Source organism: Saccopteryx bilineata, chromosome 7 (genome assembly GCF_036850765.1).
Source record: "Saccopteryx bilineata isolate mSacBil1 chromosome 7, mSacBil1_pri_phased_curated, whole genome shotgun sequence".
In the NCBI taxonomy this organism is placed as follows: domain Eukaryota; kingdom Metazoa; phylum Chordata; class Mammalia; order Chiroptera; family Emballonuridae; genus Saccopteryx; species Saccopteryx bilineata.
In genome coordinates this window covers 44,975,136-45,119,314 of record NC_089496.1, presented here as the reverse complement: position 1 = coordinate 45,119,314, position 144,179 = coordinate 44,975,136, and the positions used below count along the sequence as shown (strand labels likewise).

The 144,179-nt window shown below is 40.3% G+C and overlaps 1 protein-coding gene across 2 annotated transcripts; it reads left to right on the top strand.

Moving 5' to 3' along the window:
• Positions 1-36,326: 36,326 nt before the first annotated feature.
• Positions 36,327-136,530, top strand: HIBADH (3-hydroxyisobutyrate dehydrogenase). Of its 2 annotated transcripts, none has more exons than XM_066239745.1 (8): positions 36,327-36,519; positions 43,788-43,948; positions 52,013-52,122; positions 54,562-54,683; positions 122,658-122,791; positions 124,455-124,531; positions 131,594-131,750; positions 135,588-136,530. In XM_066239745.1, exons 1-8 carry the CDS (start codon positions 36,429-36,431, stop codon positions 135,744-135,746), a joined length of 1,011 nt encoding a protein of 336 aa, XP_066095842.1. In that variant the 5' UTR covers positions 36,327-36,428; the 3' UTR covers positions 135,747-136,530. The 2 variants fall into 2 exon arrangements, with proteins under 2 accessions (XP_066095842.1, XP_066095843.1); XM_066239746.1 differs by lacking the exon at positions 36,327-36,519 and adding an exon at positions 36,550-36,724.
• Positions 136,531-144,179: the final 7,649 nt, after the last annotated feature.

The window sequence follows — 144,179 nt, the reverse complement described above, 5'->3', positions numbered from 1 at the left end:
AGGACATTGTTTCCCTCAGCACCGCCAAGCAGGCTGGAATTTTCCAAAGAAACTTGACTGAGGACAAAGGGACATAAGCAAGGAAAACACGAAGTTCATACATACAGTCAGGCTAACAAAGTATAAGTTTCCCACACTAAACAGCTAAACGGTGCTGGAGTCCGGACTGCTGTGTCCACACCGTCTCTGAGTCCTGTCCAGAGAAACTATTTTAGATCACCTTAAGCCTTGTCTCCAGGCCTTTCCTGCCTTCACGCCTGCTTAGAGGAGGGTTTTTTTTTTTTTAATAAATTTTTATTAATGGTAATGGGATGACATTAATAAATCAGGGTACATATATTCAAAGAAAACATGTCCAGGTTATTTTGTCATTAAATTATGTTGCATACCCCTCGCCCAAAGTCAGATTGTCCTCCACCACCCTCTATCTAGTTCTCTGTGCCCTTCCCCCTCCCCCTAACTCTCTCCCTCCCTCCCTCCCATGTCCTCCCTCCCCCCACCCCTGGTAACCACCACACTCTTGTCCATGTCTCTTAGTCTCGTTTTTATGTTCCACCAATGTATGGAATCATGTAGTCTTAGAGGAGGGTTTGAAAGCTCTCCTGACTGAGCAATGGGTGATACATGGATGAAGAAATACGATACTTCCTTAGCTCTTCAGTCAGACGGACCTGAATGACTATAAGAGTTACTTCACCTCTCCAAGCCTTTTTCTCTCTCATCTATAGAGCACCCATTTGGTAGAGTTGTGAAATGCTCACATAAATGCGTGCATCTGGTAATTACTCAAAAAGTGTTTGCTGTTATTATCCTTATTCAGTGCAGGAAGACAACGCCCTGCGGTTTCAAAGACAGCTTCTTGGCATCGTCTTCCTTCTTTTCCCTGTGTTTATGTCTCTTTCTCCCCGTTCTTTCTCACGTTCCTCCTGCCCACACGGGCAGGTACAGTTTATTTCCTCATACCTGCATACAGGTTTCCCTATTACTTTGAAAAAAACTGTATCATAGATTTATTGAAGTAAATCATATCAAACTCATCAATCCGCTCATAGGCAAAACATGGATTCTTTTTTTTTTTTTTTTTTTTACAGAGACAGGGAGAGAGAGAAAGAGAGAGAGAGTCCGAGAGAGGGAGAGCGAGGGACAGACTGACAGGAAGGGCGAGATATGAGAAGCATCAATTCTTCGTTGTGGTACCTTAGTTGTTCAATGATTGTTTTCTCATATGTGCCCTGACCAGGGGGCTACAGCAGACCGAGTGAGTGATCTCTTTCTCAAGCCAGAGACCTTGGGCTCAAGCCAGCGACCTTTGGGCTCAAGCCAGTGACCATGAGGTCATGTCTAGGATCCCACGCACAAGCCAGCAACCCTGCACTCAAACCTGTGACCTTGGGGTTTTGAACTTGGGTCCTCCACGTCCCAGTCCAATGCTCTATCCACTGTACCACCACCTGGTCAGGCGAAGCTTGACTTCTTTATCTAAAGCTCTAGCCTAGCATCTGGATGCTGGGACCCTAGTAACATGATACTTTAGCACATCCCAGGACTGGCTGACCATTCCTGTCTCTTTCACCTCTGAAGGACACTTGTATTTCCAAAACCCAGGGGGTGGATGTGATCAAGGTCAGCCTCTCCTCACACTGTCCTCAACTCATTTAGCTTATATTGGAGTAGGTAAACTGCACCTTACTCCTCTCCGTGCAGGAGTCAGGCAGACCAGGCTCAAACCTTGGCTCAGAACTAAACTACTAGCAGTAGCCCCGGCAGGCTAGCTCAGTCGGTTAGAGCATCATCGCGATACACCAAGGCTGCAGGTTTGATCCCTGGTCAGCGCCTATGTCAGATCAACCAATGAGTGGAACAACAAATCAACGTTTCTCTCTCTCTCTCTTTATTTCTCTACCCCCTTCTCTCTCTGTAAAATCAATAAAAAATAAACAAAGAAATTACTAACAGCAAGTGCTTAACCTTTCTAGGCTCTGGTTCACTCTGTGGAATGATGACATATCTTCCAAACAGTCTGAAGATTATGTAAGAAAGTGAAAGTCAAACGTTTAAGGCAGAGATTGGCCCACAGTACCAGAGTCATAAGTAGTGGCTGACATCATCATCGCCTGTTCATCATATCACAATTACATGACATGAACAATTAAGTGGAGAATTTATAACAAAAGATAAAAAGGAGGTCTTTCTTTTCCACAGTCTCTCACCCACATAGAACCCAGTTAGAGAACCAGTGGTTTTCACCTGTTTACCTCTGAACTCTGATGAATATCCTTCTCACCTTCCAGAGAAGTCCAAGTAGCATATTTATGGACTTCACTACCACTGATTTCCTAATTATGGTTCGTCTTTATCGCCAGTTCCAATCACAGGATGAAACAAATTTCCCAGCATTGACTGGTTTGGGAAGTCCGTCAGCTAAGGGTAAGGAATTTGACTGACAGCTAAGTGTTTGCATTTCACACTCACATTTACTAGAGCCCCATGTCCCAGTCTGTTCTCTGTTTCTGTCGGAGGTCCCTCCTACAAAATGCAGCCATTTCTGCCCATAGTAGGAGCTGAACTGTTAAATTGGTGAACCCACAGGCAGAGGATGGCTGAATGCCCCTCACGTTGCCAGCTTGTCTGAGCAATGAGTAGTTCGGATAGCAGACACCACCTAATTTCTTTGAAATATACTGGTGGGGCGTGCATTGCGCTTCTGAGTCAAGGACACCTGGATTGGAGGTTTGGTTCTGTATGATCCTGGGAAGCTTAAATCTCTCTGAGCCTTTATAAAGATGGAGATAACGACAGCCCCGCCTCTGTGCTTTTTAGGAGGATTAAATGAGTTCATCAGTGAGAGACAGCCTCCTGGATGTTGACCTCACATCTGCCCTTGGGGTTGCCCAATCTTTCCTTTCTTATTTTTGTTCCCTATTTAGTTCTGATCAGGGGTCAGCTCTGGCTAATCATTTATGAAGAATCCATTTTATTTCTGGAATTTAAAGAAGGCTTTGACCTTCTTTAGATTATGAAGGTAAAAAAACTAGCATGTGTACTTTTTGACGTTAGGTTAAAAACTAAGGAAATATGAGTAAAGTGTGGACTTTAGTTCATATTGGTTCATTAATTATGACAGAGGTACCATCATAATGTTAACTGTAGGAAAAACGAGTTGTGCAGTAAATGGGAATTCTGTAATGTTCCTACAACTTTCCTATCAGTCTAGTGCTAGTCTAAAATAAAGATTATTACCTGTTAAAAATATCTGTCAACATTAAAATTATAGAAAGTAAAAAATTATATACATGTTTATAATTTATTCCTGTGTGTATATAATAAGAAACCATTAGAATAAAAATGGAAAGAAAAGTGTTAAATGAACTTTAGCCAAAAATAAAGAACACTTTGGTGAGATGATAAAATTGAGCACTTTCTTTAAAAATTTTCAGGTCTCTTTTGTGTGGAAGATAAGATTTATGCAGCATGGTGCCCAAGGCAGAAATAATGAACAGAAATTACAGATGATCCAGTTTCACCTGACCTGTGGTGGCGCGGTGGATAAAGTATCGACCTAGCACGCCGAGGTCTCTGGTTTGAAACCCTGGGCTTGCCTGGTTAAGGCATGTATGGGAGTTGATGCTTCCTGCTCCTATCCCCTTCTCTCTATCCACTCTAAAATAAATAAATAAAGTCTTTAAAAATATATCCAGTTTCACCCCAGGTGATGATTAAAACTGTCCACACACAACTAGACACTTTCTCAGGTAGTACGTATATGATCCTTTTCAAAGTTGTTCAGGGAGGGTAGATGACTAGCCATTAGAGGGATGTTGCAATGAATGGGTAGGAAGTCGCCCTTGATAACATTTTATGTATTTTATGATCACCTTCTTCTTCTATGTCTATCTGTTCTACCATACCCTTTTCTACCTTTATCCTTTGGGTACATTAAGTTTCAGATTTGGAAAGAACTTCAGAGACCATTTAGTTCTTATGTGGTGAGTGGATATTCGACAGTCTCCATGGCCTCCGGTATTATAAGCAACCATCACTAGAAAACTCAGCTTAAGTCTTATTCTTTGTTATTTCTTACACTGGCTCACCATGCTCATCTCAGGCTTTCCCTGCTTTGGCAACCTGTTTGGACACACTTCTCTGGCTCTGACATCAAAGCACTCACAGAGTTCTTCTTGCCCTCCTGTCACACGCTGAAGCCCTGGATGGTCCCACTGCCCATAAAGTCCCAGGGACCTGATAGGCAACGAGGAACAGAGAAACATCAATCACTGCCTGGGCTCTGGGGCTGATAGCCCATCTCAGTAATTATTGTTATGCAACAAAGAATCAGGCCATGGCCTTTCGTGCCCCTGGACATTTGCACAAATGGATCCCGAGACACGAAGCAGAAATGCAACTTGAAAAATGCATCCTTGTCTCACAAAACAGATCTACTGCACCAAAGCACAACGTGCCACACACACTATTTAAGATCAAGCTGTTTGGGCCGTAGCTCCTTCTGAGCCACATCTTCCAAGTAAGGCTTCAGATAAACTAACAATGAACCTCGTGTCCTACAGATAGGACAGCTGGCTCTCCCAGTAGTTCACCTTGTTTACAAATGCTGACCAGCTTCTGCCCAGACCACCTCACTAACCGCTACCTAAGACCATCTACTGCCTTTAAGTAACCTTCCCTACCTCCCTTTGAAGATGCCACAGGGCTGCGCTCTGCTTTGCTCAACACGTAAACACCCAGCTTTGGATGATCAACAGGTCCCCCTAGCAATCTTCGATGAAGGCGTTTAACAATTCTGCCCGGCTCTCTGCCCGTTTTCTTTTTGCATGTCTATCACTCACCTACTCTTCAAGAATCCACTTAAATGTCAAGTGAGTATCGCTGATTCCTTCTTCATCTGAGCCCTCAGGGCCATTTGTTACCTCATTCTCTGTGTTCCCCAGGGACTTGGCTCTGACTTCCATTAGCTTTTTTTCCCACTATAGTTTCTTTCTTTAATTTATGTCTGCTCGCTCTCTCCACCTTCCCTTAAAGGCAAGATCACTTGTAAGCACTCTTGCATGTCCAATGTTCACCCTGGTCCTGGGCATAGCATAGGCCCTGAATAAATGTTGCTGAAACCCAGGTTTGTTTGCATAACAAAACTACAAACAGAGACTTAAAGAATATGCGGCTCAACGATCTTTTCTTGGACATTATCGATATATGGGGAAGCCTCATGTAGAACAAACCTCTATAATGTCCATATCTGGTGAGAAGGGTCTATATAATCATATACTGGGTGGCCAGGACCACAAGTAATGATATACAATTATAAGGACCTAAGTGGTGGGCATGACTAATACTGTTAGCCGTACTCTTTTGCAAAGAGGAAATCAACCACATGAAACATCTTCATTTTACAATATTCTTTTACTTATTAAAGTAATAAGTATACTATATCCTATAGATAAAGCTACAGTCCTTTTAGAACACTAGGTCAGTCATGATCCCAGCTCTACTCCCCCAGAAGTACTGGTTGTTATCAATTAAGCATCCTTCCAGATTATTCCCATGCACTTACATACATTGGAAAATACAGTACTGTTTTGTGTTCTAAATAAAAACACAATGTGTTGTTAAATAAAAATCTAAACATTAGTAAATTTCTATAGACCATTATAAACATGAAGTTCTGCCTATGAGATACCAATGGTAAACAATGTGTAAAGGACATTCACTTAATTGGCTCTGTTACTTAACCTATGTCTTAGTAAGAATATTAAAAACTTAACATACTCAGAGTATGTGTGCATTTTACATGAATTAAATAAATACTTACATTAATAAGTATAAATATATATTATGTTAACCTCCTGTTTCCCAAAGATTACGACAGATTCCCAATATAGCTGAAGGCAATGTTATGAAGATTACTGAGATGATTCATAAAATTATTTCAGCTCTTTAGAATGCAAAAGGTAAAAATCAAGCAGTAAGCTTTAAGTGATCATAAACACCTTAAAGCAGAAAAGCTATATATTGTCTTTAATGGAAAATTAATTATTACTTTATAATCAAAAGGCCTATATATAGTCACAAAGTACTTATTCAACACTCGAGAAATAATATATGGAGATAACCCTTCTTTCTCCGTTACCTAGTCTGCCTGTGTAAATAGGTCATCATTACACATAGAATTTTGTATTTTATAATAGGAAAATCACACTCACGATCAATAATTTTATGTTAGCACCAGCTGAAGTTTTTCCAACCAAATACTAATAATGCACTCTGAAATGTATGATGAAAAACTATCAAGGAATGATGAATAGGGGTATTCACAGCTGGAAAGTGTTTGTGGTTGTGCTATATTTGCTAATAAATTGTGTTTTAAAATCTGGAAAAAAGCTTTTAGAAATGTTATTAATTTGCACATTAATAAACATTCCAGGAAATCACCAGCTCAGTATTGAAAAGTAATGTGAATAAAACATGTAGTCAACATAACACTTTATTTATGTAGCTCCTACCTTATGTATGATGGCATTGTCTAGCCTAAACATGGCTGGAGTAGGCAAGATAGGTATATTTATACCCAGCTAAGAGTTCTTTTTTCCCCCATTTACCCTTCCTAACAGAAACTCATTGTAACCAATATTCTTGTTGTTGAGTCATCATCTTGTGATATCAAATACATAACATTTTAATGATATGTTTTCAGAAGGACTATTTTTCCCAAAAGAGAAACTAGGCTAAAAGCTACACTGAAGTTAATTCCTGGGTTTTCTATTGGAGAATGTATTATTCAGTCTTCTCTAGAAAAGACAGAACCAATGGAAAACTCGCTCAAAATATGTATGAGAGAAAGAGAGAGAGAGAGAGAGATTTTAAGGAATCCGCTCAAGCAATTTTAAAGGCTGACAAGTCCAAAGATCATCAGGCTAAGAGCCAATGTTACAATTCAAGTACAAAGGCCTCCAGCTGCCAGAATTCCCTCTTGCTGAGGGGAAGTCAGTTTTTTGTTCTACTTAGTCTTCAACCCATTGGAGGAGGCCTATCCTTATGGAGGGCAAGGCCTTTACTCAAAATCCACTGATTTAAATGTTAATCTCATCCAAAAACACTCTCACAGAAGCAGCCAGAATACTGTTTTGTTGGCAGCAAAAATGGCACCAGAATGTTACCGGTGATTGGACCCTGGGTTCAACAACCTCAGTACTTGAGTTCTGGCTAAGAAAGAATTGAGAGCCAAGACTCAAACTATAAGAGAAAGTTTATTTAGAAAGTCACAGAGTTGGAAGAAGTGACTCGTAGAAGAAATGGGCTCAGGAAACAAGGTTTGGGCCCTTGGAGCTTAGGAAGGAGCGAGGGGAGGAAAACGCGCCTGGGGACAGCGGGTAGGGAAAAGCATGGGCATGCTCCCTAGAAAGAGTTGGCTTTCCAGGTGTGTCCTTTCTGGGTGTGGTCTCTGCTGATCGGTCGGTGCCAGGGCAAGGGCTCATTAGTCAATTAGTCCTGATGTCAGCCATGGCATTGTTTATCTGGTTTTGCTTTTCTGAGCCCGGAGCTGAAACAGAACTGAGAACTTAATGTATTCAAAGCGGGTCAGGACCTCTTTGTCCTGGGGGCTTGTTTGTTCCCCCTCCTCTGGGGTCTAGCCCACCTGACTAGCAATATGCCAGGGGAGGGAAATGCCAGGGGAGGATCCAAACTGCACGACCAGCGACCAGTGATAGGAAAGGTCAGGGAGTCTAAACCACATGACCAGCGATATGTTAGGGGAAGAAAGGTTAACCCGGGGCCAAGATCCTTGTTTTTTCAGTTTTGCCCATTGCTAGGCCCCACAAAGCTCTCTGCCCTGGTGACCTTCTGTACCTGGGCCATTATCCTAGTTCTGCTCATGTCTATCTAACGGTCCAGTACAGTTAGACCACATATCTGACCCCTAGGACCCGGCCAAGTTAACATAGAAAATTAACCATCACAGAGAACTTGACCACTATGGAAGAAAGGGCTCAGGGACCTCCCAGAAGAAAAGCAGCCCAGTGTAGATCATTCTGAGATCTGTGAGAACCAATTTGCTTTTGCTTTCAACAGGAAGCCTGTCCTGAGGGGCTCTTCCAAGTATAGCTCCAGCCCTGGATCTCTTAAAATCACTTTTCAGCAGATAAGTGATTGAAAAAGACCCACTCAGTATCTCATCTAATCTTTATGGTAACCTTGCCAAGCACATTTTCTCTCCCCATTTATTCAAGAGAAAACGAGGGCTCAGCAAGCAGCTTGCCTGCGGCCGTATAGCTAATAAGTAGCGGAAGGAGTACCCGATCCAGGTTTTCACCAGACTACAAATTTCATTCTCTTGCTCCCTAGGGGAATGACTGTCTTTGCTTCAACTCCATTTTCATTGTCATGGGTGGTCCGTGACAGACTGCTCATTGCCTACCCAATATCCATTCTTACTTCTTCCTTAGTAACAGAAGTATCTTACCTTGCCCCCCACTACCACACACCCAGGCAACAGTGTGCCCAGCTAAAAGAGCACAGTTCTCTAGCCATGGGAATAAATTCTGGTCCAACCACTCCCTTCCTGCTTCTGACCTGAAATGTGAGCCTGATGGTTTGAGCATGAGCAAGGGTAGCCTGATCTTTGACTGCAGTCATTAGCACATGGGACACATCGGATGAATATAGGACACAAGCCTAGTAAATGTTTTTAACAAAACTTTTTCACTTAAAAACAACTTTAGATTTACAGTGAAGGGGAGCAGAGTTTGCCAGCCCCAAAAATGCCCCTTTGGGATATTGATTATTTTAAGCTGGTTAATTTTAACAAACAGCAGACATGAGAGAAGCTCTGAAACACAAGAGCCCTGGCCAGTTGGCTCAGTGGTAGAATGTCTGCCTGGCGTGCGGGAGTCCAGAGTTCGATTCCCGGCCAGGGCACACAGGAGAAATGCCCATCTGCTTCTCCACCCCTCCCCCTCTCCTTCCTCTCTGTCTCTCTCTTCCCCTCCCGCAGCCAAGGCTCCACTGGAGCAAACTTGGCCTCCGTGCTGAGGATGGCTCCATGGCCTTCACCTCAGGTGCTAGAATGGCTTCGCAGCAACGGAGCAACGCCCCAGATGGGCAGAGCATCGCCCCCTGGTGGGCATGCCGGGTGGATCCCGGTTGGGCGCATGCGGGAGTCTGTCTGACTGCCTCCCCGATTCTAACTTTGGAAAATACAAAAAAAAAAAAAAATGTGCCCTTTGTAAAAGTCACTGCATTTATAAGGGAACTCTTCACTGCACAGCTCCCTTCCATGTACTAGGTCTGCCTTCACCATCACTGGAGAAGGCAGGGACTTAATCTGCATAACAATCTCACCTGTGTTTGCTGTGCTTTTCCTGGCAACCTCCCATAACTGACTCTCCGCCTCCAGCTTCTTATTTTGTCTTTAGCTGGAGGTGGTGTTTCCAGTGATGGCTTCTGCCATTTTGGTGAGTTACTCAGTGTTTCGGGATCTTTCTCATGTAGACAAGAGGCATGCCCGTTATTAAACTTGAATATGTTTTTCTGCTAATTTGTCTCATGTTAATTCGATGATCAGTCCTGCCAGAAGAACTTGAAGGTTAGAGGCTAAAGATACTTTTTCCTCCTCAGCAAGAAAGGGAGAGACTACCAGAGGAGGTGATTTAGTCGAGATTTGATATTTGAGTTCCAAATTAATTTAGTGATGGCCTCAGGATAAAAGGATCTGACTCTGAAGCCAATTCCCAAACACATTTGATATCCTTACCATACTTTATTATTCTGCCTAAACAAATAATTGTAATGTTTATAGAAAACAATAGGTTTTTGCCAATTTTTCTAGCTGACAACAGACGCAAGAGATTCCTTTTGCCAATGTTCCTGAGATGAACTCAAAAGAATGAGCTGCATGAACAAAAAACAGAAGTCAATTCTATTTTTCTTTTTGAGTTCTTATCGCTACTTTTGGCTTTTACATAGTGATGAGTCTTTTCATATTTTACATTCCACAAACCACTTTATCCACAACGATTAAAAAAAAAGCCTGTTTTTTTCTGAGAAACACATTTTTATGTCCACAGGTATTCTGTCTTATGTCTAGAAGCATCAAGGACAAAAATTGCGTTAGTGTTGGGGTGAATGAATTTTGTCACAAAGTATAAGTGATTATTTCACAGACCATTGTTCTATGTAGATTTTACTTAAATCTCAACTAATGACATGTATACCTGTTACCAGCGATGTCAGATCTTGGTTCTTGAGTTTGGCAAAGAAAGAAAGAATTCAGAGCCGAGAACTCTAGCGCAAGAGGAAGTTTATTTAGCATGCAAAGCAAAAGTACGCTTGAAGAGTAGCTTTGAGCAAGCTGCCTCCGCCTTTCAGAACGGCAGAAGGAGTGAACCAGCTAGGATGCATGCACTAAGGAACAAGTTACAGAGGCAAAAGAAGGGCCCTTGGAGATAGCTATGCTCAGGGGGTTAGCTTGGCACAAGCTGCCACTTCCTGTATGTCCCATGGGAACCCTTAGAGCTTAGGAGAAAGAAAGCAAAGATACCTGCCTGAAGAAAAAAGGTACAGATATGCTCTAGAGCAGGGGTCCCCAAACTACGGCCCGCGGGCCGCATGCGGCCCCCTGAGGCCATTTATCCAGCCCCCGCTGCACTTCCGGAAGGGGCACTTCTTTCATTGGTGGTCAATGAGAAGACCACCACTCCTGGAGTACTGTATGTGGTGGTGCCACAAAGCGTGGCATCGCTCACATACAGTACTACTTCTGGTGACGTGGGATGCACGCGTCACGGCTCTGGAAGCGCGTCATATCACTTGTTACGGCTAGCACTGACAAATATGGAACTGGACATTGACCATCTAATTAGCCAAAAGCAGGCTTATAGTTCCCATTGAAATACTGGTCAGTTTGTTGATTTAAATTTACTTGTTCTTTATTTTAAATATTGTGTTTGTTCCCGTTTTGTTTTTTTACTTTAAAATAAGATATGTGCACTGTGCATACGGATTTGTTCATAGTTTTTTTTATAGTCTGGCCCTCCAACAGTCTGAGGGACAGTGAACTGGCCCCCTGTGTAAAAAGTTTGGGGACCCCTGCTCTAGAGCAGTGGTAGTCAACCTGGCCCTACCGCCCACTAGGAGGCGTTCCAGCTTTCATGGTGGGCGGTAGCGGAGCAACCAAAGTATAAATAAAAAGATAGATTTAACTATAGTAAGTTGTTTTATAAAGATTTATTCTGCCAAACTTAGCGAAAATCCGACATAAAGTACTTGGTAAGTAATTATTACTATATGCTTTAACTTGCTGTAACTCTGCTTTATAAATTTTATAAAGTAACGTGACTTCCCTATTCTATAAATCACCATTACTGTGGAACCGGTGGGCCGTTAGAAAATGTTACTACTAGCAGAGATACAAAAGTGGGCGGTAGGTATAAAAAGGTTGACTACCCCTGCTCTAGAGAGAGAGGGTGCACTGGGTTCTCTGTCTTAAGTGTTCTTTTCTGTTTTCTAAAGGCAAAAATTTGAGGGGAGATCTCCAGGGAGGATCTCAATGGAATATTTATTAGCTTTCCAGGTGTGTCCTTTAATATGGTGATCCACCTAAAAGAGTTGATAGGGTCAGAGTCATGGTCCCTTGTGATTGGCTGGCACTAGGGTAGGGTTGTTTGTAATTGCATCTGGTCCTGATGTCAGCCATGGTGTCATTTTGTCTGGTTTGGCTGCTTTTTGGGGTCTGGAACTGAAACACAACCGATACCTAGCTGCCATTTCTAGTTTGACCAAAACTCTGTCTCTGTGGTCAACAGATCTGAGTCTTTGTTCCAAAGATTATTTGATGCTGATCAGAACCTCATTGATTGAGGCCTTAATGCTTAAGGGAGGTGGTTGTGTAACGGAGAAGGAGGCAGGTGAGTCAGGGTGTTGGATGAAGCCAGCATGAATCAGCCACCGGCCTCAGTTTCCCCATTCCACTTGCCAAAGGATTTTTCTAGTTTCTTACTATCCTGCCGCATACCTTTGATCGAGGATTGCCTTTCTACACCATCAAAAAAACTGGACTGAGAAATAACCAGGTAGGTACCATGAACTGTCTAAAAGCCAACTTGAATCATCACCAGTCAGTCTGTTCATGTTAGCACGTGTTGGCAAACTATATTGATCTTAAGAGTAAATATTAGTTAAGATGCTTTTGAGTGGAAGTAAAATATAGATAAAAATTAAGAGTGGATTAAAAATTAACTTACTTTTATCACAAAACAAAGGTCCAGAAAGCTCTAAGCTGGTGTTAGAACTACCTTCCACCTTTCAAATTTGGGCAGTAAGGGAATCATCCTTACAAAGAGAGAATTCCCTTATAAATGTGAATGCCCCTTTACAAAGGGTTGACTGACCAGGCAGTGGCGCAGTGGATAGAGCATCAGACTGGGATGCAGAAGACCCAGGTTCAAAACCCCGAGGTCACCAGCTTGAGCGCGGGTTCATCCTGTTTGAGCAAAAGCTCACCAGCTTGAGCCCAAGGTTGCTGGCTCGAGCAAGGGGTTACCCGGTCTGCTGAAGGCCCACGGTCAAGGCACATATGAGAAAGCAATCAATGAACAACTAAAGTCTTGCAACAAAAAGCTAATGATTGATGCTTCTCATCTCTCCGTTCCTGTCTGTCTGTCCCTGTCTATCCCTCTCTCTGACTCTCTCTCTCTGTGTCACTAAAAAAAAAAAAAAAAGTGAATGTCCTTTACCAAGGGGTACTTCACTTGGTTTTCAGAGCTATTCCTATGCCTACTCTTTGTTAAAATTAACCAGCTTAAAATAATCAATGTCCCCAAAAGGCTAACATTGGGTGGCAAACTCTGTTCCCCTTCACTGGTTTTTCTGCAATTTCTTTATATTACCCCTTATTGTCACAACAGCTTCCCGGTCTCTGAGCATCACATTTTCAAACAATCACATTAAAAACAGAAAGGCAGCAGGTGGGGAGTGAAGACAGACTTTTCTTTCTTCTCTACTTTCTCATAAACTCCCAGCAGACTTCCCCTTACATCAGTGGCCGGAACTGGGGTCACAAGGGAGACTGAGGGTTCCAGTAAGTACTTGGCATTTTTTGTCTGTACTGTGGGAGACAGCCACGCCAGCAAGGAAGAGGGAAGCGTTGGTGTGACCTTGGGAAGACAGCCAGCAGCGTCTGCCATGGACCCCTGTAGTGTCGGCCACTGCATGCGCCGTGCCTATTTCTCATGGTCAACGAGCTAACACGTGGAGTGTGCAATGTCACACAGAGTAGGAGGAGGAGGAGAGAGTGGAAAGCACGCGGCTGGTTTAGAAAGGCAGTCTGATGAACCGGTCACCTGTGAGAATCAGAAAAGTTGTGAACTCTCCCTAACTTACAAAGTAATCCAAGTCTGCAGGACAGAACTGCCAGGTTAACAGGTTGAATACCGAATACTGAACACTGGGTCTCCTCGGCAGTCCTCACTGGATCCTTTTCCCGCTCTCTGACACCTCACCCACTTGGAGAGTGAGCTTTCTGTTGGGGTTTCCCTTTTACCGTAAGGTTTCACTGGAAGCTTACTTGTGTTTGTTTATTCAGATTGTTTTTCATGAGTACTCTTGCACTGGCCCAGGATCAGGGGTCAGTAGGTAGTTAGGAATTCACAGAAATCTAGAAGCCAATGGGGAGATCATTGTCTACTCTGCTTACTAAAGATAATATAAACTCTCGTTGGCATTTATTAATAAGGACACCCTCCCTGACAGAATCCAAAGAATAGTGCCATGCCAGATTTTCATTTCATTCAGTAGAATTCCATTTTCCCAGCAGCCTAGTTCAGAACTGCTCTCCGTATTTCCACTAGAACAAAAGAGCACAGCAAAGCAAAGGGGTGTGGGTTGGCTGGCCATTGTATATTGTATAAAACGGAGACAAACATCTATTGTTTTGTTGTTGTTTTTAATAAAAACATGATAATCAACATCCTAACCAAATGTAAAAGGCAGGTATTTGAATATTTTTAATTAGAAGAACTTGTGCATAGTGCCACATTCAGTCAAATCTAGAGTTCCCATTTCAGGCTTAAATCATAAATGTGGGCATTATTGCCTTTTACAATACACCATTGATAGAACACCAACTTTAAAGCCAATTAAAGGTTGGCAATCTTCCTACCATTGGCAAAGTAACACTTGTTAACAGTTCCCCTTGTGACACGTTTCAGCGTAATCACTGATTTCTGGAAACCTTATTTAGCACTTACGGATATTTTGAAATCTCTAATGAATTTCTTTTTATAGACATTTTTACATTTTACTCTAATTTTTTAAAGGTGTTCAGGTAGTTTAATTTTATACACTCAGATGGTACGTGTACCCAGATATTTATATGTGAAGGACAGAATGTTAGAGTATGTAGAACTATACTCTATAAATAATAGTTTGCTCATAATACACAGATTTTAATGGTTCCATTACTTAAATCTAATTGTACCCAAATTCATTCAGAAAAACTTTGCACTAGAATCTGAATATGCTGACAACTGTTGTTTTGTTTTTTCTCCTGTTTGATAAGTTACAAGTTCTTGTCATTTAAGAATTGATTAAAAATAGTTAGAGTAAGTAAATTCTTTCATGGTTATTTACTTCAAATAAACGTGTTTTGGAAGCTAGTAAAATCTTTTTTACATTTCATATGGAAATAATTTGATAAGCTTGGCAAAGATGTGACAAATGAGCTAAGGAACATTGAAGTTATTTTAGTCTTGAGTTACTAACACTGAACAGAGAACTAGTTTTCACTAACTAAAAGAACAGCTTGATTATATGCTATGCAAATGTTAATGCAAAAGTAAACAATAGTTTTCATTTAGGTTTCATGTTCTGGCATGCTTCAAATAGATAATAGTAATTCAAGATGAAATAATGTATCTGTATACTCAATACTAGGAATTTGATAACATTAAAAAACAAGATTATAGCTGCAAAGTATAGAATGGTGACAACAATTCCAGCGCCATGAGGACTTTTCCTGGATGTGGACTTTTCCTGGACTCCTGCTCCCTGTGACAGCTCCTAACAGACTGAACTGTGGTTGGGTTGCATTTTTCAGGAATTTGTTATGGTGATGGAGCCAACTTGGACTTGGTGAACATGTTAAGGACACTACTCTTTTATGGATTCTTGCTATATTGGCCAAGAGTTTGCTTAAAGGCTTTTAATCACTAAAAAAATATAGAAGACTGGATAAAGAAGATGGGGCACATATACACCATGGTATACTATTCAGCTAGAAGAAATGATGACATCGGATCACTTACAGCAGAATGGTGGAATCTTGATAACATTATGTGGAGTGAAATAAGTGAATCAGAAAAAAAACAAGAAGTGCAGGATTCCATACATTGGTGGGACATAAAAATGAGACTAAGAGACATGGACAGGCGTGGGGTGGTTACGGGGGGTGGGGGGAGGAGAAGAGGGAGAGGGGGAGGGGGAGGGGGAGGGGTACAAAGAAAACTGGATAGAGGGTGACGGAGGACGATCTCTCTTTGGGTGATGGGTATGCAACAGAACTAAATGACAAGATAACCTGGAAATGTTTTCTTTGAATATATGTACCCTGATTTATTGATGTCACCCCATTAAAATAAAAATTTATTTATAAAACAAAAAAACAAAAAACAAACAACAAGATTATAGAGGACATCCTGATAGTCAATATTAGCAATAGGTAATATTAGTACAAGATGATGCAATGTATCCTAATATTGACAGTAGTTTGACTCAGGTACACAATTTGAAATGTGTTTACCTTTAGCCATCTACACAGTGTTTATGTCAAGACTAAATATCAAGATGATTAATCACCCCCCCTTTGTTTTGTTTTGTTTTTTTTGTTTTATAAAATATGTCTACCGTGGTTATCATTGTAACTGTAATTAAGTATATAGTTCAATCTGAGTTAATAAATGGAAATTTTTTTCTGAAGAAATGTGCGTTAGGAATAAGTTTTTAAAAACTTAAAAGTAAGGGCCCTGGTAGGATTGCCCAGTGAATAGTGTCATCCTGGTGCACTGAGGTAGCTGGTTCCGTCCTGGTCAGGGCTCACGGGAGAAACAATTAGTGAGTGCACAACTAAACAGAACTAGTTGGTGTTTCTTTCTCTCTCCCTTCCGCTCTTCTCCCTCTCTTTCTTTCCCAATGGAAAACATTTTTTTTTAAAAACCCCACAAAACTTAAAGTAAGCTGGGCTGTTTCCGGAGCAGGCACCGGCCGTCTACCCCTTCCAGACATGCACCTGCAGTTTTATCTCCCGAACTCGAAGAGTCTGCACGAGACTTGCCACCTGGGGAGCAGTGGGCAGTGGCAGCTCGTCCTGGGCTCACCCCTGCATCTGTCTAAAGGCCCTCTCTTCTCTCACTTCTTCCCTATGAGGTTCTTTTTTTCCTTTCTTTCTTTCTTTTTTAAAATTGATTGATTGATTTTACAGAGAGAGGAAGGGAGGGAGAGATCTGTTGCTGTCTGTGCCCTGCCTGATGATTGTACCCACAACCTTTGGGTATGAGGGCCATGCTCTGACCAATGGAGCCCTCTGGCCAGGGCTTTTCAGGGACGTTGCTAGGAATCCCACGCAGAGCTCTGCCCAGGCTCTCCTGTTGCTCCTTCTACCCTAAGCCCTTTCTTTGTTTCACTGTCCCCAGCTTTAAAAAATGCACTCTCCAAAAAAAAAAAAAAAAAAAAAAAAATTAAAGGAAGATATAATCTCAAGGTTTGTGAGTAATATTAATAATGGTAAAAAGTCATAAATGACCTGCATATACTGTATAAAAATTAAGGTTTCATTAAATAAATTGTATCCTTAAGTTGGCGTGGCAGAGACAATTAGTTGCCAATTCCTATCAACTAATCTTTATTTCTTGGTAACTTCCTGATTTCATTCAGGATGGCCTGGGCATGTTTATGCAAGAATGTCCAAACCTGTAGAGAACTTTTATAAGAGTTTATTTGAAGCCCTGGCCAGCTGGCTCAGTGGTAGAGCATCAGACTGGCATGTGGAAGTCCCGGGTTTGATTCCCGGCCAGGGCACACAGGAGAAACGCCCATCTGCTTCTCCACCCCTCCCCCTCTCCTTCCTCTCTATCTCTTTCTTCCCCTTCTGCAGCCAAGACTCTACTGGAGCAAAGTTGGCCTGGGCGCTGAGGACGGCTTCGTGGCCTCTGCCTCAGGCGCTAGAATGGCTCCAGTTGCCACAAAGCAAGGCCCCAGGGGGGTTGAGCATGCCCTCTGGTGGGCATGCCGGGTGGATCCTGGTAGAGCGCATGTGGAGTCTGTCTCTCTGCCTCCCCGCTTCTCATTTCAGAAAAAAAAAAAAAAAAAAAAAAAGAGTTTATTTGAGTCAAACTGAAGACTTGCCAGGAAGTAAGATCTCAAATGCTCTGGGGAATGACAGTTTGGGAGTCTCCTTTATATATTTGAAATTAAGGCAGGCATGTAAGGAAGGTTACATGAAGGTGGAAGACAGCAAAGCTGGCCAATCTCTGTGATTGGATTGCAGGGTAGTTAACAGGATTATGTGCTCCTTTGCGGGTGGTTATGCTTCTGTGGAATCTGAAAAAGAGGATTACTTTGGTATTTCAAAGATGTGTTAACCTAGACGCGCAAGAACAGTGGACAAGGATTGCTTAAGGCAAAGATAAACTTTTACTAAAGAAGTTATAGGCCTCGGTATGACTACCACCTGACCTGCCCAGATAGGAATTTATGATCAGATCACCCTGTGAGGTTACTTTTGGTCACTGGACTTGTAGATTTATTACAGAGCCCTTTTTCATTCACAAGCATGCAAACTATGCAGTGACACAGGACTCCTGCTCAGAAGGGCTCTGTGCTTAGCTAATGTTCTATTGTTGCTATTTGAAATTCTTAATTTTGTCTTTGCAGTTGTGTTTTGTAAGTAGGGTCTGACAGAACATCAGAGAGTGTGTGAGAAGAGGGGTACAGGCAATATGCTTCCTGATTGTTCCTTGTTGCCCAATTTGCATATCACCACGAGCTCAGAATTCCTCTGGTCTCACAATGAGCCGGAGTTCAAGCAAGACTCAAAGCAAAGACAAGGAAAGCCTGTTATATCTAAAAGTGTTTAAGCTCAGTTCCTGACACCCCTGAGAAGCCACAGTTTTTATCTGCACCAGAAACTTGCTAACCAGAAAGAAGGCAACAGCCTTCCTAGAAACATGTTGTATCACTTCTTACTCATGGTAGTTCCCTGTAGTAGTCAACAATGTATCCTGTAAATGACGACGTAGAAGGAAAAGATGGACAACCCACAGTTCCCTTTCCTTTCAGTCCTCACTCACCAGTGTTGGTAGAAGGTATGTGTACTAGGAAGTGAAATAAAAACAGTTTGATTTTCCTTCTGTGTGAAGTTGTTACTGTTTTGGTAAGAACAGGGGCATGCCCATGCTATGAGATACAAATTATGTAATTTCAGAGATTACAGATGCAAGTTAAATGTTCTTATATTTGCATTTAAAACTGGCATTAGTATAAAGGGTAAAATTCTTGCAATTAATTAAATTTTTTACTCTTTTGTTACTGAGAATGACATTACATAGAAAAGAAGAAACACCATGCCAAGTCAAGAGAGAGACCACAGAAGAAAAGAAGAACCTTTAAATTATAGTACTGTGCCTTTAATAGAACTTTACCCTAGTTTTGAAACAAAAGGTCCCACATTTTCATTTTGCACTGGGCCCCACACTTCTGTAGCCAGCTTTGACTTTCTGGAACCAATACTCGATCTCTGAACTGCCTACTTTTGTGTTTAAATCACTGTTACTCTGTTTTAGTCAGAACTAATCCTATGTGGTAATTATGGTATAAAGTATAGCTACTAATCACCGCTAAAGAAGGATATATGATTATTTGCAAAACTTACTTTTGTTAGGTTAAAAAAAGTAGATAATGCACAGGTATTTGACACTTTTGTTTTTTAAAACACACAAACACACAGAAAAAAAAATAGCCAGAAATAATTACCCCAAAACGTTCATAGTGTCTATCTCTAGAAACTGACCAATTTAGGGCTTTGTGTAGACAAGTCTCAAGGAATTGTCGGTGACCTCAGTGGCCTTATTAGCATGAGACTGGAATTATTGATGATATTTATTTTCTTTGCATGTGTGTAGTTTTCTGTACTTTTCAATCTTCATAAAATGAATATGGGCCTGACCAGGTGGTGGCGCAGTGAATAGAGCGTCGGACTGGGATGCGGAAGGACCCAGGTTCGAGACCCCGAGGTTGCTAGCTTGAGCGCGGGCTCATCTGGCTTGAGCCAAAAAAAGCTCACCAGCTTGGACCCAAGGTCACTGGCTCAAGCAAGGGGTTACTTCATCTGCTGAAGGCCCGCAGTCAAGGCACATATGAGAAAGCAATCGATGAACAACTAAGGAGTCCCAATGAAAAACTGATGATTGATGCTTCTCATCTCTCTCCGTTCCTGTCTGTCTGTCCCTATCTATCCCTCTCTCTGACTCTCTCTCTGTCCCTGTAAAAAAAATAATAATAAATAAAATGAATATGGATTCCTTTTTCAGTTAGATAAAATATAGAAAATTTACAAATGAATCCTGAACTGGTATAAAAAAAAAAGCCAATTTTCTCTATTCTATTCCTGTCATCTGTGTAAGGTAAACATGTTAAAAAGATTGACATGTATCTTTTCACAAATTATAGTACAACCAAACCTGTATAATTTGTTCACAAATTACAGGCACACATACACATAGATGGAAAAAAAGAGGAAGAGAGGGAGGAAGATTGAGTGATTGAACTTTGGATCTGTTTTCCATGAAATTGAATCCTGTTATACACATTATTTCACAGCTTACTATTTTCACTTACTATATTATGAACTTGTCTGCAAGTAAAAAGATATAAATGTAATTATTATTATTATTCTTATTGCTCTCCACCTACCTACATAGAGACATGTCATCTCATATTTGGTTTCACCCATCTCGTTTTGAAGCTTGGAGGTGACTTTGACATAGAATTTATTAAACATTCCATCTGTGATACTGTGGGGGTAGGAGGTGGTTTGTGTGAGTTGGACATTGTTTACAAGTAAACTCACTATTGATCTGAAGTTCATCAAAGGAAACACTTTAAATTTATGTTTTTGAACAAGATACATTCCGCACCCACATGTTTTCTCCTCGCATCTTCTCTCTGATTCCACATTTCACCTTACATTGTCAAGTCAGCCGCCAGGTTCGCAATTTGCCATTGGATGCATCCTCCTGTTACTCTTTCAAGGGGAAGCAGGTTTGGCGCCTTGGAGAAGTAAGCCAGTGTATTTTTTAAACTTCAGGAGTCTAGGGAAACCAGAAGCTTTCAGTAGAGCAGTGCCTGCTGAGGAATGGGGGGATTGAAATAGACCATGTTGATATTTTAATTTTTATTGATTTTTATTGATTTGAGAAAGAGAAACATTAATTTGCTGTTCCACTTATTTATGCATTCCTTGGTTAATTCTTGTATGTGCCCTGACCGGGGATCAAACCCGCAACTTTGGCATATGTGGATGGCGTTCTAACCAACCCAGTCAGGGCAACAAAGTTGATATTTTAAAATTAAAGATATTTGTATATAATACTGAAAATAGGTTTGTAGGGCAGTGTCTTAAAACTGACCAATTTAGGGCTTTGTGTAGACAAGTCTCAGGGAATTGTCGGTGACCTCAGTGGCCTTATTAGCATGAGACAGTTGAAAGAAGATTCTATCACCAGTGCATGTGCATGCCCTTAACTGCACTTAAATCTTCATTTAATCTGAGCTGATGAGCCTGGCCTGTGGTGGCGCAGTGGATAAAGCGTCGACCTGGAAATGCTGAGGTCGCCGGTTCGAAACCCTGGGCTTACCTGGTCAAGGCACATATGGGAGTTGATGCTTCCAGCTCCTCCCCACTTCTCTCTCTCTGTCTCTCTCTCCCTCTCTGTCTCTCTCTCCTCTCTAAAAATGAATAAATAAAGTAAAAAAAAAAATTAAAAAAAAAAGAATCAGATATTTAAAAAAATAATAATAATAATAATAATCTGAGCTGATGAAGAGTTACCCTGCCAACCGATGGTTCCCTTATCATTTAAAAATATATTGCATGAATAATTAAGTTGTTTCTTTTCAGTGACAAGTTCCTCATTGCATTATCTATTGAAAAAGAATCCACACTTTGTTAATTTTGCTTATGAATGGCTCTGTCATCTCAAACAATTATTCCTTGTGCACTGGCTGAGCTCTGTAGTCTCTCCTGATGAGACTAGAGCATGCTCCTATCACCCCAGGGGACACGCAGTGACCCTTTGGGGATTCTTTACTTGAAAAAAAAATTGATGGAGTTTTTATTTCTCAAAGGAGTGGGCAGAACAAATTTGTACGGTGTGCACATGCGAATTACAGATGAAACAGGCATTTCATTGACAATCTTGTGGAAATATGAGAAAATGAGCGGACCCCCTCAAACTTGATAGGTAGACTATCTTTCTGAAAGGTAGATTTTATTTTTTTAACCCAAAGGTATATAGTTAGGCCAATTTGTTGCTTTAAGTAAAAATGCAGAGAGGAACTAACTTTACGTTTACAATGCAGATGAAAGATAAAATGAAACACAGAAACGCGAAATTAAAACGAACCCTCTGCTACAAATGCATATCAAGAAATGGTTATTTCTCCTCAAGCCAAGGTTATGGCAGGCTAAGTGTGGTGGTTAAAGGAGGCCTTGTCCTCAAGGCCTGGCCTGGCCAGAGACAAGCTTGTGCAATAAGAAGTTTGTCCCTGGCACGCTCGCTCTCCAAACATCTCCTTTTCTCCTTTGTGGTCACCTCTCCTCCTCTCTCCCTCTTGCTCTCAGGGGTCTCTTATGTCCCTGGCTCAGTGTTGCTCTCAGTTGGCAGCTAATTAATGGGTAAGAAGTTGGGTTTGTGGAGAAAAAGGCGCTGCTAAGTGTTTACAATGTCTTTATACGTTTCAACATTTTCCAGTTATTAGAAACAGAGAGGAAAATTCTGGCAGTAGAGAACCAGTTTGGCTCTGGGTCAGTAAACCTGCTTGGCAATTTAATAGAAGCAAACTTCAGTCATTCATTTTGCACTGGATTGTGTTCAATGACCCTCAGGTATCTAAGCAGTAGAGGTGGAAAAGGGGAGGTCAAAGTGAAGGGTGCTTTGGTCATTTTCGTTCTCATAGGGTAGAAATAGTCGTGGGATTTGCCAGAGTCTGGAAACATCGCTATTTTTTTTTTCTTTTTTGATAATTAGCCGTGGGGGGCGGCGGAACCACCACCAGGAGAACTGTAATCAGAAAGTTTTGGTCTTGTGGAGGTTCAAATATAGGCTTAATAGGTTTAAAAATTGGGTAGAGTTTAAGCACCAGCCCCTCCCCACCTACAGCACAAACAGGCTGAAAGTTGGTGGGATGGAAAACTGTTTGTCCTCTGGCCAAACTCTATATTTAACAGGGAGAAACCCACATTCGATTAGACTTAAAACATTTTTTTTAATTCATTTTATTTTAGAGAGAGAGGAGGGGGCGGGGAGAGATAGAAGAACATCAGTATGTTCATGTATGAGCCCTGATCAGGGATCGAACCCGCAACCTTTATGTATGGAGACGATGTTCTAACCAAATGAGTGGTCCAGCCAGGGCTGATTAGACTTAAGGGTGCGAAAACTAAGTTAACATAAGAAATATGTTTACATAAGTATGAGTTTTTTACTAAGATGTATTCTTTCACATTCTTCTTTTAAATGGGATATTCTTCATAGTTAATTATAGTTGTAAGTTATATAATTATATTTTCCTAATAAAAAGTTAAAATTGTTTGAGGTAATTTCCCGATTCTTTAGACCAGGGACCTTCAAAATTATTTGCATAGGGAAGCCTAAAAAGTATGTGTGTGTGTGTGTGTGTGTGTGTGTGTGTGTGTATTTTATTACAGGGACAGAGAGAGAGAGAGTCAGAGAGAGGGATAGACAGGGACAGACAGACAGAAATGGAGAGAGATGAGAAGCATCAATCATCAGTTTTTTCGTTGCGAGACCTTAGTTGTTCATTGATTGCTTTCTCATATGTGCCTTGACCGCGGGCCTTCAGCAGACCGAGTGACCCTTTGCTCGAGCCAGCAACCTTGGGTCCAAGCTGGTGAGCTTTTGCTCAAACCAGATGAGCCCCCACTTAAGCTGGTGACCTCGGGGTCTTGAACCTGGGTCCTTTACATCCCAGTCTGATGCTCTATCCACTGTGCCACCGCCTGGTCAGGCCTGAAAAGTTTTTGAAAAACATAGGGTCCCTTGAATATTTTCCATCGTTATTTGAAAAAAAATTTTTTTTTTTTTTTTGTATTTTTCTGAAGCTGGAAATGGGGAGAGACAGTCAGACAGACTCCCGCATGCGCCCAACCGGGATCCACCCGGCATGTCCACCAGGGGCGAGGCTCTGGCCACCAGGGGGCGATGCTCTGCCCCTCCGGGGCCTCGCTCTGCCTCAACCAGAGCCACTCTAGCACCTGGGGCAGAGGCCAAGGAGCCATCCCCAGCGCCCGGGCCATCTTTGCTCCAATGGAGCCTTGGCTGTGGGAGGGGAAGAGAGAGACAGAGAAGAAGGAGGAGGTGGGGGTGGAGAAGCAAATGGGGGCTTCTCCTATGTGCCCTGGCCGGGAATCAAACCCGGGTCCCCCGCACGCCAGGCCGACGCTCTACCGCTGAGCCAACCAGCCAGGGCCTGAAAATGTTTTTATCTTAACTTTAAAGCATTGTGGAGAATGTACTTCCTGGTATATTGTTATTTGAGTATATACTTTAATTTTGTTTTTATCCAGTTCTTGGAACTGTAGTTTTAGTTCATTCTATCAAAAAAGTCCACCATAGAAGTATTGTCAAACCAATCTTCACTGACCAACCAATCAACTAAATCAGACTGAATGTCCACCATTTTAAAATTTAACTGAGTGGGATAATATTCTTCTGAGTCCTAATTCCACATGGGGGGGGGGGTATAGAGAGAAGGCATGGAGGCTTGCCAAAAATTGGCTGCCTAGATAAAAGAAGACTCGAATACTTTTTTGCTGAGGCTCTTTGCCTCATTTTTGGGTGGGGAATGGGAGAATGCTTCCTCAGAGGCAGTATGTGCTTAGTCATCCCTTTTGAATTGCCTCCGAGATTTTTATAGCCTGGAGCAACACACCAAGATGAGATTCGGGTTGGGAGAGAGTTCCGTCCCTCCTGTGAGATGGAAGAAGGGTGAACATGGAAAAGGGGCACTGGCCGGACTTTGGACACGTGCCGGCTGAGTACCTGAAAACAGACTGCTTTAAAACGATCCCATCACCATGTTTTTGGGAAGGAGGAGCGCCCAGTTTGAAGTCAGCTGTTCTAAACCCTTTTTAGAAGAGAACGCACGTGTTACAAAGATCCAGGATACAAGATAGCCTTCCAGTGGGGAGACACGCAGGCAGCAGCAGGCATTTCAGAAACTCAGTAGGACAAAGGCAACGACTTTATTAATGCTTCCCTGTATGGAATAGCTTACATTCCAACGCCTAACTCTCATATTTAGACACAAACTTTTAGAGATGAAGAAGCCGGGAAGACAAAGTTATAAAGCTAGCATAGCGGAGTGAGTCAATAGCACTGAGATTAATTTTGCATTTTTTTTTGCCTCTACCTACCCAGCATAAGGCATCTTCTGATTAAATGTTTCCACTGAAGGCCCTGAATTATGATTTCACATTAAATGGAAACTTAAAGTAACACCACATGCCAGAGGATGTGAAAGTATGCAAAAAAAAATGTGCCTCACTTTGAGAACACTAATTATACAACAATCTAACTTCATCATGGATAAGCGAATACTTCAAAGGGCATCCTTCAGCATTACTTTATCTTAAGCACGTTTTCATTTTATAATTTTTTCCCACAAAGCCTACCTTTCCCTGTTGTTCTCTAGGAATTATAAAAGCATCCAAAAAAAGAGAACTAACAATGAGGGAAGGTCAAATCTCTACCAAGAGTGGATTTTTGCTGCCTTTGCTCTTTCCTCATTTCTGTCTTTTTTCTTTGGGTAACATTTCCCCACTTTCTTTGGTGTATTTCACTTCCCTCACTCCCTGCAATTCTAAGCTGCCACTCATATTCCCACCACATAGAAGTTGGTGTGTGACATAGGTCATATTAGCCCATCCTCCTCACCATACACTGGCCTGGAGTTAGGCACATGACTCAAGTTGGGCCAATTAGGGCTCTTCCCTGAGATATTTATATGAAATCAAAGCATTTCAATGAGGTTGCTCAAACACAAAAACATTGACTTTAGTTATATTTCTTATGGAAGATGATAAAGAATGAAGTTTTCCCCTTGGGGTCTAATGTAAAACATAGCCTCACAGGCCATATGGTTACAGTGCACAGTGAAAAATAGAAAAACACAAATAAGGAAGGGCGCACATTATAAAAAGGCCATGAGTTTCTCTACACCCTGGACTGGTATTTAAAGATTTAGCTGCCTCACAGGTAAGTCCGATACAGGGAGGCCCCTGGAGACTTATAGATGACAAGGTCTAAAAACTAGAGATCAACAAGTAGAAGTTGCCTGGACAGATAAAACAGGTAGGTCCTGTTCTATAAATTTCAGGCAAGTAGAATGACCACGGACTTGTTGACAGTGATGGAATTTCCTGCACTGAAAGGACAGTGTGTGAAAAGGAGAAGGACACTAAGTGTTTAGAGGAGATGTCGTCTGACTCACTGTAAAGCTCTGCATGACTCAGGCAAGCTGGGGCAGGTAGGGTGGTGGTCGTGGAGGTGGGAGAGAGTGTGTGGAGGGGGTACTGAGGCAACTGCATTACTTGTGCTTCAATTGCGCCACCATGTGGCTGTGATGCCAGCAACAGCCAAGCCCTAGCCCAATATGCCACTTTGGTTGATGGGCTGAATTTCTACTTATCTCTCCTGGAGGTGACTAAGTAAAACTAACTGCCCAGTCCCTAAGGTATATGGATTTCTTATGGTGAGAGATGGGCAATGCTTAGAAATAGGGGATTACAGAAAAGAAAGACATTTTTATGATATCAGAGGGGTATTTGTTTGGATAACAAAAATAGATGTGTTCTCATTTTGAGCCCTAGGTCAGAGAACTGTTGTTTATAAGTAGTCGTGCATTGGAATTGGCTCATGCAAGTTTGCGAGAGATGATTGTTAAATTTTTAGGAATTTTGAAAGCTGGTTGTAAAGCAAAGCTGTCATGAAAAATTGACTACATATGTCAGATTTAATGACAATAGATTTATTCAGAAAAGAGCTAGCATTTTGGGATGCAATCCCTTTTGTCAACTCATAGTTCAACTGCAACCATATGTTGGCTGCAGATACAAAAGTTTGGCAAAAGTCAACAAAATCATTCTGTAAGAATCCATACTAAGCACTATATATTTTATTATTATTTGTGAATTGAACGCCACACATACTTTCTATTATAAAAATTTATACTAAATATATATGTCCACTTTCTTCCCCTATCGAGTTAGCTGTTAAGAGTTTACTAGCACACCACTGCTTATAGGTTATATGTTTATAATGAGTTGCTAATAATAACAAAATATGAATAATGCATCATTTCATTCCCCTCACACCCACTTAGTTTCAGACCTGGGTGACTCCATTCTGAGTCACACTCCATCAGCCTACAAAAAGTTCAGGCTGTTTCCAGTGCTTAATAGGAATACCCCTTTGTTGTTTCCTGAATTTCCTTAAATGCTTTTTAAAAAAAAATTTATATTTATTCCTTTTTAGAGAAGAGAGAGAGAAAAAGGGGGGAGGAGCAGGAAGCATCAACTCCCATATGTGCCTTGACCAGACAAGTGCAGGGTTTTGAACAGGCGACCTCAGCGTTCTAGGTTGACGCTTCATCCACTGCACCACCAAAGGTCAAGCTCCTTAAATGCTTTGATGGTAAATAGACAACCGAATTCCTTTAATGTCTATTCTGATACTTCAACACCATCCCAAAGTGCTAAGTGCCTAATATTTCTGGAAGGTGACGTTTTATTCCCACCAAAATAGCTCACTTTTATATAATTATATAAGAGGTTAGCTCTCACTATGAACTATAAAAGTTAGGCAGGTAAAATTTTTCTGCATGATGACAACCAACACCATTATTCTGAGACTCTCAAAGTTAAGTACTAAGGAGACACTTCCCACTTGAATGGCTGACTGTACACATGTGTTCAATCTGGATGCAATTTATATGAAAGTAAAGGAGAAAAAAAGAAAGTATAGGAACAAAATTTTAAAAAAGGAAATAAAATCCCAAGAATAAAAGGATAGGATGAGAATCACTAACAGATGAAGATTTATTTTTTCAGGGAAGTCAGAGGAGAGATGTAACCATGTGATGGATTGAACAGAGGGAAGGAAGTCACAACCCAGATACAATCAGGAGGCCATAGGAGTCCATCTGTCCAGTAAAACCTCAGAGATATTCTGGGTTGGAAACTTGGAATCGAACTGTCAAATAGGCAACAGAACAAGATAACGATATTCAAAGACTCAGAAACTTCCTTTTTTAGGAAGTTACTTGATGTACTTGAGAATAAAAAGACAGAAGAAAATCAGGGGAGAAAAAAAATGACCCGGAATATGGAAAACATGGAACTAACCCAGTGTTCAATGAACAGAAATCCCAAATGACTGGGAGCGCTGCAGGCCTAGAAATGTTTTTCTAAATCAGAACAAGTATCCAGCGGGGACCAAAAAAAAACGTCTGTAAAAAGAAAGGCCTAAATTCCACGCCATAGATAGAATAACTAAGGTGTTGGAAGATATTTGGGTATGGTGAAGAAGGCAATTAGAAATTCCAGGAAAACACACACACACACACACAAAGTCATGGTTCAAATATTAATCAATCTAAAATACAGCATAGTTATGAGCATAAGGAAAAACAATCTATTTGATTATGATATCAAATTTTAATAGCTATTGCCAAACATTCTTTCTAAAGAGGTTCTATCCATTTGGGTAGTAACCATTAAAATGTAACATTTATAGACTTTTTGATTCAACTATTCTATTATTAGAAATGTATTCTCAGATTTATACTTACATCCTTGTTTCAATATGTAAGTTTGAGCATGATAATTTCATCATTATTTACAGTGGCAAAAAATTAGAATAGGTTAACAAACTTTTGGTATATTTACACAATACTGTGCAGCCTTTAAAAAGAATGAGTTAAGTCTATATGTATGATTTGAAATTATTTTTGAGATATGCAAAGTACAAAAAGCAAGATGTAGAAAAATGGGTATACTGAGCTTCTCTATCTGAGTAGAAACAAGAATACACACACATACGTTGTGTAATGTACTCTGTGGTTGACTCTAGAGAAGTGGGTAAAGTTTGAAATGCGATGAACATTTACTTTGTCTTCTTTTTTTAGAGAGACTTTAAAAATGTTTATTTTATTGATTTTAGTGAGAGAGGAAGGGAGAGAAAGAGAGAGAGACAGGAACATTGATCTGCTCCTGTATGTGTCCTGATGATGCTCTAACCAACTGAGCTACCCGGCCAGGGCTACTTTGTCATTTTATATTGCTTAAATTTTATCATGTGCTTATACATTTTTTAAGCTGTAACTATTTCGAAAGTGAAATAAAGTTGTAACTAACTCACCTTTTCAGTTGGGATACTTCTGCCTGAAAGCAACGGAAAACCAGACTGCACTTAATTTTTATTGGCTCATGTAACTGGGAGGGTTTCAGGCTCAGCCTAATCCTGCCCGCCAGACTGCTAATCCTCTGTCTGCTGGATTCCTCCCCACACTGACTTTTCCCGTGGCAAAGTGCTGCCTTCACATCTGCTTCCCTCAATGTCCAGAGCAGAGAGAGGGCGTTGCTTCCTGTGATTCTCTTGCAAGAATAAGGAGAACTCTTTCTCAGAGGGTTCTGCACGTCCCTTCTGGTTTCTTACTGACCCAAACTTGTTTCTGTGTTGCTCCTAAACCACTCCTTATGGCCAGAGGAATGCCAAGTGCAGATCAGCTTAGAGTTCCAGCACTCTAAGTCTACTTTTTAAGCCCAGTAGTCTTAAAAAGCAAGGCCAATAGCATTATCTTAATTCAAAGTAACCTTTCTCTGGAGCTGAGTGTGACAGTTCCCCCTGATGTATATAGAATCATACTGGTACCTGAATCAGGATATTATAGAAAAGGGGAGAGAGGGAAGTTAACTGGTGCCTTGTAGGCAACCAATGACCATCATTCCCACCCTAGCCTTCCTCAATGCTATGATAAAGACCTTTACACTGTTGCCATCACAAAATTATCTTAGTTCACAAAATTATTGTCAAAGAAAACTAATTAATTTCTCTTTTGTAGCAACAACCAGAGTAAAGCCTCGTTCGCAATAATGATCATGATATATCCTTTGAAAAGATATAATTTATAGGATGCTCTCCCATTTGATACAGAACAGATCGTTTGTTAGCTCATCCTGTTCCTTGCATGAATAGAACTGCATCTTCAAGAATGTCAAGCTTGGAGGGAATATAGAATAATGATTGTCATGATGAATATGCAGTAATTATAAACTCCAAAGTGCAATTCATGAGGTTTAATTTTCCCTCACTAATTACTGACTACCAAGAACGAACAGTTTACAGAAAGAAGCACCCTGCCCTCCCAAATAAGCCCGGCAAATTAGCAACAGACTCTTTCCCCGCTAAAAACAGGATCAAGTAAAAATTACAATGGATTTTCTGCCACTCCCAGACAAAGTTAGAACAAATATTGGTACTCCAATGATTCCCCTTCTGGGTATATATATGAAGAAACCGAAAACACTATTTCACAATAACATATTCACCCCTATGTTCACTGCAGTATTATTTATAATAGCCAAGATCTGGAAGCAGCTCAAGTATCCATCAGGAGATGAGTGGATAAAATAGCTGTGGTACATTTACACAGTGGAATACTACCCGACTGTAAAAAACGAAAGAAATCTTACCTTTTGCAACAGCATGGACGGGCATTATGCTAAGTGAAATAAGTCAGTCAGAGAAAGAGAAATATCATACGATTTCACTCATATGTGGAATCTAAAGAACAATATAACTGAACAAATAAAACAGAAACAGACTCACAGATACAGAGATGATGGCGACCAGAGAGGAGGGTGGTGGGAGACTGGGTGAAATTGGTGAAGGGATCGAGAAGCACAGATTGGCAGTTACAAAATAGTCACGGGGATGTAAAATACTGCATAAGAAATACAGTCAATAATATTGTAATAACCATGTGTGGTGCCAGGTGGGGACTGGAAATATTGGGGGGGGGAGGGACGCTTTATAACGTAGATGATTGTCTAACCACTATGCTGTACACCTGAAGCTAATACAAAATAATATTGAATGTAAACTCTAACCTAAAAAAGGAAAGACAACTTATAAAAAGAGAAGTAACAGCAATTCTAAACATTCTGGCTTGTTTTTTTATAGTATGTCCAGCAAAAGATGATATTCTTGAAGGACTGCATAATGCAAGGAAGTTGAAAATTTCATGGGTGCCATCTGCAAAATACCTACTATTTGGCCATATTTCAGACTACAGAGTCCACATTTTTAGGTCTCAAAAGGCCTGAAGGGTCACCCGGACTGCATGGAATTCCTCCAGGTAGGTTGCTGGAGTGGTGATTGACGTGAATAATGGAGAATTACTGGGAGTGAGACCCATAATTGTATTTTAAATGCTATTTGAATGGAGTGATAGACAAATTCCATAGCGCGAAGGTTGCTCCGTTAAAGGCAACTGTCCTCTTAAGAAGATGGCCTAAATCTGAAATATTCTAGTATTCCATGTATTCCATTCATGAATTCTTGGCCATGGATTTAGTGGTGATGGGAAGTAGACCTGGATTTGAAATGCCTTAAAGGGGATTCCAAGCATAGGACCCCCGCCCAAGAGTTCTGCAGGAGAGGAACCTATTTGGTGGTCTGTGCTTTTTGCACATTTTGCAGGTGTATCTTGCAGGTGCATAGTAGAATTTCCAGCACCGCGTGTGAGCAGGTAGAGGTGATATATAAACTATCATCATCAATGGTTCCATCACCCCTGGGATGGACCCAGAGAAAAAGGCAGGTATATGATTAAGTTGTACAACATCGTCCCCTAGCAGGCTTAAGGGACAGGAAAAGGAATAATAGCGCCTCGGGAATCACTGCCTTATCTTTTGGCCAGGAGTATTCTTCGTATTTGTCTAACTAATGAAAGAAGTTATGTTGTACGTGGGATTATGAGAGTCCCTAATGAGTCAAATCAGCTCCCTTGAAAGGGCCCCAGTGGCCCTCTCAGTTTGCATCCTGGCAGAGCAGAAAGGCCTGGATCCAGGTCTTGTCTGCAGGGACATGTAACTGGCTGTAGTTTCACCAGAAGTCTCCCTTACTCCCACTTCACATCACGTACTAACAAGCAGGGTATTCCCAGAGTTCTGCCAACCCTGGGCAGATGTAGGCTTTTCTGTTGGTGTCACTGGATGAGCTCCGCCAAACTTTGCAAGGGGACGGGACCACGAGGTTTTTGAATGGATGATCTGGGATGGAGCAGCTTTCCGACGCCTTGGTCTTAAAGCCCATTAACTCCTACAGTTAACCATTGGAAGAATTAAACCTCTGGCCTTAATTTCTAGAGGCCCATAACTGCTTAGGGCTTTATTCTAAATTTACTGAGTGTGCTAGTGTCTCGACTTACACCATTAGCTAGCGTTTTTTGTTTTTGTTTTTTTGAGGCGAGGTCTTTAGGAATTGAAGGTGCGCTTCATGGTGAGCTGTTTTCATACACTTGTAATAAGCTCATCTGGCTTTAGTGTGTGTGAATCTACTGAGCGTGTATCACGGCCCCTGCCCAGGCATTTTTGTTGGGACGATGGTATTGGAAACATCAGTTTCTATTGCAAATGAATGCCCAGGGATAGCGTGCATTACAGGGTTGCCAACAACCTGATTGTTGTGGCAATGTCTGAATTTTGGGTGACCTCTTTGCCTTTCTTTAGAACTTCACTGTCTAATTTGGTAGCCACTGGACACTTGTGGCTACTGAGCACTTGAACTGTGGCTGGTCTGAATTAAGATGTGGTATAAATATAAAACAGATCCTAGGTTTCAAAGAGTTAGCATGAAAAACAACAACAACAACCCCAGAATGTAAAATCTCTTATTAATAACTTTTAATATTGATTACATGAGGAAAGGATAACATTTTATATATTGGGTTAAATAAAATATATTATTAAAATCAATTTCACTTGTTTCTTTTACTTTTTTATAATACGACTGCTAGGAAATTTAAAATGACACGTGGCTTGCATTGTATTTCTTTTGCACGGTGCTCCTAGGATAGTCAGGGAGATGGGTAGGCTAGTGAGCATGTGGTCAGAGCCCACAAAATCCTAAATTTCATGTCTGAGCAGGCTCCCACCGCATTCAAGGCTTTGTGTCTTTTTGCTATAAAGGATCACAGGCATGAATATGACCATATGCTCAGTCCTGGGTTCTTCTAGAATCCCAAAATCTAGGAGGGCGGGTCTGTTATTACCTGAAGTAATAAACAGAACCTACTGGGGGAAGATTTGAATGTGAATAATTTTTGGTTGCATTTTCTTTGTCAAAGAGTTAAGAGGTGGAGCCCCTAGGTACAACTGACATTATAGAACGTGGGTGGGAGACCCAAAGCACTAAAGCTGAGGCTAATTTGTGAAAAACCAGCAGCTGATGGGGACTTCTCGAGAGACACCTGTTCAGTTCAATATTTTTCATTAACTACTTCTTTATATCTTCTGTTCCTTTGCTGAGACGTCCTATTTTTTTTGCTGAGCTGATTTTTTTCACCTTGTTTTAAGCATATTCTAATTGCTCATTTAAATGTTCTTCTGATGCTTGCTTAAAAACCTTTGTTAGATAATTTTAACTTCTCTGTCACTTTGATATCGATACTTTTTCCTCATTCAGTTAGAGATATTCCTGGTTCCTGATAGGACAAATGATTCTAGTAAAACGTGGGCATTTTGTGTATTATAACACTCTGGGTCTTATTTAAACAGTTTATTTTAGCTGGCTTTTCCTGACACTGCTCTGGCAAGGGAGGGACTGGAGGGAGCCCCATCTCTGCTAGTGCCAGGCAGGGCTGGAAGTCTAGGTCCCTTTTTCTGCCGCTGTTGGCACCATTGAGTGAGGGCAGGACTCCTCATTCCCGACAGGTTCAGATGGGAGTTTCAGTTCCTCACTAGGCTTCCAATGATACTTCCCTAGCTGGTGGGGTGAGAGGGTGGTAGGAGGGCCCCATTCCTGTCCCCCACGTGGCATCCACCGGCACCACTGTGGGGAGGTATGGCCTCCTTACACTGAGCAGTGGTGAGAGTTCCGAGTCCCCACTCAGTCCCTTCTTTGATTCTACCTGGGCAGTGACAGAGAGGGGTGTCTCATTACTGTCAGGTAGGGATAGAAGTCCAGGCTCCCCACATGTCTCCAATGACACCTTGAAGGTAGCAGAGAGGCATGTGCGGAGGGTCTTGTGCCCAGCCAGCAGGGGGAATGGAAGACCCGGCTCTCTACCTGGCCTTCTCTGATACCACAGCAGTGTGGTTGAGCAGGACGGGGGTTATGGTGTTAGGATGTTGGGGTGTCTCATTATAATCTGGATATTGTGCAAATCTAGGCTCCTCACTTAGTCTTTGCTGGCATGGCTATAGGTTTTATTGTGTGACGTTTGTCTACAATAGAGTGGTTATTTTCTAAAAGTTATCTGTCTTGTTAGGGTCCATCTTTTTCATCCTTTGGTTAGAGAGAGTAGCCTTTTACTGGGACATTTTTGTCCGTGACTGTTGGCATTTTCAGGTTTCTGGTTTTTGGCTTCTCTAGTACCCAGTATTGGGAACATAAAGCTAAATGAAACCCCAAGTACTTACTACTCTGTTCCTCTTTGGGTCTTGAGGTCTCTAGTTGGTATGCCTTCTTTTATCTACCTACTTTGTATATAATGTCCAGAGGTTTGAGTTGTATTTCTTGGGAGGGATAGAGAAAAACATACCTATTCCATCTTCCCAGAAGCAGAAGTGAAGTGCCTATAAGGCACTGAAATACAACTTCAAACACCAGTATTGGCAGAGACTTAGGGAGAAGTTGCAGTGCCTTGCAAACAAAGGTATCAGGGAGGCAATCAAATAAAGTCAGCCATAGGTTGTAACTGTTTTTGCAAACACAACAACATCTGAAAACTCTTTCAAATAGCTATAGTTAAAAATCATAATGCTTATCATAAAGTTCTATGAAAATCTCAGAGCCTTAATTTATTAACCAGTATATTAATAAATTATATTAATTTATATTAATATAATTTGAGAGGAGTTACTAAACTACATGTTGTAGAGATGGAGAAATAGTGACTTATACCCTGGTCCTGACTGAGCAAAAAGAATTAAACTTTCAATGATACTCACTCTCTTTTCAAAGATATCACATCAGTTAAAAAAGAAAATAAAAGTCAAATTAAAAAGACCTCATGCCCAGCTTCAGTTCCGCCTGCTCCTCTTTCTAAGCCCCGCCTTGGAGTCCTAAGAGAACACTGTTCATAGGAGGCAACCTTTCACAAAGTAATACTAATTTTCAAGAAAAGAGCCCTATAAACAACCTAGAGAAAAAAAAAACAACAGTAGCTCACAATAAAAATGACAGAAACAATCTGATTGGATATAAAATCTCAGGAGGACTGGGATATAAACTTTAGGAGCTGGGAGATCGATTGATATGCTATCCTGTGTTGTAAATAGCTCTGCTATGCAGGTCGACATAGTTGAAAGGCAGGCACATTTCAGCAGTTAATTATAGAAACCTGTCGGGAGCTACATTTATTGGTTGCAGGAGGTCTATTCCATCTAAAAGCTAAATAAACCAGGAAGAGAGGGTCAGGTAGAAAATGCTAGGAGACTGTTCCAATGGAAAAAATGATTTTTTTCCCTCCCCTTTCTTCCTTTCTTCTTTTTGTTTGGTATAGAGTAGAGGGTTGAGAGACAGCCAAAGAAGGGAACTGTTTTTGTACGAGTTACAAATGGAAACCTTGCATTCTGTACCAGTTCCTGGAAACACTGCTAGTATGCCCAGAACCAGGAGAAAGCCTGCTTGAAAATTATCCAATTTCTTTGCTTTTTCTTAAGGCACATCCTACTCCCTGAGTGGGTAAAAGGTCAAAGTCAAATCTGCTGGTTCTACTACTTAGTTTAAAAGGTTAGGTGAGCACCACCTAGGCAAATGAATAAATAAAATAAATTGGGGGGGGGGGGGGTAGCGGGCAACCTAGCGCTCCTATTGTCCTAGCCACTCTTCACTCTCTTTTCTCCCGTACCACTACCCTTCAGAAAGGCTGCAAACCTTGCTTTGGCTCCCAACCCTTTGATGGGGTCAAGGAGAATGGCAAACCCTGCAATTATCGCCAAGGAGTTGAAATTCAAATATGTACATCAAGTACAGACAGAAGAATAGACAAATATACACACATATACACTAGTTTCTGGACTTGCATATGCCTTTAGTTTTCGCTTACAAACTAGATGCAAAGTTTTCAAACATTAGAGAACTATATATTGGAATAGAGAGTGCAATTTCCCAGTAATTCTACCCGTCAAAGAGAACAACGTTATCAACTTGTTTTCATACTATTTTTCAAGTTTATAAAAGAAAGCATTGGATAAAATAAAATCAAATACGTTTAAAACGGTTACTCCAGTCACGGCAGATTTCTGTGACTGTTTCCCAAGAAAAGAGACTAAGAATACAAATCACGTGTCCTATACTTAGAAAACTTGGGACTTCTCTTGCCTAAAAATTGCAGCAGTGGCTGCGGGCCAAAATTCTCTACTTGCCAGCAAAGAGGCAACACGCGCAGTTAAAACCTTCCGAGGGGGAGGTTCTGAGTAGTCAGGTGTTCGGAGGCGGCGGTAGTGAGTGACAGCCACCGCCTTCCACAAACCCTCTGCTTTTTGGTAAACAAGGATACTCCCACCCGCAGTCTGCAAACGGGGGCGGGGCTTCGGGGCGGGGCCAGGGCGCTTGATGCGGGTTATTTGAAAGGCCTCCTATTGGTGGATCGTGAATTGCGGAGGCCCTACATAATCTTGATTGGCTCGCTCTCTGGATTGACAGCCCCTGTCCTTGCCGGGCCGCGCCTCTCGGTGCTGCGCTCCTCCCCTCGCGGGTGGGTGCCCGCCCCGAGCGACAGAGCGCGTGCGCGCGGTCCCTCACCGGGCGCTGTGTCCGCCCGCCCCGTCGCGTACACTCGCAGTCAGTGGGCGAGCCGGAGCCGCGGAGGTCACCGCGGGGAGGCGGGGCAGGGGCAGCATGGCAGCCTCCTTGTGGCTCCGTGGAGCCGCCTCCGGCCTCCGGTACTGGAGCCGCCGGCAGCGGCCGGCAGTGGCCAGCCTTGCAGCGGGTAAGGACCTCGCGCCTCCTTCCCCGTCCCTCCTCCGGCCGCCCGCTTATCGCGCTGACGGCTCAAGGGGTCTTTTCACGGAGACGCTGCAGTTGGATCGGGACTTAAAACCCAACATTTTGGCTGGTCCCAAGGCCTGGCGTCTTTTGCGGCTGTCGCTTGCGCTGCTTGTGCTTCCTTCCCAAAACCCTCGCCCGGAATCCAGGTGAATGGCGTTCAGCGCCCTTGTCGGAACGTAGGTAGGGGTTGGAAGACCTTGGGGTAAAGAGAAGAGTATTTTGGGTCCGAGGCGTGCTTTTTTGGAGTTAGTTAGGGCTCAGAGGACAAGTGGAGGGCCCAGCCTCGGGCGACCCCTGGCCTCGCAGCGCCGGTTGGCTTTTCACCTCCCCTGGGGTGCACCCTGCGTGGACGCCCCCTCGGGCAGCAGGGCCTGATTTTTGTTTAACCACCTTAATCGTGCAGGATGGTTTTTACACAGGGTGTCAATGCAAACCAGGTGGTAAGTCATTCTAGCAAAGTTTTAACTCGCCCTTGACCCGCAAGACGAGCTTGCCATTGCCCCTTTGGAGCTGTGCTAACCGAAGATGACAGACACTTCTGTCAAATTATTAACCCAGATACTTTTCACGTCCTCAAAAGTGTGGCCTGAACCTATCCTCCTCCCTCTCCCCATACCATTACAAGTCATGGAAGCTAACCAGTGACTTAAGAAGAGGCAGTTTTTCCACCCAGAGAAATCATCTTTTTCATTTTTCAGGTGAAGTGCCTGAGGGCCCTTGGCAAGTGAATTAGGGTATCTATCCCAGCAGGATTTAGAAAGTTAGTCTTTGATTCTTCCTCATTCTTGCGTTTCCTACCCCATCAGCATTCCAACTGAAAAATGGGTGTTTTTGTGGGTCACTGCCATTGTTTTCCTGTAAAAGTGTGAGAGTTGTAACACTGCACTGTTCAGCAAAATTATATTCAGGATTTCTTTAAATGCCCTGGTATTAGTGTGTTTTTTTAATCTTTGATTAAAAAACAAGCAGGCTGGGAATTGAGTTCTTAATAGCTCCCCTTCCTCCTTAGTAAAAGTTAAGCAGAGAAGTGCATTTCTCCCCTGCTTGAGAAGGGCAGGCTCCTGGTGAGGCAAGAGAACAGATGTCTGATGCAGAATCACAGTAACAAGATACAGACTCACAGAATCGGCCAAACTTGAGTGTAATCACTACCTGAGCTACTGTAATGAGCTACAAAAAAATGTTCCCCCCTTTGGAGATGTTAAAAAAAAAAAAAAATCAGCCACTTTTCCACAGTAGTAAAAGTTGCACCAGTTTTCACATGAATGTGCAATTTTTTCAGTTGTGACTAGCCAAGAAAGACATATGTGCTGGTTCATGGTCTTCCAAGGTGTTCAAATGATATTTTAATGAACTCTTCATGCACCTTTTAAGAGTTATGAGAGTTCTTACAATTCACGATAGAAGAGCCTGTGGCCCAAGGCTGTAATAATAATCGCTGTAAACTGGAATGCTGTGCTACAATGCTGATTAGATTACTTGGGCATGTGATCTTGTTCCTGTGGTCCCTTGACCCAAAGATGCTGTATGAATATAGATTTATGATAAATTTTAAATAGTTCTTTTTGTGATGATTGTTTAAAACTCTCCAGCAGTTGTTTTTAAACTGTAACTGTTTTAAATGTTTCTGTTACAGTTCCTTTACTACAAGTGTTATCTTTTTTAACATTGGAGTTTGAAAAAAATCCTACATGTAAGTTTGGAGTCTAGGGACAGTAAGGAAAAGAACCATGTTCATATAGTAACATTATTTAGTGTTTCGAATTCTGTGGGTTGTCTCCGTAGTATGTTTAAGATGTTTATATCATATGGATGGTAATATTATAAAGATCCATACAATTATTTACTATTTCAAAATAATGAGACCTGAAAGTTGCCTGTTAATAGCACATCTTCTAAAATATTTAATGTATCAAAAAGGAAATAAAAAATGAGCAATATTAAACCAAATGTGTTACTGTTTGAGTACCATTTAATGAAGTTTTGTATTTATCTTAGAAGGTAATTAAATTTAGTATCAGACTTCTTTATACAGATTTAGAAAAATCTACACACATAGGCCCTGTACAATCATTGTGACTTATCAGCATGTACATGGAAAAATAATTTGTGTCAGATCGTCTTAAAGTGACCACCTGGGCAGAGGTGGAATGGGAAAATTAATCAGTATCATTTTCAGAAAAGGGCATAATTGTTTTTGTATTGGCCCATTTGTATATAAGAAATATATTTTCAAAACAATGCATAGTGCCCTGACCAGGTAGCTCAGTTGGTTATAGTCCCCATATGCCAAGGTTGTAGGTTTGATACCTGGTGAAGGCACATAAAAGAATCAACCAATCAGTGAGTAAATAAGTGGAACAACAAATCGATGTTTCTCTCCCTCTCTCAAATAAATAAAATTTTAAAAAAATCAACACATAGCATAAACAGAACATATAATGGCATTTTTTCCCTTTAACGTTAGTTTCCGGTGATTGCACGTGTAGCCCTGAAAAGCTGCACCTGGCCCTGGGGCCAAAAGTTGATCTTAAACTTGTGAAATTACATAGGGAGAATATTGATTTTTGAAATAACTTGAGTCAAACAATAAAGGCCTTTATAGAGTAAGTCACCATGCTTAGTTCAGTAACTCTTAATATTAAGCAGGTAGAATGCTTTTAACAATATTATATAATAAAGTAGAACACAGAGTGTACACACAACATAATCTCATAATGAAAACACATGCAAAAGAGTGATTATTTCTGTGTAGTGAGACTTGCTCCCTTATGAGTTTATATTTTTTTGTATTTTTCTGTTATCTACAATGAAATACATTACTTTGATTAGGGAAAAACATCTTTGGAATGTCAAATAATTAATCTATTAGAACTTTTACATTTCGAAACTTAGAAAAGCCTGATTTTTGGTAGCTCTTAATGTTACCAAGAGGGTGATGAGTTTGCCCATATCCCATTGGAGAAAGAAGACATAATCTGTAGATCTATATATACATTGAGGAACTGCAAAACTTTCCAAGTAGTTTCTTTACTCATCAGTGTCACCTTTGTATTGTGTTGACTGATTCTCTGCCAGCTTGATTTTGGTTACGGTCTAACTCTACTACAGTGTGTCCATAAAGTCATGGTGCACATTTGACCGGTCACAGGAAAGCAACAAAAGACGATAGAAATGTGAAATCTGCACCAAATAAAAGGAAAACCCTTCCAGTTTCTGTAGGATGATGTGGCAGCATGTTGGCCTGCACAGATGATGACATAACACCGTGTAAACTGCGGAGCAGCCCACGGCCATGCCAGTCGAGATATAGTGGACGGTACAGAGGAAAGTTCAGTGTGTTCTGTGGCTTGCTAAATTCGAATCCGTGACCAAAGTGCAACATGAATATTGGTGCGTTTATAATGAAGCGCCACCACATAGGAATAACATTACTCGGTGGGATAAGCAGTTGAAGGAAACCGACAGTTTGGTGGAGAAACCCCCATCTGGTAGGCCATCAGTCAGTGACGAGTCTGTAGAGGCTATACGGATAGCTCCCTAAGGAGCCCTAAAAAATCTATGCGTGAGCCCACATCGAACTGCACTGAATAGGTATGAAACTGGGAGAGTTTTCCTTTTATTTGGTGCAGATTTCACATTTCTATCGTCTTTTGTTGCTTTCCTGTGACCGGTCAAAAGTGCACCATGACTTTACGGACACACTGTATTTCCACACATTAATGTGTGTGACTTATTTAAAGTGACATGTATTAAGTTTGAAAGTTTTTAGTATGATTTTGTTATATTCCTTTGAATTTCTGCTCCTTTAGGAGCCTATTCTCTATTGTCCAAGCACGCCTATTCATATATCACCTTAAATCAAAACTGTTTCCTTAGACACAGGACATTCTCCTAAAGTAGTCTCCATTCATTCTTCTAGCACTCTGGTTCTTCTAACCTGCTAGGCAAAAAAGGGGCATTTGATGTAGGACTTGGGCTCTTATGCTACTTCTTTACCAGTGATAGCGAAACTAGCAAATACTTGTTGACCGTCATGTTCCAGGCACTGTTTAATGCTTTACATGTATTATCTCAAGTAGTCTTCACAGTAACCTTCTGAACAAGCTATTCTTGCTGATAAAACTGTCTAGAGAAGTTAAGTACCTTGTTAGTTCAAGGGCATGCACTCAAGAATTAATCTTGTGTGGATAAGAATCTAGGTGTTCTAAACTGAAAGAAGTTCTTAAACATCACCATCTGTAAATAACCTCTTTTGACATCAAGTCATTTAATTATACTACTCTTTCTCTAACTTTGCCACAAGCAAAGATGATACGAAGAGAACTGCAAGACTTTGTCTTCAGTGATTTTCATGTTGGTCTATCTAGAATCTGGGTCTCATTATTTTTTACCTCAGATTCAACAATTAACATCAGCTCTCTGCTTCAGCTCTTCTAAGATCCCATCACTGGGAATTGCTATAATGTCAAAATTTCAAAAGCTGAACTAGCCTTCTGGTTAATATAGCCCCCTTCTCTGATCTTGTTCTACTAATAAATATGCTGTTTATCATCCTCACTGAACCTCTTGTGGACCAGAAAATCTAACACAGGACTCATGTGCAGTGTGGTGAACTGAGCACTGGGAATGAGATAGTACAGAAGAATGACACCCATATTTAATGGAAGTGTTAGAGATGATCATCAAGCTAAAAGGAATTATAGATGCTTTTAACTCAAGAAGACCTCTATTTCCTAAGCATTAGGACTTCACATAATTTGCTTTTAAGAAATCTCATATGTAGACAAAGTTCAAGAAGAGCAGGGATTCAGAAGTTGAGAGACTTGAAACTTAAAAGGGTGACTTCGGTTAGTTGATGCTCTACACAGCTCTAAAACCAGAGCCCTTGAAAGAAAAAGAAAAAGAAGGTGGGAAATGATAGGGGAAGAGACAAGTAGAGTTATTTCTCTTTCTTTTCTCACTGGACTGAACTTTTTGAGGGTGAGGCCCATAACTTGCTTGTGTCTGTCTCTGAGCTCTGTCATAGAACTTTATGCAATAAATATTTTTTTAAATAAATTTTTATTTTAATGGGGTGACATTAATAAATCAAGGTACATATGTTCAAAGAAAACATCTCCAGGTTATCTTGTCATTCAATTATGTTGCATACCCATCACCCAAAGTCAAATTGTCTTCTGTCACCTTTTATCTGGTTTTCTTTGTGCCCCACCCCCCATAATGACCACACTCTTATTCATGTCTCTTAGTCTCATTTTTATATCCCACCTGTATATGGAATCATGCAGTTCTTAGTTTTTTTCTGATTTACTTATTTCACTCCATATAATGTTATCAAGATCTATCCATTTTGTCATCATTTCTTATGGCTGAGTAGTAACCAAAAAGCCTTTCAATAGATGAATGGATAAAGAAGATGTGGTACATATATACTATGAAATACTACTCAGCAATAAATATTTGTTGAGTGGAGTTTTAAATCTAGAAACAGTAATAACATTTAATGTTATTTTCATGATAATGCAGAGCCTCTGTTCTGTCTTGCCACAGAGTGATGTCAAAAAGCCTTTTGTGAAAAAGAAGAAAATAAAACAAAACCAGCATACAGTTTTTTTTTTTTTTAATTTTTTTTTAATTTTTTTTAATTTTTTTTTTATTTATTCATTATAGAGAGGAGAGGGAGAGACAAAGAGAGGGACAGAGAGAGAGAGAGGAGAGACAGAAGGGGGGAGGAGCTGGAAGCATCAACTCCCATATGTGCCTTGACCAGGCAAGCCCAGGGTTTCGAACCGGTGACCTCAGCATTTCCAGGTTGATGCTTTATCCACTGCACCACCACAGGTCAGGCCATACAGTTTTCTTTAATGACTTTTTTCCCCTATAAATGGAAGTGCCCCTTTGGAAGTGCATGGAGTTGTTAGCCCAATGTGCTGAGACTGTTACTTTTGCCATTTAAGGCCCTTGGAAGTGTCCACCCCTCTTCCTAGAACCTTTTTTGTGAACTGGTGACTGGTGACTTTTGGTTGAAATTCTCCTGTGTCAACATTGTATTCAGATTGCCTTTTTTTTTTTTTTGTATGTTTCTGAAGCCGGAAACGGGGACAGACAGTCAAACAGACTCCCACATGCGCCTGACCGGGATCAACCCGGCATGCCCACCAGGGGCGACGCTCTGCCCACCAGGGGGCGACGCTCTGCCCATCCGGGGCATTGCTCTGTTGTGACCAGAGCCACTCTAGCGCCTGGGGCAGAGGCCGAGGAGCCATCCCCAGTGCCCGGGCCATCTTTGCTCCAGTGGAGCCTCGGCTGCGGAAGGGGAAGAGAGAGACAGAGAGGAAGGAGAGGGGGGGGGAGTGGAGAAGCAGATGGGCGCTTCTCCTGTGTACCCTGGCCGGGAATCGAACCTGGGACTTCTGCACGCCAGGCCGGCGCTCTACCACTGAGCCAACCTGCCAGGGCCTCAGATTGCTTTTTATAAGGTTGGAGTTGATGGTTTTCTGTAGGTGTGGGAGTGGCAAGCTAACATTTTCCCTGTTCTTAGATCTTGTTCAAGTTATAGGTTTTATTGAAAATTTAAAGTTTTTTTAATATATCTTATTAAAGGAGATAATGTAGCTATGAGGAACCTAGACTCCTTCATGTAATAAAGTACATAGTAAGTATTTTATAAATAACTTTTCAATATTTTATTTATTGATTTAGAGAGAGAGAAACATTGATTTGTTGTTCCACTTATTTATCCATTCATTGATTGATTGATTCTTGTATGGCTTACTGGGGATTGAACCTGCGACCTTGGCATATTGGGACAACACTCTAACCAGTTGAGCTACCCAGCCAAGGTATAAATGACAACATTTTAAAGTTTATTGTTATAAATGGTAAAGGAATGTTCTAGAGGTAGAAAACAGAAGAGATTGCTTCAAATTTAATTGCTTCTTGGAGAACTAAATAATTAGAACTTTGTCTGCACATTGTCAATATCTTTAAATTTCATTAGCTTATTAGTTTTAAAATAGAAAACATCTAAATAACAATTGACCGATCTGACCCATAGGTACAGAGAACAAGATGGTGGTGGTTGCCAAAGGGAGGAGGGATGGGAAGATGGGTGAAAAAGAATAACATTTGACTTACCAATGTTGAATAAATGTTTACAATAAAAAATACTACCTGCTCCTATTAAAACTAATACATTGAAATCAGTGTGTTCTAGGTCAATGGCCTCTAAGACTCCAGTTGGATTCATTGGATTAGGCAACATGGGGAATCCAATGGCAAAAAATCTCATGAAACATGGCTATCCACTCATTATTTATGATGTGTTCCCTGATGCATGCAAGGAGTTTCAAGATGCAGGAGAACAGGTAAGGTCTTTCCTTAAGATGCTGATGTTTAAAAATGAACATAGATTCAAATAAGTGACAGCTTCCTCATATACCCAGTGGAGTTGTAAACCAGATTGTTAATTTTATTTTTATCTGTCTGTAATATATATTCACAGGAAACCATGTATTAGTAACTGAATTTAGAATTTTGTTATTTTGAAATATGAAGGAATTCTTCTTGAACAAGTTGTAGAGTGGAATTGAGGCTGGTTGTAACCCCAGGACAGGGAGAGTGCTAAAAAAATTCTGAGAGAAGAAATAAATGGTCAAGCTGTGAATAATAGACTTGGAATAAATACTAAGAAATGCAATGTCTACGTAAAGAGCAGGTGTAGGCAACTCAGAGGCCATCTGCAGAACTGGTGTCCTCCAGCCTCTCCGTGGTGTGGGAGCCATTGGGGTTAGCAGCAGGGCCGTGTGGGAATCGCCTCGGAACTTTCCAGGGCTGGGTTGTGACTGCTCACGCCCGTGCAGTCTCTGGGTCCTGACTCTGGAGCCGCAGTTCAGCAATGCTTACAAATTGTGGTAAGTCAAAAGAAAAAGAGTCTCATTAATTTTTAGTGAAATGTGTGTTACATTGGGTGAGAAGGCAGTTAGGGAAGTTCTCTCGGAAGACTAGGCATTTAGCCAGATAGCAGAATAAGTAGGATTCATCCAGAAGAAGAATGGGCATAAAGAAGCAATTTTCTTCCAGAGTGGAAGCGTCAGTCTCCAGGTTTCTCAAGATTCCTACTTCGATGAACAGGTACAGGTTGAGTACTTGCCATATGTCTAGCAGTCCACCTAGAGCTGTGGAGAATAAAACTGGTTGAGTTGGATGTGGCAAGTATTAGATGTGTCTAGGTCGCAGGACTAAGTAACATGACAAGGAAGCTTCTACTAAAATTGTATTTTGACTATAATAAAGTGCTGAAACATTTTTGAGGAGGAAAAAGTAATTAACTGCTGAGTCATTTCATTTCTGATAAGACACTGTGCTAATATTGTGTATAATCTTCGATCATCTTCAAACAGAAATGAGGCAGTCTGAAATGACAGTCATGGAGACAGGATCTCACAGATGCCTGAAAGTAAATTGGAAGGCGCTGGGACAGACTCAGTGATTAGGTTTTCCTTGTTGTCCTCTTCCTTGAGATACGTAGGTGGGGGCGAGGAGGAAAGGAAGCTGGGCTCTGGGCGGCTGCCCCTTCCGGAGCAGTGAAGAGTGAAGACTTGTTTTGGTCTCTTGCCTGCTGTCCCCACCCCTGCCCCCAACATGGTGGGAAAGGTTCTGTGTGTGGTTCACACTGAAGCTACAAGCCTAGAAGACAGAAGTTTCTTTCCCACGTCCCATCTGAGCATTGATTATAATAGCAGCAGTGGAGGGTAGGAGGATGTGAAATGCAGATGAATGAAAGGAGAGAGATAAAAGATAGAAAAGCTTTGGGCCTGAGGGGAAGTATCGTGCTATAATAAAATGAAAGCATTTGTTGGTCCATGATTTATGCTGACAGCTTAAAAAACATTCTGAACAGTGACAATGTAATTGGAGCAAGTGAGATCTCCTTAGAGCGCTACTTTAAAAGGAAACGTTAATTTGGATGAATAAGTCCTGATATATTAAAATGTCAGTATTATTTTATAGTTACTTAGTCTTAAAATTTTTTGTATAGAAGAAAAAATGAGTTTCATTTTACTATAAGGCAAAGTCAAGACTGGGGGTGGGGTGGAAAATGTAGGGGAAAATCTTGAAAACTCTTTGCCCTTGTGCATAATCGTGCAATGAAGGGAGTAAGGGTTTAAAAATTCAGAATATATTTGAGTTGCTGCTTACAGAGTAAGGACAGATGTGCCCTTCTTCCCATAGTGTTACTGTGTCCAGTGAAGCTGATGCAGTGGCAGCCCAAGGAAACAGCCCCCACCCCAAAGACTACAGAGCTGCTGGCTAGTTGATTTCTGATATCTGTAGTAGTGTTTAGTGGGAAACGCAGGGAGAAAAGACCAAAATAGGCATATCTGGGTCAAAAGCAGTCAACTGGTTCTAAAGATTTTTGGTTATCGTGAAGAAAATTTTTCCTTCCTTCCTTTTTTTTTTTTTTTTCATTTCTTTTTTTGGAAGAGAGACAGACAGACAGGAATGGAGAGGGATGAGAAGCATTAACTCATAGTTGCATCACTTTAGTTGTTCATTGATCGCTTCTCATATGTGCCTCCAGCCAGGCCAGTGACCCCTTGTTCAAGCCAGCTACCTTGGGCTCAAATCAGCGATCTTGGGCTTCAAGCCAGCAATCTTTGGGCTCAAGCCAGCGACCATGGGATTGTTTCAATGATCCCATGCTCAAGCTGGTGAGCCTGTGCTCAAGCTGGATGAGCTCGAACTCAAACCCACGACCTTGTGGTTTTGAACCTGGGACCTTAGTGTCTCAGGTTGATGCTCTATCCACTATGCCAGTGGTCCCCAACCCCCGGTCTGTGGACCAGCACTGGTCCGTGGGCTATTTGGTACTGGTCCGCAGAGAAAGAATAAATAACTTACATTATTTCCATTTTATTTATATTTAAGTCTGAACGATGTTTTATTTTTAAAAAATGACCAGATTCCCTCTGTTACATCCGTCTAAGACTCACTCTTGATGCTTGTCTCGATCACGTGATACATTTATCTGTCCCACCCTAAAGGCCGGTCCGTGAAAATATTTTCTGACATTAAACTGGTCCGTGGCCCAAAAAAGGTTGGAGACCACTGCACTATGCCACCACTGGTCAGGCTTTTTTTTTTTTTTTTTTTTAAAGCCAAATGGGATTAATTATCTCATAAGAGTTGGGGAGTGGTCTGACCCTCTGCACAGCTGAACTTGGGGCATGGATGTAGTCGGGTTTCTTTCTTTCTGCCTCTTGGCTGTGCTTTCTGCAGTCAGGATCTGCCCCCTCCTCCAGGGGTAAGATGGGCACCTGCAGATCCAGGTGCAGAAGTGCTTCGGAATGATCCAGCCCTGGAGCTTTCTCCTCAAGCTCTACGTAGTAGTGAAAAATACAACATGGGTTCTCAAGGGAATAAAAGACTTTGACATGTAAATATATTTGACATCGCTGTATTTAACCAACTAACCAACTTCTTTATACCCTTCAATGTTAACCTGTTCTAATAGGGCATTTGTGGTCATTTCCATCTTTTAGCATCTTTGAGACTATATCCCACGGTACATATTAGGCCTTTGTATATTAGAAGTCATGAATCAATAAATTGGGAATGTAGTAGTTAAAAAACAACAGGCCCTGGAACCAGATTGCCTGGGCTCAGATCTCAGCCCTACCATGTGCAGGCTGTGTGACTTCAGCCATATTACTTAACCTCACTCTACTTACATTTTCTCATCTTATAAATGAGGTTGGCAAAGGACCTTCCTCTTAGTCCTGGAGAACCTGGCACATAGAGTGTGGGGTGCTACTACTGTTGTTACACATCAAATGTTGTAGCTCTACCATATTTCTCCCAAATCCTCACTCCCCGACCCCACACAGAGAAGCACACCACTGTCTTGACTGAGTCATTGCATCCAGACTGCTTTGGAAGGAAAGTGCAGACACACTTTTAAGTGAAAGATCGATGATAGAAAGTAAAAGCGAAGTAGGAGATGGTGATTGGACAGTTTGAGAATGTATTCTGCACCATTCCTTCTGTGCCACTTTAATTTTGCAGAAGATGCTGGGTGCTCTCTATAAGCGCTGGCACTGAGAGCATGTGACTTGTGCTTCGTGTTTATTTTCATCGTCTAGGAATTTCCTTGGGGATGCCACTATCTGTGCCAAAAGTCTCGCACTGTTTCTGCATGAGTTTTCGGGTTGAACCAGGCTTAATGAGATGCTTTTTTGTCTTCTGTCTGAAAACTTGGAAAGCATCCTGTTGTTCGTGGGTTGTAAGGCTGAACGTGTCTGGTTAAGTAATTCTCTGGGGATCTAATCTGGCATCCACTCAGGTCTTGTTAAACGAGAACTTTAAAAGCCTCTTGCTGAGTGGGCTCCATCATTGTTGACCAAATGCTTCAAGATGTAGGCACAAACCGTTCTTGCCAGTTTTTTAAGTGTCCTGTCATTTTCAACTAACAGTATGCTCTTCTACATGGAAAGATTAAGAAACACCGAGTGGCAAGGTTAACCAAGGTCATGTTCATCTTTTTTCTTTGCACGTTTTTTCTTACTCACTTACTCGAAAGCAGTGCTGAGCTGACTTAGGTGACTGTTTTGTCTGGAAGAGACAGTGAGATTTTTCTCTTTACATAAAGCAACTAGTCAGCAGTTGTCTCCTTCCAGTGGATATGCGTCAAGGAGATGCAGTTTCTCCTGATTACTCTGGGCCCTGAGGCCTCTCCTCTTTCTCCTCACCCAGCAAAGCAGGTATGTCTTTAATTTACCTAGCCTTCTAATCTTTGTATTGTACACCTGACAGTTATGTATACTAGCATATAAATAACTTTAAATCCAGAGAAATTGGCTGCAAAAATCTGTAAAGATGGTAGATATTATGATTCACAAGGGAACCAATCTCCTGTAGTCAAAATTGAGATAATGGAAAGGTAGAGTCATCCTAATTCATAATAGTATAAGAATGAGGCCATTGGAATTAGCAAGAGATTATTCTGGGATGGCTGTGACAATTAGAGCACAGCCATGGCTCAGAGTCAGCCAGGCCAGTGACTGTCTACAGATGTGGAAGTGTATTCGAATCCTGCTAATGCTATACATTTGTTCTGAGGAATTGTAGATGCTTCCTGTCCCATCAGCCCCCCCCCCGCCCTTCTTTTAACAGAGATTGTACCTTTCTACAGCTTAAGGTTACTAAATATGAAAAGTCTCTTTGCCTAAGTTTCCTTTCTGCTTTGGAGGTAGAAACCCTTAAAGCTAACCCAAATCACTCTTCTTATTTTATAGATTCAGAAACTGAAGCCAGACAGGTTCAGTGATTTGCACAAAGTCACACATGACTTGGTGGCTGAGCTGTAACTAAACTTGAGTCTCTGGCTTCCCAAATTAGTGTTCCCTTCACTGATGCATGCTGTCTTTGCTTATCTATTCAATTAGCAAATTAATTGAAGGGATTCTAATTAGTTTGGCTCCTAAAGGCTTCTGTGATTAGTGTCAGATGGGTAGCAAGGTTTGTTTTTTTCACCTTGCTTTTGAGTCGTGGCCAAATTTTGTCAGTCATTTATTTCAGACTCTTAAAGTCATTACATGGAAGGCCAGATGATTTGAATAGCTGGACACACATTTGTCTGTCTGTCTGTCTAGTAAACATGCCTTCTAAAGTACAATTTAGAGACTTCTTATATACCAAATATGAGTTATTGGCTTTGGAGCAGTTGTGGCCAGTCCACTGGTGCCATCCCAGCTCTCACTATCATTGTGTGTTTTTTCCAGACCTGTGAGCTTTGACACTACTTCCCTGTATAATTGAGGGGTTAGTGGTCCTCTGGCAACCCGAGCATCCCAAGAAGCAGATGCTAGGGATGCAGGGGGCTGATTGGCCACCCATGTGCTTGGCAGTTGCATGAGTTGGCACTGCCAATTCATTGGCATGAGAACCTTGGAGGTGTGGAGTACCCCTAGGTCTGTGAGGTAATTGTTGGTGCCCCTGAGGGCACCTCTGAAGGAGTTATCTAGATGGAATTCAACTTCCTTCAATGGAAGGCCTCCCTCGATTCCGGAGAGAAAGTCTGAGGTTGATTATGAGACCTCAGGGCTTTAGTACAGTCCCTGGGAGATGTGCCGTAGAAGGGAAGGCCACTGAAAGGTATGCCGCTGTTTTGCATTGTGTCTATTCATTGGGATGAGCAGGTGAGGTCCCCGTGTGACCCATGTTCTTGAGACAGTCCAGGAGTAGAGAACAGTGACTCCTACACTTTTTCTAATTTCTTCATCAAACAGTGACTCCTACACCTTTTCTTTTTCTAATTTCTTCATCTTACTGAGCTGTGATTTTCTTGAGAGAATTTGAGCTGTTTGTGGGGAAATAGTTGCCACTTTCTGAATCTCAGTATTTATTTGGGTGTAGGAAAGGTTTTCATTTTAACTGAAGTATTTATTTATAATTGATGGAAAAAATATCTTTTCCAGAATTATTTGTGGCAAATCCACATGATATGTAAAAATATACATGTTGAATGTGCCACATGGTAGACTCTAAAATTCTGTATTGCCTTTAGAATGAAATATTGAAAGAGAGAATCTTTTGTTTTTGTTGTTTTAGGGTCTGATTATTGAACGTTAATGCACAAAGTGCTGGGATACATGAGTATCTGAAATTTTAAAGTATGACTTATGAAAACAATGGTAGAACCATATTTATCTAGAATTTGATTTAGAAGGTGATAATCTGTTATGGAAAATTGAAAGGTAATTACTTCTAGCTTAGAATGTTTAGGTGGACACTGTGCTTGGCTTCCCATTCTTTCACTTTTCATCAGCTGTGCATCAAGACGAGGAATGTCATGTGTATTTTCACCACATGAGAGGCAGAGGCTGTCCCATTCCTAAGGTGCGTCCATGTCACTCCATGCTTCCTAGTAGAAACATGTCAGTTTATAACACGCATGTCGAGTCGCTCCATGCTTCCTAGTAGAAACATGTCAGTTTATAACACGCATGTCGAGTCGCTCCATGCTTCCTAGTAGAAACCTGTCAGTTTATAACACGCATGTCGAGTCGCTCCATGCTTCCTAGTAGAAACCTGTCAGTTTATAACACACATGTCGAGTCGCTCCATGCTTCCTAGTAGAAACATGTCAGTTTATAACACGTATGTCGAGTTGCTCCATGCTTCCTAGTAGAAACATGTCAGTTTATAACACGCATGTCGAGTCGCTCCATACTTCCTAGTAGAAACCTGTCAGTTTATAACACGCATGTCGAGTCGCTCCATGCTTCCTAGTAGAAACATGTCAGTTTATAACACGTATGTCGAGTCGCTCCATACTTCCTAGTAGAAACATGTCAGTTTATAACACGCATGTCGAGCATTCCATGGAGAAATCTTCGATTATCCTCTTGATAATCTTTTGTCTTTCTCTAAAGAGAAATAGGCTTTAGAGGAGTTTTGTGACAGGTGGGGTGATGGATTCTTTCTGGTAAAGGAGAGTTTGAGTCAAGGAGTAAGCTCCGGGCTCTCCCGACCTCTTTGGCTGCCTTGCCGGCCAGGTGAGTGGAGGTGTGGATGAGGGAGAGAGCGGGGCGTCGGGGATGAGAGTGAGAGTGTGCACACCCACGTGGACACGCACACCCACGCGGGCACGCACACCCACCCGGGCACGCACACCCACCCGGGCACGCACACCCACCTGGGCACGCACACCCACGCGGGCACGCACACACACAGAAGACAGAGCACCTTTCCAGCATGTGCATGGCCATCACCGAAGCAGAAATGAGGGCTGAAAGGAGAGCATACCTGATCCCTGTTTGTCTCTCTTTCATACATAGTTTCCACATGGGTCCTGGCAGCTGGCATTCTCAGAACCAGTGCAGGGAGTGCTCCTGCCCTTGCCCTGACCTTTAATTTTCTGAAACAGGCGGGGTTTTTCTGTTTTTTTTTCCAAAGGGAGCTTGGAAGATTGGGGCCTGATCATTTTACCGGGGGATCATGCTGCCCATTGAAATCACTGGTGAATCCTTTGGTTACCAGCCCCTGTTGTACTAGAATGTGTAATGTTTTTCTTAGTGGAAGCATCTACCAAAAAGTATGCTGTTGAAGAATCCCAAGTGCGAGGAATCCATGAGAAGTGAGTCTGTTCCCAGGACTGTTGGGTTTTGCCCTTTCCCCCTCCATTCACTTCACACTTTTAAAAATAAACAGTAGATTTGATTCCACAGCAACTGCATCTGTATATGTGTAAGAAACGGACTCTATTTTAGGCAGTAAACTTTTTATTTGGTCATTTGGAAACAGGATGAGTTTTTATTCACTGTCACTGTTACCGGCATTTGTTCTATGCATAAAAAAGTAGATCCTACTTGTGCTGTAGAAACTGCTTACATTTTAATTTAAATGTGCCTTTTTAATTTTTCTTAAAGGTAGTGTCTTCCCCAGCAGATGTAGCTGAAAAAGCTGACAGAATTATTACAATGTTACCCACCAGTATGAATGCAGTTGAAGTTTATTCTGGAGCAAATGGAATTCTAAAGTATGTATTTCTCAACTGTGGATATTTTCTCATATTGATAGTTCATGAGTTTCACATTTGTTAGAACTATTAAGAAATTACAGTTATGTTTATAAAAGCTTTCCATACTGTTTTCTAATTTCTTAAAAGCGAATGGTGTGGTTTCTTTCTCATTGTAAGGGGTTTGTTTTTTCACTGAAGTCAAGTATGTGACTTTTGGGAATGCTTTTTTTTTTTTTTGCTTCTGTTTCTTTCCTTTAACTCTTGCATTAAACTTATGCTTTCATTGGTAACATGTTTAAGAGACTTTTAAAGCTTGCATGAAATGTTACAAGCCTAATATGGTTTACAGAAATTCAGGGAAAGGTTTCTATGAAAAATAAAACCAAACATTGGAAAGAACACCATTATTTAACATTTTATTATATAATAAAAAGTTATTGTATGTCCTCTGGGTTAGTACATCTGCAGTAAGAACTTTGAGGAGTTGGAATTAAAGGTTAGCAGTTGCTCTTTAAATAAAATATAATTTAGGTCAGAGTTTCCTAGCCAGTGCCTAGCTTCCCTGGCTTTGAGAACCTTTTGGTTAATTGCGCCTATTGCCAAACCCTTGTGGTTATGTTTGGATGCCAGCGGTTGGATTCTCAACTTAGTTTTCAGGTCTTACTGGGTCCAGTTCCTGACTTGTTTTGTTGCCGATTTTCAGCAAGGAGGCAGAACAAACTGGCCCTGAGGACACATGAAGGCCTTAAAAAGAAAGGGTTTAGTTTTATAAAGCTGTACTAACATGAAGTTTGAGGTTTTTGGAAATTGAATTGCTTTGGAAAACTGACAAACTTGGAAGCAAAAGATAACTTGGATAGTAGAAAACTGATAAGGTAAATGTTTAGATTTCAGGGAAGGTTGAAAGACACTCATTTGGACGGCGCTGTCAGGCCCATAGGGTGTGTGGTCCAAAGGTGACCTCGCTCTCTTTGTTACCCAGTCTGTTCCAATTATGGTTCTGCTTCACCTCTTCAGAAAACGTCGCTAAAAACTTGTGTGGACACAAATCCTATGTCCTTTATTAAGAAAGAGGGTGGCCAACTCCCAGAGCCGTCTTGTCCAGCAGTGCTATGAAAGAGTTTGGCTTTACATTGAACTGTAATTTGCTACTCGTGGGTGGTTCTTTTTTTTCTTCTGGGCCAGGATCATTTCTCCACCCCCTAGTGCGTGTGTAATTTTTGAGATGATTTCCCATTTCTTAAAGTTTTAAGACCTTAAAAATATTAATAGCACAGAAGACTGGCAAACGTAATTCCTATTTTTTAGTTTGCATATATATAGTTAAACTACGTATTGAGATGATCTATGTTATAGTGTGTTGTTTTGTTGTTCTGTGGAATACACACAATCATTGCATTTGGGCCAGATCCATTCATATGTCTAAAATTGTTATAAGCATTTTGTGTGCTATAGAAAGGTTTTTTCTTTATTTAAGCAGTGGTTATCTATTTACTCCTTTAATATTTATATTTATTCAATTCCAATTTTCCAGTTATGATTCTAATTAACTATCTCCTGTGTTAGTTTATCTGTAGCAAGGACTGTGGAAAATCATGAATTAAAGGTTAACCATAGTCCTTTAAATAAATTATAATTTAGATCAGAGTTTCCTAACCAGTTGGATTATAGATTATAAGGGAACTATTTAGGCATATCTGTACTTACAGTACAAACAAAACTACTTTAAGAATTCCATTTAAATATTGATGTAAAATATGTTATATGAAAAAGCTGCTTCCTCTTTTTGCCAAAGTATGTATATAAATTTACTCTAAAGAACAAAAAGACTTTGTGAGATTTCCAGGTCCATTCTGGTATTTTTCTTTCTGCCTGGTTGATATTTTATTTTGTCTTTAAAAAGTTATGGTTGTTAAAGAATACACCATCCTGAAGCAAATGGCTAAATTCCAATTGCTTATATTTATTCTACCTAGTGGAAATAATGTAGATATGTGAAACTCACAATATGGCTTTTTGAAGACAAATCATTTACTTTTAAAAGAGACCTAGCTACTTTACAAACACACATTTAAATCCTACCAAATACCTCTTTTTAAAGTAAATAGGTATTTTAAATTGTTAAATCTTAGCTTACCAGTATTATTATGGTTAGTGTGTATTTCATCTAAAAATTATACCATGGAGTTTACTAGATTATTTTGGTTTGTTTGAAAGAGTTTCGCTGTATTTTGAGCTATAATTGACCTGTAAATGAATTCGAGATTTTGAGCAACTTCTGATAATGCTTTTAATACTAAACCAAAGATGACCTTGATACCTGGCAGCTTTTAGCAGATTCTGATTCTCTAGGTAATTACATGAAATGCTTATTCAGCATTATAAACTATAGTTTTAAAAAAATTTAAAAAAGTATAGTTTAAAAAACAACAACCATATATTTATTTATTTACTTAGAAAAGTGAAGAAAGGCTCACTACTAATAGATTCCAGTACTATTGATCCTGCGGTTTCAAAAGAATTGGCCAAAGAAGTTGAGAAAATGGGAGCAGTTTTCATGGATGCCCCCGTTTCTGGTGGTAAGTGGTGACTAAGATACACGCACGCCAATTTCTGTTTGTCAGAAATAGTGATGAAGGTTTTGTGGTACCCAGGGTATATCCAGCTGGTTTTAGACCTGTTATAGGGATTCTCAACCCCTCATTAAAAATAAAAACAAAATGACTTAAGTTATTTAGTGCTGTCAAAATACATTGCTTATTCTAAATTCAGATAAAAGGACATCACAATTCTGAAAAGCTGTAAATTTTTGGTCCGAATTGCTGTGGGCAAAGATAGATCAATTCCTAGAAAATTTAACCTTTCAGAACAGATTCAAGAAATAATTAGTTTGAATAATCTTATGACTATTTTTATATTGAATTTATTGGAGTGACGTTGGTTAATAAAAGTACACAGGTTTTAGGTGCGTAGTCCTGTAGTGCATCATTTGTGGATTGTATTATTGTGTCCATGACAGGAAGTCGGGTCTTCATTCATCACCCTCAGTCTGTCCTCTGCCCTCCTCCACCTTCCCCCACCCCCTTTCCCTCCTGCAGTCCCCACACTGTGGTCTGTGTCTGTAGATTTTTTTCTTTGCTTAATCACTTCACCTTTTTTCACCCAAACCCCATAATCTTACAACTCTTAAGAAATTGAAGAAAAAGAAAAAAAGAAAAATTCATTTCATAAGGGAAACGTTAGGTCCAGATGATTTTACAGATGAATGTTACCAAAATTTCAAGGAGCAGATAAATCTCAGTTTTTTACAACTTTTTCCAGACAGTAGGAAAAAAGAGGACGTGCTTTTCAACTCATTCTGCAAGACCTACATAACTCTTGTATTTAAAGAAGACAGAAACATTATGACAGAGAAAAATGATAGGTTTATATCAGTCATGAAGATAGGAAAAAAACTTGAAAAAGTACACCAGCAAACTCAATCCAGAGAGATCAAAAACTGCAAGTGTGGTTTATCTCTTGCACGCACAGGTGGCATAATATTAGACGATCTATAAATATATTGCATCACATTAACATATTTAAAAATTATGATCATCTCAATCGGGACACAAGGAGACCCACTAATAAAATTCTCAAAGCTTATTGTTATATCAAATATTAATGGTAGGAATCTGGATATTTTGGAATGGTGGGGTTCAAGGTATTACGGTTTTTCATAATTTTTTAATTTTCCCAAAATTGTGTAATCAAATATCATATGTACATACACACACACACGTATAATTATAACAGTATAGCGGTAGACAGTGAAATTGCATATTTATTTCAGTTATATTAAACTTGATTATTGGCTTTGAAATTAAGAAATAGGAAAATATATTAATTCAAATCAGCTTCTGTTTTTTCATAAAGAACTTAATGGTCTTGTAAAGGTATTTTATATATGAAACCATATGTATGTATGTATACACACATGTATGTGTATATGTGTATTAGTGAGAGGGACAGAGAAAGGAAGGGCGAGAGATGAGGAGCATCAACTCATAGTTGCGGCACTTTTAGTTGTTCATTGATTGCTTTTCATATGTGCCTTGACAGGGCCGTGTCAGGGGACGGTTCCAGCCAAGCCAGCGACCTTGGGCTTCAGGCCAGCAATGTTTGATCTAAAGCCAGAGACCATGAGATCATGTTGATGGTCCCACGCTCAAGCTGGTGAGCCTGTGCTCAAGCCGTTGACCTTAGGATTTCAAACCTGGGACCTCAGCGTACCAGGTCGACACTCTTATCTATTGTGTCACCATTGGTCAGATGACGAACCACTTTTTGAATATAGGTGTATGTATAAATAATTGTTAGCCCCTCTAATTGTTATATGGAATTTGGTTAAGTAGGATTTAGGTGTAAAGATTTACAGTGTGATATAGGCATTTTTTTGTGTGATTTAAAAAATTTTTTTTAGTTTAATTTTATTTTTTTAAATTTATTTGGTTGACATTGGTTAATAGTGGTATAGGTAATAGTGGTATAGGCATTTTGATCAGAAAATACTAATAAGCAGTTTTAAGCTTGATGTTGGTGTGGTTCTTTTATAGAATGGAACTAAACTGACCAATTCTTCTTTGAGTGGTTCTGTAATTGAATATCAAAATTGATACGTGCCTGACCTATGGTGGTGCAGTGGATAGGGTGTAGATCTGGAATGCCAGAGTCACCAGTTCAAAACCCTAGGCTTGCCTGGTCATGGCACATATGAGAAACAACTACTATGAGTTGATGCTTCCTGCTTCCCCCTCCCCTTTCTCTCTTTCTCTCTCCTCGCTCTAAAAAAAAAGAATAAAAAAATTATACATATGATCTTGTTGATCTTCTTTTGTTTTGAGAGTATAGTCTATAATTATTATTTGATAATTAAAAATATCAATTTTATTTTTAAATGTTATTCTAACTTTTTAAAAAATCCTCTTTGTGATAAAACTTTGAAATGACACTTTTGTTCTTGTAAACCCTATTTGTAGTTTTTATTTATTTATTTTTATTACTATAACTAAACAATTCCTTTTAGTCAGAACTCTTAAAAGATTTATTTTTATTTTTTATTTATTCATTTTAGAGAGGAGGGAGGGAGAGAGAGAGAGAGAGAGAAAGGGGGTAGGAGCAGGAAGCATCAACTCCCATATATGCCTTGACCAGACAAGTGCAGGGTTTTGAACCGGCAACCTCAGTGTTCCCAGGTCGATGCTTTATCCACTGCGCCACCAGAGGTCAGGCCCTATTTGTAGTTTTAAGGTGCAAAAACTGCTGATTTATTATGGTGACTACACTTGGATCTGAACTATATTATAGATTGAAAGCTTTGTATAGAGATGTTTTGTGATAACTTACTGCTTGACACATTATCATTATGTAATTTATACTAAAGGTATATAATAGAAGCTTATACTTGTCTTCTCATAGTTTTTTTTATATTTTAATATGATAGGTTATGAATGGCTTCACTTCTCTGTTAAAGTAAAATAGAGGAAGTTTTCTGTAAGTTTAATGGGCTGGTTTAAAAGTCATTACATTTTAACTAAATACAAGTAAGGAAAAGGGACCTGGGTAAAGCATGGCTTAGACAGCCATGATAGGCCCACAGTTTTATAGAAGCTCCATATTCATCAGTCTTGAAACATGGGATATTTGAGGTCATCTGAATAAACAATAAGATTTTCCTCCAATTTATCCCTTTCCCTTTATCCCTCATCTGTTTCTTATCTTAGACTTAAAAAAAATAAGTTTACATGTATTTATGTAGAGATACTGCAAATGCAATAGTATTCTAAAAATATAAATGGGAACTTCTTATTCTGTGGTTTGCATTTAAAGGTTTTGTTTTTGCTTTTAACCCCAGTATAGGTTGTAAAGATAAATTGTATAGATTCTTGAGCAAGTGATTGGTGTCTTTAGTTCAGCCTTTTCTCTACTGCCTGGTAACTATTATTCTAGGAGTCAATGAAAGGAATCTTTATTGTATTATTTTACCAGCCTACGGAATAGTAGTTGAATGGTTTTTCCCAGGTTTTACGTTAATATTTAGTAGACCCATCCTGTAGTGTAGCGGCTCTCTGTACATCATCCTTATTACAAATAATACCATTTTACTTAAGTTCTAAATGACTTTTTAAAAAAAAAATCAAAAGGCAAGTGTTGCTTAAACGATTACAATTATCATCCTGAAACCTGGAATTATTGTGTAACTAGATGTTCTGAACCTGTGTGGTTATCAACGTGTACGGTACATAGTACTTCATCAAGCACTCCGGCACACCTCACCTGCTTCCTTCTGAAGCTGTCAAACTGGACAGCCTTATCAAAGCTCATGTTCTGTTCCATTGTAGCCATTGATCCTCTTCCTCTTGTAGAGTTTCAGCTTTTTGAGTACAAGGAGCAAGTCTCCCCTCCCCCAATTGTTTTGATTAAATGTTGAATATAGCCTGACCAGGAGGTGGCGTTGGACTGGGATGCAGAGGACCCACGTTAGAGACCCGAGGTTGCCAGCTTGAGCGTGGGCTCAACTGGTTTGAGCAAAGCTCATCAGCTTGGACCCAAGGTTGCTGGCGTGAGCAAGGGGTTACTTGGTCTGCTGAAGGCCCACGGTCATGGCACATATGAGAAAGCAATCAATGAACAACTAAGGTGTTGCAATGAAAAACTAATGATTGATGCTTCTCATCTCTCTCTGTTCCTGTCTGTCCCTATCTATCCCTCTCTCTGACTCACTCTCTGTCAAAATAAATAAATAAATAAAATAAACATTGAATATAGATACAAAACATTCATAAAGTATCCAAAGGTGATGAGCCCATATATACCCCTCTCCCAGTTTTAAGAACTAGAGCTTTGAAATTCTTGTGTGCTTCTCTCTGTCCTTTTTTCTCTCTCTCCCTGATTAGTGGGAACCGGTAACCTGAAATTTGACTCATTCCCATGCTTTTCTTTATAGTTTAACCTCGATGTTTTCATCTTTGACCAGTAGTTTATTTTCCGTGGTTTGGAGCAGGATAGAGATGGAGTCATTAATGAGCATGTTCCGTGACTCGCTCTTCCACCTCACATACCCGTGTTTCGTCCGTGGTGTTGGCATGGCCCCGGCCTGCTCTGTGCCTTCGTGAGAACTAGCCGGGGGCCTTCCTCTGTACTGACACAGCCTCAGCTAAGCAGGAGGCCCCTGGTGAAAAGGGAAAAGAACTCCTTTCTCTGGGTAGATGAAACCGGCGTCAAGGTTAGTGGTTTGGCAAACCCAATGTGAATGAGACGTCAGCCTCTGCTGCCCACGGGGCCGATGGCTGTGCACGGTGCCCACAATGCATTATCATTACGTGGTTGTCACATGTAGTTAATTAATTTTAACTTCTCTGTGTTATTCCTCTATATAAATATATTATGCTTTATGTACATTTGGATTCTTTCAGTGTTTAAAGTACTCATCACATTGTTATACATTGTGTGGAAATATCTTTTTAGTTCCTGTTTCCCAGCAAATACCTGAAACATAGTTGGTCTTCAATATATGTTGAAAAGTTTAGGCTGAGTTCAACTGGGAAGACAGCTATATGCGGCATACAGGACGGGTGGTCAAGTTCCCATTTTACCAGCGGCAGGAGTAATGCCCAGAGAGATTAAGTACCTGTTTGGTCAGTGGCAGAGTTCAAGACTGGCTTCTAGTTGAAGATTAGAAAGGCTGGACTGAAGAAACCAGTCATTAGCTCAAGCCTAAGACTGGACTTGTTTCATATTGCATTAGGAGATAGATTTTCTAAGAAGTTCTAATTTATTCTAAGAGGAAAATAAGAATTGCTAAATGGAAGGCTGTTCTTTAAATTATAAAATCATTTTTATTACTTGGCTAAAACAAGCTAACAGTTAATGTGGGACATTATTAACACGAATGGCCCTTAATTTCTCACATCTCTGAATGCACAGTTTATCCACTCCTTGCATTGACTCTGGGCTTAGCCATCTGACTCGCTTTGGCAAATGTTACAGAGGATAGACTTCAAAAGCACTGTGTACATTGAGTGCCCTCTGTTGCTGCTGGGAAGCCCTCCACTGCTGCGTAGCGCAGCCCGGACTAGCCTGCTGGAGACAAGGCTAACCAGCACGTGTGGGAGTGAGGCTATCTTGACCATCCAGCCCGAGTCAAGTTCCCAGATGCCTACAGCTGCATTAGTGACCTCAGGCTGACGAGCAATGAACTGTCCAGCTGTGATAGTTTAAATTGCTCACCCACAGAATTGTGAGCAGATAAAGCCACTGAATTTCGGGGCAAGTGTTATGTATGTAGCAGTAGAAAACCAATGGAGCCAATATAGTTATTTCCATAATTATGTGGAAGTGTTTGTCACTTATTTCATCAATTAGTGTGCTAGCTGTGCTTATTTAGTACAAATGCTATAAACCCTTTGGAAGGAGAATTACTGTAATGCAGTTAGTGTAAAGGACAACTTTAATGCCAAAGCTAAGTTGCTCAAATATTTTATTAAGCCAGTTCAGAAAAGATTTATATCTGCTATAAATAGATAATTGACTTAATGTCTCTGTTTCTGACTACCAAGGAGAATATTTGATTAAGGATACCTGTATAGCTACCCTGGTGAGCTGATAGGATATACTTTTCTAGATCTTACTAAATCTGGGTACCATGGTAAAATTTTAATAAATGTCGTTTTGGTATTCTTGTGGACTGCTGGGGTTAAATAGTATGTCTAGCTTTTGATTTTTGTGCTCTTAGAATTGGGACCTTAGCAATAATTTAATTTGAGTCTGTTATTTTGTAGATGACAAATTGGGGTTGGGATCCACAGAGGTTAAGTGACTTGCGCGACGCACCCCCCCCCCCCCCCCGCTTGCTATATAGAATCCTACTCTCCCAACTCCATATAAGGTCCTTCCACCTTTGCCCACGCTTCCCTTCAGTCCCATCCTGTGGTGGCCTTCTCTCTCTTGCACGGCAATTACCTACTGTTGACCTTATTTCTGACGATTTCACCTCCCCCAGTGGCTGCTTCTGTTTCTCTCTCGCTGCTGACAGGCACTGCCGGGAGTGAAACCTGTGGGGGGGTGAGGGGAGCAGTTGCCTTCGTTTGCAACCCTCAGAGGTGGCTTCTAAGCTGGACTTGGAGTGGAGCAGGATTACACTGGAGAGAAGATGGGTGCTAGGATTGTTTTATGTAGCAAGACGGAAGCTGTTTTCCGTGTGCTTCTGTGGTCCCACAGTGTGGTATCTACGCCATTGCAAGGGCCACTGTGTGACGCTTAAGTTGACGCCTGTCTCTTCCATGAGACTCTGAGGAGGGCAGATACCATGTCTAACTCATTTCCATCTCCAGCATATATCTTCCGGTGGGAATTGAATAAAGTATGGTTGATTGAATCAAGACTCTTCTATTTTTTATATTCAAGATTAATGTTAACTATTTTGAGCCTTCCTGCAGTTCTTTCTCCTCTCAGGCTGTTCTCCAGGTTATTTATGTTCAGACTATTGACTTCTCTCTCAGCTTAAACTAAGGAACTGTCTCTACTTCTAACATCAGTCAGATAATACGTATTTATTGTGTCCAACATACTATATTTTATTATTGGATGCCGTGGGGAAGTGTGATTATGATCAAAGTGGTGAGGTTAGGATAAAACAAATAGAATAATAGGTATTCAGAACAACTTAAAGAGGAAGTCCTTACATTGGAAGTTTAGAATTAAGGAAACATACTATTAAAATGTTTTTTGAATATTTACAAAATGCAAAATAACACAGTACGGCAGTGTTCCTGATACTTAACAACCAGAAAGGGAGCGCTCTTTAACAGTTTGGCCACAGCAACATGCTAGGCAGCACAGATACTGTCCTTGTGCTATATCTTGGGGGGGCTATTACTACTTATTTTGACTTTTGTCTTATAGTTACCTTTATGGATATTCAGAGTGAGGGGGTAACACCAGATTTGATTTATACACCTGATTCCAGGGCAACAGAAGGACTTTTAGTTCTGGAAATCAAATGTTTATGTTAAGATCACCTAGAAATCTCAGAGGTGATATGTATCCATGGGGAACCAATGGAATTGGAGTTAGATTTGGCAGTCCTTTAGTAAATACTTTTTTTTTTTTACAGAGAGAGTCAGAGAGGGATAGATAGGGACAGACAGACAGGAACGGAGAGAGATGAGAAGCATCAATCAGTTTTTCGTTGTGACACCTTAGTTGTTAATTGATTGCTTTCTCACATGTGTCTTGACCGTGGGGCTACAGCAGACTGAGTAACCCTTTGCTCAAGCCAGCAACCTTGGGTCCAAGCTGGTGAGCTTTGTTCAAACCAGATGAGCCTGCGCTCAAGCTGGCGACTTCCGGGTCTCGAACCTGGGTTCTCAGCATCCCAGTTCGACGCTCTATCCACTGCGCCACCGACTGGTCAGGTGTAAATATTCTTTTTTTTTTTTTTTTTTTTTGTATTTTTATGAAGTTGGAAGTGGTGAGGCAGTCAGACAGACTCCTGCATGTGCCCAACCAGGATCCACCTGGCACGCCCACCAGGGGATGATGCTCTGCCCATCTGGGGCTTCGCTCTGTTGCAACCAGAGCCACTCTAGCGCCTGAGGCAGAGGCCACAGAGCCATCCTCAGTGCCCGGGCCAACTTTGCTCCAGTGGAGCCTTGGCTGCGGGAGGGGAAGAGAGAGACAGAGAGGAAGGAGAGGGGGAGGGGTGGAGAAGCAGATGGGCGCCTCTCCTGTGTGCCCTGGCCGGGAATCGATCCCGGAACTCCTGCACGCCAGGCTGACACTCTACCACTGAGCCAACCGGCCAGGACCTAAATATTCTTTAAGTAAGGAGGAAAGGCGGTTGGTTAGTTCATATACTTCTCTTACCATATTTAGTTTCATTTTTGTGTTCTTCTGTTAATAAATTAAAAGAAATTTACCTGGATGTTAGGGAGGGCCTGGAAATTTTAGAGAAAGGAACTAAAAATGAAGGTTTTCATTTTTTCATCACTGAAATGTACTAAAAATTATATTAATATAGATCTTGCAAGGTTATTTACTATTTTCTGTTATAGGCTTAGCTCTTTCTGCCTGACAGCACCTTGTTGTGGGGCATGGTTCAGGCTTCGTTTCATGCAGTGAACATATATTGAATACTTTGCATGTGCTGGATATGTTCTAGGCACTCAACTTACGCTTTAAGGATATCCAGAGTCTTACCTCGTACAGCTCACAATTTAGTAGAAATAGAATAAACAAATAAACGTTGGCTGTGGCCATTGGCTCAGTGGCTAGAGTTGTCCTGGCACACTGGAGTTGGGGTTTGAGCCTTGGTCAAGGCGCATAGGAGGAGCAGCCATTGGGGCAACACTCAGTGGGACCAGGCTTCTCTCCCTCTCTCTCCCGATTCTCCCTCCCCCCTCTCTTTTCCTCCGTCTCTTTCAAATCAATGGAAAAATAAAAAACAAAAATAATTTCAATGATAAGTGCTATGAAGAAAAAATAGGCGAATAAACCATGAAGGAGACAGAGACTAAGGGGAGCCCCTTTTGCAGAGAGTGGACAGGATGTCTTCTCTGGGGAGGTGACATTTGAGCAGAGGTGTGAATGCACAGGCCAGGGAAGAGCGCTTCAGTGGAGGAAGCTGCTCTGCAGGGGCCCTACGACACTGGACAGCCCAGTGAGTTTGTCGAACATTAATTTTTAAAATATATATATATATATTTGCCTGACCAGGTGGTGGCACAGTGGATAGAGCATCGGACTGGGATGTGGAGGACCCAGGTTCGAGACTCCGAGGTCACCAGCTTGAGCGCGGGCTCATCTGGTTTGAGCAAAGCTCACCAGCTTGGACCCAAGGTCGCTGGCTTGAGCAAGGGGTCACTCGGTCTGCCCCACGGTCAAGGCACATAAGAGAAAGCAATTAATGAACAACTAAAGTGGTGCCACTATGAGAAACTAATGATTGATGCTTCTCATCTCTCTCTGTTCCTGTCTCTCTGTCCGTATCTATTCCCCTCTCTCTGACTCTGTCTCTGTAAAAAAAAAAAAAGTGTGTGTGTGTGTGTGTGTGTGTGTGTGTATATATATATATATATATATATATATAAAATTTATTTATTTTAGAGAAGAGAGAGAATGAGAGAGAGAAGGGTGAGGAAGGAGCAGGAAGCATCAACTTTCATATGTGCCCTGACCAGGCAAGCCCAGGGTTTTGAACTGGTTACCTCAGCATTCCAGGTCAACGCCTTTACCCATTGCGCCACCACAGGTCAGGTGGAACATTTATCTTTGTATCACTGGGACATAGCAGGTAGTTTCACTCAGAGTTTGCTAAATTTAATCACCTATAAATTGCACCCCAGACATTTAAAATTATGCCTTTGTTCAGCAGTCTGTGGCTATCAAAGTAAAGCTAACTGGGCTTTTTGTAAGTTAGCCCATGACACTGGCCTTCTAACTATGATGCCCTAATTTATCTGTGTCTTGTGTAAATCACATCTTTATAAAAATTGTAATCACACATTAATGTCAAATGTTTAGCTGTACCATTTTGGGCTAGTTTCAGTTTGATGAGCTCTCTATATAATGAATGCTAGACATAAAGCAAATTAAAAACTATTGTTTGTGACTAATGACCAGCACTGTTCAGCCTGCTCTTGGGGCATAATTACAGCACTTAACTGTGCTTGAATAATTGAAGAATAAACTCACTGATTGCCCAATGTGTCTGTGGATTTGCACAGAGACCTTGAGCTGAAGTGACTCTGTGAAGTGGCACTTGTAACAGTTAACCAAAGGCTTTCTGTGCTGGCAAGCCTCATTGATTTGCTAAACTGTATTGCTCCAGTTAGGGTTTAATGTCAAAATTAAATAATTGAACTTGTGTGTATATGTTTGTATAACAGTTCCCTACCAGGAAACAAAATTTTATACTCTACTTGGCTGGGTTGCATTTTAGTAATTTGTTTGAGGTATTCTTAGAATATGGAGTAGTAAGCACAAAACCTATTAAGTTTCTCTTAGAGCACTAGACTTGCTTGCTAAATTCTTTTAATGAAATCCTCACATAGATGCCCATTATTGTTTTTAAAATCAAGTGTGCAGTTTTGGCCTTTACTGCTCATAGAACGGGATACCTACTGTTTTTCCACTAGATCTGTATCTAATTTATGGTAAAGGGACCACAAAAACAAAAATTATTTCTATTTTGGCACCTAACACCATTATAGTTAAGGGTCTGTTGGCATTTCCATTAAAACATTTTCTTAGGGAGGTTTATAACTTGGCACTTTCACTTGGCTTTGGGCTGAAACATTGCTATTTCTGTCCAAAAGCAAATTCTTTTCCCAAATTTCATAACCGAATGTGCTGTGGTTTCTAATGTGTGGAGGGGGAGGGGCTGTCACAATAGGTCTTTGAAGCTCTTTGATTACAAAGTAGCATTGTGTGTCGTGCTTGTTCTTTTCTTTCCTCGGTCTGTTTTTCTTTTTTTAATATTTTGAAATAAGTTGGTTTAACATGATTAATATAATTCATTGTCATAGGTTCTTCCCCTTAAAGAACTATGTGACTGTGTTGATTTTTTAGTTCTTTTAAGTTATCAACTTCTGTTATTAATATTATGAAATTTAAATGTACTTTATGGCATTGATTTTTGTATGAGAGACTTGAATTAATCTTGAAAAATATTAAATAAAATCAGCTTCTCCATGGTCTGATTTGGTGGTATTTAAAAGCTTTAGTGAAAGACAAATATCATATAATTCCACTTACATAAAGTGGAGTCTAAAGAACAATATAAATGAGCAAACAGAGCAGAAAGAGATGCACAGATGCAGGGACCAGATTGATGGGGGGGGGGGGTTGGGGGACTGGATGAAACAAGGTGCAGAGATTAAGAAGTACAAATTGATAGCTACAGAATAGTCATGGGGATGTACAGTACAGCACAGGGAACATAGTCAGTAACATTGTAATAACTATGTATGTAGCACCAGGTGGGTGCTCAAAATATTGGGGAGGAGGCAACACCAGGTAAAGTTTATAATTGTCCGACTATTATATTACACATGTGAAACTAATACAAAATAATATGGAATGTAAACTCTAATTGAAAAATAAAATTTAAAAACTGCCTGACTGGTGGTGGTGCAGTGGATAGTGTCAAACTGGACACCGAGGTCCCAGGTTCAAAACCCTAAGGTATGTGGTTTCAGCTTGCGCTCATCTGCCTTGAGCTCAGGATCATGAGCTTGAGTGCTGGGTTGCTGACTTGAGCCCAGAAGGTCTCTGGCTTGAGCCCAGGGTCACTGGCTCAGCTTGAGCCCCCCTCAACCCCCCCCATCAAGGCACGTATGAGAAGCAATCAGTGAACAACTAAAGTGCTGCAACTACGAGTTGATGCTTCTCATCTCTCTCCCTTCCTATCTCTCTCTCGCTATATATAAATATGTACATATAATTCTAAGTGTGTGTGTGTGTGTATACACACACTTAAAAATAATAAAAAATAAAGCTTTGGTAACTGAAGTAATTAAAATTTTCTTTTACTTTGTTTGATGGACAAGTCCATTTCTTTAGAAATGACATAAGGCTCATCATTACTGATATACCAGAAATGGGTTAAATGTGTTAGCCAAAAAAAAAAAAAAAAAAAAAAAAAAAAAAATGTGTTAGCCATTTACATTTCCCCATAACTTCACAGGCATACCCTGGAGATATTGGAGGTTCAGCTCAGACCACCACAGTAGAGCGAGTCACAATCCTTTTGCTGATGGAAGGGCTTGCCTTCAATTTGTAAAAAAACAACGAAACCTCTGTGGAGCACAATAAAGCAAAGCACAATAAAGAGAGGCACGCCTGCACCTACTATTCTGTACCCATTAGGTATCCTTTTTGTCTCTGGAGCATACCTTTTGCCTAGGATTTTCTTCAGTTTGCCCAAGTAGTTCAGAAATGTTTGGTAAATAAATTACAAAGATTTCTTTGAAATTAGTTGTGGAGAAGACTTGCCCATAAAAACCTCTTTTGCATTCTTTGGCATGCCTGACTCCCTTACAACAGTGTCACGGACAAGAGTCCCTATATAATGTGTTAATGAGTTCCTAACACGTGCAGGGAGGACTGCTGACTCACTGCCCAAGATAACATGGCTGAGGCAGCTTGAATAATTTGTCTCCTAAGAAAATAGAAGAATGGGTTAGAGAAGGCAAGATGATCACTTCATCCCGAGTTTGTATTATTGCTATCATTTATTACTAGTAGTATTACTAACAATCAACTAGTTTATTTCTAAGAACTTACTTTCTTTGCAGTTTGCATTAAATTCCCTCATCTCCAAATCTGCAGGTGAGGTTTTAATTGCATTGCAATTTCCAGTCAAGTAACCATTACCAGGGTCGCTCTTGCCAAGCCCTGTCCTGTGGGGAGGGACAATGTTCTTGTCACATGTTATGTTGGAAAGTGCATGGATAAGGCAGGGGTCCTGCCTGAAGTAATCCCAGGGTATTTTTAATGTCCTTTATTTAATTGCCAGTCAGGATGTAAGTCAGACCAGACACAACTGGGTCTGGTGACATAGTTCATGACTGCCTAGTGGTGTTTATATAAAAGTGAAGTAAGTTTAGTAAAGAAATCTTCTGAAGTTATTCTTCAGAGATAACTTCGTTTTCATTAACAGCTATTGATTCCTAAGCAGTGTCAGATTAGCTCTGGAGTACCTTATATATGTGCTGTGTGTCCATTTTGTTGTGTTGTGGTCCCTCGGTAGCTTGGAGGGGGGTTGAGGGGTAGAGAAAATGCAGTTAAGAATTTGACAAGGGCCTTGTCATCGTGATCCAACCATTATCAGACTTATTTTACAGTTTTCTAGGCATCTAATTTTCTTACAGACAGTTTGATAATGTTAGCAGATGGAAAACATGTTGCGTTGAAATCCTCTACATATATTTGCCATGTGATTCTATTTTGCTTTGCATTACTTTGGGTGTTTTGGTTGTGAGGATTTTAAATTGACATCCATGTTTCCTAGTGGTCATCCTCTCATTCTCCCATCATGGCCAGTCAGGGTGTGGCCAGTGACCTGCCTTCTCCCTTTTGCTTGGAGTGATTGTGACTTGACCTAAGGTAGAGCGGGTGACCTAAGGTAGAGCGGTGTTGTTGCTATTCGGTATTTAGCCTAAACTGCCTCCAGCGAGATGAGAGGTGTGGGCTCTTTTCAAAGCGTATTAGGAATTTTAAGATTTCTACCTGACATATTTTTTTTTATCGAGTTGTTGACTTCTAGGTGGAGTCATTCTTTTTCTCCATTGCAGTCTCTAAGACAGCATTGTTCTTAGGGAGATTTTTGTTTTGTTTTTATTTTTAAATGAAACAATATGAGGCTTACAAATAATTTTATCATTAATTGCATTTCATTTCTCCTAATTCTTATGTGTGGGTAGTACCTATTCTCAAGTGGCCAACATTTTTAATGTACTATGTACATATATTAAAAGAGTAGAAAAATAGTCTTGGCAGACACTGAAATAGTTGGCTTTTCCAGCCAAGGATAGGTTTTAAAACATTCTGAAATTTAAGTAGTGGGAGGGAAAGAATTTTTTTTGGATTAATGTCATATTTTATTAACCCTTTACCTTAGGCTATAAAAATTTCCTGCAGCATTTTTTTTTATTGGATAAGCAGCTCGAGGAAGAAGAGTAGTTGATTTACCATAATTGTCAAACATTCAGATATTTAAAAGAATTATTTTGACTTAAAATCTTGAGTAGAGACGAGACTTATTTTCCTTCTAAAAGTCACTGATAATTTGGAGAAAGGAATAACAGCAACAGCCCGGTTTTATACAGCCCTGAGATCTGTAATCTTTAATAGCAAACTTTTAAAAACGGCACTTAGCATTACTTGATGGTACCTCACGGACTGTGATTGGGCTGCACTTTTTATATCCTTACTTGTACTCGTATAAAATCAACAGCTTCTCATGATCGGGCATTTACATCTTAAATCTTGCACACTGTTCTGTGAGGAAATAGACCCAAACAAAACTGGTTATTTTGAAGTTAACAGGAATAGAGTACATTTTATACAAAAAAGTTATTCTAATGTCTAAGGCCTGGTGGACCAGGGGAGAGAGGGAGGCAGGGCAGGAACACGTAGAGGAATAAGAGAGATTACATTGTCCTTTTCCATTTTAGCTAGTAGTTTGGTGTAAGACTGTAAAGTTAAACTTTTTGGAATCGTTACTACCCCAAGTGGGAATATAAACTATATTGAACAAAATTTATTTAGCCTGTTAAAAAGTCAACCTAAAACTATGGTTAATTAGCTTACGTTATTCCATCACTTCTAGCAGAGACTCAAACTGGTACCGAATTAGAGGAAGTCTATCAGGTGAGCTGACTGCTACCCATATGGGGCTTCAAGATAATGATGAGTTTAAATTTCCTCTTAGAGCTAAGTGAGAATAAAACTGGAGGCAATAAATACTCTTGGCCAAAGCCATTAAATGAAAAAGCTGGGAATTCTCCAGCTCTTGACTTAAATTGTTTGTTTATCAGCCGGCGCCTAGTCTGGAGTCAAGAGCTGGAGATTTCTATCTGTGACAGAACTTTGAAACTCTTGCAGGACACTTTCATTTCAACTTAAGGTAACTTGAGTTTATAGCTTTGGCTTTAAAGATTACTAATGATTTACTCATTTCCTTACCATTTAACCAGAGTGGACTTTTTCCCAGGAAGGGATCTGTGTTTATTTAGGGCCTTTGTCTGCGGGGGGATTAAAAGGCAGCCCACCAGCATTGTGAACTTGATGGTAATAAAAGGTCACCAAAACACACCATAAAAACATTCTTACCATGGAATTAATTATACAGTGTAATTTTACAAAGCAGCTCGGTTACTCCATCCCTACCTTTCCCCCTTCCCACCTCCCCATTCTTAAACATTGCATCTTTTAAAAATGAAAGCTTTGAGACAATACAGGTTTTTGAAAAAATATATGTATTTTGCTTCTTTTTTGATATTTAAATACTGAGGAGTTATTACCTGCAGTAAATCATGTAAAAGTTTTTAAGTTTTAAAATCAAAATGATCATTTATTGTTCAGCTCTGGGACGAATAACTTGTTTGCGAGGAGGGTAGTCAAATGGGATGGTTGGAGTTTCACAGAACAGCCGAGTTTCCCCAAACCGAAGCCTAGTTAAGAGTTTTTCTGTGCCACCAGATGGCATTGCATCCAAACCTGCTTGTGATAAAGACAGGACTTTAAAACACATTCCTTTTTGTTCGTGAGAGGTCATAATACTTTCTCTAGATTTTGCTTTTGAAGTTCGCTTAAAAATACATCTACATCAAGGTTGATTAAATGTCTCCAAAGAACTGAAATGATTTCTGAATTCTGCAAATATTTCCTTTTAGGTGGTTAATACTGAAGTGAAAGTAAATTAAAATGTTGAAACATTTGCAGAAGTTAGTTGGTTTTTTTTTTAAGTAAATGAACATTTAACTGTTTGTTATTTTGTTTTGTTTTATTTGTTTAAACAGTCCAGAGAGGATCCTGCCCATGAAAACCCTTACAAATGTTGCAAAAATCCCGTCTGCCCCCCAACACACACACACACACACACACACACACACACACACACACACACACACACACTCTCTCTCTCTCTCTCTCTCTCTCTCTCACCCACCCAGCCCTTAAAAAAAATGTCAGCAGGTTTCATTGTATGGGCATTTCTAAAAACCTCTGAAAGGTGCAGGTTGGTCCCTTTCACAAGCCTAACTATTATTCATTAGGCGGTTCATGTTTGTGTTTTAAAAGTTGTTGGGAAAGTCAATTTTTGTGGTTTCCTGTACTGGTTTTGAGGGAGTCTCTTCAGTCTTTTGAATCAACTCATTTTAAGAAAGTGATATGCAAAAGCAAAAAAAAACATCTCTTTATACATTTTATAAAAGTAAGATTTTTTCATTAAAATATGTATTGATATTTCATAAACCCATATGTAATAAACTGTTTAGAAACAATTAAATTATTTAATACAACTATCCAGATGCTACGATATATTGTCAGAATAAATGAGGTTCAGTACAGTCTATTGATTTTTTTCCTTTTAAAGAAATGTATTCTCCATGCAGAAAGATGTTTAATGCTTAGCTTTGATCATTTATCAAAAACGCTTTATGAAATGTTACTCATTTTATACTCTAGCCTCTTTTCTGAGGTTTCTTAGTGTGCACAAACTGTTTAAGAAATGTATATGTTTTCAAAGTAAATGTTTGACCTCCCACCTTGATGTTCCTGCTTTTAAATACACACACACACACACACACACACACACACACACACACACCTCTCTCCTATATTTTGAATAACTTGATTGGAATGTGTGTTGTACGAAAACTAAATATATACAACCGTCAGTATTACAAAGAGAGAACTTTGTTTTAAAACTTATAAAAATCTCACATTTGAAAGTGTCTAGACAAAGGTACCCATGACATTTGACTCTGAATATTCTGGTTTTAAACTTGATACAACAGTCTGCTCCTTAGCTTTGTTGTATGCTGCTATTTCTACTTCTTTCACATCAAAAAGCTGTATTGGTTTCTCTTTGTAGATTGTGCCTGTGTTCTGGAATTGCCTCCTGCCGGCCAATGAATTGCTTCTTGGCTTGTTTTGTTAGAGTTTCTCACCAGGGTTTTTGTAGTCAGCACTGAAAAAAATAAAAAATAGAATGTGATACAATAGGATTAATAAAAATTACACTGACTTTTCATAATTACAATTAAGCCTCCTAGCTCAGTAAGAGTAAAGACATGCAAATCTCATGGAATAATATGCATATACAAAATTGCTTACAATGATTCTATTTTTCTAGTTATTTATTTCTATAATATTAAATGACTTTTTTGCTGCAATTCCAGAAATTTACTTTTTCATTAAAAAAATAAGAGGGGAAAAGTCCTTAGTCGTGTGGGTGTATGTAATTTAGTAATGAAGCATTTCAATTTTGGCTTCTCTCATTTCAGTTGGAAATATTAGTGGTGTGAGTGAGTGTTGCCATGGGAACCTCCACATACATATAAAAGGCAAGACTGTCTACGTGGAGGAGGAGGGGCTGTGTACTGAAATACCACGGGCCTCCACGATGTATTTTATGTATGTGTTGGGGGCGGGGGAGCGAGGATGAGAAGGGAAGGGAAGGCAGTAGAGGAAGTAAATGTGAAAAGTTAACACCAATACTCAGACTTCTGGAGGCTCATAGGTGGAAGTGTTTTTTGTTTTTGTTTTTAAATTTGAAATGTGGTTCTTAATGATTTATATCATTTACATATGTTGGGGAGTTTTTGCATACCTTAAACTATGTTGATAGAACATACTTATTTGATTTTATGTAAAATAATTCAGTGAAATTTGTTGGTTGGAAAGTTAGGATTTTGGTCTCTTCAGGTGGCTTCAATTACAAATTTTATTAACGATAGTTATCATACTTAATTCTTTTTCTTATAACTGAAAAATTAAAAAATATATAACCTTGCTGACTAGGAGACAGTTAATGTGGCTTTCAAAGAAAAACTGGCACTCTGGCTTTATAATATTTTTAATATTAGATTTTAAAATTTAAATAATTTTTGTACTTTTATGTAAATATTAGATAAGGAAACAATGACTTTATCTGCTTGTATAATATTGGATGGTTTTCTTAAAAAAACAGAATGAAAAGCTCAAAGGCATCAGATCCTTGTATGTCCTTTAGGACCATATGTGTAGCTGCTAAAAGTGATTCAAGAACGAGCAGTTTATGTAAAGTAACAGTTTTGTTTTTTATATACATAGGTTACAAAAAACAATGAAATTGTGCCAAATGTAAGTTAGCCAGGTAAAATGCAACATCATTATCGCAGTTTTAACGCAATGGACACTGGTTATCAGATACATATGTAAAAAATGAAAAAAACATTAACCTGACAAAAACTGTTTAAATTTACCCTTTTAGCCAATCCAGAGGAAAGGTAAAGCTGCCAAGGTAATAAAACATCTGGAAGTTTTTAAATTAAAAAGAGTAATTTATTTAAATTAAAAAAGAGGGAGGGGAGGAGTAGGAGAAGAAAGTAGGGGGGACGGCTGCTCACTGCCCCCCAGGCCTGGCTGTGGCTGCTGCGCCTTCACCAGCAGTGGGAGTCTGCCGTTCCCAGCTCCACACAAACGGGGCTGCATCTCTGCAGGTGCGTGAATACTGGGGTGTTGAGACGTGAGCTGGGATCCAAAGAGTTTAGTCGTCAGTGGATTCTGAGGCATGAAAAACAGCAGTGTTGAGGATAAAGAATGAGAAAGTGTTTGCATATAAAATTAACCAAGTGAAACCTTCCAGTGGTGTGAAATAATTCATAACTGAGAGAATGCTTAGTCGGCAGGAATCGTTGTTCAGGGTCTTTTTATTTTTAAAGAGTGAGGCCTTACACTGAAATTGTCCGGCAACCAGGAAACCGTATTACTTTTTAGGTATATTTCTGGCATCCGATATCTGCTTCATTTGAAACTTCTAAAGAACAAGAAGACTAAGAAAAATTTGTACTTTTTAGAAAAGGGATAATAAGAAGGATAAAAAGTCAAGTTTATGGAAAAAAAATGCGTAAGAGAATGAAAGTAAGGACAACATCTGTGTTGGTTTTCTGTTTCGGTTTTTGTCTGCTGCTTGTCCTCCACGCCTCCCCTTCCTTGGAGGAAATCTGACTATCTTAATGGAGTGGAAAGCATAAAAAAAGCACAGCCTTATCAATAAGTGGGCTTAAAGTATTTTTACTTTAATCGCCTTTAAAAAGTTTCATAACAGAATTTTCTAGAAGAAGGCAACTAAGATGTGCGTTTGCTATTTCAGACTACCATAATGGGTGATTTTTGTATCTTAAACTATTAAATCTTTATAGCAACCTCATGAAATGCAGAGTATCATTATTTTTTTCAGTGAGGAAGTTGAAGCTCACTTAGCAAGGGACGAGAGGACAACAGGCAATTATTATAAGAATTAGCCTGATGGAGCAAAGATGGTTTAGGTAGAAGAGTTCATGATAGGACTAGTTCTTTCAAGTTTGGAATCTTTTGGTGATAGTTTAACAGAAAAGATTGTTTTATTTAAAAACTAAATCAACAGAATTCTTTATGCTCCATTGATACCACCGTTCATTGACACCCCTGCTCTGCCATAACAACATATAGAAAAAATTACTAGCTGACTAAACGAGTCCACTTAGAAATTTAAAGCAATTTTGTTTTTGGTTTTATATGCTTGAATTTAGTCAACTACAGGAATAAAAGGGACAAGAAAATGTGGAAACAGAAGTGAAAACCACAAGTTTCAAACATTCTAAAATAACTTCCTTGGAAGGCCTCTTAGAAGTTTGGGTATTAAAAAGAGCCAAAGGGAATCTTACTTAGCTATACAAGTCAGCTTTTGTACACAGGACAGTTTCACATATGTTTTCTCTTTTAACTTGTGTTTTAAAATTTTTATTTCCCAAAGTAAGTTATTTAGTTAAATATACTCTAACAACTTTTTAAATATAAAAATTGGCTTTTACAAAGTATCAGTGAGAGTCTCAGTGTGCATGTATACTTTTTAAAGTATGTTTATAGTACTGGGCATTAAAACTTACCACTAACAGTGTATCAGACTTATTGCTTAATAGTACTAAAGCACAGTATTTGGTCTAACTTAACATTATAACTTTCATTTTGTATTTTACTGAAAGAATTATATTGGGAATTGATGATTTTCATCTTGTCAATATTTTTAGCCCCTTTCATATTATTAAAAGAAATCTGTCCAAGTAGTTCTAACAGGTCTTTAAGAGGAATGAGGTATGTGTGTGTTTTAATAGTTTAATCTAAAGATAACTGATAACTCGGAAAGATTCTTTCTATACCTAATTCAGATAATGATTTAAAAAAAAATGAACCAACAACCCCTACTTGTTATAACATAACTGTAAAACATGGGTGCATTGAAGGCTAGAAGAAAATATGTTAATGACATTTTGCTTTGCCGAGTTGTCTCTGAATTTTATAAAGATCAAGTATGCTGAAGTAGGAAATGCCGGTGTATACATGGAAAACAAACAACCCCACCCACCTCCTGCTGTTTATATTCTAAGAGTGAGAAATCAAGACTTTAAATAGTCTGATGCCCGATTTCATGCCCATTGATTTCTAGCTGCAGACATGATTGGTATCAGTTTAGCAGGAGTGATGAGGACACCCCCCCCCCCCCATATTGGTATCTCCAAGAGGGAAGAAAGCCGATGCTGCCGTTGCTGCAGCTCAGAGCACTAAACAGGGCCTTGTACCAGTTCCCAGGGCCTTTTGGAAGTCAGATGTGAAGCTTCTTTCACTTGCTTGTGTTTGTTATTCTACAGCTTTCCACTTGTCAGGTACCAAATTGCTTCCGGAAAGTACTCACTAGATGGGTTGTTGTGAAAGGAAAGGGTAGAAAAAAGGCAGAAAAGGTAGAAAACATCAGTGAGAAATTTCTGGGAAAAAAATTTTAAAAAGAAAAGATATTCTACCCAACTCTTACTGGGGCAGAGTTACAAGTGAATGATGGTTATGGCTGGTCAGAAAATTGTCCTGTTGACAGTGATAAAGCTGGAGGTTAGCCGGATCTTGAGTTTGTATGGTTTTGTTCTCTCTTTTCCTGTTGTTGGTTGTAGTAGAAGGGACCTGATTATGACCGGATGAAGGTTAAGTTTAGCATTGCCTAACTTCAGTGATGCTAACTTTTCCAATAATAATGAGATTCTTTGTCAAAACACAAAAAATGAGCAATTTTTGATCTCTATATCAGGTTTAAGAGGTGATGTGTTTTTTTGCAGATTGAGGTTGTGACTTTAAAAGGGTGAACTGGACATTTCGGGAACTACACTAATGCAAACACGACTTTTCAGGAAGAAGAGGTGATATGGGAAAACTGTAGTAAGGAGGTGAAGAAAAATCAGGAACGGGAAGAATACGCATTCTGTTCTGTTTGAGGGAGAGAACTAGGGGATTTGTATGTATTATCAACTATCTATGGATGTAAATTTTAAAAAAATAGGGAAGAAAAGCTTACTCTGACTGGGTAGTTCAGTTGGTTACAGAGTTGTCCTGATAAGCCAAGGTTCTGTTGCAGCATATAAGACTCAGCCAGTGAATGCATAAATAAGTGGAACAAAAAATAGATGTTTCTCTCTCCCTCTCTGTCTCTCCCCCTCTCTCTAAAACCAATGAATAAAAATAAATGAATAAGAATACAAAGACAGCTTCAGCATGGTAATTTTGATGTCCATGCTGAGCACCCCTTATTAAATACTTTTGCAGTACAGTTGAACGCCAGAATAAACTTCAGATAAATAAATTCTAAAACATAAAGAGTCATTGACTTTTGATTTGTAGTATGTGTCATGAATGTGGGGGTCACGCCTGGGGAGTGTGTTTTGGGAAAAGGGGCTGTGGAAGTGAGCTGTGTGTGGTTTAAGGCGCTCACCGTTTCTGCTTCCCACTGACATCGTAGATGAGCATCTCCACCTGGTTCCTCTCTCCCGTTGAAACGCAAGTTTAGCCTCTAAGTAAGGAATGGAGGTTACTTTTCTCCGTTATTTCCTCCACATCCCATAGTAACTTAAACTCTTTGCATTTTTTCCCATTGGCAGTAAAAATGAAGGCGATTTCTTTCCTTATACTTACGTCTGATTTTTAAATGTTTTTTAATTTGTTACATGTTGATACCACCATGTACACAGTTACCAAGAGGGGACCAACATGAGGGGACTTACAGTTTGTCGTGTATAGCGCTTTGGGGGAGGGGAGAAAGAAAATCTTTCCTAAAAAAAATGTAGCCCCAAATCTTTTGAGAAATTGCTGTTTAACTTAATTTGCATTACTTTTTTTTTTCTCATGCTTAATTTAAAAAAACTAATAAAAATGTGAAGGATTTAAAATAAAGTTTAGGCTAAAAATTTATCAATTGCGTCTGTTTCTGCTTTTTTTTTTTTTTTTTTACTGAAATTCCTTGAACAAAATTCCTCTTTTAAACCCTTTTTAAAATGGACCGAAGGAAGGCATTTGGTAAATTGTTTTTCCTCCTGGCCCCCAGACCACAGATCTGATGGCCTGCTCTTGGCTTTCTGAAGGGCTCCTCGGTTGTTCCCTCCCAGGAACGATCTAAGTGGATGGATGGGAACTTTCTTATATTCTCTTACGATGTTCTGCATCTGACCTTTGTTCCAAGTGGTGATCGGATTCTTACGTGTCCAGTTTGAGTTGTGCCCTCTTTGTCTTGGTCATGCTTCTGAGTGGGCGTACTTTGTGCTTTTCAGTGTTCCCTCAGCACATTATTATTGATATGGATTGGCGATAAAGCTTTCGTGGGAAAGAAGTCCTTGTTTCCTGTCTTTGTTGGTACTTGTGGGTTCCTAATCTCCTAAGAGTCTTGGGATGTAGATCAGTCCATCACAAGTAGGGCTGGGTAGTTTTTATGGTGAGGAAGAGGGAAGAAGATAGTATTGAAGCAATTCCTGTCTAGGTCTGCAGAGTGCAGATTGCATTTCTCTTTCAGCGGTGTTAGGTTTATGGCCCTTTTTTTGGAGAGTGCTATTAAGTGTTTGGAGACCTTTATCTTTCTCTGTTTTGTTGTAGCAGATGGAGTTGTCCTCTGGTGGTTTTGCTAGGTATGATAAATGCTGTACTAAAGCTGCTTGATGGAGGTTTGATCTGGGAAGATTACTATTTTCTTTCAGGTTCCTGAAGAAAATGGAATCATAGCATTTAAACTACTGGGCGAACAGGCCCATCCCCAGATCAGCAGTAAGAATGTATACTTTTCATTGATGCTTTTGATTCTTTTTTCTTTTTTAAAGAAGGTTTAGGGATAAAAACCAGAAATGGTGATCAGTTTTGTCTGAAATAATATAAATGGGACATATATAGGGACAGATGTTTACACAATGAAGAATCGTTCCTATTTTATAAAAGAATGAAAGCAAAGAAATTATGCAGTTCTGTGCTCACAGGAAGCTTATTCAAGGGACACAGTGTTGGAGTCTTATTTAACATATCTCTCTTTAATTTTATTGCTAAAAAGACTTCTTTGGGCATATTTCTAATATTCTAAGAGGCATTTCCCTTTTTGTTCACTCTTTTCTTTCTTTAATTTTAATTAGACTAGTATTTTAGGTAATTATATATTCTAATCGCTTTTGTGCCAGTCTGTGGTTTACATACATTGAAATTGAAAGATATTAGCCACCACTTAGCTACTGTATTAAAATCAACATTTGATTGATTGAATCCTCCTGACAAATAAACTTGTTACTAAAAACAGATAGGAGGTTCTACCCAAATTACCTGTCATTCAAAGACAGAGTTTTTTCTTGAGTGATTCCCACTCAAGATCAGCTGGACACAACTAGGAGTTAAGTAGTCTGAACAGAATTTGTGGCATGACTTGGAAATTTCTGATACCTTCACATTTCACTTATCTGCATTTATACTTCCAGTTGAAGAGTGGCTTGTTTTTGGATCTGAAACTCTCTCTTCCAGCTCTTTTATCTTTTATAGTTTAGCTTGTATGTATTCCTAGCTTTAATAGGAGCAACATAGTGAAGGGTAATAGGAGTGCTCACAGCCTTGGGAAGGTGGTGAACCCTTACTGGAATACCTGGTGGTCTCGGTGGTGTCCGGAGTTAACTTAGATCTTTGATTGGCTAGAGCATGCGCTGTGCCACATGCGGAGGAGTCTGGCTGGGAGGAGTCTAGGAGCACCTCGCAGGGCGCTATCGCCTGTGTACCCGCTGGAGGACTGCTGGCTCGCAGCAGCATGCTTTTCTTTTTCCTGTGGCTGCTAGGAAACTCAGAGCTTGATTTTGGCACCCAGTAATAATGCTGGGAAGAGTCTCCTCTTTTTTCCATATGGTTTCCATTCTCACTTGTAGCTTTAGCTTGACTCATATATATTCAGTCCTTCCTGTCTGCCAGGCACTGGGACAGCAGTGTCGAACCCCAGGGACCGGCTTTCCCTGCTCTCAGTGTTTGTAGTCCATGTGTCTGTGTCAGCGCCTAAACTGTCTCAAGAGTTCTATTTGGAAGTAGAGGTATCAGTCATAAATATGGATCTAGAGGCCCATCAGGTTTTCTTACTCCTTCTCTCTCTCTTTTAAATCTTTTCATCTCTGTGTACTTTTATTTCTGCCTTTATTTTTATGTTTTTGCTTATATTTTCTTCAATATTTTAATGAAATTAAGATACCCTATTCTTAAAGCTTTTGTATATTGTCTTAGTATTTTTAAAAATATTAAAATACATGTACATGCATATATACTAACAAAATGGGATTCTTTATTGCAAACTTATTTTTTTCATTTAATGTAATATAATGTCTTTTAATGTATAATAAATTTATTTTATAGTTTTAAATTTCTACAGAGTGTGTAGAAAGACTACAAAAACTATTTTGTGGACTTCAGTTGTAAAAAGGCTACTCTGAATTAAAAATTTTTTTTTATTGATTTCAGAGAGAGGATTGTGGGGGGGGGAAGAGGGAGAGAGAGAGAGAGAGGGAGAGAGAAACATTGATCTGTTCCTGTATGTGCCCTGACCTGGGATCAAACTGGCAACCTTTGCGTATGGGGATGATGCTCTGACCAACCTGAGTATTTTTATTATCGATCTTTCCATATATTTGCAAATTTGTCAGTGAGAAAGTCTAAGAAATGGAATTGCTGGGTTAAAATTTGTGTATTTAAAAACACTTTGTATTTTAAGTTTTGGTAGATGTTGCTAATTTTTCATTAAAGTTTGTAGTTCCATCAATAGTATAGGAAAATATTTCTAAATACTCTTGCCAAACACTATCTTTATAGTACTATTTTAGCCTGATTGTTTAAAAATGGCAGTGTGGTTTTGGTTTTCTTTCTTTTTCAAATTATGAGTTCGTTGAGCATTTTAAGAATGTTTATTGGCCATTTATTTGTATTTCTTTTTTTTTTCTTTTCGGTGATTGCTTCTTCCTGTCCTTTGGGCATGTTTTTATTGGATTCGTTCATTCAGCAGCTATTTGTTGAGTACTTAGAGTATGTAGGGCACTGTGCTAGGCATTGATCTTTTCTAATTGATATGTATGAGTGTTAAATGCTCCTTCATTGATTCAACAAAAATGTATCGACTATCTACCATATCCTAAGTACAAGTCTAGGCCTGGGAATATATCAAAGAGAAAACATGCCACACACGTATTCCTGAACTTAGGGAGGTTGTGTTTTAATGAGTGTGAATATATGTGGGTAAATATAATTACTGCAAATACTTTCTTCCAGTTTGTTCTTTCTTTCTTTATTTTGTTTATAGTACTTTTTGAAACACAGAAGTTTGAATTTTTATGTAGTTAAATTTGTCAGACCTACTTTTGATAGCTTCTGAGTTTTATGTCTTATTCAGAGAGGCTGTACACTCTCCAAGACTGTAAATCGAAAAATATTTTTCTTTTAGGTTTATGATTTCATTTTTAAAAATTTAAATCTTTGACTGAGTTGTCGTTATTATGTTGGAGGCCATGAGAGTAGAGATCTAGATTTTTTTATTTATAAATATAAGTACTGATTCCTATATATAAATTTGAACTCGACTTTGTTTTTGAATTCTCTAATTGTTTCTAGTAGGTTTTCAGTAGTTCTCTTGGGTTTTCTGGTTCTAAAAATAATTTTGCCTCTTCTAAGTTTTTAGATCTCTCTCTCTTAACTAATTACATTGGTTAATACCTCGAGAACAATTTTGAATAACAGTGTTAACTGGTACCCTTGTCACGTTCCTAACATCAATGAAAACACTCTTATGGATTTGATCTTGAACACAATGGTAGTTTTTAGTTTGAGGGAGATGTTTAAAAAATTATGTTGAGGAAGTAGCCCATTATTTGTATTTTAATGTGTGTTTTCATTATTTCCTCAACACATATTTATTATGCTCCTACTACATTGGCACTGGAAATTGCACAGTGGGAATAGACGCAGGCCCTGTCCTAACTGAATTTATAAACTAGTTGAGAGCAGACAGATATTAATCTTATGATCATGAAAAGCAGTACAATATTTTAATCACTATGGTGTATTTTCTGTAAACAGGGAGGTTTTCTTGTAGGTTAGGGAAGTGTTATTGGAAAAAGTAACTATTGATTTGTGACTTTCAAGAAAGGAACGAATTAGTTTGGCACAGGGGAAGAACATTCCAGGCAGAGGGTGGGACATTTGAAGAGAAATGTGGTGTTGGATGAGGATGAAGAGGGAAGTTAGGCAGGGCTGTCCAGAAGACCCTTTGAGTCCTACTATTCGTTCTGTTCTTTGTGCTGAGAGCAGAGGGAAGTCATTGAAAGTTTTAAGTAGAGGCCGCGTGGTCAGATTTGGATTTCTAAAAGGTTGCAGTATCTCTATGTGGAAATCGTTTTCGAGGCAGGTTGAAGCTAAAAGCTGGGGGCCTCACTGGGAGGCTGGTGCCGTAGGCCAGGCACATGAGGATGCCAGCCTGAGGGTGAGTTGTGCTTATGGAGTTTGAGAAAAGTGGTGACATGATTGTGTATTTGGTGGTTTTCCTAAAAGTACCTGAGATTTAGGCATTACAAGGAGTCAGCCTATAAAAGTCATCAGCAATAACTCATGGATGGAGCCAGACAGAGGTGCAGCTTTTTACAGAAAGAAAATGTCCAGGTGGATCCCAGGAGTTTGTTTTGTTGCTTTTATCCTTGTCCTTTGTTTCTCATCCTCTGTCTTTTTGTTTCCTGACCTGAAAATCCAATCTGTTTTCATCAGCTTTCTATTGTTTATTCTTCAACGCCCTTTCATTCAGCCAACATTTATTGAGCAACTGCTATGTGATGTGTCCTCTGCTGGGTGCTGGGGAGATGAGTAGACCCTCAAGGTCATCAAAATATATTAGATGAGGCAGATGTATGTTCATAAAACAAAACATTGTACTGAGAGTAACATACAAAACACGCAGTGAAGTTATTGATCTATTTGGGGGTATCTCATGTTTGGCTCTTTGGAACAGGTGAGGTCCAATTTACAATTTAAATGATAAATAGAAATTTGCCAAGGAAAGATGGGGAGACCTATATTCAGGCAAAGGGAATCTAGCATGTGCAGGGACACAGAAACATGAAATAGCATAATGTTTTCGCTGAGATCTGGCAGTTTGATGTTTCTGGTTGTAAATGGAGGGGGCGTGGCAAGAGATGAGCTGGGCCAACCTGGCAAGACGCCATGGAGTTTTTCCAGAATCACTGTATTTAGGAGGGCATTACTGTGGAGTGGGGTTGGTAGAACAGGACAGCGTGAGAAATTAAGATAACAATATATTTAGTTTTTAGAAGCCCCTGGTTCCATTAAAAAACGTTTTTCCGCCTAGGCTAATGAGTAAGCTGTTAGATGAAATTTCAAGAAGGCAGATTCAGTTGTACTTCTAAGAAAATTCCATCTTTGTAAATGCCTTACATTATGTCATGTGTGAATGCTTGCAGATAAAAAAACTACATAGTGAAAATGGCCCTGCCCTTCCCCGGAGGCGGTCAGACTTGCAGTGGGCTCAGTGATCTGTAAGTGGGCTCGGGGCCTCACCAAACTTATAATTTACTTCCCTGGAGAGATGAGATTTGTGGGGAATTTTAATATAATTTTGATTGTACTCAACTAATAGCTAAACCTAAAGTGAAAAAAACTCAAAGACTCAAGTGAAACCATTTAATACCAAAATATAATGGTGTTATCATTCAAGTCCTTTAAAAAGAAAAAATAAGGTGGTTGTGGTGCATACTTAGCATTTTTCCTGAGCTGTTGTCTTCTCTCTAACCGTTTCTCTGTTCCTTGAGGGAGGTAGTCAAGGACTGAACCTGTTGAGTACCTCTCTGAGAGGCTGGAGATGTAATTTCACTTAACTATTCACAGCAGTATCTTTTAAATATGATAAGAAAATGCTTTTGGGTTGTTTTTAATCTACCTAAGCTTTATTTTCTATCCCTTTTTTCTTTTGCAAAATTTTAAATTTATTGGGGTGACATTGGTTAATAAGATTATAGAGGTTTTCAAGTGTATGTTTCTATGACACATGATCAGGATACTGCATTATGTGCCAGCCCCCCAGATTCAGATCATCTTCCGCCACTATATATTTGGCCCCCTTCCCACTAATAACCACCACACTGTTGTCTGTGTCTGAGTTTCCGGTTTATATCCCACATGTGAGTGAAAGCATATGGTTTTTAGTTTTTTCTGACTGACTGATTTTGCTTAGCATAATATTCTTAAGGTCCATCCATGTTGTCACAAATGGCGGTATTTCATCATTTCTTATGGCTGAGTATTATTCCATTGTATATATGTACCACATCTTCTTTATCCAACCATCTATCAAAGGACACTTTGGTTGTCTCCATGTCTTGGTAACACAGTGAATAATGCTACAGTGACAGCAGGGGTGAAATACATATCTTTGTGAATCAATGTTTTCAAATTTTTTGGGTAGTTTCCCAGAAGAAGGATTGCTGGGTCATATGGTAACCCTATTCATAATTTTTTGAAGCTTATCACAAGAAACAAGAAAAAAATCTCAAAGTGATTTTCTGATTCCAGGTGCTAATATTATGACCAGACTTTGAAGAAAGTGCTATTTCAGGGTTACAGAAGTGAGTGAGATCTTTATCTTGGACTATGAAGGAATTAGCAGATACCTTCCGAGTGCTATACAGCTGAGGTGTAGATAGAGGGAAAGCTCTAAGGGGACCAGATGGGCAGTTGTTAAGTAATAGCAGATGTTCCTTTTAAAGTCTGTGAACCAGAGGTCTGTAAAGTACAGTGCATGTTTTTGGCTGACTTCATTCAATAGGAGACGTTTATATTTGTGCTTTATGCTTCTGAAAGAATCAAGAAGAAATAATTTAGATGATAGAAATTTGGGAGCCAGTATTTTTGCTTTGTAAAGTAGGCAGCTTTGCATAGGAAGGAATTCCCCATTAGCCAGTGGAATGAGTAGGTACAGTCTGCAAGCACGGTGGGTGAACTAAAGAGTGCTTATATACTAGGAATCTGAAGATAGATTCCCCTGTTTCTGCTACTCGTGTGGCTTTGGGTAAATTAATGGACTTATCTGAGCTTCTGCTTTTCTGGGTATAAATAAAAGTGGTAAGAGAATGAATACTGAGTCTATCTCTGTTAATTATTTCACGGCTTAAATAATGTATAAGATGAAAACTTATTGGTCTTTAAAAATATAATAATTGAATCTCCCCGAGTAAGCATATTACTTTCTGTAAAGCAATTTTAAGGCCTTTGCTTTTTGTGAAAATTTAATAATGAGATGGCTATCTTTTCTTTATCACCCAAACCCCAAATTAAGGGCTGACTTGACCAGAATGCTTTAACATAATCAGAGTGGGAATGTTGTGACTCAAGTCAGACTGCTTCACAAAGCAAGATTTCTGGAGGTCGGAGAAGAGGCAGAGTGGTGGGATGGAAAGATTGTGGAATTTGGGTTCAGGACTCAAGATTAGGGCACTTATTAGTTTTATAGACTTGGGCTAGTTCACTCATTTCCAGAGTGACAACCACAGAGTGCCTGCCATATAGAAAGCCACTCAGAGAACATAACTGTCTTCAGTTTAATTTATATTTAGAGGAGTATTTCCCCAGACTGTAAATGTAAAAGATTATTTTCCACCAAGTGTTTGACTTCTAGCTTTCCCTGAGTTTCCGTAACTTGGAGGCACTGGAGTTCCGAGTTGGTATCCCTGCTGCACACTGGCCATTTATTTGAATTTGAGCAAGTTATTTAACGTCTCTGTACCTCATTTTTCTCATCTGAAAAATTAATACCTCATCGATAGCCTTTAGAGGTCTTGATTGATTCATGGTAATGTTCTCAATAGTGTTAGTTATTCCTATTATTAAGATCACTGTTGGAATTATTAAGGAGGAAAAAGTGAAGTTCTCGTTTAGCTGATAAGAACTTCAGGACCTAGAGGAGTACTTTAAGGATGAATTCTAGTTACTCCTTTTCTACTTTGTATCTAAAGATTTGGAGGAAACAGTGTTATCCACTGTAGGGGAGAAAAAATACCCTTTTCCTTCTATCCTCCTACGTTCTCTGGCTGGGGCCCTGTAAGTGAGACTAGCAAAAGGTAGACCAACAAGAGAAGAAACATGCAAATTTATTTAATATTGATTTTACATAATAGAGAGTCTTTATAAAGAAATGAAAATCAGAAGAAATTGTTAAACCTGCATGTTTTTATACAGAGTTTGGAAGAGGGGAAAGTGGGAGGGAAGTCGGGGGGGGCACAGGGCAGTAAACCGGAAAGGGGGCCAGTCCTGTCCGTTTGGATTCTGCTCCTGGTGCCTTGTCTCTGGAGCCAAGGCTGCTCCTCTCCTCCGGGTGCAGGGCGGGTGCAGGGCGGGCACCTCTCTCGTGGGCATCTGTGACCCGCGTGGGGGACGGCGGAGGTCGGGGAGTCCTTCCTGCTCGGCCTCTCACTGCCTTCAGCTGGAAATAGTTGTTATATTCAGGCATTATATTTCGGAATAGCATGTTCTGAACCCTGTCACCACCATAAAATTTAAAACAATGAAAATAAATCTTCAGTTTCTCCTAAAGCATAAGCATTTAAATAATTTCTAAATGATTAGAAGTATACTTTACTTACCCCTTTTGTTATTTTGAGTTTATAGGTGGAACTGTAATGTATGGATAAAACATTTTATTAGATGAAAATAAACATGTTCAGTATTACCTCATTTCCTAATATTGCCATTTGCTCACTTAAAAGATGTCCTTACTGTGGGATAACTATATGTTCTTACAAAACAGATGGTTTCTAATTTGTAAATATATTTATACTTTTACATACTTGAGTGAAATAATTTGCTTACTGTTTTAGTTTTAATTTGTGTGATTAAAAAAAATTTTGGTCCCTCAAAAGTTAAAAGATTTGCTTTTCAAAATCATTGGAAATGAAGCATTTGAGAAACATTTCTTAATTTCATTTTAAGGGTTTAAGAAGCATATCAGGGTCTAAAGCACATAGTCACTATGCCTTTTCCCATTTTTTAATGGGTGAAACAGTAAAAACAATGAGAGTATATAACATCTTTAGAGTGTTGATTTCACAGATATAATTGAGGAAATGTTAAGTAATTTTTAGAAGCAAAATTATAGACTTATGAATTACCAAATCATTTTATCAGCTAACAAGATGCTTTTGTGGTATATTTGAAAAGACTGTATATTTTATTACATATATTTAAAAGACTAATATACACAGATATAAAAATACTGTATATACTGATATTAAAAACATTCTCTATATTTTGACTTAACAAAATTTCTTGCCTTGTGTTTATCCTGGACCTCCTTTCCTTTCTTATTTCCAGGCTCAGTTAGAAAATGAAGCGAACCAAACAAATCAGTAAGGTGTCCTGTCCCCTCCCGTCCCCCACCCCCGGTCTTATAGGCTTTAAACCTAAAATACATATGTTTTAAATCTGGCTTGGACCTGGCCAGCTGTCTTTATTCTTTTAGTTTTGCAGTCGACAGTGAATTGTTATTTGCAAAGTAAGGATTCTAAACATTCCTTGGGGATTGAGGTACAAATATCATTCTGTCACTCTGTAGGACCTGTTTTAGCTAAATTTGTATTGGTATTTGTGTCATTAAATGATTCATAAACAAACATTTACTTAGGCCCTTTCCCTCCTAAACTCCTACGCTCAGATCACAGTAACTGCTAGTTTGGAAGTGTAACTAATGACATACCCATCTTCTCTTACTTTCTCAATTATTTAAAGTATCTACTTTTTATAATGACATCAGTTGAGTGCGGATCTGAATCACAGCTTTAACCTGGTGGCATTTTTTCAAAGTTGCCTTTTGAAAGGGTTAGAAATAGTTAAGTGCTTTTGAATAGTCATATCCCAAACCATCTTTAGATTATCGGTTGGTTAAAAGGAGTTACTAAAAGAAAAAGAAACTCGATGGGGGTGGAGGTGAGGAGGTGAGGAGGTGCCTGCGAGGGGGAGACCAGTGTGGGGGTGCCTGGCTGGGGGAGGGGTGCCTGGCTGGGGGAGGGGTGCGGGGCCGGGCAGTGTAGGCAAGGCTGCGCGCCAGCAACATGAACTTTTCTTGATGAAATTTCTTGACACTTCTCTTTATTTAAAAGTGGGTATTAGTTAAAGTACTACCATGGCATTTTCTGTAATAATTCTTTTTTTTTTTTTGGTCCAGTATAACTTGTTAGACCAGATTTTTCTTTCAGTCATTAAGCTTTAAATTCTGTATTTCAGGTAGTAAAACCACCTCTGTCAGGGGAGGCTGCCGCTTTAACACCACTTCATGTCTGATTAGAAGGTTTTCTTTTGTAATTAATTTTCCTCTGAGCTCTTTGTGGAGAACAGTAGCCCACTGCAGAGAGGTTAGAATACCGGGGACTTTGGCTGTTCAGCTTTAATGATACAAGGGAGCAGCCTAGCAAGAATAAATGAGGTACTTTTTGGTGAGCAGGAAATGTGAACCGACTGTCAGTGTGAGATCGGTTCTAGGAGCAGTTAGCCTGCGGTAATAGGGCACACTTGAGTAATTGAATTTGCATAACAAGGCTCGCTGAAGAGCGCTGACAGGCATAGAGATTTGTCTAGCTAGGGAGCTCCAGATGGACGTGACCACGCAGCAGCTGGGCGGCACGTTGCTCAGCATGGACAGCACCGCCCAGACTGGCAGCTGGACCCTGGCGACTGCAGGGCTGTGGCAGGCCAGCTGGTGGCTTCTGACAGCCAGTGGCCCTGAAAGAGAGTCTTTTCATAATGGCCTGTCAGGGTATTGGACCTGCAGGGACTGGCAGGAGAATGTCACAAGTCACCATTGAGGGTTGTTAAGCTGGAGAAATCTGTCCCAGGAAAGTAGATGTGGTCACTGTTGCAGCCGCAAAGCTGAAACACCTTCCAGAGTGGTTTCCCTCCTCTGCAGCGGGGACCAGCCTTTCCTTGCCTCCTTCCAGAGTGGTTTCCCTCCTCTGCAGCGGGGACCAGCCTTTCCTTGCCTCCTTCCAGAGTGGTTTCCCTCCTCTGCAGCGGGGACCAGCCTTTCCTTGCCTCCTTCCAGAGTGGTTTCCCTCCTCTGCAGCGGGGACCAGCCTTTCCTTGCCTCCTTCCAGAGTGGTTCCCCTCCTCTGCAGCGGGGACCAGCCTTTCCTTGCCTCCTTCCAGAGTGGTTTCCCTCCTCTGCAGCGGGGACCAGCCTTTCCTTGCCTCCTTCCAGAGTGGTTTCCCTCCTCTGCAGCGGGGACCAGCCTTTCCTTGCCTCCTTCCAGAGTGGTTTCCCTCCTCTGCAGCGGGGACGAGCCTTTCCTTGCCTCCTTCCAGAGTGGTTTCCCTCCTCTGCAGCGGGACGAGCCTTTTCTTGCCTTTTTTTTTTTTTAACACATTTTCTCCAGATGACAGTCATTATGGATTATGTTGTATTCTTAAAACCTTGAAACCAAGTTGGCCACTTTCCTGAGAGCCAATGTTGACTGTCAGTTGAAATGGAAAGAGAATATTGCTTTTCATGTTTTCCCTCTGTCTGCATATTTGCAACAAGGGCATGTTTGTTTTCTGGGAAGTCGGTGATAATTTAATAATTTGTCTTGGATTTATTGCTCACACTTAAAAACAACATGTTTAAAGAATAAACTGCAGAGAAAATGAGTGAAAATGAACTGGTATGAGGTCAGTTCATTCAGGCCCCCTCTGCCCCCCCCATGCCCAGGTGGACGGCATTTCTGTGGCGGAATTATATACAGCCACCCGTCTCCCCAGATTAGGGAGAAGGCCAGCGTTGTGCTTTCTATTAATAAAGTTTACATCTGTGTTTTTAAATGGAGAATGTTGCCATCTTATATTTCCACCCGAAAATAACTATGTAACTAGACAATACAACTTTTTTTAAGGGCAGGAAAACCCTTACTTAGAAGTATTTTCCAGTAAAATGAGAAACGGGTTGTCAGAAGCTTCAAGCTCACTTGCTTATAGTACAAGCAAATTCTAGTGAAACCGAACAATTCATTCTGGAGCAGCTTAGACTTGGTGCCAGTAAGAACAGTCCAGAGAGTGAGGTTTTTAACCTTCAGATTGGCCAAGATTCAAAGTGTATTCTGAACAAAGGGAGAGGAAATAGTATAGAGCATCATGGACTGCTATTGGGTATGTAAATTAGTTCAACCAATTCAGGGAGCAGTTCGACTGATGCATCAACAGCTTAAAAAATATGTATAGGTAAAGAATTTACCTAGTAATTCTACTTCTAAGAATTTGTCCCTCCAAATTAAGAGTATATGTCAAGACGTATGTAGCTATAAGAATGTACTTTTAGCATTGTTAAGAACAATGGTTCTCATTGTGCCACCCATGCACCGCCAGGGGGGCCATGAGGTAAAAATCGTTTCCCTAATAGTAGTAATACTCACAGTACGAGAGGATTGGTGGGCACAACTCCTGGCCCTTAGCGTGAACCAGGACAGTGGCCTTGTGTTCTTCTCTGCCCAGGCACGTGGTTTCACTTAAGATGGTTGCGATGGAGCAGTAAAAACGGTTAATTTTATGAAAGCTTTACGTTTGCATGTGTGTTTTTTAATATTCCGTGTGGCATGAAACACCCCCGCTCGCCGCAAGCGCCGTGGGTCCCGCAGAGACTGCTCTGATGGCGCGGTTGCTGGCCGAGCTCCGCTTCTCATGGAATACCGTTTTTATTTAAAGGAATGACAAGATGTTTTATAGAAAAAGAACACAGTGGGTCTGTTACTTTGAGGAAAGCAACTGATAGAATTTGTTGCCAGTGATAAAACTGGATATTTCAAGCACAAATTAGACTTTTTTGAAACCTTGTATGTGATTCTATGAGCCTGACAACTTCATAATACTGAAGACCTTTATGATGAGATTCGCGGTTCTATTAAATAACGTGAATTTTTAATATTGTATATTGGGAATTTGGAAGATCTGGGTTTGGTATTACAGAATTATGCCAGGGTAAAAGATGTATTCAAAGTGCAAAGTAGCCTGACCTGTGGTGGTGCAGTGGATAAAGTGTTGACCTGGAAAGCTGAGGTCTCCAGTTTGAAACCCCATGCATGCTTGGGCAGGGCACATATGGGAGTTGATGCTTTGTGCTCCTCCCCTTCTCTCTCTCTAAAAATAAAATCCAATAAATGAATTTTTAATGTAACAGACTAAAAAATGTTCACTAATAATTTTAGATTCCACACTGCAACTAGCCTTTAATAAATCATTGTCAAGTTTTGGTTTAATATCAAAAAAGGAAATTCACAATTATTTGAAAAAGTTACTGCAATACTACTCCCTTTTCCAACTGCGTATCTGTATATGGCCAGCTTTTCTTTATATACTTCAACCAAAACAACATGTGTATATCTGCTTTTGCATTCAATCTGGTGAGACAGTCCAACTTCCTTCTGCTAAGAAATTTGCAAAACTGTGAAACAGTGCTATTCTTCTCACTAAATTTTATATATATTTTTTAAGTTTAAAAAAAAAATTTTTTTTTTTTACAGAGACAGAGTCAGAGTGAGGGATAGACAGGGAAAGACAGACAGGAATGGAGGGATGATAAGCATCAATCATTAGTTTTTCGTTGCGCATTGCGACACCTTAGTTGCTCATTGATTGCTTTCTCATATGTGCCTTGACCACGGGCCTTCAGCAGACCAAGTAACCCCTTGCTTGAGCCAGCAACCTTGGGTCCAAGCTGGTGAGCTTTTGCTCAAACCAGATGAGCCCGTGCTCAAGCTGGTGACATCAGGGTCTCGAATCTGGGTCCTCAGCATCCCAGTCCGACACTGTGCCACCGCCTAGTCTGGCTAAATTTTATATATTTTTTTGCTTTGTAAAGTCTTATTACTTTTTATAAAAATATGTTAACATGTAGTAGGTTTATTATTAAGTGAATTAAATATTTTAAAGTTGTTTTAAGTTGTAATATGGTAAATACTGATAGACATAATCCACATAGACAGAAACTTTGGGGTATTCATATATTTATAATATATATTTAAATTTATTTTCAGTCACAGTTGAGTTACTGTATTAATTTCAGGTGTGCAACATAGTGATTGGTCATTTTTATACCTCACACAGTGATTACCCTGATAAGTAATACTCATCTGATACCACACATATTATTACAATTTAATGACTATAAATGTTTAATAGTAAAATATTTAAGAACCTCTGATTTAAAGTAATTATGACTTAGAAATAATTCAATGTCTAGTGGGGGGGAATTAATAATTAGGACTTAAATTATATAAAATGAATCAAAATGATATATATTTGATGTGAAAATATTTTACAGTATTTTTTTAGGTAGGAAAATCAGGTTATAAAACAGTAAAAGTATGGTTCCACTTTTATAAAACTTATTATAAATACATACAAAGTTTATTACAATTGCATTCTGTAATGCTAAGTTATTCAGCAGTTTTCTCTGAGTGAAGAAGGTAAAAAGTTTTTAAAATGTTGTAAGGAAAAAAGAAAACAAAGTTGATGTTGAGAGTATTAAGCTGCATCATAGATACTGTTTCCTCCAGACTCTTGATGAAGACATCTTTCTCTTTTCTAGTTTTGTAATTGGCCAAGTTACCTAATCTGATTTTTTTTTGCATTTAATAAATCAGGACAGGAGTTACCTCTGAGGTTTATTGAAAGACTTAAGTGAGGTAATATACCTGCATACAATAGTTGTTCAGTGTACACTTGACCCTTGAACAGTATGGGTTGGAACTGCACAGCTCCACTTATATAGATATCTTTTTCAATAAATATATTGGAAACATTGAGGTTTCCTTACAGGCATCAAGCAATCATATAGATGACAGTAGACTACCACAAAGCAGTTATTTTGCTTCACAACTACCCTGTGAGGTAAATAGTTACTGACGTAGATAGAAGTGGTCCACCGAAGAGGTTTAGGAACATGGCCTTATCATTGGAGGAGGTGGAGTGAATTGAAACCCAAATTTACCTGATTCGATGGTTTGTGCTTTTTCCCCGTGGAATGTGCTACTTCTGATTCAAGAGAGATGAAGGCCGCCTGATGAACACGAGGAAAAGCTAGTTTAGCTCTTCACTCGGGAAGACCAGGTGGATGGATTCTGAGGCGGGAAGAAGCCTGGATTAAGGTTCATAAACTTCAATATTTCTGGGATTTAAAGACTCACTCCCCAGTGTTCAATTAAGTAAAAATAACATATAAAACACAGTGCCTGGTATGTCATAGTCATTCAGTAAGAGGAAGTAAATTATAATTCTATGATCAAGCTGGAAGTCTGGGTTCCTGTTCATAAAATAGGAAAAGAATATCAAAACAAACAAACTATAATCCCTTACTTGAAACTCTTGGAGCCATGTGGGTTTTGTTTTCAAATTTTAGGAAGATAATACCATATACTTGCCATCTAGTATGTAATTCCCATAGCATGGGCCAGGGTAGCGCTGGCTAATACTCAAGCATATTAATTACCTCTGCAGTGAAATAATCTATGTTTATATTAAGCAGAATAAATGAAGACTGTAAATAACCTCACATCAGTTTAGGTAAAGGTTTTATTGTCAAATGAGTGAAGAAAAAAGTCTTTTGCTTTTAGATAAGGTTTTTGTATCAGAGTTGTAGGAAAGGCTTTATGGGCTCACAAAGCCCACAGTGATGTTTTAATGAGAATAAGGAAGCATGGTTAGTTACCTTACCAACTGAGGAACAGATAGATGGGCAGGTGATAGTTCTGTTCAAAAGAGACCAAATCCTAAGTCAAAGCAGTAAATCTTTTTGGCTTCTAATCTTAAATACTACTTATATCCAAGGAGAGAAAACAATCATCTTTTCTGTCTTCTCTCAAACAAATTTGCATCACTTTAAATAAAGTTGGAGGCAAAATCAAGTATCATATTTCTTCTAGAGATCTGTTTTTATTAAAGAAATCGCAAAAGGCCAAATCTGTTTGAATTGGCCTCTCTAGATGTCTTATAATAGACTTTCCTTTCTTTTTAGTGAAAATGGAAAATGATATTCTGTGTCTTAGTCTTTAAATGCCGAAGTCCCTGCAAATACCAAACTCTCCTGACCTGTAAAAGAGACTAAGATTGTAGGCTATGTTTGGTCATTCCTTAACAAGATTAATCAAGAAGTCTACCTTTTAGACAAGAAAAAGAATTGAGTAATTCTAAAAGAAGGGAATTTCAAGTATTAGGGAGATAAGCAATATGGTTAACGGCAATGCTGAATGGAGCCAGAATGGAGAATGATAAACGGCCTCTTCTTCCTTGTTCTCCTATGTCCTCTCTTCCTTTCCCGCCTGATGTGTATTCCATGGTACGTGATCATGCATAATCAGCTCCCTTATTCTTCTCCTTTGATGGATTTGACCCCCATCCCTGGTCAAAGGCAGCTGTTCATTTCCCCTGCACCTGCTCTGGAGTAGCTGAATGTGGTTGGAGTAAGTGGATGACCATGTTGGCCTGGTTTCACTTTCAAATTAATGATCAGTAATCGTACGTGGGCCCTTAAAGCTGCTTGGCAGTTCTTCATTTCCGAGTTCATTCACCTTTTCCATCACCTAAACAATTACTTCATACCTTCTCTCTTCAGACCTCTACCACCCTTCCCCAGAGTCAGCTGATGACCTTCTTACTTTCACAGAGAAAATCCAGTCCTGGAAGAACTACGTGATCTTACCACCATGTCTGCTAACTAACCTGCATGCGTTTATATTCATATCCCCGTTATCCCATCACAGGGGATGCATCGCCAGGGGTCTGTCTACAGCTAACCTGCTTCTCTGGTTTCTGCCTCTCTTGCTTTCTCCCCATTTAAGTCCGAATCTCTAAGAGTTGTTCCTAATATGCAGTTGGGGTTTAAGAACCGCTCAACTAGAATATAGGCTCCATGAGAGCAGAGATTTGTTCTGTTTTGTTCACTGCTGTATTCTTAGTGTCTACATCAGTACCCAACACACAGTAGGCACCCAGGCTTGTGTTGAATGGATAGGTGAGTGACTGGATTAACGGGTCTTTCTAGGAAGAGAGTGAAAAACTTACAGTATAAACTCTGAACAGCACAAAACATACCTGATTATTGTTTGTTTTATAATCAAATTAGAAGCTAAAATTTTTTTCATCAAAATTTGGTTTAAGTAGAGTTTTCTACTGAATTCCTACAAGTATGCTCCCCTGAAATTTTTTTTTTAGGATTTTCATGCAGGTTATCGTAGTTACCTGGGTATTTTGTGGTTACTAAGAGCTAGGAATTTTCTGATTGCTAGGTTCTCCAGCTTTCTCTTCAGAGGGATATTATTGATGGCAGATTCACAAACGAGTGGATCTTTAGAAACCCTAATCTTTTTTTTTTTTTTAATTTAACACTGTTGTTCTAAAGACCTGAGTTCAGTACCTGCACCATCACTTTTTCTCATAGTTAAGCAGGCAGAGGATGGTGAGTCTTACATCGAGTAATGTCTGTTACGGCCTTACAATCACTGACTGCATTTCTTTCATTAAAATCAGAGAAAGAGACACCCGTTTCATGAAAAGTCATAGGAAAAACAGCCAGATACATTTAAATTTGGTTCTATCTCTTTTCCCCAAATCCTCATTTATAGAAATGTGGCTATTCAAACAGACTCCTGTGTATTTTGAAAATGTACTGCAGTGTGGTTTTAGTATTATGGGTTTTCCTGGGCTGTAACTCAATAGCGTGACAGTGTGTTACAGAAACAGTCTGTGAGCCCTGCAGGCTGTTTTGAGTTTTCTTACTACTGTGAGTCAAATAACATTAGGATGTATATTGAAAAAGAAGATACCTAGCTTCTTTTTTTGGCAGTTGCGTTTTTATTTGTAAAACAGCCCTAAAATGGAACCCAGCTAGGTAATTTCGATGTGTAATCCCCTGGTAGATAGATACCCTATAACAAACACCATTAGTGTGGTTAGTCATTTACTTGGGAAGCTATTACTGGAGCCTACTCAGAGGTACTAAGAAAAGAAAGTACATATGCAAACCTGATTGTAAAGATGGAGATACAGCCATATAATAATGTACATTAATGAAGGGCTACTCAGTTTATAGGAATTTGACTCATGTTTTAGAAAGTAGCTTTTGTAAATCTAGATGCAAGTTTTGGTCTTTGGGTCAGAATATTTCCTCCCTTACCTCCTGCCTTTCTAAAAGACACACTAAAAATAGAACTCATGAAATATTTCTAAGTAAAAAGTACATAAAGGTTCCATTATATAGATCGTGCTCTGCTATCTAATTACTTGTTGTATTTCTGATTTCAGTTGATAGGCTCTCCCCTCCCAATCCTTTTTCGCTTTGGCTGAACCATTCACCCAGTACCCACAGACTTTTAGCACAAGTCTCCCGAGAACAGGGACATGCTCCTGTACAACTCCAAGACTCTACTGTCACACCCAAGAGATTTGACATTGACTCAGTGTTGTCTAATAAATAGCCCATATTCAAGTTTTCTCATTGATTCCCCCAGATGCCTGGGCTTTTTTCTTCTCTCTGTGCTGTGTCTAACAAAGGCTCCTTGTATTACATTTGATTGTCATGTTCCTTAAGCCTGCTTTAATCTAGAGCAGTTCCCATACTCTCTCTTAAAAAAAAATCTTTCACGATGCTTACAGTTTGGGAGTCCATATTAGTTGTCTTAGGAAATTTTTCTCATTCTGGATTTGTCTGATTGTCTCCTTAATATTGGTTGCAGGGTAATCTTTTTGCTTACCATACAGTTTCTGTTTTTTGGTATGTTTGTTTTAAAAAGGAAAGGTTTGCACTCAGTTGTAGAGACTCTTGACTTGTTCTGCCTATTTTCAGATGCTTTTCTTATTGTCCCAGCCTCTAAACCAGGTTCAAAGGAGCAGGAGTTGAATTCTCGTTTTGTAGATACTGGAAACCTAGCTTATTGTAGTAACAGCAATTTGGTTCTGTTTTCAGTAAAAATCAGCTGTCCAATTTGTGATCTAATGAGCCCTCCTGAAACCTGGCGATAGGATGTGTACTTTTCAGTTACCTCACAGGAGTCTTGAAATAGTAGCATTAAATATTCTCTTCACAAATGCCAGGCCTCCAGGTTTATATCCAGTCAAAATGGCCCATTGTGTAAAACAGAAACAGGCTATAGTGATAGCGGCTATCCGACAGTCACACTGAGAAGATGAAGTATTTCATGCCAGCACTCGTACACCTGTTCTCATGAAAAGAAGTGTGATATTCCAAAACCAGTGTATTTTGTCTTCTGATCTTATCTCAGGTTATTTTTGAGACTTATGTATAAGAAGTAAGAATTTAACGGTGAATTTTGTAATCAAAATGGTATTTTATTCTAACCCTAGTATGCTGTCTGTTTAAGAAAATAATGCAAATATTTTAAATGACATATTGAACTTCTAAAATCATGTATCTCCAAAAAATGTATTTTGTAGTTTTAACAAGTGTTTCTATTTAAGCATTATCTTCAGCTCTGTCTTCTCAGAACTCTTATCAACTCTTTCTCTCTCAGCTAAATTTGCATACCAAATTCTCTAAAAATATTGTTTTTATTTAAAGGTTTGGTTTTTATATTTTCATACTAAAGAACAGTAGGTGTTAATAATAGAAATAAGTTTTGTTTTTTTTTAGGTCAGCAGTGTTTATATTAATCAGGTTGACATTTCATGCTGGTGGGTCATGAACTGTTGGTAATAGCATTAAATGGCGATTCGGTTCTTGCAGAAGATATAACTCATTATCCAGCTACTATATTAAATCATCAAAGAAAACAACTCACACCCCACACCCATGTGTTCTGTAGAAACAGCACATGAGGAGGTATATATGTTTCTTTTGTTTACATCTTAGATTTATTGGAGTCTCGGTCGCATTGTGGAAGGAAGCTGCATCTTTGCCACTACTTTAGAGAACCAGGATCAATACCTTGACTGATTTCAGGGGATGAGGGGATGTATAATTCTTTTAGTAACATAACCAAAGTCTCTTCCTCATATCGTGAGCCATTCCGGAACCTTGTTTTTATAGTGAGTATAGTTGAGAAACAGGTAATAAAAGCAAATATGTTTACAGATTTGTAAGTTGGGTTTAATTTTTAACTTAAATTATTATTGTGGGCATATGGGATACTTTAAAAAATATGTATTCAAAAACATATGCATTCATTTTAAGGGAAAGATGATGCTAGGAAAATTCTTTATGTGCTATAGAACTAGATTTTTTTGAGAAGTGCCATTGTTATAAATATCGCTAAGAAAAATTTAAGAAATGAGCTAGATATGTTTTGCAGTTACTAATCAATTGCCTTTTAGGATAAACCTCAGTTGTTGGGTATATTGTGAATCTGAAATTACTAGTATCTTTGAATTTTAAATTAAAATGTTTTCAGCATATTTTGTGTGTATAGGCAGTGAACAACAGATAGTAGCATGACTTCTGTATTAATGTTGATTTACTTTCTGATTGGATAGTACAGAATGAATGAAGTCAGTTTCCAAGTATTGATAAAATACCCCAAGCACCTAGCTTACAGATAGGTACTAAGTCACAATTTGTTAATAAACGTGTGTCACTTGGGCAGAAGAAGCAGGAGAACTTTTCAGCACTTTGTATTTGTCACACAGAATGTATTTTAAGGAAGGAAGGCTAGGTCAAAAAAACAAGTATTTACCTGTGTAGGAAAAAGGTAATTATTAACGTCTTCAAGGTAATAACCTTATTTAGGATAAATAGACTCTTGAAAATCTAAGCAGACTTTTGAGGAAAAAAAAATAGCATTAGAAAATTATGGACCACTAGAGGTCACTGTTTAGTAATTAACTTTTAATGAACCAGAACAGTCAGAAAAGCCAATAAATTACAGTGTGGATTTTTCTAATTATGAATTCATATTTAATCATTCAGTGACAAGTTAACTGTGGCAGTGGTTCTGTGTACTTTGCATATGCGGTTATGCTAATATACTATTTCTCAGATGCTGGTCCTCCATCATTAGAGTAGTATGTTGCCAAAGGCTTTGTTATCTAGTCTTAATTACTAATTATGAGATGTAATTAACTTTGTTACCACCTCCACTCCTTTCATCAACTAAAAGTTCTTTTGAAAATATAGTTTCACTGTCAATGAAAGTTCCATTTAAGTGACCGCAGGGCTAGTGGTTCTGATCTCTTCTTCCCTCGTCCCCTTGTCTGAAGTCTGTTTACTTCATTTTTGGCTTCTGTTGGTCCCCTCCCTGCTCTCTGTTCTGTCTGCCTGCTTTCTTTCCTCCCTCCTTGGGTTCCTCTTCCACTTCACTGTGAATCAGCCGCTTTATTTCCTCCGAGAATGAATATGGTTTTCTCAAGCTTTCCAGGCTTGATTCAGGGAGTAGTAGAATGTGACTCAGGCATATCTTAAAGGAATCCTGGCTGAGCCAACCAGCAAAGGGAAGCTCGCGCACACGCATGCAAGTGTGCTTCGGCTGACGCCACGGCTGCTGCGAGCAGATGGCTCTCCTCAGCCTGCCCAGCCCTGCGTCCATTCAGGAAAAGGCACATTTCTCTGCTCGTGTGATAAAAATTTGTTTTCCTTAAAGGCTAGGCCAGGTGCCCAAGGGAGGCTAGGTTCCGAATCCTAGGTTAAAGCTGAACACGTGCATGGGTTCCTTTCCTTGCAGACAGTCCTGCGCATTCTGCTCAGAAAGCAGGTGTATCAGCACGTGGCTGCTCAGCCTTCCTCTGCTTCTTGTTGCCTGTACTGCCCCTGCTGCCAGGCGCTGCCGCGTGCTCACGTGCGCTCGCCGTGCTCAGGTGGGCTCCCCACTGGCCCAGGCGCACGGCGGATACTGTTCACCCGGGAGACCAGCCGGCCCAGCCTGCCCCTCGAGGCCCTCGCTCTTTTACTCTTGTTTCTTGGTACTCATTTCTGCGTGCCTTACTTTCTGGCTGAATGCTGTCCCTCATTTACTCAGGTCTGTGGTTCTTGTTAATGCGTTCCTTGTACTGGAATTTTAATCCCTTGCTCATTTTTTATCTGTCGGACTCCCAGCCCAACACAGATGCTACCTCCTGGAACATCCTCTTTAAGTACAGGTGACCCTTCCCACCTCACATTGTAAAGGCTTGTGTACCTGTCTCTCCTCAACTGCATTGCAAATCTGTTGAGTCCAGGGCTTGGCAAATGAATTAAAAGTACGAAAACACCCAACATCAACAACAACCTGTTTGGCAGGGTGTCTAGCTTTATAATCTTATTCCTTGAAAATTAAAATAATTTTATAATGCTAATGTTTGTGATGTTAGGGAAAGTGGTGGGATATCCTTTGCTGGAATCCTTTTTCATAAAACAGGCCTTTGTCTATCAAAGTGAGTTCCATCTGAATACAAGAAGTCATAGTCAAGCTCCCCTCCTTGATGACCTGCTTTGCAGTATCGCCGGGAATACAAGCAGTTCTATATGAACCCTCCTGAGTGAGAGGAGACAGTTTTATACTTGGAAATGATGCTTCTTATAGTTACCTAGCTCTCCTTCGCAGTATCACCGGGAATACAAGCAGTTCCATATGAACCCTCCTAAGTGAGAGGAGACTGTTTTATACTTGGAAATGATGCTTCTCATAGTTACCTAGCTCTCCTTTGAATTAAGAGTTTAGTTAAAAATAACCTTTGCTTATAATGGTTGCAATTTCTTTTGTGTTTTTATACAATTAAAAAGAAATATGGAAGGTATGTGGATTTTAAACTTTGAACTGTGTTTTTCACCTCTTTTTTAAATTATTATTTTCAGTGGCTAAATTCCATGTTATTAGAGGGAGAAATGTGCACAGCCAGTTTTTTTCTCTCTCCTGAGAAGCAGTGACGGAAAAGTTTAATCCTATGTATACACTTTATTAAAATAGAAACTAAATTGCCAGGTTTTGTTTATAAATCAAACATGTAGAGAGTTACCTGTTAGAATTTGGAGTGTACTTCTCCTTAGAAACCACATTTTCTAATATAATTAGGTACCTATTTTCAACCTCAAATATATTCAACCCAGAATATCTCTAAATTATAATACTATTAGTATCATGTTTCTGTGGGAAATGATTTCAGAGTTCCAGCTTGGGTTGCCCGCCAGAATACCAGGCCTACTGCCTCTTTTTCTTCCTTTTTAGCTGTGGATTCTAAAGAAAGATTAAGATTATGATATGCTAGTGGAGAATGATTTGGGACAGAGAAATTCCAGGTGAAGTGAATTGTAAAAGCAAATACGTAAAAGTATAAAAGAATGGGATCTGATCAGACCGATAGTGGCACAGTGGATAGAGCATAAGCCTGGGGTACTGAGGTCCTGGGTTCAAAACCCCCAGGTTGTTGGCTTCAACGCGGGCTCATCCAGCTTGAATGCATGCTCTCCAGCTTGAGAGTGGGTCATTGACATGATCCCATGGTCACTGGGCTTGAGCCCAAAGGTTGCTGACTTGAAACCCAAGGTCACTGGCTTGAGCAAGGGGTTACTGGTGATGATTGTACAACTCTGTAAATTTTCTGGCGGAGATTCTCCTACTTTTCCAAAATTCCAACCATCTCATCTCTGTGGAGTTTTCCTAATTCTGCATTCCCATCATAGACTTCTCCACTTTCTAGACCTGCATTCTTATCTACTGGATCCCTTAAACTAGTTTTTGAAGTCAGGCTCATATTTTCTATAAAACCTGTTCTTCTTCTTGGATCCCCCATATTGATCTTTTTAGTGAAGGCTCTCCTAGTTTCATTCCACAAAGGAATGTGGTTTCTGAATATTTTAACTCTTTAATGGCAATGAATTTTCTTTGTATTAAAATTAATTTTATAGTGCAGTAACTCTTGTCCAATCACAAAACTTATTTTGAACAAGAACTGGATCTTAATTGTTCTATCCTGAAGAGACAAGAGTGGCTACCTTGTATATAGAAGGTATTCAGTAAATACGTGGCTTGTATATAGTAAGCATTTTTAATGAGATGTATAAACCAGGAAAAAAAGCACAAAATTAAAGTGATCGAGAGATTTCAAGTCCCTAATGCTTTCTTTTAAATTACTTTCATGGAAAATATTCATAAACTTGATTGACTGCTATATCTAGTTGGGTGAAATTTTTTGATTTTTCACTTGTATAATTAGATGCCATAAAAGCAACATTTTGTTGTAAATTTTTAGTGTAAGACAGGTGCTGATGGAAAAGAAGAAACCTGTTTTATCATCAGAAAAGAGTTAAGGATATCCTGGTGTAAAAATAAGGTGGAAATCAATCTATCCTTTGACATTTAAGAACCCACTTTTTTTCTTTACATAGGCATCTACTGTTTCTGGCAGTATGGTGCATTAGATATGTTAAAATCTTATGCTGTGCTGTGCCACCCAGGTGTTGGATACATTACAAAAATACTTATTGTTAAATGCATGTTAGATTCCTCAAAAATAAGGGAAATCCTCAGTGATCAAAGAATTGACTAGTAACCTGAAATTAGAGTGATAAACCCAGGAACTCTGGCTACCCTGGGGGCACATGTTAATTTCAGGAACCAGGGATTTGGGGGATTAATATTTATAGGTGAAGGCTCATGGGGGTAATGGAAAACTAGGCCTTTGTGCTCACATGAAGTGAGAAATATGACCTCTGCCTCCCATTGCTCTCCTGCCAAAAGCCAAAATACCTGAAGACCATGCCCTCAGGGACAAGGGTAGCCTGTGGATAATCTGCTTGCTATTAAAGGAAACTAATTAGGAAATCTGTCTGTCTGTGCTGGTTATAGGTTGGTAAATAACACAGCTACCCTGAATCTTTGAAACAGTGGGTCTGATCTCACCGGTACAGAGTTCAAATTTAAACAACTCACCCAATTGGAAAAATTCAAGGGCTTCTGAGTTGGTTGGGCCTGTCACCCATAGAATGAATAAAAATTCTCTCTGGAGAAAATCATCCTCAATCTAGGACTCTCAGAATTCACAAATATTAAGCACAGTAAATGTGAGCTTTCAAAAAAAAAATTAAAAATCCAGACACATATAAAGATAAGTCACAGGAACAAATTTAATTCCTAAGAACTATAGATACTGAAATTTCTAAAACAGAATATAAAATGACTATATGTAAAACATTTAGAAAAATAAAGGGTTAAATTGAATATAAATAAACAAGGAATAAGAGAATATCAAACTGGGGGGGGGATTGTTGAAATTTAAAAGTCAGCAGATGAGTTGAATGGCATATGGGAGCTGATAAGGGACTTAGTAATAGGAGGGGAGATAGAGCTAAGGAAATCGCCCTCTGTAGTACAGAAAGTTATGGCCATGGAAAATAGGAAAGAAAGGCTGAGTAACATGGACACATGGCTAGAAAGAAAAAGTCAAACTTACATCTGATTGACATTCCAGCTGGAATTGGGGGAAATGGTCAACGTGATAATGGCTGAGAATTTTCCTGAATAGACATAAATCCACAGAAACAAGAAGTACAAGGTATAACAAATAGAAATTTAAAAAAGAAAAAAATCTTACTAAACATATGTTGGTAAAACTGCAAAATACCAACAATAAGGAGAAAAATATTTAAAACAGGTAAAAAGAAAAACAGATTACCTACAAAAGAACAACAGATACCAACCAGACTGCCCCCTCCAGTGTTGTTGAGCTATATGCAATAAAATTCACTCATTATAACTTTAGAGATGAGTTTGGACAGTTATATATAGTCATAACCATGATCACAATTAAATATGAAATATTTTTATCACCCCAGAAAATTCCCTCATGCCCTTTTGTGGTCACTTCCTTCCCCTAGCTCTAGGTAATCACTGATTTTCTGTTATTATAGTTTTATCTACTCTAGACTATCATGTAACAATATGATGTAAATATGCTTGTAGGATTCATACAATATATAGTCTTTTGCGTGAATTGCAGACTTCTTAAGAGCAACAATGAAAGCCGGAAGACAATGGAATAATATCAAACTACTGACAAATAATAACTTGCCAGCTTGTCAGTTTTTCTTCAAAAATGACTGGTAGATTCTAGTTCTGGTTAAGATGGAGTAAAAACACTGCCCTTTCTCATCTACTGAATGTAACAGAAAACCTTGGACAGAACGAATAGAGCAGCTATTTAAGGACTCTGAAAATTTGTAAACGATAGGTTGATCGGAGGAGGAACACAGAATCTGTAGTGTACTCTGCCAGTGATTTCCTGGAATCCCTTCCCACACTTTTGTATCTCCCAGCTCGGATTCGAAGGCAGCATGAGCCCTGGAACTGGGCGTGAGTGCAAAAAAACAAAAGTGAGTTCCAAGAGAAGGGAACTTTCTAGTCCAAGGAGCAGAGAGAAGAGGCCTGTGAGACAGAGTAGAAGATAAATTCTCTTTTTTCCTCCCAGCTGTGCCACAAGGCAAGGCTTCTTCCCTTAACTGTGATTTTGTGGTGCAGGTGGCAGCTGTGCAGACACTTAAGAATCTAAAGAAGGGAATCCTTCTCTCTGACCAAAAGAACTGTGGTCCAAAGAGTGTGGAAGGATCTCTGTTGCTTTTTATTATTATTATTATTCTGATTTTATAGCTAGAGGATCAGGAGGGGAGGATAGCAGGTGGAGATACTAGAGTGTTGGGGTTTCACAGCTAGAACTCAAGGAAGGGAACCCATAATATGTGCACCATTGGGTTCACCCCAGAGCCATACAGCATCCTCCCAAAAGACTTAAGAATTTAACTATGGGGTAAACAGCCTCCCAACTGTCAGACTGGCCCCTGGCTGATGCACATGTAGGACAGGGTTAAGTACTGTGGAAACTGAACTGACATTGGAACCACAGCCCACAGAAGGCAGGCTGCGATTTGCAGCTTTGCACATAACCTGGTTGATTGCCTGGTGAAACAGACAAAGACAAAAACATAATATTCTTCATAGAATTTGAACAAGACCCAGAGTCTCGTAGCATGCAGTATTCCAGATGTCTATGATATGATGAAAAATTACTTGACATAGAAAGATCCAGGAAACTCTGATAAATTCTCAAGTGAAAAGACAGTCAAAATGCCAACCCTGAGATTATGCAGATGTTTCACATCAGACAGTGATTTTCAAAACAGCTATTATAACCATGTTCCAAGAAGTTAAGGAATAGTTATAAAAAAGAACCAGATTGAGATTTAATAACCAGAAATTTGAAGAAAATCACTGAATTTGTTCCAAAGCAGAGAGGATATGACAAAAGAAAGAGTGAATATGAAGATAGAAATGACATGAATAGAAATTATTATTAATTCTGAGAACAAACACTTAAAAAAAATGAACAGAGCTCCAGGCCCTGTGAGATAATATCAAAAAGTCTAACATTTGTGCCATTAGAGTTCCAAAAGGAGATGAGTGTGGTGCAGAAAAAATATTTGCAGGATAAAAATGACTGGAAGCACTCCTGTTTTGACAGAATTCAAATTTATAAATCTAACAAGCTCAATGAACCCGAAACAAGATAAACTCAAAGAAATCCATACCCAGATACATCATGATCAAACTACCGAAAAGAGAGGAAAAGAAAGAAATCTTGAAAGCAGCCAGTGAAAAATGATGCATTACAGGGGAACAGTGACTTGAATGATTCCAGAGAAGCCATGAGGCCCCACATGAGCAACGTTTTCAGAGTGTTGAAACCAGAATCCTATCTGTGGCAAAATATCCTTCATGAGTGGAGGTAAAATAGAAACACTGTCAGCTAAAGGAAAACTTCAGCAGATTTTCTCTAAAAACACCATGTACAGCACCTAATAAAAATAACAACAATAAAAATGAATAAAATAAAAAAGTGTAGAATCACAGGTGAAATTAATAGAAGGTCCACCATCGTAGTGGGATATTACAGTATACCTTTCATAAGCCATCAATGGTCAAGCAATGATAAGAATGATAAGGAGATAGATTTGAATAACACAATTAATAAACTTGATCAGGAGGATATGTACAGAAGAACCTCATATCCAGCAATTGAAGAAAAAATGTGTTTTTCATGACTTACAGAAAAATTATTAAAAATGGACTACACAAGTGAGCCATAAAGCAAGTCTCCAAAACCAAAGAATCTATATCTTACAGATTGTATTCTCTAACAACAGTGCTATTTACTTAGATATCAATAACAAAAATACCATTAAAACATTTGGATTGCTTTCACTTTTATTACGTATTTGGTCTCATAGCTCTTTGTAAAAGTTTTATTCCACAGCTTTTAGTACTTGAAGTTGACCACTATGTACAAATATCTGTGTACAAATATCTTTTCAAGACCCTGCTTTGAGTTCTTTTGGGTGTGTACCCAGAAGAAGTGGATTTGCTAGATCTTGTGCGAATTCCTTTTTTAAGTGTTTGAGGAATTGCCATAATGTTTTCCATCGAGGCTTCAACGGTTTACATGCCACCGCCAATGCACAGAGATTCTCACATTCTTGCCTACACTTGTTATATACTCTCTTTTGTTTTCTAGTAGCATCCTAATGGGTGTGAGGTTTTCCTTGGTATTCTTACAGAATAGAGTCTGATTCATATATATTGAGCCCGAGTCTAGAGTTGGAATGACAAGTTGACTATTGTCTCTGTACTCAGCGTACTGAACAAGTTGTAGCTGTTGGCTGAGCATGTTGTTAGGAGAGTAGGTTGTATTGAGGGGTGAGATGGTAGAGAAGGCTGTCTCAGGGTGATGCATATGGCTTATTCTTTACGTTCCTCCCCCCAAAATAGGGCAAGAAACATTCCTTTCTACTGTGATTCATTCTAATGAAACCAGATGGAGTTATCCCCACTTATGTCGTCAACGTTCAGTGGTTACTTTTATTACGTATTTGGTCTCATAGCTCTTTGTAAAAGTTTTATTCCACAGCTTTTAGTACTTGAAGTTGACCACAAATATAACTTTTTGTTACTTCCTATATATCATATAAGTGTTTTTCTACTCAATACAAAAATAGTAAGTGGGATCCAAACCCTATATAAATAGTAATGTGTCCTTGGTGTTCATGCAGATCTGGTTACTGGCCTGATGTTATATCGTGTAGCATCAAAATGGTTACCAAAGGATAAGTAATAACTGAGGGCCTAGAAAGAATGCCAGAATGGGCGAAGTCCTGCTTTCATTGGGAAGAGCCACCTTTTCAACTACTCCCGTCCCAAAATCCAAGAGTCCAGATTGACAAGGATTCCCAAGTGTTCTCCAGAGGTGATACCATATTTTCCCAATGTATAAGACGCACCTTTTTCGAAAAATTTGGGGTCTAAAAACTGGGTGCGTCTTATACAGTGGTTGTAGATTTTTTTTACTTGCATTTTCTGCTTTTTTGCGCTTGATGAGTTATTTGAATTTTATGGTGAATAAAAGAAGTTCAACAACTTTATATAATACATTATTTTCAAATTTTGGGCCCCCAAATTAAGGTGTGTCTTGTACATGGGAACATCTTATACATGGGGAAATACGGTAATTCCTTGGCCAGCTGTAAATAATTAGCACAGCCTTCTCTTACTCTTTAGTTTCTTGCTATCCTTGTGATTGGCTACCAGGTTGTTATCTTGCGTCTTCTTATTGCTCCTTACTCTCTACCTTTCCTTTTTTCTCCCACTGAAGTTATAACAGAATACTTGTGTACAATAATTCTCTGTAAGGTAGAAGGCGGGTGATAATTACACTTGTTTTTGTTCTCAAGTAAACTGGATGGGGGGAAACGCCGAGTGGGGTGGAATACTGCAGCGATTGGATTGCTCAGAATTGGATTATTAGCCTTGTTTTACTTTGTGATCGTTAATTCTGAATGCAAGGAATGTATAGAAAATGTATAGGAAAGTATCTGATTCCTGTCACAGAAAAAGGTTGGAAAGTATGCAACTTCTAAGGAAAGTAAAGTAGAAGGACATTAAGGTCGCAAGGTGTTGAATGCAAGATTTCTTATTTGGCTTTTAATAATGATTTTTTTAAAAGCTGAAAGACGTGTTACCTACAAGGTGGAGTTTTGAAAATCACATTCTCCAGAGACGTTAAGTTAACTTTCCCCTTGGGCTGCGGACACTTAGCTTTCAGGAGCCTCGTGCTTCATTGCAGCCCAGTGTCAGGCACCATCTTGATCTGGGTTGAATGCCAGAGAATTCGTTTTTCAAGTGATTTTCAAAATGAAAGCAAGCCATTTCCTGCTCTGATTTACCCCACCGCCCTTTCACGTCTGAATGTCTGTCTGAGGGCTTCCGTGCAGCGCTGGTCCTGCTCAAGCCAGCCCTGCGCCAGCCGGAACGTTCTGTTGCGCTTTCAGCATAAGCAGGTCTATTGTGATATTTATCTGAATTCAAACAAGGCTAATTAAAAGAGCTGCTGACAGTTGTTGTGATCTGACTTTGACTGCAGCTTGATGGTCATTATGGGTAAATAATGAACCAGGTCTGCAAATGGAGCAGCTGCCAACCTGGGATAGAAGAACGGCGATTGCTTCCAATTTAAGGATCTATCGACCGCTTCCCTTCTCCCTGCAGATCTTCTGCAGAAAACTAATGTTTTCTGCTGCTGTATATTGTGGTTTCAGCTGTTTCAGATACAGCCTATAATTTCCTTCTTTAATATTTAACTTAGAACATTATTAGCTTTCAGAGTTAACAACTTTTCTATTTTGAAGAGGCTTAGCTTTGTCCTCGTGTCTGCTATAACTAGCTAACCCGCTGTAGTTATTTATATGTGTTTAATTTGTTTTATGCGGGGAACAGCTAGTTTAGAAGAATAAGGTATAGCTCTATGAAGATCCTGTGTAGATAGGTGTATGTGTGTGTGTTTTTAAAAATGTAGATGCATGTCCCTTGCTTTTGTTTTCTTAAAGATAGACACCTCCTGCCAAACCTTAGTTTGAGGTTTTGTTCACCTCATCAGTGCTTTGTGAAATATTTTGATGCAAAGTTTTATCAATTCAGAGTAACTGTGGTGACTTTCATTAAAATGCAGTACTGAATATACTGTCACTCCATCATGAGCTTTTTCCTTGTCTTATTAGCAAGTAGAACAGGTGTATTAAAGGTAAGAGAAAAGGCACATTGCATTCATAGATTAATATACTCCCCTGCAGGTTTCTTACACTTATAAAATACAGCTTCTGGATTTAAAAGTCACATTCTATTCTAGAATTTAACACCAGCCAGCTCTTACCCACATGTCCGGCATTTGTTCACTGCCACGCGGAAAGGCTATCTGCATTATGTAAAGTCTGAGGGTGCGGTGGTGCTCTCTGCATAATGGAGCAGAGCTTCGAGATCTTGCTGGGAGGAAATGATCCCAAACGTGCCCCTCAGAGACAGGTCTTATTTTGAAAAATAATGATGAAAAATTGCTTATTTTCCCCTGTATTTGTATCTATGTTTATTTCAGAAAAAACTAACTAAACTTTGTTTATTTAACTCCCAAATAGTATGGTGAGGGATTTTGCTCTTCTATTTCCAGCTTGGATAATACCAGAAATAGTGTTAACAAGGAGTTATGTTATGCTGGCTTATGTTAAACCAGATCACCCCCTAACATGTGCAGAGCCATTCATCTGTGTCACCAAAACCCAAGAGAACATCTGACATGGACTCGGGAACAGAAACTGTGATCACTTACAAATCAAACATGGCACGCTCTAAACTGATTGTGCACGGCAATCTTTTCTAGAAAGGACAACTAATTGAACATGATAAAGTGTAAAGTTAATTAACACCCTTAAATTTGTTGATTACTTTCACGGGATTATATTGTTCGTTGAGTAGCAGCTTTCTGTCCCAGCTGTCGCCTTTTTCAGCGAATGTCGCTGGTAAACAATAGAGACACCATAACAAGTCGTAAATGGTCCCTGTGACAGCAGCCCCTTGTGAGGCTGCATCTGTAGAAAATGATTAGAACAATTGCATTTTAAAGACGGCTCACATTGCAGCCCAGGTCCCATTGGTCCTGTCCTGATCTCTTTTGATGGCACACTGGTTAAAACATTTAAGTTCCTTTGAGTAAATTAAGTGATTTACTACGTTTCGCTATATATCAATGAGGGGGCTTTGGTGGCAAGACTTTTGCAGTATTAAAGACATATCTAATTGGATGTACCTTTTAGATTTCCACATTTTCCCTCTTTGGATTTGAAGACTTCTTTCCAGTAGTCATAGAATTGAAAATGATCTTCTGATTTGTGACTCTTAACTGGTTACTCTAAGTTATCCACTCTGCCTAATAGTATTTCTGTCACAACTCTTAGTTCAACTTTTCAGACTGAGTTTTAAATTTCAGTTCTTTGCTACTATTAGGCCACAGACTGTGCTATGCCCAAGCCAAGTATATCTACTTGTTGTTCTGTTTAAAATTTTTATATTTGTGTGATAAGTGTGCAAAATATCTTTTCAATGCATTCTTTCATTTGAGCCTCAAAGTAAGAGTGGCAAGTGTTTTTACCGCCATGTTTGGATGGAGGAATTAAGATCGAGAGGTATTATAACTTGTCCAAGTGGTGACCTTCAGTCCAGGCCTCTTAACTCGGATCAGATGTTCTTTGTCTGTAAGTCTTCACGTAATGTCTTCATCCATGCGCACTTTCGCCTGTGTGCTCATGCAGCCATAAGTGCAAGTGCCATCACTCCATGTGGAGGATCATGCCACCCCGAATTGAGCTTTTGTGATGGGCCAGAAAATGTTGTCTTACTTTGTCTTTATTAGTATTTGTGGTCAAATATTTATTAATTTACTAACAAATATTTATTAATCACTGACTTCTTCTCTACCTCCCTCCACAAAAGACAATGACCATTTTTCAGAGATATGCTGTATTCTGGATGTGAGGATTCAAACAGTTTATGCCCAGAAGGATCTTAATAAGGCACACCAGAAAAATCATTGCTTGGTTTAAGTGCTTAATTAGAGATATCACTAGGGATAAGAATAGAGGAAGGGAGTCATGATCATGGACTGCTTCTCAGAGCTGACATGAGTTGAGTCTTGAAGGATAAAGAGGAGTTAGTTAGCCAAGCAAAGAGGGAAGGGAAGGAGATTTCATCCGAGGGAACAGCCCTGGAGATGCACAGAGGCAGGGTTATTGCTCATTCCAGCCACTGCAAAGTGTTCTCAGTATAGCATCATAGTTTTTTTGTTTTTTTTTATTATTAATTTTAATGGAGTGGCATTGATAAAATTGTCTTTCGTCACCTTCTAACTGGTTTTCTTTGTGCCCCTTCCCTCCCCCAACCCTCTCCCTCTCCCCCTCCCCCCCCACCCTGTAACCCCAACACTCTTGTCCATGTCTCTGAGTCTCATTTTTATGTCCCACTTATGTATGGAATCATATAGTTCTTAGTTTTTTCTGATTTTCTTATTTTGCTCAGTATAATGTTATCAAGGTCCATCCATGTTATTGTAAATGATATGATGTCATCATTTCTTATGGCTGAGTAGTATTCCATAGTATATATATACCAAAGCTTTTTAATCCACTAATCCTCTGATGGACACTTGGGCTGTTTCCAGATCTTTGCTATTGTGAACAATGCTGCCATAAACATGGGGGTGCATTTCTTCTTTTCAAACAGTGCTATGGTGCTTTTGGGGTATATTCTTAACAGTGGTATAGCTGGGTCAAAGGCAGTTCGATTTTTAATTTCTAGAGGAATCTCTACACTGTTTTCCACAGTGGCTGCACCAGTCTGCATTCCAGCCAGCAGTGCAGGAGGGTTCCCTTTTCTCCACATCCTCGCCAGCACTTATTCTGTGTTGTTTTGTTGATGAGCGCCATTCTGACAGGTGTGAGGTGATATCTCATTGTGGTTTTAATTTGCATTTCTCTAATAATTAGTGATGTTGAGCATTTTTTCATATGCCTTTTGGCCATCTGTATGTCCTCTTTGGAGAGTGCCTATTCATTTCTTTTGCCCATTTTTGGATTGGATTGTTTGTCTTCCTGGTATTAAGTTTTACAAGTTCTTTATAAATTTTGGTTATTAACCCCTTATCAGACGCATTGTCAAATATATTCTCCCATTGTGTAGTTTGTCTTTTTATTCTGTTCTTATTGTCTATAGCTGTGCAGAAGCTTTTTATTTTGATAAAGTCCCATTTGTTTATCCTGTCTTTTATTTCACTTGCCTGTGCAGACAAATCGGCAAATATATTGCTGCGAGAGATGTCAGAGAGCTTACTGCGTATGTTTTCTTCTAAGATGCTTATGGTTTTACGGCTTACATTTAAGTCTTTTATCCATTTTGAGTTTATTTTTGTGAATGGTGTAAGTTGGTGGTCTAGTTTCATTTTTTTGCAGGTAGCTGTCCAGTTTTCCCAACACCATTTGTTGAAGAGGCTGTCTTTACTCCAATGTATGCTCTTACCTCCTTTGTCAAATATCAGTTGTCCATAAAAGTGTGGGTTTATTTCTGGGTTCTCAGTTCTGTTCCATTGATCTATATGCCTGTTCTTATGCCAGTACTAGGCTGTTTTGAGTATAGTGGCCTTATAATATAACTTGATATCCGGAAGTGTGATACCTCCCACTTTATTCTTCCTTTTCAAGATTGCTGAGGCTATTTGTGTTCTTTTTTGGTTCCGTATAAATTTTTGGAATATGTGTTCTATGTCTTTGAAATAAATCATTGGTATTTTAATCAGTATTGCATTGAATTTATAAATTGCTTTGGGTAATATAGACATTTTAATGATGTTTATTCTTCCTAACCATGAGCACGGTATATGCCTCCACTTGTTTGTATCTTCCCTGATTTCCTTTATCAATGTTTTATAATTTTACGAGTACAAGTCTTTAATCTCGTCAGTTGTTATTTCTCCACTCTCATTTCTAATTTTATTTATTTGAGTCCTCTCTCTTTTTTTCTTGGTGAGTCTGGTTAACATCGATCTTGTTAACCTTTTCGAAGAACCAGCTCCTGGTTTCATTGATCCTCTGTATTGTTTTTTTAGCCTCTATGTCATTTATTTCTGCTCTGATCTTTATTATTTCCTTCCTTCTACTAGCTCTGGGCTTTACTTGCTGTTCTTTTTCTAGTTCTTTTAGATGTAGGGTCAAGTTGTTTATTTGAGCTTTTTCTAGCTTCTTGAGGTATGCCTGTAATGCTATGAACTTCCCTCTCAGGACTGCTTTTGCCGTGTCCCATAAATTTTGAGTTGATGTATGCTCATTATCGTTTGTTTCTAGGAATTTTTAAATTTCTTCTTTGATCTCATTGTTTACCCATTCGTTATTTAATAATATGCTATTTAGTTTCCAAGTGTTTGAGTATTTTTCAGTTTTTCTGTTGTGGTTGATTTCTAGTTTAATGCCATTGTGATCAGAGAAAGTGCTTGATACGATTTCAATCTTCTTAAATTTGTTGAGACCGCTTTTGTGCCCTAACATGTGGTCTATTCTAGAGAATGTACCATGAGCGCTTGAAAAGAATGTATATTCTGCTGTTTTAGGGTGAAAGGTTCTGAAGATATCTATTAAATCGAGTTGATCTAATATGTCCTTTAAATCTGCTGTTTCTTTGTTAATTTTCTTTCTTGAGGATCTATCTAATGATGTCAATGGGGTATTGAAATCCCCTACTATTATAGTATTGCTGTTGATTGATCTCGCCCTTTAAATCCATCAAAGTCTGCTTTATATATTTAGGTGCTCCTATATTAGGTGCGTAGATATTTATAACAGTTATATCTTCCTGTTGGATTGCTCCCTTTATCATTATGTAGTGACCTTCTTTATCTCTAACTATAGTCTTTGTTTTAAAGTCCATTTTGTCTGATATAAGTATTGCTACCCCAGCTTTTTTTTCATTTCCATTTGCATGAAATAATTTTTTCCATCCTTTTATCTTCAGTCTATGTGCATCTTTTGATTTAAGGTGTGTCTGTTGTAGACAGCATATGTATGGGTCCTGTTTTCTTATCCATGCAGCTACCCTATGTCTTTTGATTGGATCATTTAATCCATTAAAGGTTATTATTGATATGTAATTGTTTATTGCCATTTTATTCTTTAAAACTGTATTCCTCTTTTGCTATATTCTTTTTCTCCTTTGATCTGTTTACAACAGGTCCCTTAGCATTTCTTGCAGCCTTGGTTTGGTTGTAGTGAATTCCTTGAGTTGTTGGTTTTTTTTGTCTGTAAAGCTTTTTATTTCTCCTTCAATTTTAAATGATAGCCTTACTGGATAAAGTATTCTTAGTTGTAGGCTCTTGTTCTGCATTACTTTGAATATTTCTTGCCATTCCCTTCTGGCCTCAAGTGTTTCTGTTGAGAAGTCAGAAGTCATCTTTATGGGGGCTCCTTTGTAGGTGATAGTCTTTTTTTCCCTAGCAGTTTTTAATATTTTCTCTTTACCACTTAGCTTTGGTATTTTAATTATGATGTGTCTTGGTGTTGATTTCTTTGAGTTTCTCCTTAATGGAGTTCTCTGTGCTTCCTGAACATGTGAGATGTTTTCCTGCCTTAATTGAGGGAAGCTTTCAGCTATGATATGCTTGAACAAAGTCTCTATCCCTTGTTCTTTCTCTTCTTCTTCAGGAACCCCTATGATGCGGATGTTATTTCTCTTCATGTTGTCACAGAGCTCTCTTAGAGTTTCCTCAGACTTTTTGAGTCTCTTTTCTTTTTTCTGCTCTGCTTCTGTGCCTTTATTTACCGTGTCCTCTAACTCACTGATTTGATTCTCCGCTTCATCCATCCTGCTTTTTATTCCTTCCATTGTGTTCTTTATTTCAGATATTTTATTTGTCATTTCTGACTGATTCTTTTTTATTATTTCAGTGCCCTTTTTTATATTTGCTATCTCTTTATTTAGGTGTTCGTATAGACCATCTATTGTTGTTCTAATATCTTTGAGCATCCTTACAATCTTTAATTTAATCTCTGCATCTGGTAATTTGGTTATAGCTGATTCATTTAGGTCCTTTTCTGGGGATTTCTCTTGGTTCATTTGTGTTGCATTTCTCTGCCTTCACATTTTCTCTGTGTAAAGAAAGGTTTTGGCCACTGGAGTCCACTGGGTATGGCCTCTGTTCCCTAGGTATGGTCTGTCTGCAGGCCCGCCACCCCCTCTTCTGTTACTGCCTAGGGTTTTTGGGTTTGGGTGTTGCTGGTGCCTGCCCACTGGGACTGTTACTGTGGTTTCCATCTCTCCTTCATGGGAGTGTCTGTGATCACGTGCTCAGGTGCACAAGCCTTGGTGGCCTTGGCCTTTGCCCCGCCCCTGTGGGTGGCGTTATGCTCGGCCCTGAGGTGAGCACCTTTGCTCAGCTGCGGGTCTCTGCCTGTTTCCGGGCTTTCACCTTGCCCCTGCAGGAGGAGCCCACTGGTGGAATGGCTACTAGCCTTGGTTCTACCGGCCAGGCAGGACTGCATGCCCACATTCAGCTCAGTAGCGGAATTCCGCCTGTTCTGGGCTTTTGGCTCCACCCCCGCGGGAGGAGCCAGCTCCCAAGTCAAGCCACAAGCCTCGGTTCCATGGGTGGGGCAAGGCTGAGCTCCTGCGCCCTTGCTCAAGGGCTGGTCTCCACCCTTTCCGCGGTTCCCGCCCTTCTTCCACAGGCTGGATTACAGACTGCTGGCAGCTGGGCTTGACCGCTTTTGCACGCCTACTCCTCCCCAGCCGGGCAAGACCAAGCTCACACCTGGGCCTCAGTGGTGGCCAGCAGGCTTCCGCCCTTGCCGACAGAACCGCACTTCTGCGTCCCGCCACTGCCTGCCCTCCGGCGAGCCCTCAGCCGTGTGGGGTGTAGGTACTGCAGCTTAGACCCTAACACTCACTACTGTAGTCCCGAAAGCTCCCTCCTTCTAAGCGAATCTGCTCTGAGTGCTGCGGGAGAGTTTGTTTGGCTGGTGTCCTGCTTCCCTTTGCTGGTATTGCTGTTTCCAGGGGAAATATTCACTTTAGATTTGGGGAGTGACTCGTCCCAGGGGTTAGGGTGGCTGTCTCCCAAAATGTTTCTCCCTGTGCCTCCTAGATTACACTCTCTTCCTGCTACTTCAGCACTCTCCTCTCTCCCCGTCCCCCGGAGCCCCGGGTGAGTGGTTGTGAGAGAGGTGTTCTGCGCAGTCCCTTTAAGAAGAATCCTAGGTCTGAGAAATCAGACTCTTTCTCATAAACAGTATCCTGACTTGTTTCCAGCTAAATACTGTCCTTACGCCTCTTCTGGGCTCTGGGGCTGCAGGCTGGGGCTTTGTTCCTGGGGCTTAGGACCCTCCCCTCTCTGCTAAACTCACTTCCCGCCACACGAGTCTCTCCCGGCTGCCGTTCGCTCCGGGGAGCTGGGCAGCCCTCTCCGCATTTCCGCTTTTCTGCTTTTCCTTCCAGTCTCGGTGTGGCTTCTTCAGTGTTCCTTGGTTGAAGAGTCCTCTTAGTTTAGTCCAAAGTTGGTTTTTCCAGATGATAGTTCTTAAAATTAGTTTGTAATCCACTTTGGTTCTGGGAGGTGGATGTTGGTACGTCTGCCTACTCCAGCGCCATCTTGTCTTCCCAGCATTGTAGTTTTTGTCGCAGGGGTAAATGTGGAAACCAGGGAAGTGGTTCGAGTTCATCAATAAGAAAAATAAAAATGAATCAGAAATCATTTGAAGAGATAGAAGGAAAAGTTATTGCTTCTTATGACTTAAAACAGAAGGAAAGATACAGTGAGTTATGTAGCAAAAAGGAACAAACAGGCAAGTACTTCAGAAAGTCTTTTACTTAATGGAAAAAATAGGAACTGTGAGACCATATAGAAATGGTGGGTAATAGTGAATTAATGTCTTCAGCTGCTGGTGTGTGTGTGTGTGTGTGTGTGTGTGTTGATGCATAATCTGAGACTTCAGACTGTTTTGGTTCTTATATCGAATAAAACTGCCCAGATTGGGAGACCCATAAGCATAAACATGAGAATGAGGTGATTAGGGCTAATCTTGACCTGTATTATAGGTACAAGGCTAAGATTAGCCAGAAGAGGATATAAAAGCAGGAACTGAGTTTTAACTCAGTTTATGTTTAAAAAAAAAAGTTACTTCTTTTGATGTAAAAATATAAAGCACACTGTCTATGATTTCATTTACTGTCTCCTGCATTAAGTTCCAAAGGAGAATATTTTGAAACATGTAACTCAGTTCAAGGAACAGTTGTTTTTCTTGAGGCTGCTTGATTCCTCTCCCAAATAACGTTTGCCAAGGCTTCTAAGTTACTTAGATCCGCATTTGAAATTTAGTGTCAAATTTTGTGGTTTCATTTTTATTCTTTTTGATTTTCAGTTTTCTGATTGTTTTCTAATAAACAAACTCAGATCTGTTGTGAAGAGAGGTAGAGTATTATGTGCACTTAGGGAACAGACAGAACTTAGTTCTGCTTCTAATACATACAAAATTATCTGCTCGGGTCATGTTATTTTAAACTGCTATGAACACAGTTTGCAGATGGATTCAGAATACCAATAGTCTTATCAAAGTTTTCACAAGTCTACCCACAGTTGACAGCAAGACTGTTATTCTCTGAAGAAAACTTTTTGTTTCCTTTTTCACCCTTTATCTTTCTGAGAATTCGTTATTCTTGTAATGATGGAGGTTGAACATGGAAGGAAGGGGGATCGGGATTTGGGGGAGATTGTCCTCATGCCCCTGACACGTGGTGTATGATGTTACCTTTGGGCATTTTCTTCTGAGGAAATGGCTCTTTCCCCTAATTATACTTTAGACCTTTTGAGGGCAAAGACTGTTTTATACCTACCGTGACCTTACATTTGGACTTTCGGGAATAGTTGTATTTCAGATATTCTCCTGATGCCTAATTTTTGATTCAGAAAATATGCCTACTCCTTGAATCTTTGCACCTAACACAAAGATCTAACAAATTGTTAAAGGCACTGAGTAGATTCTTGTTTTTTTCTTTGAACCTTTGTACAACTGTATTTATACCTCTCCTGTAGCATGATTCTCTTTTATTATTTATAATTGTGTGTGTAATTGTCTCTTCTTCCATCTCTGTGTATACACATAAATACACACCGCACTGCTGTCACAGACACTACTTTTCAAACTTTTGAGGATGAGGATTGTTTCTTCCTCATTCTCAGGGTTGAGAATCATTGAAGAATGGATTTTAAATGGTCATATTTTTTGTCAAGTCCAAGTAGGAGTCAAAGGAAAGAAAGAAGGAAGAACGTTTCGATAGCAGGGTCAACCTATGGTACCTTTTTGGAAGAGGGGCTGGGGAGGGAAACTGGCTTAGAGGCTTAAATTAGATTGAAAGTGCTTCTCCACTAGAAGGTTGATTGAAATCAAAACAGACTACTAAGAGAAGTGATAGCTGTCTATCACTTTAAAAGGAGGAAGGGTGGTCAGCCACCCATTTTGAATGGTTTGGACTGGCCTTTTCATTTGTTCATACACATAAGTTTAATGGTCCTGATTCTAGGGTCAGGAGAGAAACGCTGGAGACATCATCCCAGGAAAGGGTTAATAAAACATTAAAGGCAACCACAAGCATTTATAGTCTTGTTAGATTTAATTCATGTAGTTACATGGGGGGGGTTCATTTTCTGATTCTTTTCCCTAATTTGGAAGTATTTGTATATTATTTGTATAAAATGAAATATGTCTTGGTTTTTTGTATTACTGTGATAAATGTAGGGAAGTGGATGTATATAAACTTGAAAATCCCAAATTACAGAATTTCAAAACCTTAAAAGTAACTGAGTGATAATCCTGTTTAGTCGCCTCACATTGTAGATGGAAAAACTTAGGTCAAGGAGCAGCTAATCGCTTGCCAGCGTGACAGTGCTCTGTGTCTAGTCCTCGGCGCCTGCGTGTGTCTCCGTGAGAGCAGTCACCACCCAGCACTGCAGTCATCCGTTTCGGGCCTGTCCCTCCGTCACTGCTGCCTCTCTCTCTGAACAAACACAGTATTTACTGAGCGTCTCCTATGGACCAGACCCTGTGAATGAAAGTTGGGCGGATGGACCAGCAGACTCACTGCTCTCACCAAGCTAGTTCACTTGGGGAATACAGACTGGAAACAGATAAGGAGATACATTTATTATAAATAAGCAGGAGGTAGGTAATAAATGCTGTGAGCAAAACTGAAGCAGGAAAAGGGGATAGTGATGGAGTGTTTTTGTAGATTATTAGATTGGTCAGTCAAGGCCTCTCTGAAGAGGCGAATTTTGGGAAGAAACCTGAATGAAGTGAAGGAAACAAGTCACGAATATCTAGGGACAGAATATAACAGGCAGAGGAACAGCAAGTGCCTGGCTCCGAGGTGGGACTGTCCCTGAGCTGTTTCAGGAACAGCAGGGAGGCCAGGGTGGCGGGGAAGCTGTGAGTGTGGAAAGAGAACAGGATGAAATGAGGTAGACAGGAGAGGTGGGGTTGTGGAGGACTCTGGATTTTTTTATTTCTTCTTTTCCAAGTGAGAGGAGGGGAGATAGAGAGATTGACTTCCACATGTGCCCTGACTGGGATCCACCCGGCAACCTCCGTCTGGGGCCATGCCTACAACTGAGCATTTTTAGCACCTGAGGCAGAGGCCCCATGGAGCCATCCTCAGTGCCTGGGGTCAGTGTGCTAGAAACAAGCCATGGCTGAGGGAGGAAGAGAAAGAAGAGGGGGGAGGGGAAAGGGTAGAGAAGCAGTGTGCCCTGACTGGGAATCGAACCCAGGACATCCACACGCCTGACCAACACTACCGCTGAGCCAAGCAGCCAGGGCCAGGACTTTGGATTTTATACTGAGAGGGTGCAGCGCTCTTGTAGGCTTAAGAGTAGGGAAGAAACATGAACTAGACTAGATTATGTGCTGAAAGGACTCCTCTGGCTGCTGCATGGAGAATAGACTGTAGACAAGAGCTGAAGGGAGACCAAGAGGAGGCAGTTGCAGTATTCCAGGCGAGAGCCGGTGATGGCTCAGTCCGGGGTGGTAGTGCTGGGCGAGGAGGGAAGTGGTTGGATCCCAGGTGTGTAACTTCTCAGCAGCAGGGACATAGGGTGTTCACCCGTAACCCACAGGGCTTGATTCTTAGTAGCTTCATTTTGTTGTGTAATAAAAACCAAACAAGTGCAGCCTTCTTGTCACTTTCCCATGTACTATGCCGCCATTGAAAGGTTTCACAAGAGATCTTCACTGTAATTTTTTTTTTAGAAATTAAATTTAATGGGGTGACATTGATCAGTAGAGTACAGGTTTCAGGTGAACATCTCTATAGCATTTGAACTATTAATTGTGTTGTGTGCCCATCACCCAGAGTCGAATCATTTTCCGTCACCGTATATTTGTCTCTTTTTACTGTCCTCCCCAGTAACCACTTCACTTTTATCTGCGTCCATGAGTCTCTTCCCTGTAATCTTAACGTCCCTGGCTGTGGATTACTTTAGTGTTCCCTAACCTGCGCCAGCCTGCTTCCTTGTCAACAGGGTCAGCTCAGGCCAGCTGATATTTAGCCAGAAGGCTAAAATTGTCCTAGAGAGGACAGCAGTTTAGATCACCAAATTTGAAAGGACTCGAGGCATTATATAGGTAAAGATAAAACTCTCACCTTGCCAGCTCAGGTTATAAAGTACGTAGTGAGACCTTACATTCAAATAGCGTTTTACATTTTACGGCGTATGTTCATGTAGTCACAGCCACTCTGTGAAGAAGCTATTTAATGTGTTCCCATTTTATAACCTGAGACTCAGAGCAGTTAAGTGAATTGTTTATAATAACAGCCAGCAAGTGGCATATCCCAAACCAGGCATTCCATTCTGGATCCTTTACTCCTCAACCGTGCTCCTAACTCCATTGACCGAACACCCAGCTGTTGCATGCATCTTGCCCCGTGATAGCTGATGGGAATGCTGACATAAACAAGACCCTGTGCTGACCTGTGAGAGCTTACAGTGTAATGGAAGAGTCGGGGAAGAAAATCAAAGATTGTAATAAGGTGCAGTAAATGTTGTAATAGAATTAAGCACTGGAATGTATTTTGAGTTTGTCTATACAATTACTAAAATATAAGGTAAAATAAATACTTCTCCCAATATCCTAACAGCTGCCTGTGTGTGTGCTCCATGTTTTTCTGTTTTGGCAGGTGGGCTTGAATTCTTTAAAATCACATGGCAATGTAATACATTCATTAGTTATTGTTTATTATTGATAACATTAAAATGTATACAATGTCTTCTGTAATCTATAAGGTATATTATACAGCTTTAGAGTTCCAGCTTCCTAGATGTTATTTTCTAAGCTCAAAATGGTTACTTTTTTTTTTTTTTTAGGATAATTTAGGTCTTAATTTGGCCTTTGCAGTGACCAGGCTTAGTATTGTTGTCTGGTTAGAGGAATATGTATGCAAAGGTAGCATTTGGTCCCAAGGGATGCCAGAACTCTAGAATTACCCAGTATAGTCAGACCCATATGTGGGAATGTAGGTTACGATAGTCAAAAATAATTATACCACCACATTGAGAGTAAAAGAGAGTAGAAACACCATAGACCTGTGAATTAAAAGATGAATTATTCTTTCTTTTATGGTCTTCTCTTGCTTAAGTAACTTATTTCTTCTTTTTGAAATATGTGTTTGAACAAGTGAGGAAATACACCTGTCAAAAGATTAACTGGCTAAGAACCATTGTCAGCATTAATTTTTCCTTTAATGAATGACTCTCTGAAGCTATTTAGCGGTCTGTAATCTAGATGCAAAGCCGTTGATCTGTGATAGATAGTGCTGGATTTGTTTGTAAACTTTGACTTCAATTGTCTAACTAATTTCTCTAGGTCAGATCAACAGGATTAGAAGTAAGGGTGCATATGTGGTTTACATAAAAAAGGCTGTAGAAATTGAGAAAAATAATTATAAAACATGAATGATCTACCATCTTGGTGAAGTAAATTAGAAACGATGACTTAAATGTCAACATTACCAGAATGTTCAGGTGACACAGATTGGCTAATTAAAAGCCTTTGTTAAAATTGGGGTTTTGTACATAATCAGTTCCAAAGTATGTCTGAGAATATTATGAAATAATGTAATTTAGCCGTATATATGAGCATCTTGAGCTTTCATAACGTGGGTATTCCCTCTCCCAAAATTGTTTGGCTAACGTATAATACTGACTTCTTTTAGTTTTAATAACTAGTTAAAAATAGTATGACCTGTAAAATAGAAAGGCTACTTGATTTGGCAATTGCAAAATATTCACAATTTGAATGAAATAGGGCTCTCCTCCTCCGTTGGACTTTTTATGTATGAAAACTGTGTATTTCATTGAATAAATTAAATTCAAAAGTAGGCCATTACTTGCAGCTGTCCATTCTAATGGCCAGATTTGATACATAGTGCAGACAATTAGGGTTTCTTTGTTCCTAGCTGTACTATAAAATAAGTCGAAAGGCACAAATTGTACTAATACAGCTCTTTCACATACTTTCCTAGTTGTGAACAAACGTAACTTGAAAATTATAAATTAAGATGTCTCTAATACAAAACACAATAACACTCTTGGTTTTATTTTATAGTTAATAAAAATATAGATACTAAAGCGCCCCCCCTTTAGATAAGTTCAGGCCATATTTTCCGTGCTAAATTAGAAGTTGTTTCTTCAGTCATTTCAATTAGTGAACATGCCGCCTGGCCTGGGGTGGCGCAGTGGATGGAGTGTCGACCTGGAACGCTGAGGTCGCTGGTTCAAGGCCGTGGGCTTGCCTGGTCAAGGCACATATGAAAAGCAACTACTACAAATTGATGCTTCCTACTTCTATCCCCCTCTCCTTCTCTTCTCTCTAAAATCAATAAATAAAATCTTAAAAAAAATGAATGAACATGCCATTAGACTCTTATAAAAAGATGCTAAGGAGTAGCCAAACCAATGTTAAAATTTATCTCTTCTTTTTGTTCATAGCACTAGGAATGAATTGCCCAAAGGTAGATAGCAGGAGGGAAAAGAAAAATCAAATAATATTGGAAAGTGCACATCAGAGTAATTAATCAGTGTGAATAAGCAGCCGTTTTCTTACTGAAATGCCTGCTTGTTTATGGGAGAAAGAGCCGGGTCTCTGTCTTTGCAGATCTCATCTGTAGATGGTGTGGAGAGCAAGCCAGTGGCCGAGACCCACATCAGACTCAGGCAGTAAGCTCCTACTGGCTCCCATGCAGGCCCTGGCACCGTGACCTTTTCCGTAAACCTCTGTTACTGTGAACAGGTTTCTTAGGAGGATAAAGGAGCGTGGGAATGATAAAATTCACATTTCAAATCCCCATATTTTTTGTGCCGTGATTGTGCCAAAATATTTAAGATGCATTGAGAGTTTGATTAAATCTGTAAGTCCCTTTTGGTTTATGATCACCCTATGTGATGCTTGATTATTAAAACATCCCAGGAGAAACTTTGCACATGCCCGACAAGTATAACTTGGAAGCAAGATGTTTTCACTTGGTTTGGGGATTGTCTCTGATTTTACTGTCCCTTTATCCTAAACCATTCAGGTGTGGGAGCTGCTCGGTCTGGGAACCTCACGTTTATGGTGGGAGGAGCGGAAGAGGAGTTTGCTGCTGCCCAGGAGCTGCTGGGCTGCATGGGCTCCAACGTGGTGTACTGCGGCGGCGTCGGGACTGGGCAGGTACGTGTCATGTTAGTAACCTGACTCGCGATGTGAAATCAGCGCGTGGTATTTCTTATTCCTCACCATCGTCTTATTCCTCCTTACTATGTTCAGTCTGTGCACTTTTTGTTTGCTTAGATTTTTCCCTCATTCCTGTTGGAATTAAGCAGACATCAATCAATTAACTTACAAAAAGAATATCAAGTTCCATCACTCAGATTTTGACCTATCATCCCAGTGACCCCTGAAATCGCCTTTAAAACTGTTGCTGTTTGTAGTGCTCCTGTTGCCTGGGTTGCTATGATCTTCCTTCTCATTTTCTAATGACTTGCTACAGCTCTGTTTGTAGTATAGTCAGGTAGATGTGTGCACTTTGATCTTTTTCTTGAGTATCAAATAGTTTTCATTTAGAAATAAGTTACATCAACTTCTAGTCAGATAGAGGTGAATGAAAATTCAGAACTCTGAAATCCAGCTGGTTGTCCCCTCTCACCTAAGACGTTCCCACTCCCGCTCACACACTCACACTCACTCACACTCCTCTTAGCGCTTTGTCCTGCCTCTGGTGCCCTCTGACTCCAGACTCTTACCTCAGGTGTGTCTGTTGCCTCCACTCCCGCTCACACACTCACACTCACTCACACTCCTCTTAGCGCTTTGTCCTGCCTCTGGTGCCCTCTGACTCCAGACTCTTACCTCAGGTGTGTCTGTTGCCTCCACTCCCTTGTCTAGTCAGTATTTCTGGTTGGATTGATTTTTGCTGCAGCGGCTCTCACGCGGACAGTGTGTCCATTCCAGACCAGACCTGACCGGGCCCAGTCTTTCTCTCCTCGTCTCACACCTGGTTTACTGCTCAGGGGCCTGGTGGATCTCTGCATCCTGGTCTCACCCCTCTGCCCAACACTGTGAGCCAAACCAACTCCATCAACGTGCTGTGTCGTCACAGTACTTCCCCATCCTGAAACTGCATAGATCCCTTTCCTATCAGGACAGACTTGAACTCTCTCCCTAGCTCTCATAGATCCCGCCCCAACCTCACTATTCAGTTTCTCACCATTCCTTCAAACATATGCACACGAGTCAGTTTTCTTCCTGTTCTCAGGAACATGCGTGCTCTTCTGTCTTCAATCTGTCTTATATCATTACCTTTTCTCTTCTCCTTTCTCTCTTTGCCTAACTAACTCCTGCCCGGCCTTCTGAGAATGAGTTTCAGGTCTCACTGTCTGCTTCTGCCCTCAGAGATCTTGTTCCTGTGACCTGCTGCTGTCTGTCTTATGCCCTCTCCCATCCAGTCGACCACGCACTGTTTCCGTTTGTTTGTTCATTGCCTTCTCATCCAGTGTGTTCTTCCCGTTTCCCCAATTAGAATGTCAGCCTCCTCCCGTAAAGAGTGGCCATGCCACACAGATCAGTATTCCCCATCCTGCTGAGCCCACGGGAGGAGCTCTGTGGGGCTCTGCCCCAGGGGAGGAGGTACCGCCGGCCCCATGCCCTGGACCCACAGAGCATGCTAGTCCCAGAGGGAAGCTCGCAGCGCCGGGTCCCTTTCCCTATCGGAGGGAATCGGCTCTTGGTTGCTCCTACTTTTAGAAAGAAGCATATGGAATTGGGGGAAGAAAAAGTTCCTGTGAATTATAACTTGAAAATAAAGATACTTAACGTGTGCTCAATTTATTTGCAGGCTGTAAAGGTCTGCAACAACATGCTGTTGGCTATTAGTATGATTGGAACCGCCGAAGCCATGAATCTGGGAATCAGGTTTGTTGAACAGTACACTTTCATGTACTCGCAATTTTCATGAGCTTTCCTTTTTTGATTTTTCTGATATTGAAAAAAAATGTTCATGAGAGATAACTGAGTTGATCCAGGAACATTTTGAAGGTACTTCATTATTGAACTTTAATATTTAATAGACTTTGCTTATTTGACGACCAGTAGGACCCTGGAGTGCGTGAATAGTCTTTGCCATAGCTGTAAAATGTATTGCGCTGTATATTCGAAGTTATTCAATACATTATTCTTTTTATGTGGAAGTTCTATTTCTACTATTACGTTGAAATGCGAGAAACACTTTTACTATAAAATTTAAACATACTTTGGCAGTACAGAACAAATTTGTATAAAACATGGTTTTAGTGGATAGTGAATTCAAGTGTGATGCTACCACGTGACTGGTTTTATGTATCTGTTTTAAATACAGTCCCCCAAATCTAGACTAGCAGGGCCCTTGGTTGTGTATTTCCTGGATAAAATGGACGGCATTCATAGAGCTCTGCAGCTCACTCAGTTCGTGTGTGCCTCTTTCATTTCAACCTGCCTGGGGTGTTCCCACTTCGCACTGAGGATGTAGCTTTCCATTAATATAAAGTGGCATTCATACTTTGCTTAAAGTGATTCAGGAATGCTGTTTTTCCTGCAATGATCATCTCTGAGAATGCTTAAGGTTAATGTCTTAATGTTAGCCTATAATTTGGGGGGGTTAGGAATGCTCTATATGATTAATCACCTAATTAATTTTTTAATGTTTTGATTTCATGAATATAATAAATATGTATTTCTTACTTTAGAAAATCTTAAAGAGCAAGATGCTTTATTCAGTTGTTTTTTACACACTTCCCCAAACTATGTACCAAGTATACCACAAATTAAAGTGGTGTTTCATATCACAGCTTGTGATAAAAGCAATAAAAAGAGCCAAAGTACTTGAGATATTTTTTAAAACACAGTAACGGATTCACATTTCCTCTTAATTACCATATCAAGATGCTGTTGTTTTATTGAATTGCCCTTGTCTCAGATGTTAAACTGTCTTGACCTATTAAGTTGTCAGGTTGTAATTGAGATGAAAGAGGACTGTGCTGTGCATCAGTGCTAATTGGTTTATCAATATCCTGTACCATTTACATTTTAAAATTGAATGTAAGATGGTAAGCTTAGCGTTTCTGTACAAAGCTTTAATAAAACTGGTAGTAAACATATATATACCGAAACTAGTTGCTGTTATTTCTATATTGTAGCCAGTTTTAGGCTATGGGTCGCTTATCATAATTAAAAATTGGTTACTAGTAACTTGTTTACAAGTCCACCCTCTAGACTAATTTCATGGAAGAAGAAATATAAATTTCTGGACCCAAAATTGCATGCAGAATTAATTGGTGTTGACAGTAGGATTGGAGCATTAGTGTGCATGTGCATCTTTAGACGTTTATGTTTATTGTTCTGGATATAAATGAAAATATAGTAAAAAGGTAAAAGCCTAGATGAACTTAGGTTATACTGTACTGAAATTTCCCTCTTTATCTGTGTCTGTTTATTTTACATTCTGCTTTTTTTTTTTTTTTTTTTTTTTAAGAGAGAGAGACAGAAAGGGAGAGAGAGAGGGTAAGGAGAGAAATGAGAAGCATCAACTCATAGTTCCATCACTTTAGTTGTTCATTGATTGCTTCTCATACATGTTTTGTTTGGGGGCTCCAGCTGAGCCAGTGGCCCCTTGCTCAAATCAGCGACCCTGGGATCATGTCAGAATCCGTGCTCAAGCTAGCAAGCCCGCACTCAAACCTGCAACCTGGGGGGTTTCAGCCCTGGGTCCTCGGCATCCCAAGTCAATGTTTTATCCACTGTGCCACCACTGGTCAGGTTTCATTCTGCTTCTTACATCACTGGTCAGGATGCTCTCGCCATAGTGATGTATCCTCTGATGATTCCTCAAATAATTTTCCTAGCAGAGCTCTTATTAGATGATCACTTGCCATTCTAAAATGGAGATTTTGAATGGTAAGTGCTTGTGGAAGTCCAACTCCAAATACCTGTTAATAAAGAACAGTATGAAAATCGGTTGAATCAAATGAATTGAATGAAATGTATACACTAGCTACTAGAGTGATTTATCAAAGAAAGAATGAAAAGTGATAAAACTCCAAATAAAAATGTTAAAAGCAGAAACAATAAGTAGATTTTTCTCTATTCATTGGCCTTGATCCACTATGATAAAAACAATATTTAGAAAGATGAAACTTTTAAACATTTTATCCCAAAACTCTCTGTATATTACTATTTCTAATATATTTATGTATGTAATATATGTATGTAAAATCATATTTGAACGCAAAACAGGAGCTCACTAGTTTTACTTAATTGTTGCAAAGATCTATATGTTCCTGATACCATCAGATTGTATTAATGAATTGCTTATTTTCATAGCATTGGATTTTATCAGTTTATCTTACAAAGATTCTCAGTGGTTTGAAAGTCCCCAAAATGATTGCTTCTGCTGTTGTCTTTTCTCCATGGTTTACAGACCTAGTTCAAAATGACAGGATTGTTCTCTAATAGAGTATAGAAAACAGCCACAATTTATTGAGCTTTGCAAGGTGAAAGGGAAAATTGGCATCAGCAAGCATAAATTCCCAAGTAGTAAATTCCCACAAAGTAGCACAGCATCAAAGTGGTTCAGCCACATTTATATTCTGTTCACTCCGGAGTAAAAATTTTTTTTAGAGCATTACTGTCAACATTTACAAATTGAGTCACCTATTTCTATGAAGTGATCATTTCTGATTAATTTCATCCACTTAAGTAAGTGTTTTTCTAGAACACTGATATCCCCGCTTTTTTTAAATAGAACAAAATCTTACAGTTTAAAACTCTTACTGACTTTATGATTTTTAACAGTCTTTATGAATGTGAGTGAAAGTTTAAAATGCTATAAAAACGTAAGCCATAGGAAAATGTTGTCATACAACATATTTGGGGATTCTTTTTTGTGAGGCCTTTCTACCTTCTGCTGGGGTTCTAGTAGGGTTCAGGCTGGGTTTCGGGTGCTCACAGTGCCCTGTGTGTGTCAGAGAGCTTCGGCTCCAGGGCGTCACGTAGGAGCAGCATGCACAATGTGAGTTCTGTTGCTTTTCCTCTAATTTTTGCTCCACCGGGAATTGTTTTCTGTTTGTTTCTATTTTTTTTCAGTAGAGGTGGTAGAAGAAATTGGTTGCATTACCAAACCAGGGGCCAGGCTCCTCCAGCAACAACCAAATTGTCTTCTTCCACCAAAAGCTTAACAGTTGAACTTCTGGAAGGCTGTTCAAAATGCAAACTTTCCCACAAACGTAATTTTAGTTTCTTGGCTCCTGCCCTTGAAAGATGTTGCCTTTTTTTTTAGGTGATTACTGAAGCCATAAGTGTATAGTGTTAAGTGTTAGTAGATTTAACACATAGAAAAAGGTTTGTAATAAAAGTTTGACCCAATTTCTTAATAAGATGATCAAATGCCATCAGGTTGGCTGATTGACTACCCAGTTCACTACCCACATGAGCCAGTGAGACTCAGGATGGTGAGAGTTTGGGTGTCTATTGATGTCTGCATTCCTGCTTTGCCATAGACTTAAGCTTTTCTCATCTGTAAAGTGACAAAAATAACAGTGTCTATCCATAGGGTTGTTATGAAGATTAAATGAGTTAATCCATGTAAATCTTTTAAAACAGATCCTGGCAGGTGCTCAGTATATGGTGGTGATTGATGTGATGGGAGTGATGGTTAGTATTTGATTTGAATTACACTTGAATGGTTTCCTCATAACACTTCTTACTAGCTGGCGTTATATACTTGTTTGTTTGTTTATTACATTTCCCAACTGGAAGGCAAGCGCCATGCCGGGGGCGAGCTGTCTGCTCTTGCCATAGCTCAAGAACATACTTAGCACATAGTAGGCACTGAGAGAAGATTTGTCCCATGGATGAGGAGAGGAGAGAGGGGGCAGGGAGGGAGGAGGGAGGCACTTCTGCCTCAGGGGAAAGGTGTCTGCCTGTGTCTGACCTGGGCCACTCCTGGAGGGCAGCACAGCTGCTTTACCGAGGGCCCCTCGGCTCCAGGCACAGGCCTGCATGGCTGCTCTGCGTGAGCCTTAGGCGAATGATTGACTCAAACGGACGTGGTCCTAGACGGTTCATTTTCAGTGCTGTTCCTGTGACACGAGCATCTCAGTTTAGTGGAATAATTTGCCTTGCTGTTACTTACAACCAGACAGTATAGACAAATACTATAAGAGAATATAAAGTGAACCAACTGATCTGGCCCTTAAAGCCTTGGTTACAGTGAAAGCAAACGTTTGGATTCTCTTCTTCTTCTTTTTTTTTTTTTTTTTTTTTTTTTACAGTTTCTGCATTTTTACTTCTCCCAATAGTTTATTTAAAATTCTTATGTTTTAAAGGTGAATAGATTTGACACAGTGATGTTTATTTGAGTTGCATTATATATGCGATCAGAGCAGTGAATTCATTCTGTTTATATCAGAGAACATTCCAGCAATTGTAAAGCCACATGCATGCACGCATGCACTCTCGAACCACATCCAGTGGCAAGTTATTATGGGGACTGACAGACTGTCATCCTTTTGATGGCTTGAGCTGTATATCTCCTGAACAGCGGTGGGGCTCTTATGCAGAAAGTATCATATGTTCCCAGCCAATTTACAGGGAAACAGCAATAACATTTTATCATGGTTGAGAGCCCAGTAGCTGCTTCCTATTAAACTTGCCCTTTCAGATACCTGTCTTGGATTAATTTGTTGATTTCAGATGGAAACTCAGTCTTCTCCAGTGAAGCATGACGTTCTAGGATAGACTCTCTGAATGACAATTACTGTGTATTCTAGCTGGTTTCAGACCGTTACAAGCCTTGGGCACAGTCGAAGACAGAGGACTTCAGTAACTGATTTTAATATCATGTCTCTAATTTTAACTGTCAGTTATATATGTGCCAGTGAAAGAAACCTCAGAAAGATGAAATGCAAAACACTTCCAACTTGCTCTTTTTAATGATACACTTTGCTGTAGGGTGGAGGGGGAGGGTCGCCGGCCCCTAAAGGGAGTCGGCGTGGTGGGGGGATCAGATGGAGAGGTGAGCACGTTCTGTTGTGCGCCCCTCACGATGCTTCTCAATAGCTGTGTGTTCACCAGAAAGGATTCCATACATTAGTGCCGGTATTTTTTTCTCAAGATATAGGGGTTTACAAAAGAGCATAAGCTCTGCTCACCATTTTGGGTATGAATTCAGACAGGGTATGCATTTCTTTAGCAATAAAGGCTGTCATGAGGTACTGTTAAGTATAAGCTGGTGGGTTATAAAGAGGGCAGTAACTCTGCTGCTTTAACTGTAATAAACTATTTTGAAAGGATCTAAATTAGGAAGTCTCTAAGTTACATTTCAAACGGAAGGGAAAAGCGATGTTTGGGGGTCTTTAAAAATATTCCCTGCTCATAGAACACATTAGACATAGGCATTCTTGAACATTTGTGCTTAGAGAACACATTTGCAGTTACAGCAAATTGTTAATTTGTGATTTTTCTTTTCATAATTCTTCCCTAAGCACACTGATTTTTTTTTTTCCTGTGTCCTCTGCTTCAACAGCATACTGATAGCCTGATTATATTTAAAAGGGGGAAGAAAGCGTCAAGAGCAGACTGTACATGTAACAAACTTGGGTCTCTGTGAAAGAGGGAGTGAAGCTTCCGGTTTCTCCCAGCAGTCCCTGGTTGATCAGAATGTGCGATAGCCAAATTAGATTGGATCCTTTATCTCTCTTATCACCCTTAAGAAAAACCCCTCCTTATACCAGAACGCACCATATGGATTTATGTTCATGGTATGCCGTGAAGTATTACATAACAGTTACTTTACATGACAAGTCCATACACATCATGACTATTAGCCCGCGCCTCCTGTCCTAACATTGGAAAAATGTTTACTGGTCATGATATTCAGGTTTGGAAGTAAGCAGACATATATTTTGAACACACAAAGTAAACAAGAACTTAAACATGCCAAAATGCACAGTTTAACATTTATATGTGTCTCTTTTCAATCTTTCTTTTATTCTGGGAGAGACTGGTTTTAAGAAAAAGCTGCAAGTTTTATTTGAAATTTAATTTAGTGATACTTAGCAAAACTCTGCTTCCCAAACTGCGTAAAGAGACTTAGGATCAAAATAATATAGCATTTTGATTCTTTCTTTTTTTTTCTGGGTCCACATTGAACAGTCGTTTATGCCATCAGCTCACTGATAGAACAAATGATGTTTCCGCTTGGGCAAGCTTTGTTTTATCAGGATCAGTAACCTTATCAGCAGTTGACCCAGAACTATAATGCATGTCTCTGAATAGATAGCATATGTCACAACTCTGTACAGATTTGCTTCATAAGCAAGATTGTTTGATGAAGATTTAATAAATAAGGAAAAGTTTGCAGCAAGAAATGTCTTTTTTATAATGATAACTTCCCTTAAGCTCATTGTATTTGGCTCATGGCTCATCTCTTGCATTTGTCCTCAGAAAAGCTAGAAGAATGAGCAGACGTGACAGTGCGTCTGCATGAGCACCATGATGTATACAGTTTATCGGTCGATATTTCTCTCTGAAATACATCATTTGTGAATAAAGGATGTAGAATTTAGATGATCCTATTGGTTTAAGGTTCTTATGTGACACATAAATGAATAACGTCCGAACAAGAAAGACATTTCTTTTTCTATAGAAAACCCACATGTGTGATAAACCAACAACACTTTTGTGCAATTGTGTTATTTCTTAAAAGTAGTGTAGTGCAGAAGGTTTTCTCTCATTGCACAATGTCTGGCTCAGAATGGTTTAATCACTCGCTTTTAATACCTTGTAATTTAAGATTGGATTCTTCACTCTCATCAATCTGCTTTGATTTTTGAAGACATATAATAAATGGAGAGAGAAGATGGAGCATCCTCACACATAAATAAGTTACGCATGAGTTGTAGATTTTGACATTTAACACTTCTTTTCTTTGACCTTTGACAGGTTAGGGCTTGACCCAAAACTATTGGCTAAAATTCTAAATATGAGCTCAGGACGGTGTTGGTCAAGTGACACTTACAATCCTGTCCCTGGGGTGATGGATGGAGTTCCCTCGGCTAATAACTACCAGGGTGGATTTGGAACGGCGCTCATGGCTAAGGTATGGTGGATACAGAGGCTGCCCGGGGTGGGGGGGCTGTTTAATGGTCTAACTCTCCTTCCCTCCTTCCCTCCTTCCTTCCCTCTTCTCTTCCCTCCTCAGTCCCTCCCCTTTTAACAAAACATGTGTCTGTCTTAGAAGGCAAAATCTCTACAATAATGATTCACTTACTCACTGGAAATGAGTTAAAACTTAGATAAAAATCCTTATCTTGTTCATTTTAATTTCTGGCCTTTCAAATGAGAAGAATGGGCTGGGGTTTTCTTTTGTTTATAATCTGAGCTGGTAAAATTTTCTTCTTCATCCATCATACATTTACGTCAATTGAAGAAGTCCTTAGAAGGAAAGCAGTAAGAATCTTCTGATGATGGGTAATACATTGACATTGAACATACACACCACAAAAGAAGACAGGCTCTTTCTCATGACACTGGATTTCTAAATACATCATCCCGTCTTAAGAATACAGATATATATTTATGAATAAAGTCACTTGAAAAGCAAACTGTTGGCCTCTCATTTGTGATCTCAGCTTGAAGAGAGTCTTCAGATTTCTGGGAGAATTTCAGATTTCTGCGTAGAGCTTACACCCCTCTCCCCCAGTTGACATCTGATTTCCCGATTACAGAAGGAATAGTGCGTACCCTGGGTACTGTCCTCGGCTTTCTCTCCGTCATTCCTGCGACACTCGGTCCATTCTGTGGGAGCCGAGGCCTTGAGCTCGTCCATCGCGTCTGCCCCTCCAGGACCTTGGCCAAGCCTCACGAAGGTGATGGCACATCAGCCCGCACCCGGTCTCCTTGCCTTTCATCCTCATCTTCCTCATTTTCCACCCCATGGAAGAGTGAGCTTCCTAAAATGTAAAAACCTGATTATGCCATTTCTCCTATTTAATTGCTTTCGTGATTTCCAGTTACTTGTAGATTCAAGTCCATCTCTGCAAGTTGTCTTGCGAGGCCTTCCGGGGTTCGGCCTCTGCTGGCTCACCAGCTCAGCTTGGCCCCCCACTCCGCTCCCTGCCCCTGCCTCCCGCCCCGGCTCGTGCGTGACCCCCGCATGTGCTGTTCCCTCTGCCCGCTCGCCCTTCCTGGCCCTCTGCTCCAGCTCCCGGCATGGTACCCGGCACTGCGCCAGCACACTGTAAATGTTTATCAAATGAGGCAGTGTTTGATGATTCTTACATTGTTTCTGTGTTTCTTATAGATTCGTTTCTTCTCATGTCTCATCTAAGAGAATACTCCCTGTTATGCCAGTCTGGCCCTCGTACGGAGTGTGCCCATCTTGCTTGCGGGCCTGTGTAATTGTGCTGCGTGGCTGCTGTCGGGAACAGAAGGTGGCCCCTCCCGTGGGCTCTTCCCTCCGCATTGCAGGGGGACTTACTGGGGCTCATGGAGGAACGCGAGGGGCACCTCTCTGCCCAGTTTCCTTTCCGTGTCTGGGTGAAGTGGTTCTGACCCGTTGAACTATCTGGTCCCTAAAGTGCTGCTGAGGGCTCCAACAGAGGGAACGGCTGCCAAGCAAGGGGAAGAAGAGGTGGGAGACGTCTGCCAGGGACGTGCGGCCTCCCGCCCTCCCGCAGGGCCGGCTTTGGGGACTCTTCTCTGCTGTCCTCGCTCTGCTGGCACCTTTACTTGAGTCATTTTTTCCAGGGTCCCTGCCCAGGAGGAACCTGCGGTTTAATTTTAAAGGTCCTTCCTTTGAAGTGACTTTCTTGGTAATAAAAGATAGCCCTTCTAACGAGCAGCGTCAGGCGGTGCGGTCGTCAGCTGTACGGGGGCCGCTCTCTGTCCTGGCCGTGCCCCTCTCCGCGCCGTCTCATTGCCTCATACAGAGGGATGCTTCTTCACTTTGCTTCTTCTAGAATGAGAGTAGTTAGAAAGGAACCTCTAAAAACCTTTCACCGCTTCAGGGAGCTGTTAGCAAAAACACACAATAGCCACCAGTTAGATTTGTCCAGACAAATTGATGGAGATTAAAGAAATCCGCATCGATATAACAGTGATTAAAGCAAGTATACCTTCTTGGGCAGATCAAGGCTTTACTTACTAAGACATGTTTGGCTTAACTGCCCTTAACTCTCACTGTGCCAGGGGATATGATGCTAGCATGTCATGGAAGCAGAGGCTCGTACATACATTTCTACGTTTTAATGTCATGAAATTCTCAGGTACTGTACATATAGACTCAGACCATGATCGACACAAAAACTAGAGCATTCTTCTGAACTCCCCAACCTAGAGTCTGCTTCTGATGGGCACTGAGAAACGACTTACGGGAAATTGGGGTGACTCGGTGCCTGCAGTGTATCTGTTTCCCTGTAAAGCATAACACCTTGGTACTCCATTCAGTCATTGAAGCCTTTGAGCAATTGCTTTATATTTTTAACGTTATTATTATTTTTTATTAAAGATCTGTCTGCAAGCCAGATGCAACCATCAAAAGAGCCACATCTGTCTCACGAGCCATAGGTTCCCGACCCCTGCTTTAACTTTTGTCTATTTTCCCTTTGGATCATATTCTCTCTTGAGTGGTTGGTATCAAAACTGCTCTGTGGCCACAGACATCCTTCAAAGAGTAGAAATAGTTCTCATCTTGCTTCTCGTCTTCCCCTTTCAGTGCTCGTCGCCCTTGCCCTGGGTGGGGGCAGTGCGCACGGTGATGCTAAGAAGAAAATCTAATTGGTTTTGCCACTTTGTTTGCAGCTCTTATAAAATCACAAGTACATGAAATGAGGGGAGTATAGTTTCCATGTCTGTACCTTCATTGTCTTCCATGTACCCCGATAGCTCAAGATAGCTCCAGATAGCTTTCATGCATCCAGATAGCTCAAGTTTGGACAGGATTCCCTTTTTATGGTAGTAGACATCCATGAGCTACAGTTCATAAAAGATTTATAATGTTAACTTTGTCTATTTGCAAACAGCTGTTGGCTTTCTGGATCTCCCAGACTGAAGCACTGGGTCTCTGAGATGATAAAGGGTGGTTGTGGAAGTGGTCGTCCCACTGCACTGAAACCCAGATGTCGAAGCTTCCACGTCCACCTCTGCCTGTGCCGCGCCTTTTCCGCCCCGCCCCTTTGCTCTCATTCAGCTTCACTGGCCTTCTTGTTGTATTGGACTCTCCATGCCACGTCCCACCGCGGGCCCTATACCTTGCTGTTCCATCTGCCTGAAACTCTCTTCCCTGCGCTCTCAAAGGAACTCACTATCCCCCTAACATTCAGACCTTAGGTCAAGTGTCTTCGCCTCAGGGAGTTCTTCCTTGAACATTTCATCTCTCAGAACACTGCCCCCCCCCACTCTCCCTCACTTCTAACCCCTCTTCCTGCTTTGTTTTGTCATTGTCCGGGATTTGAGCGTTTGTTTTGTTGTCTGTCTTCCCGCTGCACAGCAGGCTTCCCGAGAACAGTGACTTGGTATCACAGCACTTACCACAGTGCCCAGCACACAGCAGTTGCTGCATGTTTGCTGACTAAGATTCATGGATAATTCCATGCAGTGATTCCATGATGCGGTGTGGCTTAGGCTTCAGGCTTCTGCAGATTTGCAGAAACATTTGCCTGTGTGATCTCACCTGTATAGTAATCCTTGTGCAAGTCTAAATGCAACGGATAGGTCCAGTGGAAGGTGGAGGAGTGAGAGGACACTCTTCTGTCTGGAGAAGTTTTGCAGCTATATGAAAGCACTTATAAAATACATAGAATTTACCATAGTGTTTGTAAGTATCATTTTTTCAGGCTTCATTTTTTTATTCTTCGAACCCAAAGCATTAGGACGCACAGTTCCAAAGTGAGCCTTGCCCGCCATCTCACTGTGCTCCTGCCCTTGTTTGATTCAGGACCTGGGATTAGCACAAGACTCCGCGACCAGCACGAAGAGCCCGATCTTCCTGGGCAGCCAGGCGCACCAGATCTACAGGGTGATGTGTGCGAAGGGCTACGCGAAGAAGGACTTCTCGTCCGTGTTCCAGTTTCTGCGAGAGGAGGAGACCTTCTGAGCCAGCACTTCGGCCGCAGACACTGGGAAACTAGGCTCTGTCTCTGAGCCTCCGCAGAGCTCACTCCTCAAGTAAATGGGTTTAATCAAAGGTCGCCGTGTGCTTTTGATTGGCTGGGTCACAGTTAAATGGGTTTTCACTCATTTTTTACTGCTTATTCTTTTTATCTATTTAGCAAACATACATTATCCGATGTTTTTTCTGCAAGCCCCCAATGGTCTCTGTTAACTAGCTGATTGACCTTTTTCAGAAGTTTGACCCTTGAGCATCTTTAGCCGACGTGTTGATTACTTAAATCAGGATATCACTCCACTTTACAAATAAAACCAAGCATTTTTCAGCACGGTGAAACCGATCCTAAAGGGAAAAAGAAACCAGTGTGAGGAAAGGCGTTAGAGAGAGGGGAAGTGTGGTGAGTTACTTCCTGCGTCCTTCAGGACCAGGACCTGCCCCGTGAGCCCAGTCATGGTATTCTTGCGTTACTGAGGTTACTGACTGACTTTCCAGGGAACTGACACAGCAAGAGAACCCCTCTGTGTGTGCTTTATAATTTGGAGTCCATTACAATGTCTGAGTGTGTCCCTCTTGTAACAGTTTCCAGTACTCAGCAAACTTGTATATTTTCCTTTCTTGTACATTCTTACTACCTATTTTTGACTTCAAAAGAATGACACCTTTAGACCTGTTTCAGAGCCAATGACGATGTTTGCTTTAGATAATTATTACAGTAACCTAAATAGAACTATATTATTTTGAATTCAAATAAATTTTTATGCTGATAATACTTGGAGTTTTTGTGTCTTCCCAGCCATTCAGTGAACAATGAAATGATCTGAAAATCTGGTATGAGAGACCAGTGGGGAAAGGATGGGAAGAAAAGGAGGGGAATTGGCCAGCACCGAGCCTGCACCTGCTGCTCTACCTGAATCCATAATCACACTCGTCTGAATGTTTTCTAGGTTGTGGGTGCTGTAGGGATTCACCTGCCTTAAATGTAACATGTTCTAATATGGAACATACTCAGCTCCCAGAAGTATCCCGGGTGATAAACCTAGACACCAAATCTGGCAGAAGTACCACTTCCATCATTTTCCAGGTGATAAAGAATTCGGGCACTATAATAAGCACCGTAACACGTGCTGCGGCTGTGGTGATGAACAAAACTACAAAATCCCGCCTCTGTAGATCATACATTCTGGTGTCTCGTGTGTGTGTGTGTGTGTGTGTGTGTGTGTGTGAGGGGGCGTGACAGGCGACAGTAAGAACTAAAGGGAGAAATAAAGCAGGGTAAGGAGAATGGTTGGGGACTGTCAGGCGTATTCTATTAGGGTGGTAAGGGACATTTTCTTTGATAAGGTGACATTTGAGCAGAGAAGGCAATGAGGGAACAAACCAGGCAGATATGTGAGGAAAGAACATTGTAAGCACAGGGAACAGAAAGTGCAAAGGCCCTGAGGCAGGTAACACTACATGTGACGCGTCAGGAGGTGATGGCTGCACATCTTGTAGGCTCTTGTAGGCTGTGTTAGGACATTGGCTTTTACTGTGAGTGAAGCAGGCAGTGTGTCAGCAGAAGCAAAAGGTTAGTGATACACTGCCACCCCCACGTTTATTGGCTTAAAATCACAAATGTATTATTTTTCAAGATTCTCTAGGTTGGCTGTCTCTTTCCTCTGGACTGGGCCCGCTCCTCTGGGCCCGGAGGGTCTGATTTGGTCTCACGCAGTCAGGGCTTCTCCACAGGCACTCATCCAGGAGGCTCACCTGCCTGTTTGCACGGTGGTGCTGCCAGCATCAACCCACGACAGGTCCCAGTGAGCAGCACCTCTCCAGCTCTGCCTGCCTCAGGGCGGTCCCATCCCACTGGCCAAGGCGAGTCACCCAGCCGAGCCCAGGATGTGGACAGAGAGGGGCATCGGGGTGGCCGTTTTGCAAACACCCTGTCACAGCCAGCCCAGGAAGGGGTTTTTTCAGAGGCCTGATGTGCTCTGATTTACTTTTTAAAGGGATCGCTGTGGACAGTAAACTGGAGGGGCAAGGTGGAAGCAGGGAGACCAGTTACGAGGTGATGGTGATAATCCAGTTAGAAACTGCTGGTGGCTGGAACCAGAATGTCAGCGATGGAGGAGGCAAGAAGTGGTCGGTTACTGGACATAAAAGAGCCACTAACTGATGAGAGAGGCAGGAGTCACAGATGACGTCAAGGTTGGTGGAGAACGTAGAAGAAAGTTACCATATACTTTGCGGAAGATTCTGAGATATTTCGGAGAAAAAAAATCAGGAGTTTATTTGAGATGCTCAGTAACCACCTAAGCAGGGAAAAACAGAGGCCCAAGTCCAAGTCCTGCGTTACTGTAACTTTTAGTGGTTGAGAAAATGAGGCAGAAGCAGCAGAGGACACTGAGGAGAAGTGACCAGTAAGGTGGGAACAAATGGCAGTGGCATCCAGAAGCCCAACGAAGACAGTGTTTTAAGGAGGGAATGAGTATTTGTATCAAAAGCTGCTGATAAATTGCGTAGTGGAAGGTCTGAGAACGAATCATTTGGATTTGGCAACATAAAAGTCGTTGGTGACCCTGACAAGTATTTGGATGGAGTGTTGGAAATGAGATTGAGAATGAGGAAATGGGTGGAGAGAAATTGGAGGCGGCGAGTAGAGACAACTCAAGGAGTTTTGCTGTAAAAGAAAACTGACAAATGGGTGGAGGCTGGCGGGGACCGTGGGGTCAAGGGAAGTTGTGTTTCTGTATGTCAGATGGGGATCTTAGGGGTTATGCTGATGGAGCTGCACCAATCAAGGAAAGAGGGAAAAATAATGATGCATAAACGAGAAAGGACACTTGCTAAGTGATTGATACCTTTGAATGGTTGAGAGGGGAAGAGCAGGTGTGGATGAGTCTCTGAAAACTAAAAGCCAGCAATAGTCGTCACGTGTCAGACCGCTGGTCGTGGTGGTGGAACTGACTGCACAGTTTTTCAGCATGGAATAATAAACATTAATGCTGGGAGGGACCTGACACGCCCCTAAGCAGGACCTGTTTAAGTCACCCTCCTCTGACATTCGTTTTCTCATCTACGAAGTTGTCAGAAACAATGTAGCCTAATATTATTAAATGCTTGCTTGGAAACTTGAAACAAAGTAATATGAGTGGAGGGCAATCAAAGTGTTGTTGAGCACGTGGAGAAGTGAAAACCCTCATACAGTGCTGCCGGGGAATATAAAACAGCGCTGCCACTTTGGAAAATTGTTTGGCAGTCCCTTGAAAGGGTACACACGACCCCGCAATTGCACTTCTGGGTGTATGCTCAAGAAAAACGAAACCATATGTCTGCACAGAAACTTGTACATGAGCGCTCATGGCAGCATTATTTGTAATAAGCAAAAGGTGGAGACAATCCAAATGTTCCTCAACTAACGATGACATCAACTGGTATATCTATCTGTGCGATGGAAGGCCGGCCGTGAAGGGACTGAAATACCGGTACATACTACCACGTGGATGAGCCCTGAAAACATTGTGCCAAGAGAAAGAAGCCAGGCACAAAAGGCCACATACGACAGATATGATTCCGTATGAAGTGTCAGGAATGGGCAAACCCAGAGGCAAAGCCGATGAGTGGTTTCCAGGGACCAGGGTCGGGAGGGAGCAGGGAGTGAGTGCTCATAGGTACAGAGTTTGTTTTGGGGGTGATGAAACTTCTGGAATTTGATAGTGATAGTGGTTGCACAACTTTGTGAATGTATTAAAGACCACTGAATTGTACACTTACAAATGGTGGTTTTATGGAGAAGTATATCTCTGAAATATAAGGGAAAAAGTAACGGGATAAGATCTTTCTCTCTTGATGGGTGGTTCTCAACTAGACAGCTTGGCCCCTAGGGGATGTATGACGGTGTCTGGAGACATTTTTGGTTGTTGTTACACTGGGGGTGGGAGGTGCTGTTGGCACGGAGTGGGCAGAGGCCACGGTGTTGCTAAGCATCCTACCGTGCACAGGAGAGCCCCCAGGAGAATTGTCTGCCCCCAGTGCCTGTTATGCAGAGTTTGAGAAACCTACTCAGGTGTAGGATCCACAGGGACTTCCAGCTTGGCACACCGACACCTGAGCTGTCCATCCTCCCCTGCAGACCTGCGCCTCCTCCTGGTGCCTGTCCCATCCAGCGTCCCAGGTACCATCCCTGACCCCTTCCTCCCTCCACCCGTTCTCCATAGAGAGTTCTAAATCTCTGGCACCTACTTCAGGCCCTCATCCCTTCTTGTTAGGATTCTTCAGTCTCTGCGGTTGCTTCTCCTTTCTGCTAAGTGCTTACTTAAGGTATAATGGACATACCATAAAATTTGCTCGGGTTACATGTACAATTCAGTGACTTGGTAAATTTACAGAATGGTACAGTCATCACCACAATCCAATTTTAGAGCATTTCCGTATGTCGGGGAAGGAAGGTGCTTCCCTTGTGCCCGCTCCCACTCTGTTCTCTCCCTCCTCCAACCTGCAGCGCTGGGCACCCTTTCATCCTTGTCTCCATAGATTCATAGCTGCTTCTTAGCCATCAATTGGGTCCTTCCCCAATTCATCCTTCCCACCAATGTGAGAGGTCTTTCTAAGACTGAAATCCAACCCAGTGGTTCCCCTGCATAAAATCATAGCCCCAGATGCCACCTGAACCTCTCAGCATGGTGGTCCTTTGTGCACCGGCTTCTCCTCTACCAGCGCTTGTCATTTTCCAAGCATGCCCTCCTTCTCATACCTCAGTGCCTTTGCACATGCTGAAATGCCCTTCTCCTCTCCTGGCTGAACAGCTCAGACACCGTGTCTTCCGTAAGGCCTTCCTCAGCCACCTCCAGCTGAGTTGTTACTCCAGTTTCCATAGTTCTTTGTGGCCTCTTGTCTTGTCAGACTTACCCTGTGACATTGTATTTGCTAGTTGGTCCATCTGTCTTCTACACCGGGCTGTGAGCTCTTGACAGCACCTGACATTGAGTCAGAGTTCAGTCAATGTGTGAATGACTGAGTGACTAGATGCTAGGACATAGGATTCATGTTCGGGAAACTGCTAACTGCGCGAACTTGTTTCTTAAAGATTCTTCCTCAGCTGGTCAAGTTTATTTTACTCTGAGTTGTAAATGATGCCTTGTGTTACCCAAAGCTGCCCAAGAAGTCTGACAGAATATTGATCTTTTACAAAGTTTTTTTAGTCAAATGGTTGGCTTAATGCTGTTTGACTGAAGAAACTTACAGGAGAAAATAGTCATTTTTGGTAGCAAGTTTTTGTCTCATTCTTTTTTTTGTGTGTACATACTTTAAACATCAACTTGTATGCAGATAAGCAGGCACAAATTTGTCTTTACGGAGCACGGCGGTTTCAAATGCAGGCTTTTATAATAACAACACAGGCTTGATTTATTTAAAGACTGCTCTGAAGAGTGAGGTGTTCGAGAGACTCTTTTGCTATCCTATTGATCTGACATCATGATAACGGAGCTTATGCCCAGCCACAGATGAGTCCAAATTTCAGTGAACCCCACCTTGGACGGGGCCTGCTCCTTGCCCATTTTTCTCATTGCACGGATTTTGATCTCGACTTCTTATGCTAAGCAACGGGAAATGTGTGTGATCTGTCCGCTTCCAACGGGACGTCCAAGGCAGGTCTGAGTAGAGAATGGGGCAGCGTGATCCGTGCACATAAACTCCACCCAGGCTGCTGTCAGAAGCCTGCTGCTGCCGTTCAGGAAAACAGCCCACATTACTGCCAGCCTCCGCTGCGGTAACTGTGCCCTTGAGCATTCTCAAATGGCCAGCCAATGGGGAGTCGTCTGCCTGAGTGGGGTCCTTAGCCATCTTTCAGTTCCATTGAAGAAGGAGCTTAAGGACATCATAGGGATTTGTAACGTTCCATGCGAGGTGTCAGACCCATAAACTAGCGTGTCCATTGCGGCGATGTGCCCATGGAATCGTCGCTCACTAGTGGCAGAGATTGAAGATGACCTTTTTTTACTACTTAATTGTCTTCACCATTTAATAATGCAAGAACACCTAAGAGGGATGCAGACCTCCTTATTCAGGCTAGAATTTGCCTCTTTCGGAACATTTGTAGGAAAATACAGTAAAGCAGAAGCACTTTGCAGCCAGCCTGCAGGGAAGGGCTTTCGGGTGTCTTGGTTACCAGCTCTGTCCCTGACTGGGCCACGGGAGACCTGTGTTGTAGCTCCTGGTCAGCACTACCCTGTGCAGTGTCATGGCTCACGTTCCATCTCTCTAAAACGAGGGCATCGCCCTGATCTCCAGGGTTGGTTTCAGCTCTAACATTCTGATTTCTCTTAGTTAAGGGCGTCAGAAAATGGGAAGCCTGTGCTTCTGACAGTTTTTGGACTCTCTCTGGTTAGGGATTATTTATTGCTCATCTAGCCATCTCATTTATTAGGGTGGGTTTTTTTTTATAGCTGGGAATAGATGCAGAGATCGATACATTTTTATTAATGATAGTCCGTCATGTCGGGTAAAGAGATGGCAAGATAGCTCATCTAGAATGAGCCACTTGACTAAGCCTGACACACAGGCTTAGCTACGAGCTGCACTTTGGCAGGCCGCCTGCGAATTCATGACATTGGCAGAGGCAGCGGCTGTGGAAACCTTCCTAACAGCCAGGCTCATAAAATCAAAGGGCAGGTTTGGGGTGTGCCCCTCCGCCTTGGCTGGATATGCAAATCCCATGACTTTTTGAGTGTAGCATTTTATCTTCAAAAGGACAAAATCTGGCATTTGCCATAGTCATTAAAAATGATAAATGCCCAAAATGCTTTCGAGTTGGGATTATAGTAGGTTAGAACAAATATTGTTTTAGCGACACACAGTATCTTAGAATAGAAAACTTCTCATTGATGTTGTCAATTCAGAAGAAAAAAAAAAGATCTTTCATTATTTCCCCTTTAAGTCATAGGAGACTGGGCATAATTGTTACCAGTTCCCCTTATGAAAGTGAATGGTCTGGGCTGTTTGGAAGTGAATTACTCCTCGTGACCCCGTTCAGAGATATAGCCTTGTGCCCTGAAAGAGTTAATCTGCCTCCAGATGGATCTTTCTCAGCCCCTCTGAGTTCACGGGACATCAAGTTCACTATTTTACGTTTGTTGTGTGCCTGTTGAACTGAATTTCCATTCCACTCATGGATAGAATTTGAAATACGCTATGCTACTTTTAGACTATTTGAGGCCTTTTCCAGAAATTTCACCTTACAGTTCCAATCTCAGAGACCCTCGGAGCAAATGTAGCTCTAATCCCTGTCTCTCTGTGCCTCTTAATGACCTTCACCCTGACCCCAGGTCTGCTCTCTCTAAGTGCCAAACATGATTCATTTTCCCTGCTTGGTGGAGTTTTGTCTCTTTAATGAGCCAAGAGGACCAAGGGGACCCGGCAGCGTATTTGTGCTAATGTAGCATGCTCTGCTAGTTAGCTCCTAACTCATTTACTCGGCTTTCCCTTTTGCCTGGCATGACCCTTTGTCCCAGAGATGAAAATTTCATATTTTAGACAAAGGAGGTACAAACAGTTAAAGTGAACAAGCCGGGGCAGGAGATATAGCACCCTAGATGAAGACTACAGCGAACTGCTGGGGAGGGAGGGAGCGTCCAGACATTCGGAGCTCCACAGCCACACTGTGGCTCCAGTGTGAATATTCATTGAGAAGAGAACATATTTGATTATGTAGTTCCAAGCCTCATGCTCAGAACCGTTTTCCTCTGAGTTTCAGGACTCGTGGTATCTCCCAGTTAAAATGTTTTATGCTTGGATGTTGTGGCCTAAATGTCTTATTTCTCCAGCCTCTCGAACGTAACTTCTGATACCGTTTATGTGGGCAGAGATACTTTTTAGACTTGGTGTTTAATACATATTATCTGATTTTTTTTTTTTTCCCAAAGGGGCCATGGCAGGACTCGGCCGCCAAGGACGCTTAGACAGTGATAAGCAGGGAGAGACTCGGGGAAGAATTACGATAGGTTCAGTTTCCCTGCCGTCTGGCTCATCACTTTCAGCCCCATCCGTGTGGGCGTTGGTAGGGGTCTGACCGCGGGGTTCTGACAAATGGGTTTTTAGTCTTGTGAATTTATGCATGCTTCAGTGTCAGACCCCACCCCCCCCCCGCCGCCACCACCACTATTAAAAAACTGATAGCACTTTGAACAGTGGCTTGATCCCTGAGGATGGCCTGTCCTGGCCATCCCATTTAATTTCTGGCTGGCCCAACCAGGGACATGAAAAGCTGCCCCTTCTGAGGTGGGATGTTCCCCGCCCTGCACTGTACTCGTGGTGGTTTAGTCTGGCTCCTTTTATAGGTTACTGACACCCTCGAGCCTGTATCCCTGTGTCACCACAAATCTTAAAAGATGCAATTTTCTTGGCAGCTTCATCCTGCTGAAATGAATTGGAAGGTGG

Coding starts and splice junctions, on each gene's coding strand:
- HIBADH (XM_066239745.1), top strand. CDS start 36,429: ATGGCAGCCTCCTTGTGGCTCCGTGGAGCCGCCTCCGGCCTCCGGTAC. Junction 36,520..43,787: donor AGTGGCCAGCCTTGCAGCGG/GTAAGGACCTCG, acceptor CATTGAAATCAG/TGTGTTCTAGGTCAATGGCC. Junction 43,949..52,012: donor TTCAAGATGCAGGAGAACAG/GTAAGGTCTTTC, acceptor TTTTTCTTAAAG/GTAGTGTCTTCCCCAGCAGA.